Source organism: Peromyscus californicus, unplaced genomic scaffold (assembly GCF_007827085.1).
Source record: "Peromyscus californicus insignis strain IS unplaced genomic scaffold, ASM782708v3 Scaffold_11__1_contigs__length_118956290, whole genome shotgun sequence".
Taxonomy (NCBI): Eukaryota; Metazoa; Chordata; class Mammalia; order Rodentia; family Cricetidae; genus Peromyscus; species Peromyscus californicus.
The window spans coordinates 92,825,607-92,969,785 of record NW_026294402.1 but is presented as its reverse complement, the minus strand read 5'-3'; the positions used below and the strand labels follow the sequence as shown (position 1 = coordinate 92,969,785).

At 45.7% G+C, this 144,179-nt stretch overlaps 2 protein-coding genes and 1 pseudogene across 3 annotated transcripts; 2 read left to right on the top strand and 1 right to left on the bottom strand.

The window, feature by feature from the left end:
• The first annotated feature begins 367 nt into the window (after positions 1–367).
• Positions 368–1,094, top strand: LOC128104667 (dnaJ homolog subfamily B member 4-like; annotated as a pseudogene).
• An 82,590-nt stretch (positions 1,095–83,684) lies between these two features.
• Positions 83,685–98,122, top strand: Mrps22 (mitochondrial ribosomal protein S22). The gene is made up of 8 exons (XM_052717751.1): positions 83,685–83,883; positions 86,439–86,602; positions 87,845–88,009; positions 91,086–91,229; positions 91,879–91,962; positions 93,808–93,953; positions 96,932–97,040; positions 97,924–98,122. The coding sequence occupies exons 1-8, from the start codon at positions 83,694–83,696 to the stop codon at positions 98,017–98,019; spliced, it is 1,098 nt and encodes a 365-aa protein (XP_052573711.1). The 5' UTR covers positions 83,685–83,693; the 3' UTR covers positions 98,020–98,122.
• Positions 98,123–98,401: 279 nt separating this feature from the next.
• On the bottom strand, positions 98,402–121,534 carry Copb2 (COPI coat complex subunit beta 2). Of its 2 annotated transcripts, XM_052717728.1 has the most exons (22): positions 121,401–121,534; positions 116,660–116,797; positions 114,253–114,339; positions 113,924–114,050; positions 112,966–113,114; positions 110,967–111,113; positions 109,867–109,966; positions 109,075–109,217; positions 108,634–108,833; positions 107,682–107,792; positions 106,601–106,689; positions 106,411–106,517; positions 105,480–105,623; positions 104,755–104,885; positions 104,285–104,492; positions 101,695–101,805; positions 100,655–100,869; positions 99,662–99,754; positions 99,392–99,572; positions 99,155–99,223; positions 98,943–99,011; positions 98,402–98,742 (listed from the first exon to the last, which is right to left on the bottom strand). In XM_052717728.1, the coding sequence occupies exons 1-22, from the start codon at positions 121,401–121,403 to the stop codon at positions 98,647–98,649; spliced, it is 2,718 nt and encodes a 905-aa protein (XP_052573688.1). In that variant the 5' UTR covers positions 121,404–121,534; the 3' UTR covers positions 98,402–98,646. The 2 variants fall into 2 exon arrangements, with proteins under 2 accessions (XP_052573688.1, XP_052573695.1); XM_052717735.1 differs by lacking the exon at positions 98,943–99,011.
• Between the last annotated feature and the right edge of the window lie 22,645 nt (positions 121,535–144,179).

Below are 144,179 nucleotides of genomic sequence, written 5' to 3'. Positions count from 1 at the left end.
TTTCTTTAAATGTTATTGAAGTGGGAGACGCTGCGGAACAGTCTGCAGCCCGGCAGGAGCCCAGCATCCTTCGGGGTGCTGAGCTGCCGCCACCTGGGACTTGCAGACTGTTGGGTCACACGTGGGCATGAGCTCAGACCGCTAGCGTGCCCTTAGTTCTCGAGCTGATTTCTACCTACCAAGTGTCTACGTAAAATAATGTGGGTGAGCGGATGGTGAGACGATGACCGCCGTTTGTCCTTTAAAATGGTTGAAAGGAGGAGCAGGAGGCACTGATGGACAGGGAAGCACCTTCAGGTATACCTTCCATGGTTGACCCTCATGCCACATTTGCAGCCTTTTTGGGGGTTCCAACCCCTTTGAAATTTTCTTTGGAAGACGGATGGGTGGAGGTCGAGCTTCTGCAGAAATGGAAAGAGATGGAGATCTCTTCAGTGCCTTTGGATTCAGTATGAATGGTTATCCAAGAGACAAGAATTCTGTGGGACCCTCCCGTCTCAAACAAGACCCTCCCATTATTCATGAACTTAGAGTGTCGCTTGAAGAAATCTATAGTGGCTGCAGCAAACAGATGAAGATTTCTCGGAAAAGATTAAACCCTGATGGAAGGAGTTACAGATCTGAGGACAAAATTCTCACCATCGAGATTAAAAAGGGTGGAAAGAAGGCACCAAAATTACTTTCCCGAGGGAAGGTGACGAAACACCAAATAGTATCCCAAACAGCAGACACTGTTTTTATTATTAAAGACAAAGAGCATCCCAAATTTAAAAGAGATGGATCAAATATAGTCTATACCGCTAAAATCAGTTTACAGGAGACATTGTGTGGCTGCTCAATTAATGTGCCAACAATGGATGGAAGAACCATACCTATGTCAATCAGTGATATTGTGAAACCTGGGATGAGGAGAAGAATAATTGGATATGGGCTGCTGTTTCCAAAAAACCCTGACCAACGCGGTGACCTGCTAATAGAGTTTGATGTGTCCTTCCCAGATGCCACATCTTCATCATCCAAAGAGATCCTTAGGGAGCATCTCCCTGCCTTATAGAATGAGAAGAACCTTGCTACCCGTATTTTGATAAGACACTGAAAATTTAAAAGGAGTGGACTGATGTGAATTCTGTATAAAGATGTGTAAACTCTTCTGAGGGTTCATTAAATTGTATGGATAGAGATGGGTCAAATAGGCAAATTGGATTTTTATAGCAGAGATGAAAAAAAACTCACTCACTGTATTGTATTTCATTTCTCTCAAATCAGAAACTTTTAGTATTTCATTTATAAGTGAAAGTTGGTTTTGTGGTCAGTAAACATACTTCTAGTAAAGAACTAGATCATCCAAGTACTTTATTGTGTGTGTCTTTAAACGATCAATGTGATAGGCTCCCTTAGTAGAAATTACAGTCCTTACCTGGACATGTAATATGTGGAGGAGAATAAAAGTCAAAGTCACGTGGAAATGCTATCTAGGTCACCTTCAGAAATGCTCTTTTGGGCTGGTACCAGTGAAAGAATGTACTGATGCATATGCTTTACTATTGTGACTTCTCAAGTATGCCATTGCATTTCTTAAGAGCATGGTTGTAATGTTCTTAAAGCAGCCCTTTTCATAAAAAGAAAATGAATGACAGTTCATCTCCTGTGGACATCCCAATAGCCTGAGTTACTGATATTTTAGCAACAGACCATTTTTAAATGGCCACCTGTATTTTTATGCAAGTTTGACTAAATATCTTGAACTGAATACAATAAGCTCATTTTGTTGTTCATTAGATTATGATGATTTATTTAGTAACATTTGTTTTCAGAAAAAATACTGTTACTTGGCATTAATTTTCCATTTACAGTCTCTGCTATATGTACCTTACATAATTTCCCTAAGAACAGTGAGCTACCACTGTGGTGTTAAACCAGAATATGGACAGAATAGATGCTACTGCTCCTCATGGGTCATGTTGCTACTAGTTGTTATGCATATGAATATCTCACTTTTTCATGTATATAGATTGTGTTTCTTAGTGTTTTAATTTTTAAATATATTTACATTTAAAAATTTTTTAAAAAGTTACTGAAGTGTTTTATTGATTTCTTCCTTATATAATTTTTTTTCATTTTTTTCTTTACATTTAGTGTGTGTGTGTGTGTGTGTCTGCGTGCACACACAAGGGGCATTGTCTATGTACATGCCAGTGTACTTGTGTGGAGGTCAGACGACAACTTGCAAAGATCAATTCTCTCCTTTTACCGTGTAGGTTCTGGAGACTGAACACAGTCACAATGCTTGGGGGCAAGTACCTGTACCTGCTAAGGCTTCATTGACCCTTTATTTTTAATTTTGGGATTTTTTATTCTCTAAACTTCTCAATATGAAAACTACTTTATTCTGTGACCTAATTAATGTATTTAAAGTTATCAATTGTAATAAGTTCTATTTATCTGTGCTCTTTCTATGGGTTTTGACATGTAGTATAATTCAGATGGCAAATATTTCATACTTCTTTTCTTTTTTTTTTTTTTGGTTTTTCGAGACAGAGTTTCTCCATGTAGTTTTGGCTCCTGTCCTAGATCTCACTCTGTAGGCCAGGCTGGCCTCGAACTCACAGAGATCCGTCTGACTCTGCCTCCCAAGTGCTGGGATTAAAGGTGTGCACCACCACCGCCTGACAAATACTTCATACTTTTAACCATAATGTTTTAACATTTAGTTGTTTGTGTTACTGTTATTCTGCTGGATACATCAATCTCTAAGAAGGGTATTTCAAAATCTCTAAAGTGATTAACTTACTACGTTACAGGAAAAGAGGAGGGTTTTTTTGTTTTGTTTTGTTTTTTGCCTTGAGATCTGATATCTCTACTGTGTGACTTTTCCTGGCAAGATAGGAAGAACCCAGAAAGGGAAGAGAAGACAGAAAAAGAAACAACCACAGCCAAGTGCAGCTTGGTGAACCAGTGAGATTACTGGGGCTGCTTAGAGAAGGAGCGTGTGTGAGTCGAGGCATCATTGACAAGAGCATGGAGATGCAGCCGCAGCCGCAGCACTGGGCTCCTGCACGACTTGGAGGCAACTTCACTGAAGAGTCTCCTCCAAAGGTGTTTACCCCCCTGCAGAGGGGGCCTTGTGAATCTCGTAATATTCTGTGCCTCCTGGGTGTCTTAAGTTTCAGGAGCTGGAGTCTTAGCAGCCTCCCACCTCCCTCCAGAAAAGAAGGTTTCAATTCGTAGGAAGTGGAATTTTCCAGTTTACATTCTGCCAGTGGCATCTTCTGCAGTTCCTCCGTTTATAGAATTCTGTATCTTTCTGTTTAAAATCTTTTCTTCCGGGCAATGTATAATTTTAAAGAGGAAATAAATTCAGGGAACCTCTGTTTTATTTTTTTTAATTTTTGTACAATATATTTTGATCATATTCTTTCCCCTCCCCCAGCTCCTCCCCAGTTTCCATATACCCACTCAAATTCATGTTCTTTCTGTCTTTTAAAGAAAAATCCAAAACCAAAACAAACAAAAAGTAACAGAAAAAAAAAGAAAAAAGAAAATGTGGCTTTCTGCCCACTTCCCTTTCTCTGTGCTGGGATTTTGTCTGGTCTGAGCATGGGCAGGTCTTGTGCCTTCTGCCACAGTCTGGGTGACTTCATATGTGCATCAGCCCTGTTGTGGTCTGGGAAACACTGCTTCCTTGGAGTCACCCACCACTTCTGGCTCTTGCAATCTTTCCAGCCTCTTTCCCACAGATCCCTGAGCTACAAGGGAATAAAGACATCCCACCCAGGGCTGAGTGCTCCAAAGTCAGTCACTCTCTGCATGATGTCTCTGTTAATTGCCATTTACTGCAAGAAGAAACTTCTCCAATGAGGGTTGAATGATGCACTGATTATCCATGGGTCAATATGTCATTATGACTCGTGTTGCTGTGTTCATTCACTAGAATAATAATAGTAGGTTCCCCCTAGGGCCCATGACCTGTCTAGTATCAGCAGGTTCTTGGCCTCATTAACAGTGTTAGGTATGGGTTCCATCTTATGGAGTGGGCCTCAAATCTAATTTAAAAGTGACTGGTTGCTCCTATAATACCTGTGCTGTTATTGCATCAGTATATCTTGCAGGCAGGTTGCAGTTGCAGCTCACAGTTTGTAGCTGGATGAAACTGATGGTTACTTCTCCCCTCTGGTGGCATGTACAGTACCCTTCCGGCACTATGGACACTAGTCAGCAGGGGTGAAGCTTCTGTTTGAGCACCAGCTCCATTTCCACAGAACCTAGTTTAGCAGATAGAATCAAATTTTGAGTATCATGCTTACTTACTGTAATTACTAGTATGCTGGGACTTTGAGCATTTTTTTTTTTTTGCTATTTTTTGTATATTTTTACTTCCCACTTTCCCTGGACAGAAAATTGTTCTTCTTTTGAAATGAAAGTTGTGCATCTTACATGCATTCTTCTGATTGTTTCTAATTTATTGCCTTCTCATTTTCGTCTTTCACTTTTTAATTCTGAATACAATTCCTTGGCTGTGTCTTATTTCCTGTTTTCTATTTCTACCCATCATCATGTTTTATTCCAATTTCTAGTTCTGTAATTTCAGGGATTTTATGTTTGTTTTATTAGGCTACTATCTGCTGACACTACAATTACATTTATTATCTTATTTGTTCATACAAAGGATAGGATTAGGATGCTCATGAAAATTTATTGAATATTGTGTAGATTCTTGTTCTAAAAATAATTATTCATTATTTTGCTGAAATCACATGACATCAGGTATCCTGCTATGGTCATACATAAATTTGGCAATCCTGTCTGTAATTCATAGGCCTCTCAGTGTTTCACAGGGCCCTCCAAGAACCATTCTCTCTGTTTGTCTATGTCTGCCTGTCTGTCTGTCTGCTCCACCCACCCACCCCCAGGAGTTTTGCAACAAGGGTTTGTATGGTAAAGCACATAAGGCCTTGTGCTACTAAGGGTGTCGTGGTTTTGCCGTCATGGTTAAGCTGTACTTTGCCTGGACCTATTCTTGGTTTAAGTTATTCCACATCAGCGCTCTGAATCCAGCAGCCCTTATTTCCCACATTAGTGCTGTGTGGAGATGGCGGCCAAGTGAGCCTTCTCCTCTCTAGATGGCCTGCCTTTTCTGTCTGGCTGGTTTAAAGGCTTCCTTTTGTGTTTGGTGTTCCTTATGCGTGTTGGAAATGAAGAGAACCTTTTTCTCACATCACTTAACTTGGCAGACTGTTCCCTTGGTGGTGAGTGCTAATTCTGCGACTCTCCCAACCGTTGTTTCTTCACGTATTTCTCCCTCTGCCTCCTGCATTCACTTGTTCTGTGTTGGCCTCTGTTCTTCTGCTCTATGTCCTCAGTCTGCTTTAGCGTTTGTCAGTCTGTCTGTGATGCTGCAAGGGATCGCCCCTCAACCCCACCACAGTACAGACTCTTTCTTTGGCTTTCTTGCTAAGGCTCCCCCTTCCATCCGCCGGTGGTTATCTATTCCAATTAGTGTTGCTTTGGGCGCGGGTTTCAGGTAGCACTTGTGCCTCCGGACTCCTGCCCCAAACACTCATCATGTCTTCACGGGAGTTGAACCTTTCTAGTTTAAGTTGTCTGTGTCTTTAGTCTGCTCCATTTCACCTGCTGGATATGCATCTGTCACATTCCTAAGGTGATTCTATTTTTTCTCTTGATCAAAAAACTCTGGGGATATTGCTTCCCACACTGGTGAATGCTGTGGGATGTTCTGTATGGCAAATGTGTTGCTGATTAGTCAATAAATAAAACACTGATTGGCCGTTGGCTAGGCAGGAAGTGTAGGCGGGACAAGGAGGAGAATAAAGCTGGGAAGTGGAAGGCTGAGTCAGAGAGACACTGCCAACCGCCATGATGAGAAACAACAGCATGTGAAGATGCTGGTAAGCCACGAGCCATGTGGCAAGGTATAGATTAATGGAAATGGATTAATTTAAGCTTTAAGAACAGTTAGCAAGAAGCCTGCCACGGCCATACAGTTTGTAACCAATATAAGTCTCTGTGTTTACTTGGTTGGGTCTGACGGCTGTGGGACTGGCAGGTGAGAGAGATTTGTCCTGACTGTGGGCCAGGCAGAAAACTCCAGCTACAGGTGAAGTGCAGCTGGAGAGGGGCATCTGCCTTTCCTTCTTGTTTATTAAGGTCATTTTTAATATTTCTTAGTTGTGTGTGTGTGTGTGTGTGTGTGTGTGTGTGTGTAAGTATGTTCATGTGAGCACAGTTCCTATAGAGCCCAGAAGAAGGCATTGGGTTCCACAAAGCCAAAGTTACAGGTGAGGTGAGGCAGCTGATATGGGTGCCCGGAACCGAACTCAGGTCCTCTCTATGAGCAACAAGTGCTCTTAACCACTGAGCCGTCTCTCCATCTCCTGCCTCTCCATCTTAATGGGTCCAGGGTGAGAGGAGATGGCCTGGATGTGCCTCAGGTGGAGGGGCTTCTAGCCTTTATCTCTATACTGGCCTTGATGTTTTTCCGGCCCTGACCTTGTTCTCTGTCAGCCAGCTAGCGGTGGGCTGGCTAGGGGGAGTAGAGAATGCAGGATGTGGCAAGTATTTCCTAACTTCCTATTGACTGTTCCACATCCCAGTGGGACTTGAGAGCTGTCGTGATACTCTCCAGCTGCTGTCTTTTGGCCTCATAGAAGCCAAGGGCAAGCCATGTGATTTTCAGTCCAGAAGAGAGAATGGGGCAGCAAGCCTCTTTCCTCCTCGAAACAGAGAGTGCCGTGGAAGGACCTTCTGTGCCCTGGAAATGGTGGAGTTGGGACGTTGTCGTGAAGGCTTGCTAGCCTCCCTTGGACTCTGGGGTAACTCCAGGTCTGGGTTTCAGAGAATGAGTCTGCATTTGCATGGGCATGCCTTCTTAGAAATTTGGTGATCCCTTCTGTTTCGTCCATCCCCTTGTCCTCTGTCTTATTTTTCTCTGCTCACTTCTACACATCATCTTAGAAGTGTGTTCATGTGAGCACAGTTCCTATAGAGGCCAGAAGGCAGCATTGGATTCCACAAAGCCGGAGTCAGAGGTGGCGGTGAGCTGCCTAATGTGGGTGCCAGAAGCCAAACTCAGGTCCTCTAGAAGAGCACTTGTTCTTAATATCTCTTAATTATTCTTTTGCCCTGAATCCTGGATAAATTAATATAATCATTCAGCATACTCATTTATTGGTCAGATGCCTCCTTCCTGGAATCCAGCACTTTGTGTGGTTTTTAAAAAATATTTTGACCCCGGAGATTTCATTTAAAAGACCTTTGATTGTCATTTCTTTTTTCTTGGTTCATAGATATGACATTCATAGATAGGGCATACTCTGTTGATTCTCTGAGAACATTAATATGTCTTTAAAGTTGCATTCAGCTCATCTCCCCATTCCTGCCTGGGAAGTTGTGGTTACTTGCTATTTGGTGTCTTTCAATCACAAAGTGTGTGTGTGTGTGTGTGTGTGTGTGTGTGTGTGTGTGTGTGTGTGTGTTCTTTTGTTTTTGGTAGTCCCCGTGCACTAATCTGGAAATACCATTTATCATGTCTATCAGTCTGCTTCTAGTAATAGCACTATAGAGAGAGGAATTGGTGTGTGCCTGAGGGAGCAGAAGTGTATGTACTGGTGCACACCTACACACCGCATTCAGGGGTTCAGGTCTTAGCAGAAACCCTTACAGATGAGTAACGCATACTGATAACAACTGGGTAGCAGTGAAGAGGCTGAGGAAACTTGAAGGCTATGGGCAGAGGTTTCCTGTCCCTCTGGTAAGAGAAACAGGAGCTGAAACTCCAGCCCTGGAGTGCCTTCGTCTCCAGATCGTCTGAGCTCCTAAGGCAGTAGCTCTGGACTCTGTCAACTCTCTCCCGTCCCTGTGCAGCAGGGACCTCATCTATGACTAGGAAAGACGCAGGGCCCAGTGCCCACAGTCTGGACAGCCTGATAGCCACGCCACTCAGTTTGCCACTCTCGGCTTTGTGTGGCTATAGGCATGGCTCTTCCTCCAGCCCTGGATCTCTGCCCTCTCAGTTCCGGGGTCTTTCTTCTTACTCTTCCCTCTTCCCCCTCGCCTTCTCCTCCTCCCCCTCCTCTCCTCTTCTGTCCCTCCCCCTCTGGTCCTACTCTTATCCTTCCTCATTACTGTCCTCAGAGGCAACGAACCACAATTACAGGGGCTCCACGTAATCTCTGTCTCTGTCTCTCTGTCTCTCCCTGTGTGTCTCTCTGTCTCTCTCTATCTCTCTCTCTGTCTTTCTTTCTAAATACCCTGGGAAGAAGGAAGGCCAGAACTTAGCCTTAGGTTTGGTCCCCTGCCCAGGAGAAGCAGAAACAGCCTCCCTCAGCTCCTTCTCTGAAGCTTCTTGTGAAGCAAAGGTGGGGGAAATCCACTGCAGCCATGTGAGTGCACAGGTCTCATTCCTCCATAGTCCTCTGCCAGGGTGCTGTCCTAGGAACTGTGTTCCCTCTGCCTGGCCTGCTCTGCCTGCGGGGACCCAGGTAGTTCCCAAAAACGTCTAGGTCTGCCTCATGGTCTGTTGCCCTTTCTCCTCATATGCACCTGTCTAATAACCAACAGGGTTAGCCTTTATCTTTCCTGGGGCTCTGGGGTCCATCTTGGGTCTTGTGAATAAGTGGGGTGCTAGTGGTTGTGGGCACTGAGGCTAGGGATGGGTCGAAAAGAGGGCCCAGAGAAAGAGAAAAGAGACCAGCTTCAGGACATCCCTGAACCTTGGGGCCATCTGGCCTTTCCTTTCAGGACAGACAGAAACCCCTGCCATCACTAGAGACACATGATGAAGACCTTTTGTGGCGGAACAGGCAGGCTTTTGTTAACGAACTCTAGGGCCAGCCAACACTGGGGTCTAAATCAAGGAAGTTGTCCTTTGGATAAGGGCCTGCCCTCTTCTCCCATGAAGCCACCCTTAGTGGAGTAAAGGAAGCCATTAACCCTCTGTGGGTAAATCTGTGTGACAATTCTGAGATGTCTAGTGACCAAGGTACTGCTGGGGTCAGCAGAGGTGACAGGATCCCGGGGCAAGCTCTGTGCTTCAGGCTGAATCTTTGGAAATCACTGGGAGCTGGACCTCTGGGTCAGTAGTGACTCTCAACTATGCACACCTGTGAATAGTCATTGGTCACCTGGGCTCAGGATCTTGTCCTGAGGCCACAACCAATGGGAAGCCTGCCTCAGGCTCCTGACCAGGGTCCTGGTAACTCACATAGGCCACAGTTGGTCCTACCACCTTGTCCCCATGGGATACAGGGACTCCCCAGGGGATACTTTCCAAAGCATACCATCACTCTTTCTATGTCGCCAGGCCTGGCACAGGCCTTGGCAGGTGTTGGTGGCTGGGGGTGGTGGTGGGGGTGGGGTGTTCAGCTCTCAGCATGCTTGCTGAGCCCAGCTGTGAGATGAACCTGGGCCGTGGGAAATATCACAAAAGCCTAAAGTGTGGTCCCTGAGCCAGGATGGGGGCCTCTAGCAGGTGGTCTTGGTGTAGGGAGTCCCTGGCCTCATTCAACCCACGCTAGCCAGCCTCTCTCCTGGGGACAGCCTAGCTAATGCATGGGAACTCAAGGCTCTGGCTGTGTTTGCCTCTGCTAATCTCAAGAATGTGCTTGTTTTCCCTTTTGGGTTGGGAAGCCCTTAGCAGCTCCCCTTCATGGCGATAGGGCGTCAGAGGCCGTGGGAGCCAGAGGGCAGCGTCCTGGCTTGTCCTCTTGCTAGCTGGCTCCCTTTCTAGAACTCCAGTGTTTCTGTTACCTCTGGCCTGCACATCAGAGTTCCCAGGAAATACTTAAATTATTGCTCTGCATTTGGACACATCAGTCACCTCCCACTCCCATGACAGTCCCCCATGGCAGGGCATACCAGGGCAGGTGCCACTGTCTGGATTTACAGACAAACCTGGAGCTCAAAGGGAATAAGTCAATATTCACAGCTACACAGGAGGTAGAAGCAGAGCCCAGGAAGAGCCATATCCTCAAACACTCCCACTCCGGCTCTGAGGTGCTGCCCGGCCTGTTGGTCAGTCTCCACCCAACTCTGAATCTCTCAAGAGCAGGAACCCATGTCCAGAATTGTAGAAAACACTCTGGAATGTTCGTTCAAAGAATGCATCGTGGATATGAAGCCCTCAGTACGTGCTGGGGGCTGCTGCCTTGACCTTCCCAGGTCTCCACCTGGACGTCATACAGACTTCTCACTCCGGTGATTCTGAACACACCTGCATCCTTTATTCACCCTTGGACACCAGCACTGGGGAGTCAGCAGGTCAGCAGCCCAAGCCTGAAACGCTCGGGCTAACCCTTGCCTATCCCCTGTCATTACTTCCCTGCTTCTGTTTCCTGTAGTTAACCCCCAGCTGCCCCAGCCATACCATCTTTAGCAATGTAGTTTCAGCTCTGGATACTCAGCAACTTCCCTGCAGATCCCATCAGTCACAGCTTCTTCCCTCAACTCCACTTCATCCACTCTCAAAAAGCACGAGAGGATTGCTCTGGGCCTCCTATGCAGACACATCACCCCATCACTTAACAGTCTAGACCCTAAGGGATCTCGGTGCTCATGATGACACCCAGGTTCTGGGGCAACAAAGCAGCTGTAATCACTTACTGGGTGCTACTGTGTGCGCAGCCTCCGACTTCTTCAGCTTTCACAATCATTTCCCAGCCAAACACGGTAGACTCATAGCCATGGAGCAGTCATTGCTTTTCAAGTGGACCTGGGTCCCCTGAGCGGAATTCTTTCCATCATCTATGTACCTAATCGTCCCAATGCATTCAGGATCAAGCCCAGATGATGTCTTCTTAGAAGAGATTCCCAATCCTACATGCTGAGCAAGGACCTCCTTCTCTGGGCTCCTCAGTCCCCATCAAGCCCCTCACGGTACAATCTTGCAGTGACAGCTGATACATCCATGTCCTGTGTGCGCTGCTCAGGCTGGCACAGGGACATCCAACGGAGACTGTATCTAGGTCCTGGACAGGAAGGCATGGCCTCCTTCCCTTAAACCTGTGGTGTAGGCAGCGGGGCTCGTGGTGCCCCAGCTCCCTGCCTTTCTCAGTGTGTCCTGGGACAGAACTGCTTCTACTCAGTGGCATCTCCTCCATCCCACAGCGATTGCCTTCAGAATCACATCGGCATGCAGAGGGAGTTGAGACCCTGGATCCTCATGTCCCATTTCAGAGCTGCAGGGCTGCTTTCCACCCAGTCCTTCCTCAGCCACACCCAAAGCCTCCAATTCATTTCCCAGGACACAAGAAATCTCGCTGTAAAGTTAGAGGGGAATATTCTATGTTGGGTCCATAAAGAAGAAGAACAGGAGTTAGTGTCACACCAAAGTGTAAATGATCAACACGGTGCACTTACTAAGCACAGGTGTGGACAGATGGACCAGTGCTGGAATTGGGGGTGCTTTGGATGCTGAGAGACGGGGAAGAGCCCTTGAAAAATGGAAAGGGTTCAATGGTGTGTGTGCCTACTGCAGAGCACAGCTGTCACATATTCCTGTGTGTGTGTGTGTGTGTGTGTGTGTGTGTGTTTGCTCTACACTTCCTGGAAGCACAATGATGCTCTCACTGGTACTATGACCGCAAGGGGTTGGGCACCCAGTAGCACCCAGTAAGTGCTTGCCGCTGCCTTGCTGCCCCCAAACTTGGCCTACTAGGTGCTCCCCATCAACTCCCTTGCTGGGTTGGGGATGTGTTGGCAGCAAGAGGGGTATACTTCCTGGTTTCCCTGGGTGGGGTGGGGGGAGCCAGGCTCCTTTCCCATGAACTCCCTGCCCTTCCAGAGGCCAAACTCCTAATGAACTAGAACAGCTCCCAGGCGGCAGTGAGGCTGAGGCCGGGAAGCCTGGGAGTTCCTCCAGGTCCCAGCCCGGCTGCAGGGTCAATCCTCTTCTCTTTCCTGAACTGTGCACTTCCTAGAGATGCTGACAGCAGCTCCAGTGTCTCACGTTCAGTCGATACATTTATATAGTACACAGCCCCAAACAGACATGTCCTTCGCCCTTATTCAGCTTCTCATCTAGAAGATTTGGGTGGTCACCAGGGGAGGCAGCACTGGAGAAAGCCAGAGAGAGGGGCGGAAAGAATTAAGAAGCAGAAGATGAGGAGGGGTGCTGTGAAAATGCATCTTCTGGACATGGCATTGCCACTGAATCATGAACTCTGTGCAGTTACGGTTACACAAAATCTTCCAGAGATCCGGCTGGTCAAAATTCCAGGATGGGGAGGGGTGTGTTCTAGAGGCTTAGCCTGGGAGCTATTCACAGTTGATGGCTGCTGAGAGAGGGCGAATCATTTTTCTTTAGGGTTGTGGCCACTGAGAAGTTGCCCACACTCAGGTGGATGCCCTAACACCTGCGACCATGTGGGAAGCACTAGTTGGACTCAATGGGATATATATATATATATATATATATATATATATATATATATATATATGATACATCACATATATATGAAGTTGAGAGGGAGATGGGTTGGGGGGATTCTGGTTGGAAATTGGGGAGGATTGATATAATCAAAATACATGTAATTATCAAAGAATAAATTAAAAGTAGTATATATCTTTTAAATACGAGGAGAAAGGGTGAAAGGTGGCCTGTGGATGAATCCAGCTCAGAAAGGTAACTGAGGAAGTTCCTCAGGGAAGTGGTGGTCCTGCTGACCAGCTATGCAAAGCTGAGCTTTGGAGATTCGGTGAGAGTGAGCCATGACTCTAAGGCTATGACCCAACTACCCTGGGTAAACCGCCGCATGGAAAGAGAAGGGAGGAGCATGGGCCAGGGTGACAGCTGGACATGTGTCTTCAGGCAGCTGTAGAGATCACAGAAGGCCAAGGAGAGGAGAGACTGGAACTCGAAACCCAGGCACAGGAAGGGCAAAATGGACAAGTGTCCGCAGTGGGAGCGGTGCTCGACTTGAAGAGAGGGTTGAAGGGGCATGGCGGGGAGCGCGGGGTGGGGTGGGGGTTAGTAGGGGCGCGTACAGCTTTCCTGGATGTTTAATTCACGGGGCACAGAGGCAGTGAGCGAAGCCCATGGACTCGACTCTGGAAAACCAGAGAGAAGGTGGGGAGTCCGGCTGAGACGATCTCCTGTGCCTTTTGGGAAAGATTGGGACATTCTTGGGCTGTTCCAGAGATTAATGGCCAAAGACAAGGTCCTCACGCACCACTAGGAGAAGATTTTCAAGACCCTTGAAGATCATCGGGAAACATTTTAAAAGGAAATTGCTCACAAAGCAGCCAGAGGCCCGCCAAATGTGCTGGCGGATAGCTCACCAGGCGATGCTTGTAATCTAATTGCCCACGAGTAAGAGTTTAAAACAATATTTACGATGTGGAAAAATAGCTCATGATTTGATTTGTACAGAAGAAACACGCCTAATGAGTAAATTAGATTTTGATCTTGTTGGCTCGGGCCCTGTGGGTGGAGCTCTGGCTCTTTGGAAGGCCAAGGCCCTCCTGCCCCCTTGTGCCCCCAGTGTGGTCCTGGTGATGGCTCTGGGACTTGGTGGGGTAAGTCCTACTGCTCGCTCCAAGAAGCTCCTCGACTGCTCCAGACTGCTCTCTTCAACTCCAGCAGCCTTGAGTTCACAGCACACCCTTGGGCTTTGGCAGGATGGAGCTGGCTCTTTGGCCAGGGCTCCGCCCGGTTATAGCTGCTGTGCGGTCCTCCTGGGGCAGCCGACCAGCCTTACAGCCTAAACCCAGTACTCTTCTTGTGTTATTAAATGGAGGAGGCACTCTGGTGACTCTTGGTCCCTCTGCCTGTTCCTTGCACATCCTGGAAGCAAATTTCCTTCATGGAACTGGCCCACCCTATGAGAGGCTAGGATGTCTTCACTGACTTGATTGAGTCAAGCTCCTCCCAGCCCAGACACATGACCCAGACCTGGCCAATCACAGAAGCCCTCTCCTGGGCACCAGTGATTGGTCTAAAGGTCAGCACATGACCCATAGGGATGCTTACCCAGAGAGGCACTTTATTTAAACTGGAATCGCTGAGGTGGGCCATCAAAACCAGGAGTTTCCTGGTGGCCTTCTGGTCCCCTAGTGAGAACACTTTAAAAAGTAAAATCGAGATCTCAGAACTGGAGCAGAAAAACAGAATCCCGGGGCTGTGATCAAGCACTCAAAACTAGTGATGGTACGTCCTAAGTCGGAACCTTTTCATTTTGTGACTCAGGGGGTTTTAGTTGATTTTTCTCTTGCACTGGGGTCAAAGGTTCTGGCTCCTGTTAGCGCAGGGCAGGACGGGTGTGCAAGAGGAAAGAGCAGACACTTTACGAGGGAAAAATTGGAGGCTAAAATTTAATTGGCCATGGATAAAGGTCATGGCAGAGTACATAGCATGCAACAACACCGTGGGTTCAGTTCCTAATACCAAAAAAAAAAAAAAAAGAAAGAAAAAGAGTGGGGTGGGGTGGGGAGAAATGATCTTAAAAACCAACAAGCAAACAGTTGTGGGCATAATTCGGAGCCTTCCCAGGCTCCCCGAGCGGGAGTTGGGACAAGGACTCACCGCAGCTGGAAGTGAGAATAAATGCCTCATGGGTGGCACACAGCATCACTTAGACCTCGGGGAGCCTACTGGGCTCCAGAGGAGCCCCTGAGGGAGGAACAGGCAGAGACTGGGAGGGTGGGCAGGGGATTTTGAGTGGGGGATGGATTCTGTTAGGTCTCAAAGAAACCCAGGAAGAGTCTGGGTACCTGTGGCTCCTCCCAGTACTGCTCGCCCTGCTCCTACCCTAAACCTCTCCCTTCCTCCTACCCTAAACCTCTCCCTTCCTCCTACCCTAAACCTCTCCCTTCCTCCTACCCTAAACCTCTCCCTTCCTCCTACCCTAAACCTCTCCCTTCCCGGGGCCGACCCCGTATAACCTCAGCCATTTTGGCCGCATGTTATCTTGGATCTTGGTCCTCCTCTTGGTCTCTGGATTCCCAGGTTCTCTCTTTGCTCCCACTCTCTTCTCTTCCTCTCTCACTACCATCTACCCCTCTCCTCTCACGGCCATGTCCAGTCTGGACCCTTCCAGATGCCTCTGGCTGTGTCCTTCCTCATATCTACAGTAAACCTTCTCAACCATACCTGGAAGCAGCCGTGTCCTCATTTTTCTTTTTTAATTCAGATCCCCTCCAGAGGACAGGGCTGGGCTGAGAAACCCTAAGTCTCCTTACTCTGGTTCTCTGGAAGGAGGCCCCAGCACTGTGGCTGTTTGTCTGGTAGAGGCTTCCAGGCACTCTCCCTGCCTGCTGCACAGTGTCCTCTCTACTGGGTTGTTCTGGTCCCCCAAACAACAGAGGGAGTGTTTGGGGGCAAGCTGGGGTTTCCAGGTCAGTGGGAGAGGTGATGAGATTGGCCAGTTTCACAGAGACACAGATACGTCTACAGATGTGTGTCTACGAGAGGCAGCCACATTCACTGTGGTGCTCCTTATCCAACGCCTTCTTGACACTTGCCACAGTTCATGAAATTGCAGGCCCTGCACTGGGGTCTGACATTCAGCCTTTTGTGCTCTGGTGTCTTAATGGTGTTTGCCACGACTCACCTGTTGATGGTGCTTAGTAAGGCAGAAGCTCCGAACACAGGAAGTTTTATCTCATCCTGACCGAGAGCTGGCAGCTAGGGCAGTGGCGGGCTATAGAGTCTATCCAGCTGAGCTCGCCCAGTTCAGTCCCTATAGCATGCCCACTACTTACTGACCCCATCTGTCCCTTCACTTGTGTGGTGAAGACAGTAAGAAGCAGGTCTGGGTGGAAGCAGACAGACCCAGCAAGGTTTCAGTAGAGGGATGTGTGTGGTGAAGTTGGCTTGCATCTATCTATCCAGGCAGGTTCTACACAGTTGGAGAAGAGATGGTCCATTCTATCTCTGTGGCCAGAAGAGCCACAAGGGGACCGCACAGCTGTGCATGGATGGAGGGTGGCAATCAGTTCCTTCACCTAGCGAGCCTTTTGCCGAGTATTCTGTCGGTGGAAGGGCTGGCACTCCAAATGACTCCCATAAGCCACCTTCTGAGAGCCAGATACCATTACCTCCTTTCACACAGGAGGCAGTTAAGGCCAACTGCTAAGCTGGGCATGGAGGACTCAAACTCAGGATGAGAAATGCCCAAATCTTGGCAGTTTTCCTGGTATCTCAATGGCCCTGGGGAATCCGTGTTTTTTTATTCCACCATCAGTGAATCTGCAAAGTGGGTCCCCTGTCCGTGACTCTGGCTGACTTGCCAGTCCTCAATTGATGCCACAGTACAAGAGTGGGCAAGGCAGAGGTGCCCTCACACCTCACCCCCACTTCAGGTAGGGAGGCTGGCTGGAGCCAGAGCTGGGCAGCCTCTCTCCTGAGCTATCCGCACTGTCCCACTGCCCTGGTTGTGGGGATGAATGTCAGACTTCAAAGGCAGCAGTTCTCCAGTCCCCAGTCCCAGAACAAAGGCCACTCCAAACGCACATCACCTGCTGGGCACTTAGCAAGGGGCTTAATTAAAGGAAACAGAGCTTGTTGGAGGGAGAGCGAGGAGTGAGTGAGAAAGCCGGGAACACCAAAGATGCCGCCATTTATAAAGCCAGATCGCGGCTAATATCCCAGTTGAATTCAAAACAGGACAAATAATTGGAAATCTGAGCAGGCTGAGTGGAGGGAACGGTGAGGCAGATGACAGAGGCTTGGCAGCTGTGGGAAATCCGTGTCTGCGGCAATGTGGTCCGCACAAAAATTCACACCGAGTGTGTGGCTCGGTCTTTGGGCTATCGGCCACAGACTGACAATGAATGACACTCAAAATGTGCCACTCGGTTTTTTTCATAGGTCCTATTTCATTTAGTCACTAAGTAAGTGAGCCAACCAATCGTCCTCTAATATGGATAGTTATTTTCACCCCCATTTTACAGATGGGAAAATTGAAACACTGGGGGTAAACGATTTCCCTAGGATCTCTAGTTTAGAAGTGGTTATTCTGGGATTAAGAGTCAGGATACTATGACTCCAAGTTTTGTGCTCTGATAACCAGCTGAGGTGGGCACAACAGGGCTAAGACCCCCTCTACCCCCATCTCTGCGCTCAAGGCTTCCCTTTGCTATTCTTTCCTTTCCAGAGGAGCGGACTGTGCCTTTTGGCTATATAATTTCCTGGCCAGGATACTTGAACACTGCTACTTATTCAGCTGTAAACATCCCACTCCCGAGCACTGCGTATATGTCCATGTGCCAGACAGTAAGCGCTTTGTCTGCACTTTCCACCCTCATCCTCGCCATAAATCAATTAGATAGATACTTTCACCACCCCTGTTTTGTAGGGAGAGAAGACCAGCTTCAGAAAGGCTAGGTGGATTCCCCTTGGTCCCACAGATACTTGGTCCCAAAGTAGAGCCACGATTTGAACCTGTGTCCTTTAGCAATTGCTCAAGCACAGTTGTTATCCCATACTTATTCTCAGAGATCCTTCATGCAGATCTTGGGCAGGTATGCCTAAAGGCAGTGACAATCCTGGTTGACCCATGCTTATGTACCAAGATGCCATGGTCCCCAAAGATATGGCCCCAGGTATGGGCCATGGAGTACCCTTGTTAGATCCCGGCCGTCATAACCCTGGCACACTGCTGTGTTCCTACAATGCTTCATGCCATCCTCTTTGCTCCCGGCTCCTGTCTGTTCACTCTTACAGTTCCGGGGAATGGAATGGTTTCCTTGGGGACCCTGTAATGTGGAGATTTAACAAGGCAACTTCACGTAGTTAAAAGGAGGTTTATTTTGGGGTAACTTACAGCCAGTAAAGGGGTTGGTTATAGGATCCGGGAGAGGTGAGGTGCAGTCCAGCGGGGTTATCTGGAGACCTCTGACTTGATCTGCCATCCAGCATCCTGGATCACCAGGAGCCACGAGTGCCAGCATGGATGAATCTCGGGTCTTAAGAGCTCCCATCTTGGCCATGCTCCAGGGGCAGGCCATAGGTAGGCGTGGCAGTTACCAGGTGCCTCACTGGGGCAGTGCTTCAAGATCAAAGCTGGAACAGCCAACCACTTCAACCCCGTGAGGGGGCTAGAGGTTCAGGAGAGAGAATCCACATTTATTTAAGGGGCAACACAGCATAATGAAAATGTATGGACATCTAAGTCAGGTAGGTTTCTGGTGATTTATGAGCCTTAGTTTTCCTATCTGTGAAATGGGTCCATAGATTTGGGGAAAATGTATAGAGAAGGCCAATGCTGTAGAACCCACTAAAGTCCCCACACCCTCTCTGGAGAGAGGGAATGAAGAGCAGAGGCAGACCCTGCCCCAGGCTTTCAGTTAAAGGAGATAGTGAAGGTGAACTCAGGTGGCTCAGACAGACACCCAGGGAGTTAGGTCTGGGACCTCCCTGCTCATAGTGCTAAAGGCTGGACATGCCCAGTGATACACATCTCAGGTGCCAGCCAATGGCAGTGAGACTGGTCAGGACACGGTTTCATCTTCAGGTTACTAGCACGAAGGCGTTCAAGGCCAGACAGCTTGGAGAGTTGCCTCTCCCATGCTCCTGGCCAGTCAGGTATTTGTCCTGATCTGAAATGCCCTTGTGTTACATACGCAAAGTCACTGGCCCCACTGCTGTGGCATCTTCGGGTGAGTGGGATGTAGAGAAAATGAATGCGGTGGGGGTGGGGGAGGAGCCCTGTGGGAGAGTGGACAGAGCCTTGTGGGAGGCTCTGAGATCGCACCCTAGAGCTCTCTCCTGGTCTACATCAAGTCCGATAACTTTGGCTGCTGGATAGTCCAGTATGCCCAGAACCAGGCGATAAGGGGCAGAGTATGGGCCATGTGCTATTATCCTATAGTGTAAAGTCTCACAGTAGAGCTGGCCTGGAGCCATCAGCATGTGACTGAATGTGAGGTTAGGAGAAGATGTTGGCAGCTGGTTCTCTCAAACAGAAAGACTTCTGAAACCACAGGCAGATTCACCATGAAGCTGTGGAGACCCTAAATCCAAGTCCCCTCTTGTGTGGGGATCTTCTGAGGCCCACACATCATGTCACATGTGCAGATACTTTTTGCTCAGGTGACAAAAGTGAGATATAACTGATGGCTTGGATCCCTGCCTCCTCCTGGCCTGATGCCACTCCCATGTCGCTTCCCTGTGTGTTGAGTGTTTCTGGAGTGGCCATGGACATGTCCTGATTCCTCATTCTAAACAAATGCACATTTTTTTTTCTTGATTTCTATTTCAATTTTCCTTTTCTTAGAGAGAGCCTCAGACACTGTATATGGTCACAGCTGCAAAATCTGGATCCACCCCAGAAGTAAATTAGATTGCAATTTATCATCCAGAGAGGCTTGGCGATCGTTACCCTGTATCGTGGAGTCACTTGGTGTATACAAATTGATCACTGGGTAATTCAGTGCAGATTGGCTTCCTAGTGTGCTGCTTTCATGGTCTAAGCACTGGTCAAAGTTCTCATGGCTCGGGCTGTGATCCCTTATTAACGATGGTCCAAGGCTCTCTGTGTGGACTGACCTCCACCCTCTTCTCAGGAACACAGTCTTTACTCCTTCCACCCTAAATAAAACCATGTCCCTTGAGTCTCTTTAGCTTGCTCCCCTACCTGGATCATCTTTGCCCTCTCGCCTCCCTTTTGGACTTTGCCAAACGTTTTCTGTCTCTGTGGAGACAACGGTGGCTTTCATTCTTTGTTCTATTAATACAGTGCATCCCATTAACTGATGTTCAGGCATTCAGAAAACCTTGCATGGCTGGGATAAATCCCACTTGTTCGTGGTGAAATACTTGCTGAATCAAGTTTGCTGGTGTTTGGGCTGGGGATGTTCCAGTAAGTAAAATGCAAGGGTGAGAACGTGGGTTCAGATCCCCAGAACCCATGGAAAGCATGTCTTCAATCCCAGCCATCCTATGGCAAGATGGGAAATGAGACAGGAGAATCCCTGGAAACTTGCCAGCCAGGCAAATGCAGAGGTGAGCAAGGAGACCCTGTCTCAAACGAGGAGGAGGTGAGGACTGACATCCAAGATTGTCCTCTGACCTCTCCACACTCACTGTGGCTTGTGTGCATACTCACACACCCGAACACACACACACACACATGATATGCACATATACACACAAAAATAAATAAACATTTGCTGATATTTGTTGAGGATTTTTTACATTTGTGTTCACAGCACATTGATCTGTAGTTTTCTTTGGTTGTGAGCTCTTTACTGTTTTTTGTTTTTTTTTCTTCAGGGTAACCTTGGCCTGACAGAATGAATTATATGTGTTCCTTTCTATTTTTTTGGAAGAGTTTGTAAAGCATTGGTATTAATTCTTTAATATGTGTTAGAATTTCACCAGTGAAGCCCTCTGAACCTGGGCATCTTTTGTGTGTTGAGAACAATTTGAAATTATGAATTCTATTTTGTTATAGATCTATCCATACTTTCTGTGTCCCCGCCCCCCCCCCCCCAGGTCAGCATCACTAGGAACTTGCTCACTTCCAAGTTATCCTGTTGACTGGCACATGTCACGGTCTTCCTTCCTGTCCTCCTGTCAGGTCAGGATTTATGCCTCTCCTCCTCCCCTTTATGGTTTTAGTTGTTTGAGTTTCTTCTCTCCTTTTTTTCCTCCATGTAACATTTGTATTGATTCTCTGGGAGTTTCACAACATGCACCCCAATCACAGTCCTTCACCTAATGTTATAGGCTAATGATTGGCACCTGAGTTGAAAATACAGTACAAAGAAGCCAGCTGCATCCATGCACACTGCTAAAAGGTGGTGGGGATGATGCAGCAACTCTCCATCCCACTTGCCACCTCCAAACTGGGTCAAGGAATATAGCGTTTGAAAGAATTCCAAGAGTTCTTCCATCTCCTCTTCCCTGTGGGAAAGAGAGGGGTTCTCCCTGACAAGTTTAGAGGACTTAAAGTACTGGTGGAATTTGGGAGGTGCCTGTCTGTGGGAAAGCTTGCACCCGGGAACTGCAGGACCTTTCCTGAGCCTTGGAATCCACAGGCTTGCTTTCTGCCTGAGGCTGGGGGAAGGACAGGGTGCGATGGTGGCCCATGGTACCTGGAGCGTGCGTAGGGAGGGACTATGAGCACAGTGACTCCTGCTTCTTTCCAGGGTTCCAGGGAGCTGTCTGGAGTGGCCTGTGGTGACAGAGGAAAGGACAGGACAGTAGGGAAGTCTCACGTGAATGTTTCCCATGGTTATGTGGTATCCCAGGGGTTCTGGGCCTCAAGCTGTCCTGGTGCCTGCTGGAGAGACAGAACCTGAAAAGCAGAGGCTGTGAGGAATGCAGATTGGCCGGGGGGCACTGGAGAAGGGGTATATAGATAACAGTCATAGAAGTGTCCCATGCAACAATCAGGCCCCTGAAAGAGCCAACAGGTGCACTCCTGGTGAGAGGTGTCCAGCATTATAGGGGGAAATGGCCGGCCTTGATGTCCTCGAGGAACCCACAGCTGGGACCAGAAAGGGGAGGGGAGAAGGCAGAGAAAGTTCTACCCCCCCACCTTCCAGCTGCCTCCCTTCTACCTCCTCCTCATCCCTCATCCCAGCCACTGGATGCCCTGGGACTGGGGAAAGAAATCATGGAAAGGACCAGGCCTCCTTCCCTGCTAAAGGTGTCCAAGTAACATGCCAACACTACATGCCTGGATGGAAAAGAATATGGAATTGGGGGTGCAGCTGAAGTTGTCAATGAGGCAACACTACCTGGGCTTTTTATTACCTGACTGGCTTTGGGATTCATTGAGACTACACATGGAATACAAATTTGGGAGGACTGTGGAAGATGCCAGCTATGGAATACTGATGCTGATCCCTGATCCCCATGTGTCCCTGCTCTCTCTGGCCCTTCAGGATCCAGGCAAGCCAGGTAATGTGTTCTGCAGTCCCACCCCACACCACCCCTTTCTGAATTCTGTGTGCGGAGCATGGACAGGAGGTGCTGACTTCTGTCACTCTAGTGTGTGGTACTGACCTGAATGATGAACAGACAGCCTTCCCCTCTCAAAGATGGAGAAGTCCCCAGGAGATTAAAGGGCTGACCTGGGATTTTATGCTCAGGCTGTGAGAGACTCAGGGTCCACTAAGGCCCCATAAAGTAGGCAACCAAAGCCACCCCCTACATGTTCGGTGTGGAGAATGCTTAACTTCAACAGGACTTGTTTTAGGGGAAAGACACAGACAGGATGCAATGGAAACATGCTGAGTTTGCTTTCCATCATCAGATGTCGGAGGAAACTGAGACCCAGCCCCCGCCGAGACGTGGAAAGGGCCTGTGGGAATGCCAACTGAAGAAAGCGCCCCATTTAACACTGTGTTCTCAGAAGTCTCAGCAGCCATCTAAAGCTGCCAATCAACTTGCCAGCAAAAGACAACACACACACATACACACAGACACATACACACACACACACACACACACACACACACACACACACACACACACACCCCTACCTCTGCACAAATGGCTTTGATTAGGCTTAGCTGTAGGTTCAAGAAAATTTAATCATCTTAACCTGTTTAGTCTTTTTCCTTGATGAAAATCACCAGTTGGATTCCAGCGAGAGCTGTGAGCCCTGAGCTGCTGTCAGCACCGTTGTTTATGTTACTACGTTATAGGCATGAAATGGAGAGAAGTAGAATTAGAACCCCTGAGTGAACTAGAGAGGAAAGGTCTGCGGCTGCCCTCTCAGGCCAAGGGCAGGGGCTCTGGCTCACTGTTTATTTATGGACCTCTTCTGCCTTCAAGAATGTGTGTTGGGAAGCTTTCTGTGTTTTGCTTTCAATGGTGAGGATGTAGCTTCTGCAGAACTGAGGGATGGGAGGTCTGGGGACACCACTGGCCAGCCACGTGACCTCTATAAGCAAAGGCTTCCACAGCTATGCTGGCGTCAGGGGCCAAAGGGGGAAAGGGGACTGCCCAGCACCTGATGCACAGCAAGTCTCCATGAAGACCATGTGATCCCTCCTGCCTGATGCTGCCCTGGGCACTGGCAAGTCACCAATGGCTGTGGAGTAGTCTGCTGGGGACAGAGAAAAGGCTCTAAATCCAAAGGCTTCTCCCACTGCTGTTTGAGCTCCCGAATAACTCTGAGGAAAACTGACTCTCTTGGACCTCACCCTGTCCTTGCCTTCAATATCAACTCCCCTCTTTCCCCCTGGCCAGTGGTTGGCCAGCCAAATGGCCACATTTCTTACCATCTGTGTGGCTAGGTCATGAGGCTGGATTTGGCCACTGAAGTCCAAGAGGGAGTGTGGGTGGAATTCCAGGTGAATCTGGGTGAGAGGGGAGGAAGTGAGTGAGTGCCACCATGTATTGGGGTAAACACAGATGCCCATGGCATCAGGACTGCCAGCCACAGCAAGGAAAAAGCCACCCATGCCACACAGTAGTGTGGCTAGTTCTCAAGAGCACTGTGCCTAGGAAGAGAACTCAGATGCAGAAGAGTACTTACAAAATTATGGCATGTATAGAAAGTTCTAGTCTGTAGTGATAGGATTGAAGGATACTGCCTGCAGATGGGTGTGGGAGAAACTGTCTGAGGAGGTTCTATATCTCAACTAAGGAGGTGTTTACCAGGATGTTTAGCCCAAACTCATCAAACTGTACTCCAAATATATACATTTAATTTTAGACAAATGATGCCCTCAGTAACTTTTTAAGAAGAAAAGAATTACTTTGTCTAGAGATGTGATGGCTGAAGCTGCAGCAGCCGTGCTGGACATGGAGATGAGGACTAGGTACCAACAGCTGCAGAGTAGTGTAGCAGAGAGAGCCCGGGTTCGTGCAGACTGTGGAACTGCCTTTGGACTTCTTTTACACCACACATCTGTCTCACTGTGGCCACTGTTATCTTCTGTAGCTCTGGTTATATGCACTTGTGGTGTCATTAGGAAGGAAACCCCCAGGAGGTAACAGAAGGGCTAAAAGGGAATGCTAGAATTCTGACAATTGTGCTCTCCTACTATTCCCTCCCTCCACTGTGCTGCTGAGCAAGCTGGGGGTGTGGGACGCCTCATTTCTCTTAAATTGGGGTGACCTGATGGGCAGAGGCAAGAAGAATCAGGCTTCTCCCCCATTCACCTATGCTCACCATGGCCTCCAGTCCCTGGCAGGCTCCAGTCCCACTGACAGGGAGTGATGGACCCTAACCTAGAGGTAGGTTTCAGCGAGTTTTGACAAACACGTTTTGAGATGCAGTTGCCTGGCACCCACTCTCCCCACAGCTGAGGATGCCGAAGCCCAGAAGTGAGCAAGGGCCACTTGCAGTAGGCAAGCTGCAGATGACCGTGCAGGCATTCTGCAGCAGGCCTCCTCCAAGCCCCCTCCAACTAGAGGGTGGGAGTCCCAAGGATACCCATAAGGGGAGCTGAGCGGGGAGCAGGCTGCCTCGTTCTGAGCCGGAACTTGCATCCCCTTCCGTGCTGCGTTCTAATCAGCATGCAGAAAAGGACCAGCCCTTGGGGCTAATTGTGGTTTAAGTGTGACATGTTGTCAACAGGTTTGTGTGTTTGGAAACCTGGTCCCCAGCTTGTGGCTTTAGAAAATGGAGCCTTGTGAGAAGTGAATCACCTGGAGTCGGTAGGTTTGGTAGCCCAATCCTATTTCCTGTCTGATTTTCGTTTCTAGACTGTGGGTGTCATGAGACCAGTCACCAAAGCTCCTGCCATGATGCACCGGACTGTAGCTCCTCAAAGAGTAAGCCAAAAGTAAACCTTTCTTCTCTTAACTTGCTTCTTCTCAGATATTGGGCACGTCAAGAAGAAAATATGTGCAAGAAGAGGGGTCTGTTCCAAAGAGACCTGGGTTTTGTAGAGCAGGAGTACTCCATCATTGAGGCCAGGTGCACAGGGGAACCTGCATCTGTGACAACACATATGTGTATGCAGATGTGTATGAACATACGTGAATATATGTGTATTAATACTAGTATACATGTACCTCCAGTGTGTACACACATAAAACCATACACATATATGCAGGCAGGTGTACAAATAAATACACACATGTACATACAGACCCACATCTTCTTCCAGATGTACACACTCCCCCTACATGCACACAAATAATGTATATTCACACTTAGGTGAATGCAGACCCACACACATTTCCAGCATGTGCATAGACAGGTATGCAGCTACAGATACATATATATGCACAGGTATTATATGTGAATGTACCTATACATGTACTTCCAGTGTGCACACACGGGTATTTACCCACACAGGTATTACCCAAATGCATATGCACTCATGTGTACACACACCCAGATATACATGTATTCCAGAACATACACACTCAGATGTATAGAGTAAATATCCACTCACATGCACATGTACACACTCAGTGTGTACACACACACACATACATCACACACACCTACTTCCAGCTTGTGCACACGCAAGTATGCACATCCTTCCTACACATATGCATTCAGGTATGACTATACCCACAGATGCACAGACTAACATATACTTCCAATGTGTGCCCATGCAGATACACCCACATGTACACACATAGGTATGCATGTGTACATACACTAATGTGTACACAGACCCACACTTACTTCTAGTGTGTGTGTGTAAATGAAAAGCCACATGCACACATTCAGGCAAGTGTGGGCATATGTAGGTCTATGTTTACTCCCAAAATGTTCACACAGAGACTCACACATATTGTCAGTTTCTGCACACATGGATGGACATCCACACATACCTCAGATATGCATACGTGCACTCACATTTATATACATGAATGCCCACATGTGCTTGCAGCATGTGCATACATGGGTACATAACACAGCATACACATATGTATGCATGTATCCATATACACACTTATGTTCATACATATAGACCTTCATGTACTCCTGGCATGCGCACATGTGGTAATAATACATATAAATAGGTATGTGTATACATATTCATGTTATATATACAGGTTTTATATATATATGAATATATATATACAGGTTATATATATATGTACAGACATATGCATACGCACATAGGCACATGCAGAGACCCACGTGTACTTCCAATTTATACACAAAGATACAAATCCACACCCACACACATACAGGTGTGTACATACACATGAATAGACAGAGACACAGGTTAGAGTTCAAGCAAGCTGTGCCAAGCTGAGTCTCAATCCCACCCCTCTTCAGAGGCCCTCTCCAGGACAGCAGACCCAAGGTGTGTGCTGGCCCTGGTGCACACAGTCTTCTCGTGCCAGCTGAATGTTGTCTGTGAGAAATCAGCACCTCTATTTGCCTTCTTCAGTGCTGAGGGACGAGAGTGTGGCTCTCTCCAAAGAGCCCCTAGTCCTCTGCTCCTCTGCTCCTTGGCATGGCCAGGGCCCGGGAGTAGAAATGGAGCTTTGGAATCAATCACACACCTTCTTATTTCGGGGGGCCTGCTGCAAAATGTTTGCTCTCGAATGGTCCAATGAATGGATTTATATAAGGCTGTGGATGACTCTTGCCTTGCTGGGTACCCCTTCTAGTCTCTGTGAGGTCTAAAAGATGCGACGTCACACTTGTGAGCTGGCGATGGTGACATAGCACATAGTAGGGCAGAGAGAGAGACTTGAGGGGAGGTGGTAGGATCTCCTGTGTGTGTGTGTGTGTGTGTGTGTGTGTGTGTGTGTGTGTGTGTGTGTGTCCAGTTCCATATTGGAGGAAATGTGGAAATTGTTGTGTATTTTAAGTGCTGTCTGCAAGGACTCTCCTGAGATTCAGGTTAGTAAATTCCCACTTCCTGGGTTTGTTCAGCATAGGACTGCTTTCCAGTGGGAACATTCTAGAGCCAAAGGCTAGAGTTCTTACCCAGCTGTGGGGTGAGATGGACAAATCCCTGTGCCTGACCTCTGACGATGCAGTGCCCAAGCCCATCCGAGAGTGGGTGTAAAATGGTATTCGTAACTGTTCGTTGCTGTGACCAGATACTCAGTAAGAAGTTTAAGGGAGACTTCGTCTTCAGGAAAACCAGAGGCGTATTTAAAGTTTGGGTGAACTAATCATTTGTATCGGACAACACAGGTGGGCATGAGGAAGGTCATAGGAATGCTACCCACCAGGCGGAGAACGCAGAAGGTTGCAGGCAAGAACCAAACTACCCTCGGGAACTTCTCAGTGGAGCCCAGCTGCACCAGTGTGGCTTCAGCACAGAGTCCTTCTCTTGGAGCTGAGCCACGACCAGAGGCTGGGCCACTGCAGGGAAGGGGTCAGCAAGGCCCTGAAGAGGTGCTGGGGAGGAAGCCAGGGTGGTACTGGACAAACCTGTGGCTTTCAGGTCCATGGGGTATAGAGGTGTCTAAGAGCAAGGGCAGTCAGATTTAGAGCCACCCTTCATGGGGACAGGAGGGACCCAAGTGACCATGGGGACTTGGGCAGAGAACAGGATGAAGGCAGATCAACAGCAGCTATCATGGTGTCTCCAGAGGCTGAGGCAGCTGGAATGAGAGGCAAGGCCTTCCTACCAAAGCCTGGAATTCCATCTCCTGGAGGATAGTGAAGAGAGGTGGAGAGGAAGAGTTCTGGAGTCCATTTAGGGTCACTAGAATTTGGTTGAGAAGGTCCTATAGAGATTGCTATAATGTGGCCCAAATGCTGGCAGCCATGGAGGGCTGTGGAGTTCCAGAACAAAGCTAGGCTAATAAAAGGAGCACATCATGTTGTCCACTAGGCTCTGGGTCAGAGACTTTCCGCTTTCCTCTGTAGTGTGGTTAGTTCCTCTCCTCCAAGGCAAGGCTCCTCCCCTCTGAGGCAGAGGGACCTAGCTCACGCAAAGTCAAGGCAGCTGGGCTGGATCTGTATTCCTTCCCCTCATCTGTCTGACTCCAAGGGCCATGTGTGTCCCTCTGTGTCTCCAATGTCCATGTGTGTCTGCAGTCTGCTGCCTGGTGACCCTGGAACAGCATGTCAACTTAGCTGTCAGCAAACAGGGCCACAAACCCAGAGCAGTACCCTCGCCTTGCCAGTGTACCCAGGTTGCCCAGCCCCAGCCCTGTGGCCTTGGCTGCAGGATGGCAGAAACCAGAACACAAATGCCAGGACCTTCTTCCTTCCCCATGCTCCACTGAGCACCAGTTCAGGGAGACAGCTGAAGTCTGCTCTCAGGCCAGGCTCCGTGCAGAGACATCAGAATGATTTGTCATCTAGAGAGCGGAAACCATGGTGGGACATCTTGACAAGCCCATCACGAACTATGAGGCAAGTCTTCAGCTTCTGGTGCAGACATCTCCAGCCAAGGGATCCCACCTCCAGATGCGGCACCCTCTAAAAATAGCAGGTGGAGTCATCTCTCTGGATAATTGTTCGATGTGGTCCCTCTATGCCATCTGGAAGTGGGTCTCGTCAATGTACCAGGACGTTGCCCAATTATCTTTAGGAAGACTCTTTAATGCGGCCCCCACAACAGAGGGACAGCAGCTGTCTGCTTATCCCTGGAGGCTGCTCAGTCTAGGGACATGACATTACAGCCTGGACCCCAGGCCTGGCCAAGGGAAGCTGCTCCCCTGGAGTAGAAGCCTGGACATGAACAGGCAATGAGCCCTGGCAGCTGGGCTGGGGTAACTGCTTTCTTCTGCTGGGGACGCAGGGTCAGAGTCCAGGAGGACTTTCTTGCCAGCATCCTTGGCAATCAGGACAGGAATGTACTCTGGCCTCTTTTCTGGGCCACAAGCATTCTAGATTAGTGCCCAGGGCAGACGGGGAAAGAAAAGAAGTGGCCAATGGCCTCAGGTCTTTTGCCATTGAATTTGAACACAGGGCTTGAGGCTGAAGGAAGAGTGTAGGGTGCCCACAGGACTCAGGGTGCAGACAACTAGGACCGCCCAGGAGCATTGTTCTGATTTTGCTCTTTGCTCACAAGGGACTTCATTGCTTGGGCTCAGAAAAGGAAAATGATACACACACTGCTACCCAGAAAACAGGAGGAGGAACTGACCCAGGGGAGAAAGCTGGGGCTGCAGCCCTGACTGCCCATTGCTCTCCCAGCTCATCTTTTCCAAGGCCCAGTCTCCCACTGGAGCCCAGCAGAGGGTGCTCTGGCCAGGCAGAGAAGAGCTGTCCTGGGCACTGAGGGGCTCTTGAAAGTGACAGCTTTGGGGAACCCCACTCCATCCCTCTACCTCTCTAAAGCTTTCCATAGCAACACCTTAGCAACTGCGACCTGTCTGCTCAGCCTGGGGTACAAATGTGCCTGCCTGAGTCATACCGGCACAGGTCATGAGTGCTCCTTGCCCTCCAGGAGAGGGAGGGCATCACAGCCAGCATGGAGCTCCCTGTGCATTTCTCATCTGCCCCCATGACTTTATACATGCTGCTCCTTTACCCATAGGACTTTCCATCCTTTCTGTCCTGGAAAACTTATATTTAGTCTACAGAACCCAACCCAAACTCCGTCTCCTCTGAGGAACCTTTCTTAACTCTCTGCTGTGCCCTCAGGGGCACTTCCTCAACACAAAATTGTACACACACACACACACACACACACACACACACACACACACACACACTCACAGGGTTGGCTTGCTTCTTTCTATCAGATTATTGCCTGCCTTCTAGATGATAAGCAAATGAATGACCATTTGACCAGCATGATGTCACACAACAGCACTCTGAAAATGTTCGTCGGATGAATATTTGGAAAACAAAAGAGAGAAAAATCAGCAGTTGCAATGTCCTTCACCCATGTGATCAGGCCAGTCTTGAACTGCAGCCCAAGGAAGAGCTCCTGCTGGCAGCAGAGTAGAGAAGAGCTAGGGTGAGCTGGGACTGTAGCCACCTGGCCAAGAAATGAAGCCCTGTAAGCTGCCTGCCCAGGCTTTCGGGGTGGAAGCAAGAAAGCAGCAGACTTGTTGTTCTCAGACTTGTTCTTGTGCAGCCTGATGGATCAGACAGGAGTGGGGCTGGCTGCAGGGCCGCCAGGCACAGGCTGGTGACATTCACTTTCAGTTCTCCTGAGAAGTGTGGGTGAGGAGCCTGGCCTCCTGAGAACAGTGAAGGATGAGTTTCTTTGGGTTTCATGAAGGGGAGGGTGTTGCAAGTGGAGGGGGGAGTAGAGAGGGGGGAGTAGGGACAATGACTGAGAGCTGCAGCTGCGGGTCACTGTTGGCCAGGGACATTGTAGGGAATCAGTTGCATTGTCCCAGATGGAGTGAGAGAGGGTGCGGAGGTAAGCCTAGTTCTGCAGCTGGGCCTGTGTATGTGTGTTGGGGCAGGGGGCTGACTCATGTAAAGCCCGGTGTCAAGCAGGTAAGGGCCAGTGAGGCTGTCTGCCTGCCAGAGGACTGGGCAGATGGGTGGGTTTCAGCATCCCCAAGCAAGGAACCACTGTCTACAGGATGGTGGGCATTCTCACCAGGACATCAATGCTGGCCGTGACAACAGGAAGTTGGGTCTCCTTCGGTGACACTTGGAGCTAGGAAAGCCTCTACACCTGACTGTCAAATCTCTGAGCTACCCTGCAGGCATCATTCTTTAAAGGAACTCTCTTCTTCCAATGCCATTTTCCTGGGAGGGCAGCCTATGAAGTCCCAGGACCTCAGCATGGGGCAGTAGTACTGCTGTGGATAGAACCGAGCCAGTACGGAGGTCCTGGGAGACCTAAAAAAGGGGTGTTATTGCCATCATCACCCCTGGGTGGGAGGAGGTCTAGGTCTCTGGTCTTGCATAAGGAATGGGTCGGCTTGACCCACTGTCAGCCAGCTTCCACCTTATCAGCCCACAAGTGACAGGGCCTCACTGTGGCCATGGGTTGACCTTAATTCCTTGACGTCTATTCCTGTGGCCCCAAAGGAGGCTGTGGGAGTTTTAGAATTGATGTGGGATCTCCCCATGAAGTAGAGAGTGAGGAGAGCAGCACCGGCATAGGGTGGGAAGCATTTCTGCAGAGGCTGGTGTGTATGAAGAAGACTGTTCCAGAAGGAACCACAGCCTTCCTGTAACAGTGCCTCCCTCGTGGGGATATGCATCTGCAATGTGAGGTACACAGTGAATAATCCCAATTCCCAATTCCCGTCTCAGTACATGTAACCCTGGGGCACCTACATTCCAGGTGGGTGCCATTCCAACTTCCTTTACCTCTTCACAGGCACCTAAGCCAGGCCCCTCCCCAAACCCCACTTTCCCTGCCTGGAAATTGGAGCCATGGTGACGGCCCTTTGCTGGCCTATCTTGGATGTGCTGGTCGCGTGTGGGCTTTATGCACGGCCAGAGATCCACGTGCCTCTGTGGACTACCAAAGACAGTGTGGACGCCGAGTCCTCCCCAAACTCAAGATGCAGCAGAGCAGGTGGCCCTCGGGAATCACCAGGCTTTCTGTCCACAGATGCTACTGTATTGCTGCCTGGCCCTGGAGGAAGGGAAGGAGGCCTGGAACTGACCTCAGCATGGCCACTCGTCACTGTGACGTGTAGCCCTGACAGCCTAGCCTCACTTCCCTCTTTGTGATAGGGAGGGATCCACATCTGCCTTGAATGAGGACTCAGAGGGTAAAACAAGATAACAAACTAGGTCAAGATCAGCAGACAGTGGGCATCCATAGAACTTGGCTACTTTCCTGCCTGCTTGTACTCAGGGGGGGCAGCCCTATTTCTTGAGATGACCCTGGCAGGTCGAGTCCCAAATAGCCTTCCACGACCATGCCTATCACCTATGCTGTGTGGGTTCTCCCACGTGACCCTCGGTTCCATTGCTTTGGAGTCCTTCCCTACTCACCTGCTCCTGAAGGCACTCATGGGAAGGGTAGCCTGGGCTACAGCTGTGGCTCCACAGGCAGTCGTACCTGTGCAGATTAGGGTGCCACCTACGCTCTTCCCTGCCACCTGCCGTACCGCATCAACCATGTTGTCCTGACGTCATGCTCCCATGGAAACATGAAGTGAGGTGATGATGTGGGGGGTTGGGACAGGAGCAATTCAATTGCAATTTCTACAGAGAGGATGAGGGAGATAGGACTCGGCTGGAACCACTGGTCACATACATAGGACTCGGCTGGAACCACTGGTCACATACATAGGACTCGGCTGGAACCGCTGGTCACATATGTTGCCTGCCTTGGGCACCCGGTTGCCAGGTTGCCGAAGATTCCTCATCTGCTCTCTTGCTTCCTGCTCCTCCACAGCAATCTCCCCCCCCCCCCACTCCCCACTCCCATTTTCTGGCCACATTGTTCATTGGTTTCTCTTTGACCCCCCCACTGCAAACCTGGCTAGCTCTGACAAGGCTTTGAAGTCAAGTGCCTGCATCTCCCACTCAGGCTGGGCTGGGCCCAGCTGGATGCGAGCTGTGCACAGGGCAGAGGTTGGGGCCCACATGGCTGGGGGCAGGGGCAGGAAGGCCCCCCCCTTGCCAGCTGTGGTGGGCAGGGCAAGGCAGGCACCAGCAGCACAGAGCCAACACCTCCAAAGGACGAATCAGACAGTGAAGTGTGCACCCCAGCCAAGCCTCGGGGCTCACGCAGGGCATACCCAAGAACCTCCAAGGGAGGCCTAGTGCAGCAGGTGTGCTGTCTACCCTTTGCGTGTGCACACTGGCTTTCCCACTTGAGCAGACAGCTGTGTGACCACACTACACTGGGTCCTGCCTGAGAGCATCCAGGCCAGTGAGGCCTGTGGTATCCAAAACTTGCATTTCTAACCCACCCTAAGGGATTTTGATGCTGCCTGGTTTCAGGACCAGGCTTCAGAACGACAGCCTTGAGCCCAAGCCTCCCCATCCTCCTCCGTGGAAAAGCCAGGCTGAATATGCAAAGGACGCTGGGCTGGCTGAAATCCACTGCATCAGCAGTCACTGTCAGCCACCCTGGGACTGAGCTTTTATTGTGCCCCCAGACTTTTTTTTTTTTTTTTTTGCCTTGACTCTTTTATTGGATCCTTACAGGGCTTTGTCAGTAGAATTTTCACACCTGTTGTAGAGAGGGAAAAGCTGAGACTCACAGAATAAGAACCTCCTCACTCACTGGCCAGCAACAAAATCGAGATGATGTATTTGTTTGTTTGCGGGTACTGGGAATTGAACCCAAGGCCTTGTCTGTGCCAGACACATGCTCTATGCTCTATCACCGAGCTTATCCCCAGCCTATTTTAAGTGTTTTAAATTTTGAGTCAGGCTGGACATTGAACTCAGTAGGTAGCCCAGGCAGACTTAGAACCTGTCATCCTCCTGCTTCCGTCTGTCGAGTAGCTGGAATTACAGGCCTGTGCCACCCGGTCTGAGCCAGAATCAGGAGTTAAGCCCAGACAACCTGGCCCAGGTGTCTGTGTGTGGGCTTCAGTACTCTGGGATCTCAGGGTCGATGGGCAAATTGTGTTGGGGTCGGGGAAAGGCAGGGTGTGGGGACTGTGCCTGCTGAGGCCAGCTTGGAGCAGGGGTAACTAAGGTGAAGAAAGGTCAGAAGAGGCACAGCACACATGACAATTCGAGCAGAGCTGCATTTGTAGCCTGCTGTCTATGTAGCGTGGTGTTTCCGGTCTAGGCCAGCCCCCTGCATCGCTGCCTGAGTGTGCCCCAGAGAGGAGTTGTTCTCTAGGGGGTGGGACTGAGTCTGTGTGGGTCAGAAGAGCTCCAACTGATAGTATCAGAGCATTGAGTGTTGGCTAGCTCCTTTCATTTTTTCTTCTTCTTTTAAAGCTATTTTGGAATCTCCTTAGCCTATATTTTATTTGGTAACTGAAAGAACTCCCCTTCCCCCGTTCAGTCCATTTTTGGCTGTATAATTCCTAGAGTGAGTCTATCTCAATGATGTGTATGTGAGCATCTGGGTATGCACTGGGATCTGTGGATACTTGTGGGTAACTGCCTTGGCAAATGTGTGTGGCACACAGCATGTGTGTCCAAGTGTGTGCTTAGGTGTGCAAAGATGTGCAGATACACACGTTGGGGTCTGAGTGCATCCTGCCTCGCTCACTCGGCTTCCCAGATGGGCACTGACCTCTGACTGGGAACAGATGTGCCTTGCAGGGCAGGCAGAGATCACAGCTGTGTGACAACCAGAAGGCGGCATCCAGTTCTGGGGCTCTGAGAGGAGCCTGGGGCAACTTCACCCAGCAGAAGGGCACCTTCCCCTTGGCTGCCCTGGCCAGGAGGCTGCCTCTCCCAGCAGGTTTGGGGGAGACGAGCTGCCAAGCTGTTCATCAAGCTCTGTAAAACAACCTGCCAGAGGCTGCTGGCCAGGCCAGTAGTGATACAAAGCTCTACAGACCTGACTTGGTGCTGACCTCACCCCTTGACCGTCTGTCTCTATGCCCTCACCATCCCATCCCCAGACTAGAGCTGCTGAGAAAAGAGGCCTTCCCCTCCCCATCTTCTGTAAACATTTGCACTGGCGTGGGAGGATGGCAAGGGTGTGGGAGGGTGGGGAGGGTGTGGGGCCTGGTCTTTCAAGAGTCCAGATTTGTCCCCTCTGTAGCGGTAGCCAAAACAAGACACACACACACCCCCCCACGCGCCCAAGGGGGACAGAAATATCAGAAGGTGAGAGGCGCCTTCTATGTCAGATGCTTCACAGCCCTTGGCACACAGTAGGCACCTGAAAGTATTCATCTTTAAAAAAAGATTTAATTTTTTATTGTGTGTATATGTGCGTGTTCTATGTGTGGGTTTCTGCATGTAAGTGTGGAGCCCTGGGAAGCTCAGAGATGATGTCAGATCCCATGGGACTGGAGTTACAGATGTTGTGAGCCACTGAACGTGGGTGCTGGGATCCAAACTAGGGTCCTGTGCAAGAGCAACAAATGATCTTAACCACGGAGCCATCTCTCCAGCACCTTAAAAATGTGTATGGACTCTTCAAATAAGAATGTCTAAATGAAGGGGGAAGGGCTAGAGGCTCAGGAGTAGGGGCTGGTGGAGGGAGAAAGAAAGATACAAGAAAAATGGTCCAGGAAAGAAAATCAGGAGTGCAGCATGGAGCAGCCAGCAGCTGGGAGGGAGGAAGGGAGGGAGGGAGGGAGGGAGGGAGGGACAGACGGACGAAGAACGTGGAGTGGGGAGGAGGAACCTGAGCACTGGGAGCTTTTCCCCAAGTTCCCCAGCTTCAAAGGCCTTGCTCCCCCTACTCCCAACACCACCTTATAGATGCCAGGCCTTCCAAGCCAGCCAGTGCCCAAAGCCTTATCTTTGCCTTCCCTGGACAGCCAGGGGCTTGAGATGACCAGTAGGAACACCAGGCTTCAAGGCAGTCCTGGAGATCTGGGTGCTTGGGGCAGAGTACTCGAGGGAGAGCACCAGTTTGCCCCTTCTCCCGCCCTCATCCCCACCCCCTCATGGCTTTAGAGAGATGCTGGCAATGGGCCTCAAGGGGTGAGGTAGAGGTGTGCATGGGCAGAACCAGACGGCCATCACCATGTCATCCCATCATTGTTACCGCATGGCTCTACTGTAGGGGTTCAGCCTGTCCAGGATGCAACAAAAGAAACAGAGACTTGGAGAGGCTAAGAGGCTTTCAGTAAGAGGTAGGATGGGAGGGGAGGGACAGATGGCGAAGGGCCCAGGTATGGGCAGAGGCTCTGGGAGGAGGCAGAACTAGATGAGCTGAGATTTTGGCCACGGTGGCTTTCACTATCCCTAAGAGCTGGCTGCAGAGAATGCACCTCACATTCCCTGAGTGAGGAGAGAGGCCTGGCTCTGTTGCCACGCCTGCCAGCCTGTATTAGGAAGGCCCTAGGCCTCCTGCATGCAGCAGGGGAAATTAGAGCCAATCAAGTTGATTTCAAGGCCACTGCTCCTTCCCAACAGCCTGTGACCATGCCTGTTAACCAGCCAGCAGCTCTCATGGCCTGATACCACAAGCAAATGGCCCTTAATGGGGACCAGACCTCCTCCCTGCCCTCCCACCTGCCTGCCTCTGGGTCTTTGTGCCTGAATGCTGAGCACATTGACCCCAGAACCCTTGTCCAGCCCAGGTGCCAAGACCTATAGGGTCTGAGTCAAGAGTCAGAGAGGTGGATGGGGCTGGTAAGGGCCTGGCAGGCAGCCTCTATTCTACAGGAAGTGGTGCTATTTTAGTTCTGAGGTGGTCCAGTCAGGCCTCAGCTCCTAGGGTATTCAACTCCTTTCACTGTCTACTAGAGCGTCCATGAATTCTCCACCCATCCTTTGCAAAGGGACCCCAGGGAATCTATGTGCCAGAACTGTAGGAGAACCTATAGTGTCCTGCTCTTGACTACGGTTGACACAATGCTGGGGTAGCAATGATGCTGCCCTGTGGAGCAGAGCCCCTGTTGGTCTCTCAGAACACAATGTCTTCAATTCCAGGTACCTGCCACCACCTTTTCTCCAGCCCAGCCCCACCTGGTGATCTGTGCCTAGACCAGAAGTTCTCCACATGTGGGTCATCTGTCTCCAAAAATATTTACATTGTAATTCAGTACATTTGCTACATTACAGTAGCAAAATACAGTTATGAAGTAGCAACAGCAATAATTCTATGTTTGGGGGTCAGCATAGCATGAGGAACTTTTATTAAGGGGTTGCAGCATTAGGAAGGTTGAGAACCACTGGTCTAGACCCTGTTCCTGTCCACCTGCTCCCACGGGGACGTTCTCAAAGCACACCAGGATACTTTCCATTTTGCCATCCTGTGGCCCCCACAACCTCGAGGGTGAGGGGTAAACTCTTGTTTGTGCTGGCCCTGCCAGGACACTTCCCAGCCTTCCTTTCTTCCAAGAGCCAGACTAAGGATGGAACTGATGAGACACCCACACCCCTGGGTTCAGAATTCAAAAGGACATCAGAAAACTCAGCAATTAAGATAGGTACTTTACAGGAGCATCTTAAAAATTAATGAAAAAAGCAGGAGGGGCTAAGGCTATAGTTCAGTGGTAGACAGCATGCCTAGTTGTGTGACCCTCTGGAGTCCACGGCCAGTGCTGGGGGAGGGAATCGATGGGGAGGGAATGATCAAAATTGTAATTAAAGTGTGGACTGACAAAGAGTCGAGAGAGGTGAGTATCTGAGAACGTGGCAGGGTCTCACCTCAGGCACCTCACCCTGGTGCTGGCTCTGTCTTTCTTTCTACCTATAAAGATGCCCAAGTCACTGCTTAGCATCCCCAAGTACCCTTTACACACGCCATCTTTTCCTTCCTGAACTGTCTCCCTATTCTCTTCATGCTTCCATTCTCCATGCCCAGCCTTCAGAGTTCTTTTTCATATTAGCTATGGTGGCCCCTCCTCTCCTCCGCAGGCTAGGTTGAGGCTTCTGGGTCCCTCCCATGACCCACCTGGCCTGTGCCTGCCAGGCACTGTGGGCCTCTGGAGCAGTTTCTGGTTTAGCCATTCCTGTGTGGTGGGACATGAAAAGATTGTCCTCAATCATCTCTGATAAGCAGAATGAATGCATAGACCAATAGAAGAACTTCACAGCCAAGGGTCACATCCCATCTCAACTAATACTTTAATCTGAATGAACAAAGCTGTGTTGCTCCTTGGGTCCACAGTGCTGCAGAATAAATGCAGCAATATTTTGGTCCAACAAAGAGATGGTAACAGCCTAAAGTCTTGGCAATAGAATTTGGTCTATACTTTTAAAACCCACTTTTATTTTTCATGATTAAAGCCCTGCCACTTACCCTGAAAGATAACATAGGCAAGGGAAGGCAACGTGGACCAGTCTTCTCCAAATAAGGCAAAATCTGACTTTCCTTTATTTTTAGCAGTGAGTTTCCAGCTTCAAGAAGGCACAAGTCCATGGACCAGCTTTACACAAACCCACTAACTCCCAGAAGCATGTTAACAACTCATGAAGATGCACATGTCCCTGAAGAGTCAGGATGTCCCTTAGGGAAGGGCCCCAGACAACCTGAAGCTTGAGTGGCTGTCTCCATGGCAGCTCTCCAACCATTGTTGGACTAGCCACTGAGACAAGCCATCTCTCCTCACTCTCGGGGAGAAACTCAGGTTTGTCCTTTCTGATGTTAGCCAACCTGACATGAAAGCATCTTTGAAAAAAATCACATTCCCTCTGGACAGGCCACAAACATTAACAAGTGATGGTCAGCTGGCTTCGTGACTACCCTGTGACAGCTGAGCCCTCTGCAGAGGTTCTGGATGGAGATGGAGACACTTAGAACAGTCCCCTTTACATCCATGACTTGGTTGTCTTTGTCCCTGCGAACTGTGGCGTGACTCGCTTTAACCCTCTGCAGCTGCCAGGAAACAAGATTAGAAATCAAACACTGGCCTCTCCTCTGGGCATCCTGGTGCTGCATCTGTAAAATGGGATAGCATCAGGATGAGCTAATCCATGTGAGAGGCAGCCAGCCTTGCCATCTCTGTTTCCAATATGACTTTTATGGCTTCCAACATGGTGCCTCCTTCTAAGCTGTGTCTGCAGCAGGCTCGTTTTTCTCAAATTCCTCCGCGTTTGGCTAAGAGCAATCTGTTTTTCCTACATTTGTCAAGTTGCTTGAAATCCCCAGTGCCCATTCATGTTCCTTCCAAGGGTTAGTGGAACACCCTTGCTATCTTTCATCATGCCCCCTCCACACACGGGGTAAAAGTTACATTTGAGTAGAAGGCTGGCTATCGATGCCCATAAAATGGAGACTTTGGCGAGACTCGCCTGGGTCAGAGTGGGAATGAGGCCCAAAAGCAGTCCTGAGCATCTTTAACGATGTGTAGAAAGAGAGGGGCCTCTGCCTGCCTGGGCAGATGGACACAGCTGTTAACAGAGAAGCCCCTGATACTGCAACCAGCGTGGAGAAACGATCCCCTCGATGCTTCCTAGCGGAGTTAAGAAATTTTTTGTTGATCGTGCCTTTGAACTAAGGTCATTTAAGTATACAACAGATGTTCCTCTGAGGGAAACAGACTTATAAAGTCAGGAACACAGAAGGGACCTAATGGTTCACTGGGGGTGGCACATTAAGTTCATAGCAGTTCAGCCCCTCTCAATGTTAAACAAAACAATGACGCAATTTTATGCACAATAAAGACCTGTCAAAACAGTCATCCTGGGCAGTGGAGGTCCTTTCAGTCATTCTTTCTCTAAAGATAAACGGAGGGCACGGTGATGGACGTGCTGGCGGCTGCTGTGGTGGTGAAGTAGTCATTTGTGTGGTATTCCCAGCCACTCAAGGCTGAATTAGCCAGGATGGCAGAAGGATGGAGAGCAGTGGGAGAGGGTGGGACAGGCAGAATACAAAGGCAGAAGAGCCCCACTCTCCGTGGCTTCCTTCCTGGCTGGGCTAGCCTGTCAATGGGCTGAACTGGTGGTCACCTGAGAGGTAAGGTTAGCAGGAGACATTGCTTCACAAGCCCCTTCCGGCCCACACTGTCACACATCAGATTCTGATAGGAGAGCCTTACCATTGAGACCATTTACCAAGTAGCTACTAAGTGTCAGGCATACCACGGGGATCAGCAATGTCCTCTTTAGACTCATCTCTACACTGTTGGAGCAAGGCTCAAGACAAGTGCGTTTGAATTCAGGGAGATCAGGGAATCCTCACCCTGGCCTTCATCAGCCATGTGACCTCAGACAAGTCACGTCACCACTCTGAGACTTGCTTTCCCCATGTCACGGGTCATTAATGGGGCTTGAGGGAGATAAAGAATGGATAAAAATCTTCAGCATGGTTCTTAGCACAATGGATATGTTTCTCTTCCCTCCTCGGAGGAAGAACAGCACACCACCCAGGCCTTCAGAGAGCTTCCTGTCTAGGTGCGCAGGCAAGCTCCATGCACACAGGTGATATAAAGGGGAATGGAAAGTGGCCAGTTGGGGTGATCAAGGATGGGGATTGGGAAGTATAAGTCTTTAGTGGAGCTGGCAGACCCCGGAAAGGTGAAAACAGACATTCAATTCAGGCAGAACTGGAGTAAAGTTTCTCTAGCACATCTGAGATCACCAGTGAGAGAACCAGTCTGGTTAAGCATGGGGTTCAGTGGGTTAAGGTAAGAACTAAGACCCTTGGACACCAGGGTTAGCCTTACCTGAAGGTGGCAATAACTAATGCAGCTCTTTGACACAATGAACAAAACTCAATAGTGTTTTAAGATTTGTCCAGTCAACGAATGGGGGAAAGCTGGCACACCCCCCATTCCTATGCTCATGGCAGACATTACTAGTCAATCTCTTCCTGGAGGCAAGTGGAGAGTTTAGGAACTGTTACAACAGTCTTTGCATGGAACAAAGAAGGTAAACTCTGGTTATTTAAGAGTGAGCATTGCTCCAGTTTTTACTCTAAGGCCAATAAGGAGGAAAGGCTCATTGTTAGTATTCTGTGATCTTCTTCCATCTGCAGAGTTTGGGGTGCCAGAACTCTCTCCGCTTTGTAGCTCTTGTGTTCACCATTTGGAGCAGTCTCTGGTGCCCCCTGTTGGATGTCAAGTCTAAATTTGACTGCTGCAATCTGAGCCTGGCTTGCGAGGAGGAGGAGAGAGCCTGCTGGGCCTGGCCACGTGGCCTCTGTGTCTGAGGTTCAGCAGAAAGTGGTGAGCTGTGGTTTGCCATCTGCCCACTTGCTGGCAGCCATGTACAGCTGAGATGTCTGACTGTTTGGGCAGGATCTTGGCAAACTTGGCCTGACTCTGGAAGTGGAGGTTGGAATTTTCCTGAAATGACAGAACCATTTAAATCTTTCAGGGCTTTCTAAAGTCACTGAGGTGCCAGAAACAGAAGGCAAGTCTGCCTCTCACTGGTGAAATTTCCAGTTTATTTGCACATAGAGCCAGTTGTCACTTGGAGGTAGCAGCTCCCTGTGCCCAACCCTTTTCTGCAGCAGTAGGCAGTGGCCACCCTTCAGACCGGCCGGAGCTCTCAGTCTCTGTCAGGACCTGACTTCATGTCCCCTGGCATTCTGGGAAGTTCCGGAATAGAAGGGCAGCTCACTGAAGAAGCCTCTGCTATTGTCTGGAGGGAAGCCATACAACGGTCCTCTTGGGGATGCCCACAGCCATGCTCCAGACTTGCTGACCACTTATCATGACCCAGCCTTCACTCTTCAAACCCTACCAAATGCAATGGCTCTGCCTCTGAGCAAGCCCAGAGGCCTAGCCACTCTCTCATCCGTGGTCACTGTTGTCACTCACCTGGAGTACCATGGCAACCTCCTGCATGGCCTCCTCTTGCGTCTGCCACCATTCTGCCCAGTACCAAGTCATCCATTCGCAAGGCAGAGACTGATCCAGCGCTGGTCCAGGTGCACACACGTCACAAGCCTGGAGGGATTGTCACTTTCCTCGCCCCTGTTTTATAGATAAAGAAACAACAGAACGCTGAGTTGTAGCCTAATAAACCTTTCCCGCCTGCTGGTACCCAAATAGCCAGTCAGAGGTTTAGTATTAATTACACACTGTTTGGTCTATGGCTCAGGCTTCTTGCTAACTAGCTCTTTTATCTTAAATGTTTGGCATCTGCCCTGACGCTGCCTTTCTCCTCCCTGTATCTTTGCTTGGATTTCCCGCCTGGCTATAACCTGTCTTGCCATAGGCCAAGGCAGGTTCTTTCCTAACCAATGGTAGCAACACATATTCACAGCATCCAGAAAGACCATCCCATAGCACTGATATAGTGCGGTTGAGGGGAGACTCCTATTGGTGGCAGAGCCAGTATTGTCCAGATCCAAGAGGCTAACCTCAAGCCATGCCGGCTCCTGGCATACCCCTTTGCTGTGTGCCAGCCCTGTGCTGGCAGATCACAGGCTGCCCACTGCACATGGAGTAACCATCTTGTCAGGCTCTACAGCCATCTCCCCCCATCCTGGCTCTGAGCTCTGGGGCCTTTTCCCTCTTGCTCACGCTTCTCTGCTCAGCCTGGACTAGGGGTGCTAGGCAAAACATCATCTTAAACTTGAACTTCAGATCAGCCACAAATACTTTTTTTTTTAGTATACATATATCCTATCTGAGACATGCCCATGCTAGGGAAATAGCCATTGCCTGTGTGAAATTTGACTTCTGTGCTTACATATGTGTGTGTGCAGGCTGTTGAGAGATCTCAGCGGGGCTCTGTTTCTGCTTCTGGGTGGTAGCTATGGTTTTAGCCTGCACTATTCTGTTTGGCCTGCTGCTCTTGTCCTTTGTGTTTGGCTAAGGTGTCCCCTCCTCAGGAATTTCTTCCCTGACTCCCAAGCTAAACTAGGCTCCCTGTCATTTTAGCTCAGAACCTCCTCTTCTTCATGTAATTTGTGGCCATGGATCACTCCTCAACCCTTGGTATTGGCCCCCGGTGCCTGCAGCTGTTGGTCCATGTCGCTAACTGTCTCTGCTCTTGCCCTTGCTGGTCCTTCTTTGTGGAAGGAAGCCTTCTCTCTATCCCCCACACCCCATGTTCTGCCTTCTCGAACTCTCCTTTCAGTCCAGCAGATTCCCTATGGTCGATGAGGCCAGCTCTATCTGGGGCTTGCTAGGGTGGGTCCTCCAAGCTGCCTTGCCCTCTGGAAGCTCACAGTGCTGGAAGGTGGCATGATGTAGAATGTATCTCTGTGTACATAGGAAGTCAGAACAATAACCTGGCATCATTTGGTAAGGCAGTACTCTCCTAAAAGACATGGGCTGCCCTCACCTTCAGTCCTGGGAGAACCAGGCCTCTTGCCCCTGACCCTGGAGAGTTGTATGCAGATCTGAGCCGTGGGGAGTCTCAGAGACTTTCTGCTTCTGGTTCTGTAAGAACCCGGGGCTCTCTGCTCATTTCCCTCACTCCTCCCTGTGCCCCCAACTCCACCTGGGCTGCTTTGAGTTGCAAGTAACAGAAGCCATGACTCAAACTGCCGCCTTCTCTCATGCTGCAAGAAACCAAGACAGAGGGATGGCTCCAGCAGCTCTGTGGCTCGGAGACCCGGGTCTCTCTGTCCCTCTCCTCTGTGTGATTGGCATGGGTGCCAGGTTTAGGATGGCTCTCTTGAGGTCTCAAGGCTGGGAGTGGCACCTGAGCCTATGTGCTTCTCTGTTCTCACCCAGCATGAGTCTGTGTGAGAATCAGCTTTCCCAGCCATGGCATGTAAATCCTTCTTGACACTCTGATGAGGACAAGGACCTACTTTGGACCGAGGATAGATGCCAGGGAAATCCCATATTCTTATAGCTTAGGGTCGAGGTTGCCAAACACTCAATTGTACAACACTTAGCACCTCACTTTTACACAGCATCCCAGATCACAAGAAATAATCATCAGTTTCTGTTTATCAAGCAGTTCAGTACAAGTAATTTCATAAATATGTCCTAACAACTTAGCAACTGTTTGAAAACACATTGCACATAGATTAAAAGAAAAGTAATTATTTTTGTATTATTGTCAGCTAGCCACATTATTAATGGCATATGTGTGCCAGTTGGGCACTGAACAATTTCTCAGAGCTGGGAATTGGCCTGGATACCCCCTCCTATTTTCTTATTTACATGGATTCTTGTTTGGTAAATTGCTTTTTATAACAGCAACCACTGAAAAGCTGCCCTCTCAAAGTTAACCTATCATTAGCACTGAGAGTGTGGGCTGCTGTAAGCTGGCAGATGTTGTGATTCCAACCTGTCATTGTGTTTCCTTGAGAAGGGAGCATGTCACTTGGTGCTCCTGGGAATCATCCATGGTATGGGGTGGTGGTTGGGGCAGGGGAGTGTGCTACATCATCTGGGAACCATGGTCTTGGCTGATACTTGTGTCTCATGGAGCTGAGTGTGTAATACCTTTCCTAAGCTATACCAGACAGAGTGGAAGCCCTGCTTGGGAAGAGAGAAAGGAATGGGTGCTGGGTAGGGGCAGGATCAGTGACCATTGACTGAATATTGCATAGAATGGAAAAACACCTCTAGACCCATGTTCTGGTGTTTTCCTTGAGAGCAGGGGAGAGTTTACTGCAGAAACCAAGTGATGACCATGTAGTCTTATCTGCAGTGTGGATGGTCCAGGCTGTCACCTCTTTAGTGCAAGCCAGTCAAAGCCCTGCTCAGGAGCCTCTGACCACATGTTTGGTTCCCTGTCACTTCGTTGATTTAGACCTGGTTTTCCAGCTGCTCTCACCAGGGTGTCTGAGTGAGATCTATGGGACACATCGCTCATGCCCATGCCCCTGTTGAGGACATCCTGTCCAGGATTCAAGAATTCCTGTTGTTCTAAGTACAGTTGACTGGACACTGTGGCACTATCAGGAGCCGGACAACCCCTGACCTATATCCTTTGTACCAGGGGCTCCTGGCTTTGCCAGGAGCTAGACACCAGGCTTGAGCCTAGGTAGACGAGGAGGCCTGAATCTGACATGGCTCTTCCTCTCCATCCTTACCCAGAGAGAGGGTCCCCTTCTGACTGCCCCTGTTCAGTGTGAACCTGCTCCTGGACCCGGAATCTCCAGGAAGTATCTGCAGCCTGACTCACCGAGGCCCTGATGAGACCCCAGTGCAGTTCCCCCTTGGCTATTGCTCAGCCTTATCGGAGCTGGTGTCCTTGCTCCCCAGCCAACTGAGTTCAGACAATCTCTGAGCAGATTGTGTTCCCAAGCCTCTGTGGCAGCCAGAGCTTTGATAACCACCTGGTGGAGCGGCCTTCAACTCTCCTCCCGCAGGAGCTGGCCTGAGAACTGTCTGCAGCGGATGAAAAGTAGGGCTCTACTTGGGCTGGATAGCGGGACACACAGCAGCTTCGAGAGAGTTCGAATGTCTCTCTTCCTAACTGTTTCTACACTTTTAGAGCCCTTCAGCTCTGCTGCCATAGGACCCAAAGCAAGCAAATGCTGCAGGATAGACCCTTCTGTATAATATCTCCCTAGTGCCAGGAACTGGGCTAAAAGTGTTTGATATAAGATTACACTGTTAGTGCATGACCACTCACTAAATAATTTCATTGCTTTTATTCCCACTTACAGGTTATATGATTAAGGCATAGGCCAATCAAACAGCTTGCCTCTAATCACGCTGCTTGCAGTAGCAAGGCAGGGACCTGATCTAAAGCAAATGAGCATTATAGCCCGGGGACCCTAACCCCTGTGCTGATGGATTGCCATTGGCCTGGCTGCCCGGGAACCTGCCAGTTCCGTTCCTCTGCAGAACCTGCAGAGAGTTTAAGGCCTGAGTTCACCTCTCTCCCCGAAGTCAGTAAGGACAAGAATCTATTCTTCCTGCCTTCTGTCAGAGCTATTTCCAAAGCTTCTGTCAAAGCCGTGCTGTAAGTCATTCTACGGAGCACTAACTGCTCTTCCAGAGGCCTGACAATGGGCAGCTCATAACTGCCTGTAACTCCAGTCTAGGGGACCTGATGCCCTCTTCTGGCCTCCACAGGCACCCTTACATGTGGTATACAATCGTACAGACACATACACATAAATAAAAATGTAAAAGCAAGCCTTTATTTTATGGAGAAGGTGGCCTTTGGGATTTGGGGGAAAAGGGAGGCTTCTGATTGCTTGGAAACCCATGAAAGGGTCATGGGGCCAAGATAGCTGGTAGCAAGGTCTGTGGTTGAAGGATTCTTTCCTAGTGGTGCTGGGCGCAATGTGCTGAATTCTCTGTTAACAAAGCAAAATGAGTTCAGTGGTCCAGAGGCAATTGGGCAACACAGACCAAATACCTCATGTTCCTGTGTTCTACTTAATAATGCCACTTCTGGGAATCTGTCTCCAAGCACTACTTTGAAATGTGAGCAAGAGGCCTTTCCTATCACGACTTTCAAATACCACAAATCAAGGAAATAAGCCAAGCCTGCATGAGCTGATGTCCACCCTCCCTGGCTCCCCCAGGGAAGATAGGCTTGTAATGATAATGACTGAAGAGAGAATTTAATGCCCTGAGAAAGACCTCGCTGATAACATTAAGCCATATTCCCAGTGGGGCATATGAGGGGCTGTGTAGAGAACCTTAGAATCATAAGTACTTTAGGATCTCAGGAATGTAAGGAAATTAACTGTGAGGTGGGTATGGAAGGTGGGAAGGCAACATGCCGTAGTGTGGGTGGCTTCTTTCTGCAGCCGTTGGTGTTGGCGAGGCCCCCACGGATTGCGCTCTTCTGGGGAGCTGGGGAAAACAACCAGCTAGCCATAACAATAAGTGATGAGAAATGATCTTAGGCTGGTGCCTCTCCAGACAGCAAGGGCAGGGCCAGCTCCCCCAGGGCCCAGGCAGAGGAGGACTCAGGGAATGTCAGGTGCCCATGCCCATGGACTGCTTGGGGCTAGAGCTCTGTGTTTTTGCTGGTGCTCCCTAGAGGAACAGTGTGTGCATGGAGGTTGGGGGCCCCTTTTTTGGCTGGGTGCTTCTGTATACAACTGGCGGAGTCTGCCTTGCCCACTGATTTGGCAAGTTCAGCCCTTTAAGTTTCCTAGTTGACTGTTGGAAGGAAGAACAGCCTCACCAAGAGCCAACTAGATAGCAAAGAGCTTGGGTCTCCTCTCATACCCTCTTCGAGCAGAACAACACTATAGCCTTGTAATATTTAGGAAGGTGCTAGGGTTTAGAAGTTCAGGAGAAAGCAAAGTCCCCACACCAGAGAAGATCTAACTTGAGATCCATATTCAAGCCCAGAAGGCTTGAGGGTCGGTCGACATGAACACTGATGGCCAAGATGCTTGGCAGGGTCCAGATACTGGACTTTGGTAGGCTTACCTAATCCAGGGCACAGCACCCTTGGAAACTCACCTATGAAGTGAAGGGTCCAAATGCCTTGTAGCTGGGGCATGACACGATTGACTTGGTGAGTGAGTGGATAGAGCTGTATGTTGGATATGTACATCTCATCCCAAGAACGACTCAAATGTTCACAGAGGTCACAGGTTGACCTCTATTGGAGATGACGTCTGTTAGATTGCTGGGACCCACCCCACCTGGCCGGCCATACTGGGGAGTCTGTGAACAGTGCAGAAGACATGGCTCTGGCCATGTGTAGACCCGAGCATAACCCAGCCTTCCTCCACTCTTTCGATGTCTGCATTCTGGCTCACTCCCAAGTGGCTCACCCCTCAGACTCAGGGGTCGAGTTGTGCTTTCAGCCCCAGTGCTGTGCACACTACACACACTTGGGCACTGCCCAGCACCCTGCCACCTCGCTGCCCCACAGAACTCCTCAGGCCTGCTCTGCTGCGTGTTGGCAGGACGCTGCTCTCACACTTGGCAGCTGGCCCCTTTCACTGGGCTTGGCATCGGTGTGGACACAGGGAATGGTTAGTTGCTTGTCACTAATTGTTTTGATCTGAGATTTGTTTGTTATTTTTTTTTAAATTATTCTTAAGTCAAATAGACATGCAGTTGTGGAGAGGTGAGACATTTTGGCTGTGAGTAGCAAGAAAACTCAGCGCAGTTTTGTTTTGTTGTTTTGTCTCTGTCTGTTTTGAGTTACTACTATGTGTTGAGCGCTTGCTGTATACTCCGATCCTTGCCAATGACTGTTTGACCGTCCATGCCTCCCACACCTGTTTAGAAAGCTGTTTCTATGTCTTTCCTTTTGCATCACCAATCTTCCAAGTGCTGTAGCTGAGGCTCAGGGAAGGTCGACAGTTCCCCTCAGATTCCCAGCAGGAGGCGGTGAGGATTGAGTGATTTCCTGAGAACGCTCCAGACTGGAAGGGGGCAGGAACACTGACTGATGAGTTTGGGGTCTGCTAGATTTGATCCTGGTTGATTTTTATGTTCTTCAGACCTTGGCTAAACAGGGTGAACACAAAACAGGAGTGACTGAGACTCTGGATTTGGAAGGATCACATTTCTCTTATTGGCTTTACAAGGAAAATCTACCAGACTCCTGCAAGTAGCCGTGTAGACTATGGAGACAGTGAGCTGTATAACATGGACAATTACTCCTCACACTTCCCACAGATCTGGATGTCATTGTGTTTGGTTCTGGCAAAGACCCCCTTCTGGGTTGCAGATGGCTGGCTTTTCGTCATATTCTCCCATGAAGGAAGAGCATGAGATAGCTCTATGGCCTCTCCTAATAGGGCACTGATCCCTTTCACAAGGGCTCACCCTCATGGCCTAATTACCTCATTGCCTTACCTCCAAATGCCATCACCCAGGGATTAGATTTCAATGTATGGTGGGGGGAGGGGCTTAACACACACTCAGTCCACTTAGGATACGTTCAACCCTCAGGTTGTGCCCCCTCCATTCATTCCAAATTTCATTTAGCATGTGTTTGGGCATGGACTAGCTGTGTCAGGAAAGAGTGAAGGGAGGAAAGGGGAGGGGAGATGGAAGGAACAGGAGCAGGGATGGTCTCACAGGCAGGGAGCTATGGTCCAAGAGAGGCAATGAGAGCGACACCATTTTCCACACACCACCTGAGATGCTCACAAGTGATCTCCAAGGAGGTGGCATCTGGGTTGGGTCTTGGAAGAAGGGCAGGACTGAGCAGGGCATGAAATGAAGCAAGGGTCATCCTAGACAGTGAGCAGTAATAGGCACAATTGTTAAAGGACAAGGCAGAACACAGTATGGGGGTGGGGTGGGTATGTCTTTGAATGTTCCAGCTAACCTAGGACATTCCTGCTGAGGGAACAGCAGTCTCAGGCCCATCTGGAATGGAAATTACCTTTTTTTTCCAATTCCCCACCGGGGAGGATTATCTGAAACGCTTGCTTGCTTCCAGTCCAAGTGTCTGTATGCAAGAGGTGACACACCATTGTGAGCAGGAGACCAGCTCAGATGAGAGAGCCTTGGGTTCTGGTCCTCATTCAGCCACTTCTCAGCAGTGCATCTTGAGGCACAGTGTGCACTCTCTCTGGGATCACTCCTCTCGGCTGTTCACAGGCGTGGTGTGCACACTCCAGGTTCACTCCTCTCGGCTGTTCACAGGCGTGGTGTGCACACTCCAGGTTCACTCCTCTCGGCTGTTCACAGGCGTGGTGTGCACACTCCAGGCTCACTCCTCTCGGCTGTTGGAAGGAGGAGTCTTACAGCTTGGATCTAGAACAGCATTCCGAGCTTCATTTGTCAGGGAACTGGTCCCCAGCTGGCAGCACTGTTGGGAGATGGTAGAAACTTAGGGGCGGGGCCCTCGTTAGAGGAAGTATGTCCCTGGAGAATGTCCTCCAAGGTTATATTTAGTCTCCAGACACTCCCTCCACTCTCTGCAAGCGGATGTATGCCATCACATGCTCCCACCATGACGTGCTGCCTCTCCTCAGGCCTAGACATAATGGAGTCAAGTGTATAGACTGAAACCTCTGATACCATGAGCCAATGCAGTGGTATCAATGGGGTCTGTTGGAGTCTTTCTTCCTTTTCAGTGGTTTTTCTTGGATCCTTTTTTATAGTAATAAAACCTGACACAGAGGTGATGGCAGGTTCTATTGCTGTCATTATAAGGATCAAGTGGGAGGTAATCCTTCAACCTTCCAGGATCCTGTTGATTTTGATGAGGCAAAGTCACATTTAAAGATCAATCCAACAGCCAAAGTAATCAATATCTTCATTGAGTGACTGACTGGGAGAATCAGCCCACAGCTCAGAGTCCCCTCCACAGCACCTCAGCTCTCTGGACTCTGTACCTGTTCCAAAACCCTCACAACCCAAAGGAATGTCTGCTTGATTGATCCCTGTAGGTCTGACCAGGTCAGTCTAGCACGTTGAAAAAGTGTCTGGCTGCTCTTGCATTCAGAAGTTTTGATCTGTGGGAGGAGTGCTCCCTCCCAAGCTCTCAGTGCAAAGTCACCCTCCAGAAAGGCCTCTGAATTCTGTTATTACCTAGAAAACTGAAAACTTTGGACAAAATGTTTAGAAATGAGAGCTCAAGAATATTCACAAGTGAAAATAGCATTTTTCCTTCTAAAAAATTTAAATATCTGAAGATGGTTATTTACATCTTGAAAATCTTTCAAAAGAATCTTGTGTTTTGGTTCCACAAACAGGATTCTGGAACCATGTCTGGGTTGTGAGGAGACTGCTACCATGCTCTCTTTGGTAGCCCCCTAGCTCCTGACCCTACCTCATGATCTCAGATGCCACAGTGAATGCCATAGGGACTCTAGAACACCATGACTCTGGAATGGATTTCTTGGGTCCTTGATCTCCAGAGAAGAAAAGGGGGTTCTGGTGGAGTTCACTGGAGTCTTAACTTGAGAAGAAGTGTCTGAGTCAGTGGAGAGATTGGCAGGACAAAGCAAGAATCATCCATCTAGCCATCCATCCATCTATCCATCCATCCACTCATCCATCCATCCACCTATCCATCCATCTATCCATCCACCTATCCATCCACCCATCCATCCATCCATCCTTCCATCCATCTGCTAGCCCTTCATGGGCTTCTGTTGGTAACAGACTATGGCAGACTGTATTTTTCAAACACAGTCCCTCCTCCACATTTATCCAAGTCTATATAATTTTCTTACAGTGTGAATGACTCTTCTTTCACATAGAAATGGAGACCCACCCACGCTCTTTTTGGATCCTTGGATGGCTGTGTGCAACTGGCATAACATGGCAGAAGTTATGTGACTTTTGACGTCACGTCATAAAAATGATGTGGGTTCTCTCTGTGTGCCATGTTCTGTCCCTCTCTTGTGCTTCCTTTCTGCCTCTCTCCCTTCCTCTGCCCATAGATACTTCATTAGGAGGACACTCACACAGAAACCCAGCTAGCCCCTCAGTCAGTGAACAGCGTGGGTTATTCAACATTGTAAATGGTCCTTCAGAGAGTTCTGGAACCTTACTGAAGTTCTGGCCCGGTGGACAAGATATCCCTGCTATATTAAACTCCTTACCTTGGAAACCCTGCTGATGAGAAACGGCTTGTTTTAAGTCACTAAGTTTTAGGATAATTTGTTACACAGCAATTGGTAGCAAATACAAAAGTCCAGTGAGGAAGCTGGGTCCACAGAGAGGAAGAGCTGTCAGGGTCTCTGGGGGAAATCTCCAGCTAACAGGTGGAAGTTGGATTACTTGATTCTGCTGCCACTGACAGACACTCTGAGAGGGTGTGGCTGATGCCTCTAAGGTGGGTGTCTCTGGGACCTCAGAAAAGCTGAATGGAAGAGGTGACACTCACCATATCTGAAAGGACAAGAAAAGCCAGCTGGGGAAGGGAATGATGGGAGATGGGCCAAGTGTGAGGAGGGGACACTCCAGGACCTAGACCAGAGGCAATCCCTGGGAAATGGCTATGCAGGCAGTTGCCCCCAGGCTTTCTTGCCGTGTGAGCAACACATCTCTGTAATAGATGAGCATCTAGTAGGGCCTCAGGTAGGCAAAGCTCCTTACATCTGCCCTGGACAAAATGCAGTTCAGACCACAGCCTCTTAAACTCTGTCCCAGGCTCTAGCAACCTGGCTGGCGATTATGTGGTCTGTGGCCGGCAAGAAGCCTTCTCCCAACACACTGCCTTCTCCTTAGTAACAGGGACTATGCTCGTGTGTGAAAACCAGTGGAGGGGGGCTGGGGATCCTAATGAGGCTGTTCCCCAGAGGGGAAAGGCCTTAACATGAGTCACAGCGGCCTCCATGCTGTAAGCTGATGTTGTCATGCTGGGTCAGCACAGCCAAGCTCTGACTCCTTCCAGATGTTCCCCCAGATGCTGCTGGTAGCCCAGCCTTGCTGTATGAACTGCCCTCCCTGAACAGCTCCTCTATGCTGGCCAGGTTCCTTCTCATGCATAAGAGTGTCTGCCTGCCATTTCCACAAATCTCTCCTCCAGGAAGCCCTCCGTAAACCCCTGTGCTCCTTAGGATTTCATACTGCATGGACCTCCATCACAGAGTGTGTGTCTGACCAGGTGCGTGTGTGTGGCAGGGTGTCCCAGAGAGCATGGAATATGTCTTCCAAGGCCCAGCCCAGCACAGGTCTCCTTTAAAACCAGGTTTTGGGTGAAGAGGCCAGGATAATACTCCTGTATCTGTCACTAGAGCTGTGAGGACAGGTCCTGGGTTTGACATGTCCTTACATGCTCTCCAATGATCATTACTGGCCTTTCATGCCAGCCCCCATTCACACCAACTAGGGAACAGTGTGCCTCTGTGACCTATGGTCCTGGGCTTGAAGTGGCTTTTGTCTGGTCACTGAGAACTTGTGTTAGTCAGCACTCTGGATATGCTTGTTGGGTTGAACTAAATGAGATTCTGGGATAAGGCCATGGGATCTTAGTGAGCCTGGCATCACTTCATGCCTGATAGATTTTGGGTTGTGGGTCAGTTCTACACATTTGTGTGTTCCTCCCCCCCCCCCGTGTGTGTGTGTGTGTATGTGTGTGTTCCCACATATATCCACATATGTCTTCCATGACAATGTATGCTGTGTGCTACATGCTAATGTGAGGATGCTCCCTCTGAGCTAAGAGCTGAACACTGTATCTTCCTGAAGCCTTTTGCTGATAGGCCCCAGAACGGCCAGCTGAGCTCAACAGAACTCTCCATAACCTTTTTAGGAAGCCCTGAGTCATGGCACAGTCACAGCCCACGACACTGCCCACCCTGCAGTCCCCTGCCTGGGTGGTGTGCACGTGGATGGGGCCAACATTTCCCCAGCCTGCTTGCTGCTTTAAGGAACAGATCATAATTCCTGCATGGGCTGCATCTGCAACCAACTTGAGAGAAATAATTGTTGAGGGAGTTGAAAGAAACAAAAAAAACTGTAGTAAGGAACTTCAATCCATCCATCCATCCGTGTCATTGAATTAGGCTAATCTAAATCCTCAGAGCCTAATTTAGCAGCCTCCGGGCAACCTCTCTGTGCCTCTCTGGAGTTCCTATTGTAAAGTCCTAGGCAGACATGCTCTTTGGCAACCGTGGGCAGTAATGGCCTGGCAAACTGAGGACACAGGTCCCGTGAGGGACACCAGCTGCTCCTCAGATATCTATGCAGGAGGAAGCCTCAACCAGCGTCTGTCCTTGCATTGCCCCGCCTCTGCATGAGCTGTCCTTCCACCCAAGGCCCCTCCGCTTCACCCAGCCCTCCAGGATTTCAGTCACCCAGAAGGCTGAGGAGAAAAAGAACCGTCAAATGGAGGAGCTGACACCTGACTCCTGCAGAATTGTCCTGATGCTGCTCATGTGCCGCACCACAGGACTTCGCTGAAGCCTTGATTTCAAACACGGGGCTTATCGACACTGACCCACGATTGGCTGGAAGGCGGCATGAGCTGAGCCTGCGCAGTAGCGCTTACCTCATCGGTGCCTCTGTAATCATGGCTTCTTCAGCTCGCTGAGACTCGTAACTGACTCAATTCGATGCCCCCCTTTTGCTTTACACATTCTTTTCCCTAGACTCCTTCCTCATTCTGTCTGAGATTCACTCATCCATTCATTGCCTCCCACCTTCCTTCCTTCTAGTCCGTGCTTATGGACTGCTCAAAGGATTGAGAACCTAGGGAACAGCCACACCTAGACTGTGTCCCCTACTTTTCCCATTTCTCTCTTCTTGCCTCTAGCTCCCGACTGCCCCTTTGGTGGCATCATCTCTTATCTGCACCCTCCACAGAGCATAAGAGCTGATGGTGGCCAGTCGAGAAGCCTTTGCCAGGGGCACTTGGGAGAGGAAAAGGTGCTGAACTGACCTGATAAATGAACTAGTGGAGATGTGTGGCCTGGCTCCCCCACCCCTTTGATCAAAAGCCTCTGAACCCCTGATGACATCCCATGGCGTATTCCTCTATTAATCAGAAAAGCCTTGACAGATGTAAGCAATTTGTCTTTGGAGGGGACTGAAGGGGGGGGGGGGGGGGAGTCGAGCTCCGCCATCGGGATAGAGAAGATGCTAGGGGGAAGGCTTGAGATGGGGGCTGAATACATGCATACTAAGAAGGCAGGAGCAAGAGGAACCAGGCAGATCAGAAAGGGAAGCGTTTTCATTTCAAAGCATATTTCCTCCTTGATTGAATGGCCCCCCAACTACTACCGCCAAACCAAGATGCAGGAATGAGGCTGAGATCCAGGGGTTAATCCTACCCAGGCCCCTGTAAGGCTCAGAAGCATGACTCTGTGGGCTCAGTATTGGGGTTCAGGGTGGTGTTCTCATTCTTAGGACCCTTGTGATGTTACTGGGAGCTTCTGCCCTTACTGGTTGATGCTGATGATACACAGCTTGTAAGCACTACACACCCTTAATGAATCTGCCATGCATGCAGAGGCCAGGAGCTGGGCACTAGGGATTCAGAAGAGAAGCAACATCAGCTCAGCAAGTCTATAGGCTGACTTCTGAAACCCCATATGAAAAGTCACATAGTACAAGGTTTCCGGACAAGAAAAGACAAAAAATAATTTAAAATCAAATGCACAGTGAATCAGACATTTCTGGCAGTGCTCACCTGTGTTGTATCATGTGACTTCACTGCAACCTGGATCCCAAACACAGTACATGATCTCTTTAAACTGAGAATGCCACTTCACCATGAAATGCGTGTGAATACCGCCTGAAACAGCCTGGCTCAGATTTAAGAGTACTGTGTGTTGGGAACGACAGTGTTTCATTTCACACGTAAAGTTTTCTGCTTTTATAGAACCATAGGGGTTTAATGGCTGAAATTGACTTTTTGTGCACACATATGTGTATGTGTGAATGCAGATGCCTGTGGGTGTTTGTGCAGGTGTTGTGAGTTCATGTGCAGGTGCATGTGAGTGTGTGCGCAGGTGAATGTGGGTATGTATACAGGTGTATGTGGGTACATTTGCAGGTGCATGTGAGTGCATGTTGAGGCCAGAGGACAACTTCAGGTGCCATCCTCAGAAATGCCATCTACCTCCTTTTGAGACGGGGTCTATCCATTGGTCTGTAAGTACCAGTCAAGTTAGACTGACTGACCAGAAAGCCCAGGGATCCTCCTGTCCCCATCTTTCCAGTGCTGGGACTGTGGGACCTGCTACTACACTTGGCGTTTATGTGTATCCTGAGTATCTTGCTCAGATTCTGAAGTTCTCAAGGCAAATACCAACTGGGCTCTCTCTCCAGCCTAGAAAAAAAAAGGCAGTATTTTCTTATCCTCATTTCTTGACACTAAAGTATCAAATTGATATATCTTTGAGTTGAATTATATTAATTTTGCAAATTGCTGTTTGAGATTCTGCATTAAGTTTCATCAAACAAAAATTATTCAATGAATTTTGGCTTGAGATGAGAACAGAATTCCTAACAACTGAGAAGTGGCCCTAAACATACTTCTACCACTCTGTACTATACATTTATGTGAAATGGTGTTCTTAGCATTGATGATTACAAAACCAAATTATCGTTATCAGTCACCTCTGAGAAACTTTCAAGATACTGTCTGTCCTGCAGTATCAATATCCAACCAAGTTGTATTATGGTTGATACCAGCTAGCTCTTGCAGGATTAGCTGATCTGCTCATTTGAGATGGACCTTTTCTTGCCTACCTGTTTAGAGGATTCTTGCTCATCCTGAGGGTTCATTTGGGTTTCCTCCTCCATCCCCCTCTTTCCCTTGCTAAGTTTTTAGATAAAGAGATGAGTCTGACTTGTCACTTTGGTCTCAGTGTCCATGCCAGAGAGCTTGGTACAGAATGGCCATGTGGCTGTACGTGAGTGGGACGGAGGTATCAGTGGAGACAATGGTGTGTGAAAAGGTATGGAGGCAGGCATGAGGCAGCCTGGGTCTGTGCATCTGTGTCAGTAAGGCTGCATCTAAACAACACAGAAACTGAAAATAAAACTGATTTTTTTTTGAGTTCCCACACTTGGGAATCTGGCCCTAAACAAATACAGCCTAGCAATCTGACTATAGTTGAGTATCGCCCAATCTCCACCAAGTGCCTTGGGAGTGGGGGAGTGCTCCATGAATCTGCTTAGATGCTTCAAACCTAACCTTTAAAACTCACTCTTGTAAGTTTCTGAGACTCAAGCCACGGCCAATGTTTTGATCATTCGCCTCCTTCCCCTTCCAATAAACACCTAAAACACTTTGCCAAGCTTTCTTGTGGGCGGGATTTACAGATCTGTGACTCACCAGAGTGAGCCAAGGAACATGAAAAGATGTCGCCGGGGAGAAATATACAGGAAAGGATGGGAGAGGTCAGCGCCTCCGCCAAGCAGGACAGACTCCCACAGCTTTTCCTAATAAACAAGTTTCCAGGGCCCTTTGAATTCTTCCTGAGAGGAGAAGAGCATCCGCATCCACAGTGAGGGGAGGGGAGGAAGATTATGGACCACATGGTTCACATGGACCAGCGACCACATGGTCCTAGTCGTTCTATGGGAGTGAATGGATCTGGCAGGATGCAGAGCTGGGATGTGACTGGCACTAGGGTCATGGGTGCTGACAACCATCATAGGTCACCTGCTGTTTGCCAGATTTCAGCTTAGGCCCATGTCATAAAGCTCCAAGAGGCCGTGGCTATGTCTCGGGTGGCCGATAAGTAAGAATGGAAGCTGGAACTGCTGCTTCCTGAGCCCCAATTTGCCCAGGCTCCACTGTGATTTGGGCTGGTCCTGGATTGTTCAACACGGCTCTGACCTGGGATCTGGACCAGAGCTTCCTTACTGCATAGACCAGTGCCATGGTAACAGCAAGGATGTTTTCCCGAGGCCAGGGACCTCCAGCTACTTTGGAATGTGAGGGTTTTTCATGGGATTTACCCCAGTCTGTCCAGCATTTTGTACATATGATCTGAATTAACTCTCTCAATCTGTGCAAAGGTGAGTTCTGTTGTCTTTGTTTTCCAGATGAGATCATGGAGACTCAAGGTTATGGAACTTTCCAGAAATCACATAGACTGTGACAGTCTGTGCCATGTAGTTGATCTTAACTTTCTAGGTGAGAAGAGACTGGCCTCTCCATCCTCTGGTGCCATCTAATCTAATTTTCCCTGTTTACTCAAGGTATTTTGGTATGCTCAAAGCTCAGCACACTGCTCCTGAAGATCGAATGTGTCTGAGTGTACATATGGTTATCTGTAGCTATGTGCGTATATGAAATAATATGTGAGTTGGCTTTGCGAGCGTGTGGATGTGTGAGCATGTTGGAGGAGAAAGTGAGGATGTAAGCAGATGAGCTAGCAGGACTTAGAGGGGGAGCTGAATGCTCCTGTTCTCTGATGGACCCCACAAGGAACAACAACAACAAAGCAGGCACTGGAGTTCCAGAAGGGAAGACACATCCCCTGCTATGATGGACTTGGTAATGGCTGCCAGGAAGCCTGAGACAAACTTGTAGGAACCGCCTAAACAGATGAGCTTTGAAGAGATAGATAGTGCCATTAACTGAGTGCTTATAATGTGCTAAGTGCTCTGCAGACATGAAACATGCAACCCTCAGACCACTGCAAGGACAGGCTGTGATTCTTGCATGTTGAATGAGGAATATGGCTCAGAGAGGTTCTGGAGCATGCCAAGGCCACCCAGCAGATTGGTGAATGTGGTTACCATGAATCGGGACAAGCTGGATTTGCTCTCCAGTTACCAGGCTAAGACCTTTTAGAGGTGTACAGTCAGCAACCTGAAGCCCAAAGGATGAATTCCAGAGAGCTGCAGGGGAGCAGCTTAGGGGGAAGCTCAGCTAGAAAACAGGTCTATTGAAATGGAGAAGGCAGGGAAGAGAAGGAAAGACCATTGCTATCTACTGGTAAGACAGCAGGGGGCGCTATTCGTGGCTTCCTGCGGAGTATCAAACAGCTGGAGTTGGAAGACAGCCCTGGGAACTGGTAGGCACATCTTTGTAATAGCTAAGAGGGTGCCTGAAGAGCCTGCAGATGCAGATCTAACTGGGAGGCTATATTTGAATGCCTCTCAACATATATCCTAACACCAGGACCCAGCTGTTTCATTTGACCCCTCCCACTGGAAAGTCAGAGTCAGGAAGTTGGTGCTGCAGGATGAAGAGTGGGTACAGCCCAGAAGACTGACAGCCTGGGAATCCCATCAGACAACAGGGGATAATAATAAGTCGTATCGCCCAGATTCCCCACTGTCCCTCAGGAATCCTAAGAGAGACCTGGTGTAAGGACACACAGGTAAGCTTGAGGGTGGGTCTGATTTCAGGGCTTATCATTATTACCATGGAAACAGATGAATTTTCTCAGAGAAATATAGCCACCAGAGAAAACAGCCTCAGGGCTGGACCAGGAGACCACAACCCCAGTGATGGTCTTGTCCTGGAGTGGTCTACAAGTCCTACCAAACAATGTGAGAAGTGGGAGGTAGAACTGTGTGGGGCTGCCACCATGAGGGTAAAGATGGTCCCACAGAACAGGGTAGACTGAGAGGGCCAGTTGGTGCACATGGATAAGGCAGAGAGGATTTCTCAGCATCACTGAGGAAGGATGGGCCAAGACAGGGGTTCCAGAGGGCAGAGCTTCTCAGACCCAAATATGAGAGGCAGGTGAGAGGGACAAGGAAACAGCCAGGCCTCTGTCTCACTTTTCACAAGCCCCTCTTTTCACCAGAGGAGAATCATCACCTTCTCTCAACTCATCATCTAGGTGTTGTCCCTAAGGACCATTGCTGTAAACACCCAAGACAGCAGGCCTTTAAAGACATTCTGCCCTGCTTCTTCCTTCAAGTGGGGAGTGTTCTAATCATGCCTTTATCTTTTCATTCAAATCCCAGCACACCTTCTAGGGGCCGGTGGGAGAGAATGAAAAGAAAGTGGTGGATTCTCCAGCTCGCCTGGCTTAGCTGCTGTCCCCATAGGGCAGGAGCACAGACTGTCGTCAGCAGGTCGGCCAGAGCCTTGTAGATAGTCTGAAATAGTTTTTGTTGTCTTAGCTTTAGGGCTGCAAGTAACTGCGAGAGATTTGGAAAACCTGACTGTGCAGCAAGAAGATGAATCCAAAGCCAGTTTAATGACACAGAGGTTCCATCAAGGATCAAAGCTCTTTTGGTGGCATTATCGCCCCCATGCATGTTGCCTCATGGCTACAATATGGCAACCACAACTCTAGACATCACATTCTCATACAGCCGTGTGCAAGCCTGCATCCTGTGCTTCTCTCTTCTGAGAAGGACATTTCTCCCGAAAGGTGAGCTAGGACTACTTTCTCTAAAATCAGTTCATCAGTCATGGAACCAGTGAGGTAGTTAGGATAACTTCAGGTCAAGAAACCAACAGTGTGAAACACGACAGAGAGAGGACACAGAGCAAGGCGCTTCCTGTGGCAGAAATGAAAGCCAGACCAGAAAGAGCGTCCCAGGTGGCCGCTGCTGAGCTGTGCGGATGGCGCCAGCGGCAGTGATGGTTGTGAGGGTGGAAACGGTGGTGGAGGAGAAGTTTCTGACAGAAGAAACTGAAGAAGGATGTGTTTACCTTGGCTCGTAGTTTGGGGACACAGTCTCCATGGTAGGAAGGCATGGTGGCAGGATCACACAGAGGTGGCTGGTCACATTGCATCTGCAGTCAGGAAGCAGAGAGAGGTGAATGCTGGCGCTTACTCAGCTCGTGCTCTCCGTTTTGTGCAGACCAAGAACTCAGCGCAGGGAATGGTGCCACCCACGTCCCGGGTGGGTCTCGCCTGCTCCATTAAACCTTCCTAGAGACACCCTCAGAGGCACACCCCGGGTCTGTTTCCATGGTGATTATAAATCCCATCAAGTACATGATCAAGAACAACCAGGGCACTGAGGATGGATGGTCATAGCAGTGGTGGTGAGGGAGATGATAGAGCTGGGAGCTACAAGGTACAGAACACAAAACTTGACGTCACACTCAATCCTCCTGATAGTCCCATTGCTTCCTGTAGAAGGGAGCTGAGGCTTGGTCTCAGGTGTTAGCAGGTGATGGAGCTGAGATCTCTTCTGTGTCATACTGGCTGCTGCTGCGGGCTATAGGGAGCACTCCGAGGCACTGCCACGCACAGGTGCGCAGGCGCCTTCTTTCTTCTGTCATAGGCTTAACCAGTCTCCAATGTCTTTCCTGTTAGGCTCATCAAACACACCGGCATTCTTGGGGACAGAGGAGAGGGAAAACACAAGAATCCTTCTCCCACAGAGCTACCTTCCAGCAGGATGCAGGCATGATAAAAATTAACTAATCAATACATGGAAACAGATCATAATAAGGGTAATGAGGACATTGTGACCAGTTAGTGCCACCAGAGGGCTTGGGGACACAGCCTTGTTTATGAGTCTGGGAAAGAGTGTCTGAGATGGTACTGGCTGGAGCTTCACGGTGAGATGGGCAGCATGGAAGACCCAAGGGAAGGGAATTCCAGGCCCAGGGATCTTCAAGGGCACAGGAAGGTGGGGGTAAGAGAGAAACAACTTTTGAAAACCAAAAGAAACCACCCTGGTGGGAGGGCTTTGCAGACCCGGGACTGGTGTGTGCTGGCGTGGGGCCTGGGTTTTTATTTCTAGTGATGGGAAATGCAGTAGAGACTCTGACAGTAGAATGCATGGTTTGCTGCATGCTTCTAGAAGAGTTCCCCTGGGCACAGCATGGCCCTTTTGAATGGCACATGCTCATGCCCCTTGCCCCGTGCTTCTATCCTGCCTCCCCAGGGCTGCATGTTCCTGAGGTAAGAGCTGATCTTCCCTCCCTTTGTACCTGCCTGAGGCCATCAGCAGTGAGCCTACAGAAGGGGCGCTGAGTGCCCAAGTGTTGGACACTCCCGTCGTTCCCTGAAGGGACCTGAAAGCAATGGCCTTCTGCAGAAAGTGGAAGGTACCTGCTTTTCAGAAGCTCCTGAGCCTACCAAAGTAGCAAAGCAGACTTGGAAACCTTTCTCCAGGTTTCAGGGTTCCTCTCCACCCTGTCTTCTGTATCAGCACTGTAGCAGTAGCACTGGGTCTCATTAGGAGGGGGGTGTCAGTGGGGGAAGCTCAGTGTCCGGCGGGTCATTCCTCCAATGATACCTGATAGGTAGCAGACGTGTGTGCTGGGGGTGACCTGGCATGCAGTCATCCCTCTGCCCCTGCCTGCCAACCAAGGGGCTCCCCTGCCCCTACAAGGTGCTCTGCAGAACTCAGCTCCAAATACATGAAACATGAGGCCATCCTCATAATCAGAGCTGACTTGTGGGAAAATTAAACACAGAAGGGCACGCCAGGCCCGAGCAGCCTCCCTCTCTGCCTTCCTGGAGGCAAAGTCTGGGACTGGGCACCGTGAGGAAGAGAGGCTGACCGGCCGTCAGCCAGAGAGCTGTGACCTCGGGTGGCAGTTGCATCTAGATGACATGTTTGTATCAACTAGAACAGGGAGACTAATAACAAAAGGAGAATAAAAGGGTGAGATCGTTTTCTTGTTTAGAATGCCCGTCTACTCTCCTAAGTTCTTGTGGTTGGATATCATTTGTTTCCATTAAGTTTTACCAGGTGAGTCCGTTGCAAATTACATAATTCCTTCTGAACCCGCCGGAAGGAATGCAGGGTTTGTGGAAGACACCATGTGAGCTGCGGTGGAGAACTTCAGAGTCAACACACAGTCGGGGCAGAGAGCTCTGGACAAAGGTATCAGAGGACTGACCCTGGGGCGGGGAGGGGGGTTTCAGGCAGAGCTGGTCCCCCATTTCGACTCCATTGACACCTGTGTGGGTTGAAGGCATTCCAGGAGTCTTCTTTTTTGGGTGTCGTTGACCTTGTCCCCAGAGTCCCAGGATGACACTGAGCTAGAGGTCTTCTTCATGTGTCCTCACTTGTCCAGAAAGCCCTTTGAAGGCTGCTGTGGGCTCCCTTTCCACTCAGAAAGATCCGTTCTTACTAGGATTTAAAGCATATGCTTGGCTGAGGCTGTCAAAATGCATCACAGAGATGGTCCCAAACCAACCACGGAGCACCCCCCTGTCCTGATCAAAGCAGAAGAGGCATCCTCCTGCTCACAGGGGTTGGAGCAGAGTATGGGAGAGCAGGTGGAGACTTGAGGCTGACAGGCCTGCCAGCTAAAGGCCAGGGGCCCTGTCCCCATGATGGGGAACAGTTGTACAACTGGATAGGTCCAGTATGGAAGGTCTCTTTCCAAAACCAGAGGCTAGGGAATCAGTCAGGCACACACTGTCAGGGTGATGGGCTAGGGATATAGATGAGTACCTATGGGCCTGGTGTGGGAGGCTGTGTTTATTTATGTCCAGGAGGTTGGTGAAGGGCCAAAGGAAAGCCCAGAGGATGAATCAGAACTGATGATAGCAGCTCTGTTGTTGGAGTGCTTACACTGCTTAATCTTTTAATTAAATATCTTATTTAATATTCATACATGCATATAATGTACTTGGATCCCTCCAGCTCCTCCGTATTCCACTAGCTTTTCCCTCCCAACTTCATGTTTCTCTCTCTTTCTCTTTTTCTCTCTCATTTAATCCCCCCGAGTCCATTTAGCGCTGCCTGTATGTGGCCTTCTCTGTAGGCTGCTCCTTAAGCTCTCTCTCTGCTCCAAACCCACCCATCATCGCTGCACTATGATACCTTGGGAACGCTGAAGCCACATTTTCCCATGGTAAATTCCACCTGCCTGCCAGGCTGTGCCGAGAGTTGCCAGAGGAACCTGCAAGGCTAGACAGAAGTGGAAGGGACCTGCAAGGCTGGAGGCGGAAGGGACCTGAGAGGCTGGGGGCGGAAGGGACTTGCGAGGCTGTTCCTTCTCTGTGCTTTGTGCATCAACCGGACCCTGCACCCCTACCCCTGGCAGCAAGTGTTGGTTCTGCACAGTCCCAGAGGCAGCCCAAGAGACCCTTTCAGAGGTCCCTCAGAAGCCTTACAGCCCCCTCTTACAAGTGTGCAGACTTTCCACCCCCAACTCTCACCTTTGCTGCTGCAGCCCCAGGGATTGCTGCTGACCTGAGTGTTCTTTCTATGTTCGTGTCTTTGAAGCATCTGCTCAAGCCATTTGCCCAGTTTTTAAAAACCTGAACTGATTTCTCACGGAAGAGTTGTAGGAATCCTTTCCTTCTGTATCTATGCTGTCATTCCCACGGTGAAGCCTCAGCTCTGAGGCTCTTCGGCAACCGCCTTGCATGAAATTTGCTGTCGCAAGGGTGCATTGTCTCCTGATGGACATACCTGTCCGTGCCTCCGATTTCCTATTCATCTAAAGGGACAGGGATGTCACTACACAGTCAGCCAAGGAGATGCTTGTGAAAAGTGTATTCCAGGCCTGGCACCGAAGGAGAACTTCAGTAAAGGCTCAGCAGCTCCAATAAGATCCTCTGCAGGCTTCTTCAAGCACGGTGGTCCCTCGGGTTGCTTCAGATCAAGGGGAAACAGAAGTGTTCTTCTGGGGCCAGTTGTCTCATCTAGAAATATTTTGTTATTTTGACTGGAAAAATCTACTTTGCACTCACCAAGGCAGAGAAGAACAGACCAAAACAGTTGTTCCGCTCAAGTCCAGCTTGAACCAATGACTTGTCTGGGGTCACCTGAGAAGAGCATGGGTGAGGGGTGAGGCCTGGATGTCCCACAGGAAGCTGCATCACCAAAACGCCCAAGGTAGTGTGGGTGAAAGCTGTGTTCCTGGAAGTTACCTACAGGGTCCACCACATAGTGCCCTCTCCCCAGGCAGCTGCCTGCTGCTTGCATAGCATGGGGACAAGAATCCTGAGTCATGCAGCCTTTTTCTCAGCAGTGTGAGCCTCCTCCCCACCCTGCAGGACGGAACATTTCAATGGGAGGAAACAGCAACAGGACAGAAGGCAATTTTTTAAAAGAACCGAGAACCAACGCCCTGAAGGGAAAATAGTCCTTTTTGCTTGCACAGCCTAATCGTAGAAGAGCCTTAATGAGAAATTTTGAAAACTCTCTGATCTTCCAGCTACACTGTTTAGAAATGAAAAAAGGTAAATCATAGACTTGTAGGAAACAACTCAACAATTGGATTATCAGCGATTAAAACAATTAAGCAAAAGATCTGAGCAGATAGTTCGGGAATGAAGATGTCGAAATTACTAGCAGGCACATGAGAAAATGCTCAGTGTAGTTAATCATAGAGAAATTGGAATTAATATGAATGCAGCCCCATATCCACCTGCGAGTCTGACTGGAGAGACCAACTGTTGGCCAACACGTGGCGCGGCCGGAACTGTAACACATTGCTGGTGGGTTGCAAGAGTAATAATAATCATAATATAGCAGCTGCCTCAGAAAATGGTCAGTTTCTTATAAAGTTAAACATACTTATAATATGACCCAGCAATACCATTCGGAGCTATTTACCTGAGGGAAGTGAAAACATATGTCTACCAAGCTTTGTATGCAAATGTTCATTGATGTTTTATTCACTATGGCCAAAATCTAAAACAAGCCACATGTCCAACCATTGTGACACATTAGTCCAGTGGAATATTAACTCAGCAATGAGGAAGCCAGTGAACACAGTGACGGGGTGGATCTCGGAGCAATGCAAGGGGGATGAAAACACGCAGGAGAGAACATGTGCCACGTATAGGAATCTGTAGAAAAGAATGATGGAATCTACAGTAACAGGAAGTTATCCCGTGTGTGCTCGGAACCAGGGCTGGTGTGAATCTAATAGGGGAGAGCACTGGCTACTCTAGACTGAGGGTGATATTCTATGCATTGTGTCAGTGTGTATGTGGGTGTGTACACTTGCCACTAAAATCTGACTAACACAGATGCATTTTAGTATGTGTTAATCGAACCTCAATAAGGTTAATTTAAAAAATATCACTTTGGCCTGAAGCAGTCTTTCACAAGACTGACATTTGAGACAGGGACTTATCACCATTGAGAGGCTTCAAATGACCCCTGTTAATATGAAACCCCATTACACACACCTTGTGCCTGGGCACTGCTTTGTATGTGTCCTGCTTCGTGTCCAGGAGCCTGCCAAGAAAGGATGCCATGAACAGTCCTTACCCGTTGTTAGATTGGGCTGAATTCTCCGGAGTACCAGCAGGAGCTCTGAGAGGAAGGTGAGGGCAATGTTTATTCCTCTAGCCAGCCCTCCAAGGGTGCTCCAGGCTTCCCATGTCCCTGGACTGAAGGTCCCAGATCCCTCTAGGCAGCCTGTCTAAAACTATTCGAGCTTTCCCAGGGTCTGGTAAGCCTGGCAAGCTCCCATTTTTCAGAATCAGTGCTGTCAGGGAGACTTCCCAACAGCTTCCTCACCCTGCCTGGCTTGTGGCTAGTTTGTCAGTTAAACCATGCTCAAAATGATCCTTATCAGAGTGCCCTCTCTCACTTCCAGGGACACAGTTGACACTCACATGATCTTGGTGGAATAAAACTGAGGCTTGGACTATGGCAGGAGAAACCAGGGTGCAAATGCAAAAGAGGACAGCAGGACCGGGAGGCCCCATCTTTTCCTGTTGATTATGTCAATTTTCACTCCACTCGCCTGTGCCAGAGGAGCTCCGGTCCCTTTTCCCGGTCCTTGGCTTTATCTCAGCCCTAGACCCGAGTTCTTTCCCTGGAATCCATAAGGAGTTAATCTTTTTTAAATTATTTTTTAGTTAGTCAATACTAATAGGCATTATTTGGACCATGGATGGAGAGAAGGCTAGAGGCCCAGAGCATTGTCATTGGTGTGGGGCAACGGATGAGCGTCCAAGGTAGCCACTCCCCACGAAAACCACTTTCCCCAGCAAGTGGTGGTTTCCACAGCTGTAACGATGCCCACAGTTGGAGCTGCTGATTAGTGGTAGCTACTGTGCCCTGGGTGTGAGAATGCCCCTGCTGCAACAGATTACTTCATCTTTCCTCATGCCAACCTTGATATGTCCTCCTGATACAGACTTTGGTTTCTTATGCATGATGCAATTAGGGCTCATCTAGGCCAAGTAACTTGTCCAAGACCTCAGGGTTTACAAGAAGCAAGCCAAGATGCAAACTCCTCTAAGTGTCAGTTCAGACTCCTTGCCCTAATGAATTTTGAGGTACAAGTGAGTCTGTTTTTGGAGGTGTGCCCATAACTGGAAGCCAAGAAAAAAAAAAATTACTTCCAGGAACTGCCCAGAATGCCACAATGAAACCTTAGAAACCTATACCTTACTAAGTAGTGTATTGGGGGGAAGTGGTTCCACATCCCCATCTGGCTCCCTGGGGCCTTCCATTGTAACCCTCCACTGTGCCCTGCACCGTTTGCTGTTCTCTGTAGTGGAATAGAGACCAGAGAACTCATATCCCTGGTCAAGGCACTCAGCAACGGCCATGCTATTCTTTTCATTTAAGGTTGAACAACCAGATTTCTGATGTGCTTTTAAAAGCTTTCCTGTGCATCCCCCAGCAGCTGGATGCCAAGACTGGCTTCACCTGCCCCCTCTCCTAGCCTCTACCTCTGTTAATTCTTCCAAATGCACAATTGCATTCTTTATTCTTAGTTTTGGAGTGTATAAAGTATTTACATACAGTTTAAAGGATATAACACACACACACACACACACACACACACACACACACACACACACACACACACACAGCAGCATTTTTGTATTAACCAGATCTTAGATGACCCATGTTAGCATCTGCCTACTTTCTCCCTGGGAAGGTGTCTCAAGATCAACACTATGGCATTTTGGGAAGAATGACTCTTTGGTGTGCGGCGGGTGCAAAACTGTCCCATGTTGTGGAATTCTTGGCAGCCTCCCTCATCATAGCATTCAGTAGATGTTAGTGGTATTCTTCTTTCTTTCCCCCTGGCCCTGGGTATCACAAATATAGCTCCTGACACTGCCCAATACATCTCACATGGTAGTTAGCTGTCTGTCACTGTGAGAAAATGTCTGAGAAAGGCACGGTTTATTTTGGTTCCTAGTTTCAGTTCATCATCATCGGCCAACTGCTTTGGGTATGCGGAGAAAGTACATGGTTGTGTGACTACTCGCCTTATGGTGGCCAGGAAAGCAAAGAGGATGAAAGGAGAGAGGAGTGGGAGCTAGTATCCCCAAATCTTCTTTAGGGATATGTCCCAGTTGCCTAATTTCTTCCCACTAGACCCCCCATCTCCTGCAAGTCCCCCCATTTCTCAACAGCACCATGGGCTGATGATCAAGTCTTTCTCACAAGAGCCTTTGAGGGAAACCCTGTGGGGAGAGTTAAAATCATCCCCAGCTGAGACTCTGTCCTGGAGGAAACACCAAACAGGTAAACCATTCTTCTGATTTAGGGAGTATCCTGGCTTTGATGTGTAGATTTATGATTCTCCCCTCCCCAGGCAAATATCCAAAAAAGCAGCACGGTTTTGCCTTGCATGCTTTGAAACTTCGTAAAAATGGGGAGTCCTACATCTTCCTTGTGCCCAGCTTCTTTGGCTTGTTGCTGTGACTCCTTGGGAGCCATCTTTATTATTGTGTGACTCCTTGGGAGCCATCTTTCTTATTGCCTGTAGCTGCCTTGGTGCGTTTGCATTGCTCTGTAGCCTTCTGTGGCGTGAACTTGCCACTGTTTATTCACTCACATTCTAGCGTCTAGGAACTGGGGAAAGGTGTTTCCGGTTTGCAGCTGTCGAGAGTGGTGCCCGGATGCAAAGGTACAGTTCTCCTGGGGCACGTGAAGGTGTTTCCCTGGGTCACACACCCGGGGGTCGAATCCTTGGAACACAGGGATGGGCCTCTCCAGAAAACATTCTGGAGTCATTGTACTGAACTGGCCTTTCAGTGGCAGGATGTGACATCCTGATTGAACAACACCTTTTCCAACATTTGAGATGGCCAGATTTTAAACTTGCCGGGTATGTCTGTGCATACAATATGCATGTGTGTATATATAAAATAATACTGATTATTATTCACAATCTCCTTTTTCCCTTTTCCCCCACATATCCTTGGGTGCTTGCCTACTCCTGAATAGTACCCCAAGGAACTCCAGCTTCCTTCTGTCCAAGCTCTCTTTACTCAGTCATGGCTCCTTCATCTCTCTCCCACCCTGTGTGTGCCCTGGACCCAAGAGACAGCTGTGCAAGTAAAGGAGTCAGTCACAGAGGCAATCCATGCATGGGCTGTCTCCCTATGACAAGACAGAGAACTGCAAGGTATCGGGGCAAAAGGAGGAGCTCAGGGCTCCTGGGGAAGCAGGGCAGAGGCTCCTGTTTCTTAACCATAACCTCTCCAGTGTGATACATGTGACCTTTCCATGGGCTGATGGGACAAAAGCCAAAACCCCAGACTCGGCTTCCTTATCCTTCTCTGAGGAGCTTGGGTATCCTGCAGGCCTTGGTTGAGGATGAGCAACAATGGACTGCTAGTGTGAGCTCCTCTAGTTCCCTACTGTTTGGGGAACAATGACTACAACTGCCAAAGGAGAGCATGTATCAGTGAGGTTTGGGGAAGGGAAAGCAGGCAGACACCGGGGAGGTAAGGCCACGGGCTTGGAATGCTGAGAGCACTAGCGACGAGTGTGGGGACCCAGTGTGAGGGTGACCCTTCCTCTCAGGTAGACCTCCTGGTGGCTGCCAGGAGGCCATCTGGCATATCAGAACAGATAAGAGGTAGTGAGAATAGCAGGTGTCTTCACTCAGGGCACGAGGCGTTTTCCCTCCACATCAGTTCACTTTCCACTCAGAAGTCTCTTTGAAATAGAGCTACAGACATCATTCCTGGGGAGCGGGGAGGATGCCAAGGCTCCAAGCTGTCTTTCTTCAGCTCTGCTTCTCTAGCAGAACACACCCCCTACTACAGCTGTTCAACGGACCCAGGAGCCCATCTCCACTGTCCTACGAACACCCCTTGACGACTACAATCACAAGTCCAGGCCACAGTGACAACAGGGTTGCGGTGGGGTGTTATGGATAGAATAGTCTTCCCCCCAAAACTCACATGCTGAGAACCTAAGCTGCAGTATGAATAAGGATAAGATCTTTAAGAGGTAGTAAAGGGTTGGTGAGGGCCTAGAGTCTCCACAATTGTGTGGCCTCATAAAAAGAATAAGAGAAGGGACAGTGGAGATAGCTCAGTTGGTAAAATGCTTACTATGCAAGCATAAGGACCTGAATTCGATCCCCAGGACCCATGTAAAAAGGTGTACCTGTAATCCCAACACCAAGGAGATAAGAAGGCAGATCCCTGGAGCTCACTGGCCAGTTGACAGAGCTTAGCTGGTAAGCTCCACTCCCTAATGAGAAACACTGTCAAGGTGGAGGGTTCCTGGGAAATGACACCTGATGTTAACCTCTGGCTCCACATGCACACTTATGAACACTCATGCACACATACGAATACACACATGAACACACATGCACACATATGAACACTCATGCATACACATGTGCACATACGCACATAGAGAAGAGGAAGATAATATTCCTGTTCCTCCATGAGCACTCATCAAGGAAGGCCACAGGAGCACACAGAGAAAAGGCCCTGTCTTTGAGGAGGACTAGACCCTTTCTAGACCTCATGCTGGACCCTGACCCCGGATATCTGACTTGCAGAACTGTGAGGAGCAGATTTCTGTTGTTTAAGCTGCCAGGCCATGATAATCGGTCAGAACAGCCCATAATGACTAGAAACCAGGAAGTGGCAGAGTAGAGAATGACTTCAGCAGCCTCTGAGCACCCACATGGGCTTCTCCAGACTTGGGTGTGTGTGTGTGTGTGTGTGTGTGTGTGTGTGTGTGTGTGTGTGTGTGTGTGTGAAAGTCAGAGGGGGACAGGCGTGGGGAGGACAGGGGAGCCCATCAGAAAGGAAGGGGTCCCAGAGGAATGGTATAAAGGGGGGTGCTGGGGACTTAGAGTAAAAGGAGCAGACCTTTACTTGCTATAGAGTATCTCCCATGTTATATTCTCAAAGCGCTTTGCAGCGTCAAAGCTCCACCACCCTCATGACTGCTTCCGAAAGAAATCTCTTGAAAGAATAAGTGTGCCAAATAAAATACATCATGACCAGTCAAATTTGAATCCCAAATAAATGCTATAATTTTTAGTGCAGGTATGTACTTAAAGGTTACATGGGATGCATTTGGGCTGCAAGATTATTTGCTGATTATTTGCGGTTCACATTATCTGGACATATTGAATCTTTATTTGCTCAACCTGGCTACCCTGAGAAGGAAGCCTGTGCTGGTATCATCTCCAGGTTCCTGGGAACACTGGACAGTTCCCCAGAGGGGAGTGTGGGGTACGGCTGGCACCGGGACCTGGGCCTCCTCACTGCACACAGCTGCCACCTCTGAGAGCTAATTGTTGAACAGAGTTGCAACCTGACATCTGGGGCATGTGTCAAACCACAACAGAGCCCTTCTTCTCTTTCATCAGGCCGGGCTGCGGGAGCTGCCAGAGCTGGGGAGGGCGGGGGAGCCGTCACTTCAAAGGCCTCCTCCGCAGAATCCCAGCCTCAGCCCTCAGGTTTGCTTTGGGCCCAGTTCTTGAACTCACTTGGCTTTGGGGGCGGAGGTTTGGCTTGTGTATCCTAAGAACACATTGCTTCTTTTTTCCACTGGGGCGCAGCTAAATGGTGCTGCCCTTTCCCAGATCCCCTTACATCGACCCACGAATCCCATGACAGCCCCAAACACTGCTTTGAGTGCTGCTCGCCCCATACTGCAGATGGAAAAACAGACTGACAAAATGTGCTTTGGGGAACACATTATTTGAGGGACACATATATCTGTCCAGGAGACGAAGAAGGGGGACAGGGAACACAGAAGAAGGGGCTTTTGACATTTTTCCCGACTCGGAGCCTTGCTAGGCTCTAACATAAAAAAATCACACGACATGTCAAATTGCTCCTGAATCTCAGAATATACATCTTAAGCCCCAACTGCATAAGCTGGGTGTCCCTCAGCTTCTGCCATCAGCATGTAGGAGGTAGGAGCACCAGGCATGAACAGAGACTCCACCTTTCTTCCGGAGGCTTCCTGCACGTGGGTCTACAGGCCTACTCAGTTCTCCCCGGCATCGTATTCTTCTCTTGTCTGTTGCTGGGGCTCAGAGTCATAGTCAAGGGACCTGTCATCCAAAGCTACCCAAAGACCTGGCCGCTGTGAGCCTGAGCATCTCAGGAGATTATCAGCTGTGGGCAGATAAAGCGATTTCAGGTTCTTCTCCACTCCACCACTTCCCCACACCTCCCAGCAACAGCCAAGGCCTCTGGGCGACAGTTCCAAGGACTAATGACAAGGTTGTGGTACAGGGAGACGTGAGGCCAGGCTGGCTGCCACAGCCTCGCAGGCTGGCATGTGGACCTAGATTGTGGCCTTATGGCTTTGTGTGACTCCCCTTGTAGGCTCTTCATTTCATGCCCGAGTGTGTGTTCGTGTGTGTTGGGGCTGCTCTGGGTTCCATAGACCAGATTTTCTCTTGAGATGTCTCAGGTGGACGTTGGGCTTGATTTCCTGCCTTTCTTGGGGCTGGGAGCCGAAACCTTGGGGACCCTTTGTAGTGTCAGTGCAGACGGGAGCATGCGTGTGAACAGCGCTGGGCTGTGTGAGTGCTGTGCCTGGCCAGTCCTCCCCCTGGAGACAGAAGCATGAGGTCATCCTGACTCTCCACTCTTTCCAAGGGTCAAGAAGAGCTGGATGAGGCGCCGTGACTCAGTCCCATCAAGGGCAGGGTGAAACAGTGGTTTCTGGAGCCTGCAGGCTGCTTCCATCTCTGTCCTTCTCAGCTGCTGCAGGGTCCTTGCGCAGGCCGCCTCGTTTGTTATCCAGACTGGGAATCACGGAAGTCCCTGATGGTGTCAGTACTGGGTTTGCGTTCGGATCCTGGCACCCATGACACCCCCAAGTGGGCTCTGTCAGCTCCTTGCAGCCATGAAGGCTGCGTCCCACTCACCTGTATCGTTACAGTCGTGGTTTGGCTCGTGGGAGTCCACTCTCCCTGCACCGGGTTCTAACCTCCCGTGTCCTCCCTCTGACCTCTCAGCACGCAATGTCTACCCAGCCACAGGGTACTTTTCCCAAGCCTGCTGAAGCTGCCCTCAGCTCGAAAACTGGCCCAAGACTTCCACGCGACCCACTCACCAATTCACTGATCTCAGGGTTTGTGGAGACTGAGCTCTGGTAGACTCCTGATGCCCATTCTCTCTCTCTCTCTCTCTCTCTCTCTCTCTCTCTCTCTCTCTCTCTCTCTCTCTCTCTCTCTCTCTCTCTCTCTCTCTCTCTCTCTCTCTCTCCACTCTACTTTTAAAAGACCCACGGCAAATCCTCTCAAATAGATGCGGTAGACAAGGAAGTCCCAAAAGATGCAGACCATGGAGATTCATCATTAAACTTCAAAACCAGAGAGTCTATGAATTTTTGGTGTTTAGGAGATTAAAAAAAAAAAAAAAAAAAAAAGTCGTTGCAGTTAGGCCACCCTCTCTCCGAGAATTATGTCCTTGTGCCCTCCATTTCTGATATTGGGACACACCTGGCCTCCGGCTGGAAGGAGGGAAGAGTTAGTTGTCTGTTCTCCGGGTCAGTGGAGAAGGTAATACAAGACTGAATGTAAAAGGATGCTCCATGTCCCTAGGGAAGATGCCGAACTTGGAACTTGGAGCAAGCAGGCCTGCTGAGGCCTTGCCTGGAAGGGTGCCCACGGCTGAGCCTCCTGGAGGCCCTTTGGGCCAGCCTAGGTACCCACAGCGGTCCCACAGCGCCACCTAGCGTCCCTTTGGGAGAACACGGCTGAGCACTGAGGAGTGAAACTGATCTGCAGTGTGCAGTCAGTCCCTCCTTAGGGAGGACCAGAACATTCTCCGCCCACCTCTAGCATTGCTCCTTTGTGCTTCTGTCCCCCGCCTGTGTCCGTGCCCTTTCCCGCTATAAAGTTCTTTGGGGGAGGCAAATGAAGGCTGTAGTGAAAACGGGTAAAGCACCCTATTCTATTGGACAGTACTAAGTGCCATTCGCCAGAACCGTCTCTGCACCCAACAAAGGCTAATCCCTTCAGGAGGGTTATCGCTTAAGCCCCAAGCGACGCTGAAAGGTGAACATTATCAAACTCACTTTATGGGAGAGAAACTGACTTTCAGAAAAATGAAGTCACTCCAAAGTCACCCTGCTAGTATCCGACAGAGCCGGTGGGTGCCTGGCTCCGTGATGAGAACCAGGGCACTCATCATCTTTCTGGAGCTACTGTGGAGGAAAAGATCATGGGTTCTCTTACCACCCAGATATGGGCGCTAAGCACTCAACAGCCTTGACATGCAAGGACCCAACTCCATAGCTTTACCTTGGGCTCAGGTTCCTCCCCAGAAAGGTCTCCTTAGAGACCTCCAGTTCCCAAGGTGAGGGACTTGCCATCCCTTGCTACATTCCCTACAGTTCTCTAGCCATCTGACTCGAGAAAGAGGCGCTGTTCAGTAGTCCTTTCATGTACTCTGCAGGGCGCACAAACCTGTCTACAATGCCTTGGTATGCCTTCAAACGTGGAACCCAATTCACCTCTTGGGGAATCGGGGCTGATCTGGCTATCTGCTTTTAATGAATAAAGTGACTTAGAAACATAGTGTGGGCCTCTGAAGGCAGAGTTAGAAATGGTAGCATAGTTTTGACTGGGTCTGTCTTTTTTGGATGTTCCTGTTGGGATGCAGGTACCAGAATGCTTAGGTTGAGCACCCATAGGAAGGTTTGCTGACTTACACTTCTGCTGAGATTCCTATCAAAGTCAGCATCAACTGGCAGGTGTAGAGAATGAGCCTTCAGCTGACCCTGGCCACAGTCTTGGAGCCACCCTAGCTAGTATAAGAGAGAGCAGAGCTGAGCTGCCCCTCCCTCAAGCTCTGCCTAGATTGCAGAGTTGTTAGCAAAATAAATATCAGTAAGTTTTGAGGGGGCAGGGGGGATCAATTTCTCTGTTGTACATAACTAGGGCACGTACCTAACTTAAATGGACAATCACGAGCAGCCACTGAGAACTGAGCACTCACTAGGGTGAAAGGGGTATGAATGTTGAGCAGGCAGGTGGGGGAGGACACACTTTGGATACATCAGACTATCTTGCCAGAGAGGCCAGGCAAAGAAAAGAAGCATGTGTGTGTGTATATGTGTGTGTGTGTGTGTGTGTGTGTGTGTGTGTGTGTGTGTGTGAAAGAGAGAGAGAGAGAGAGAGAGAGAGAGGAGAGAGAGAGAGAGAGAGAGAGAGAGAGAGAGAGAGAAAGAGAGAGGTGCTACAAAAAATGCACTGATCTCTCAGGCCACTGCATTCGTACCCGCACCTGACATACAATATGTTCCCTGACTGCCCAAGAGTGGGCATCACTATGGTATCTTTTCTCCGCAGAGAATGTTGCTAAGCACACAGGATACTGATGGGCCCTGGGCAGGTACCTCTTCAAAGGTACAACAGTAACTGCAGATGGAGATGCTAGCAGCAGAGGGTATCCAAAAATCTGACCCTAGGCTGCAGGTGGAGCTCAGTGGAGGTTCAGATGAATGAAACACAAACAGAGAAGAGATTTTAAAGAATGAAAGATGGTCTATTGGGTGTGTATTAACTTCAAGAAACTTGATTTACATGTAATGGAGTCACTGAAGGAGAGAGCGGGAATGGGGAACCAGGAACTATTTGAATATATTGGACAGATACATTGAGAAATTATTTTAAGATAGTAAATACAAGTTTTCCAAATGCACTGAAAGCTATAATCTACTGTTATGAAATATTACTTTAACTGGGCAAAGATGTATTACATTTGTTTATACTGCATTTGTTGAACTATGTAGAGATGTATTACTTTGCCTGCCTAAGGCACCTAATTGGTCTAATAAAAATCTGAACAGCCAATTGCTAGGCAGAGGAGGGATATGTGGGGCTGTCGGGCAGAGAGAATAAGTAGGAGGAGGAATCTAGGCTTGGAAGAGAAGAGGAAAGAGAGAACTAGGGAGAAAGAGACTGAGATGCCTAGGGCTAGCCAGGCAGCCGCCAGTAGGGCATACAGAGCGAGAGAAAGTTAAAAAGCCCTGAGGAAAAATGTAGATGAAGAGAAATGGGTTAAATTAAGTTGTAAGAGATAGTGGGACAAGCATTAATTAAGAGCGAGCATTTATAACTAATAAGAAGTCTCTGTGTCATGATTTGGGGGCTGGTGGTCCAGGAAAGCCTGCTACATCTGCAGATTCTGGAAAGCCAGCAAACCTCAATGAAAGAAGTATGAAGGGATATCATAAGCCAAATACTCAATGCCAGTAATAATGTGAAAACATTTTAAATAACTGTTCAGAGAAAAGATGCATTATGTACAGAACAGGAATAAAGGTGGCAGATTTAGCATCAGAAATTGAGTGGGCACGGAGACATTGGAATAACTCCCTTAAAGTACAGAAAGAAAAAAAAAACGTCATTCTGGGGAAAGTGTCTCCCACAAGAAGAAGGATAAATTTTTTTTTCTCAGCTAAACAAAAGCTGGGAAAATTTAGCACTAGCAAACCCGCATAGAAATAAATGTTGTGGGACTTTCCAGGCAGAGGCTATGATACTAGCTTTTAAAATCTGGATCAACAGAAAAAGATGAAGATCATTAGAAATGGTATCATGATCTATGTCAGGAAACATCATTTTTAAAAAATTTAAACTCTAAAAAATGCTGAGACTGAATGAGAGCATAGACATTGTGGTGACCACAGGGCAAGACCCCACCCAGCTAAGCTTCCAACTTGTGAAAAGGAATTTTTTAAAAAAAGGTGTTATGGCCCATGCCTTTAATACCAGCACTCTGGGGTCAGAGGCAGGTGGATCTCTGAGTTCAAGGCCAGCCTGGTCTATAGGGCGAGTTCCAGGACAGCCAAGCTTAGGCAGTGGAGGAAACCATCAAAAACAAAAGGCTAGCAAAAATTTGTTTGAATGAGGGGGCCAAGTTCCAGCCCCAGCAAACAACAGAACTTGGCAGCTTCGGCCACATGGTTCTGGCTTTAGAGTCAAAGATACAAGGAAGGTGTTGTGGAATCTCCTTCCATGACTAAGGAAAGTCTCTGAGGCCAGGTGTATGCCAGGCGTGTTCCTGCATAGAGGCCCTGAGAGGCCTTTGCCTGAAGCTGTGAAGACCCCAACTGGAGACCCCAAGATGCTGGAGATGCCAGAGGCATGGAATACCTGCTGAGGAGAGCTGCTAATAGGGAGTAGAACCAGCCCAAGAGAGAGAAGGTGTTGTAGTCAACAAAGCTGAAATGAGTTGGAGGTCTGAAGAGCACTTTGACATCAGACATGGAGATATAGAATTTGGTTTTCAGTCTTGCTTTGTCCAGTATTTCCTCACTATGCTCCCTTCCCTTCCTTTTGGAAGGGTAATGTATATTCTGTGCCATTGTATATTGGAAGTATGTGGTCTGGTTTTTTTTATTTTTATTTTATAGGGAATTACAGTTAAGAGATTGCATGAGTCTCAGAAGAGACTTTGAATTTGGATTTTTAAACATTGTTGAGACTGTGATAGACTTTGGGGACTTATGGTGTTGGCCTGAAAGCATTTCTGCATTATGATATAGCTGTAAGCCTATGGGGACCAGACAGTAGAATGTGGTGGTTTGAATAAGAATGGCCCCCATAGGCTCATATATTTGAATGCTTAGGGAGTGGCATTAGGAGCTGTGGCCTTGTTGGAGTAGGTATGGCCCTGTTGGGTTCAGTGTAGCCTTGTAAGTGTGTCACTGGGGGTGGGCTTTGGGGTTTCAAAAGCCCAAGCCAGTTCCAGTGTCTCTCTCTCTCTCTTCCTGCTGCCTTCAGAGCTGGATGTAGAGCTCTCAGCTACCCTGTCTGCCTGTGTGCCACCATCCTCCCTGCAATGAGGATAATGGACTAAACCTCAGAACTGTAAGCCAGCCCCAGTTAAATGTTTTCTTTTATAAGAGTTGCCATGGTCATGGCGTCTCTTCACAGCAGTAGAACCGTGGCTAAGACAAACGTCTTCGGTGAACGTAGGTAAGTGAGAGAAAAGCCCTGTTCGTAGGTTAAACGGCCCGTTTTTACTACTAAAACACAATGTCTCTCCAAACTGGTCTGTAGATTTGACACATTTTCATTAAAAATTCTAGGAGGAGTTTTGTAGACATCTAAAAACAGATTCTAGAGCTTACATGGAAATGCAAAGGACGTAAACAGATTGCAACAGCTTTAGGGAAGAGAAAGAGAATGAAGTTGGAGGAGCAGCATTACCTGAGTCTAAGAGTTGCTTTAAAACCATGGTAGCTGAAACTGCACAATTGAAACTGCACATAAAAATACAAAAATAGGACAGTGTGGTGGAACGGAACCTCCATGAAGCCCCCCACGTCAACAGCCAACTGATTTTTTGGTAAAGGCACAAAACAGTTTGGCAAAGAAATGACAATCTTTTTGACAAACGATTCCATAACAATTGGTACACAGAGGTGTATAAAACACACACACACACTAATATAAAAATTTTGTAAATAACTCAAGATGGCAAATAGGCTGAAATAGGAAATGTAAACGTGCTGGTGAGGATGCCGAGGGGACAAAACCGTATTTCAAGGAAATGCAAAGTAGTCTAACTGTGTTAAGAATTTGGAAGCAAAACCTATCACTATACACATCTGGGGATTTACCCAAGAGAAATGAAAATACGGTTCAAAGACCTGAACAGAAACATTCATGGGGCAGATTATAAACAACCACAAATAAGTGAAGACGTGACCATATACGGTACAGCCATACAGTGGACTATTTCTCAAGAGTAAAAAGGAGAACAATAGGTACAGGTGACTACTGGGTAAGTTTTAAAATAACTGTGCTAGGTGAAGGAAGCCAGACCCAAACCAGAGTCCAAACAGCTAGTGATGCCTTTTCTATACAACTTCAGACAATGCAAAATACCTAGGATGAAAGCGAGGGAGGGTTATGCAGAGAGAGGACGAGATTGCTAAGGAGCACGAGGAGGGCTAAAGATGGCTCAGTTAGTAAAGAGCTTCTCACACAAGCACAAGGACCTGAGTTCAAATCCCCAGCACCCACACAAAAAGCCAGACGCACCGGTGCAGGCCTGTAATCCCAGCTCTGGGGAGGTAGAGACAGGAAGGTCTCTGGGGCTTGCTGCTCAGCTAGCCTTTCCAATATTGGTGAGCTCCAGGTTGATTGAGAGACCACATCTCAAAAAATAGGGTGGAGAGAGAGAGAGGAAGGTTCCTGAAGTCAGCCTCTGGACTCCACCCACTTGCACATGAACATGCGCACATCCACAATACCCCCAACAGCTTCCAAACATAGAAACAGAAGGAAGCTTTTGGGATGGTGGTTATGGCCATTGCTTAGACTCTAGCTGCAGTTATATGGCATATATGTGTCAAAACTTAGCAAATTATATGCTATAAATATGTGCAGTTTATTATATGCTAGTTTATCTGAACATTCCTGATTGTTTGTGTGCTTGAGTATTAATTTATGTAAGAAAATCTACCAACCTCACTGAGGAATTGTGGGTATGTGTGTGTTCTATCCTTTCCTTTCCTGGGCCTGTGTGTGTTGACTAGAGCTAAGAAGGGTTGATTTCTGGCATCACTCTAAGGCACACCCACACAGAAGCAGCTCATTGGACAAGGATGCTTCCTGGGGTCATTTAATAGATGGGAACTGACTTACTAAAGCAGCCAGAGCCACATGGGTGATAGTACTTATCTGGTAATTCATTTCCCTGGAGTATTAGTTCAGATAAATTCCTCTCAATAGGAAGCGTTTGTAGTCTTGGGCGTTTTTGAAATGAAGTAGAGTAAATACCACCCATTAAGTTGAGAAGGAAAGAGGACGATGGTGACTGTGGTGTTGACAACTGTGATGACAGTCAGAACAGCCTTTGCTGCTTGATGGCCACTGACACATGGGTCAGTAATCCCAGCTCCTGACGCAAAATGAGAGACAGAGACAGGAGAATTCCTAGAAGCCTATGGACCAGCTTGCCTGGTGTACATAGCATTAACTAACAAGAGACTATATTTCAAACAGGTGGGAAGTGGAAACTGACACTGAGGTTGTCCTCTGACCTCCACAGACAGGCAAGTACCTGTAGTCACACACACACACACACACACACACACACACACACACACACACACACACCCTGCACATGAGCAAACCCAAAATAGTCAAACATGCTCACAGTGCATGCCACAAGTGTCCCTTGAACATGCATGTATATGTGCATATACCACGTAGCCAAATATACACACAGGCTTACATTTGGGACACTCTGAGGACATACATTTTGCCCTTCTTGTTCTGGTTCCCACAGGCAGCAATCAAGGCACACCACTTCCAGCCTCCCTGAGACTTGGCCTTGGGAACCTTCAGAACACTGAAGTCTGAAGTCTAAAGAAATTATGCACAGATCTCTGCTTTGGGAACTAGATAGAAGTCAGAGCCATCAAATGTATCAGCTTCCCATGAAAGAAATTGCCAATGGGCTTATTAACCTTTAAAAATCCCAGATCTCAGTCCAAAGGACTTCCTGAGTCCAAAGAGAATTGAAAAATAGCCACATGACAGACCACCCGGTTCTGAGACAACGGGAGTTACTTTCAACCCAGGCCAAAATGTCCCTCAGACAAAATGTTCCACATACCAAACCTGACAACAGCCAGCTCTTGGGATCAGAGGAACCAAGCATCATCTATTACAGATTATGTCCATGATGGCTGTGACATACATGGATGGTTCTCTAGGCTTAAATCACCCGCACCCAGGTGGTCAGAAGGATCCAGCTTTGGAACCTTTGTCATGTATGCCCCAGGACTATAGGACATAGTGTGCATCTGTCACCACAGACAAATGTAGCCTTGGCTGGCAAATGTGGAAATGTAGTTCAGTGGATGCTGGTAGAACAGACAGGGTTTCCTGTGGAAAACTGGAGAGAGGCAGATAACGCCAGGGGGCTGGGAAGTGGCTCCACCAACCCTACATTCTCACAGACACTTTTCTCTGCTTCTCCCTTCCCAGAAGAGTCTGTGCCATTTCTAGAAGACTCTGTGTCCTCCTTCACCCCAAGAAACAAAGAGGGAACAGAGATTTCCTACCGTAACAGCCAGAGCCCCAGATTTTTGGGGGGAGGTGCTCTCTGGGCAGGGCAGCACCTTTCCCATCCATTCCCGAACAATCTCCCTCTCTGCTTCTGAGACTGGCTTTCTCTACAGACTCATCACTGAGCACATTGCTGGAAAAGGCTGACATTTCCCAAGCTCTATTTACTTCAAGTTTCTACCATCGACTATAGTTTCTGTGTCTCTTCATTTGGATTAATGAGAGAAAATCTTCTTGGTGCATGCTCAGTTGAGTAGGCTAAAAACAATCTCTCTTACTTACCCACACCCCCCTCAAAGATAAGTACTTCCTATCCCTGGAGTTTGTGACTGTTGTATGAAAATAGAGCATTTGCAGGAGTGGTTAAGTTAAAGATCTCAAAATGGGGAGATTATTTTGGACCATGAGCATGGGACTCAAAGGGAATTGTATATATCCTTAGAGAGGGGCAAAGAGAAATTAGGTATTGATACAACCAAAGGGGCAAAGGTGAAGTTAGAGGTGGAAACAGGAGTGATACAGCCACAAATCAAGAATACTTGCAGTCATGAACAGGTGGGAGAGATGGGACAGATTCTACCCGATGTCCCCTGAGAGGAGCAGGGGTCTGCTGTGCTTTGATTTCAGCCATTGAATACTGACATTGGATTTCTGACATGCATAATTTCGATAGAGTACATTTCTGCTATTCTAACCCACCAAATGTGTTCTAATCTGTTACAGTACCATGTGCAGTTAATACAGCAACTACTGGACTCATTTCCTCTTGCATTAGTGTCCACCTATTGTCTATTCATAGGGTTCCCCAGGTGTGGTGGTTTGAATGAGAATGGCCCCCATAGACTCATATGTTTGAATGCTTGGTCCCCAGTTAGTGGAGCTGTTTGAGAAGGATTAGGACGTGTGGCCATGTTGGAGGAGGTGTGTCACTGGTGGTGGGCTTTGAGGTTTTAAAAGCCCATGCCAAGTCCATGCCTGTCTCTTTTCTCTGCTCACAGAGGCTTCCTAGTGAGACCTTACTCAGGGTCAGAGAATCTAAGCTTGCTTTACCCAGCAAGGCTGCTTAGGGAGATGATTTGGCTATGGGCATGTTTACCAGGTGTTTGGAAGGGTCTACACTTGGCTGTATGGTGTGCTTTGATCTTGCAAGGGGGAGATCTTTGGCCTCTCCCCTTGGCATATTGTAAAAAGCCCTTTTTAATAAAGGACGGGGTGGCTGGGTACTGACCCAGGCCCTCCCGCAGTCATCCTGTGTTTCTGTCTTTCTTATCTTCTCTTTCTATCTTTCCATCTATTGTTTCCTCACTCCTCTCTCCTTCACCCAAGAACTCTTAGAAAGGTGGGAGCAGGTTGGAGCTGGGCTCTCACACCCGCTCTCTTCAGATCAGGATGCAAAGCTCTCAGCTACTGCTCCAGCACCATGCCTGTCTGCTTCATGTTATAATGATCAAGAACTAACCCGCTAAAACTGTAAGCAAGTCCCCAATAAAAACATTTTCTTTTATAGGAGTTGCCTTGGTCATTATATCTCTTCACAGCAATAGAATGGTAACGAAGACACCAGGATAGAGAAAAAAATAACCACTTAGGCCTTTCTCTTATCAGTGCCTATGGGAAGGAAGCAGAGGGTCAATTCGATGAGAAAAGGCTTGAGATGGGAGCCCCCTGCATGCCTTCAGTCTCACTCTCTTGACACTTGTTACTACATAGAGTCAAGAGTGTTGGGGGAGACAAGCAGCTCTTACCCGAATTAAGGCCATGCCTAGGGCTTTCTTCCTCCAATATTCAAATAGCAGAGCTTGTAATGCTGTCAACTTCAGAGGACTGGAGAGATGACTCAGGAGTTAAGGGCACTTGCTGTACAAGCATGAGGACCAGAATTCAGATTCCAGCATCCGTGTAACACGGTGGACATCCATGTATGCCCCTCAGCAAAGATGGAAAAGGGTGGAGACAAGAGTATCACTGGGGCCTACTGGCTTCCAGACTATCCAAGAAAGCATGAGCCCGGGTGTAAGAGAGACCCTGCTGCAAAATGAATAGGCAAATGGGTAATAGAGGAGGGCACACAGACATCCACGTGAACTCACATTTACAAATAAATAAATAATCTTTTAAAACTCAAACAGAATACAAGCATGAATTTCCAAAAAAAAAAAGGAACTTTTATTTGGGAACAAACAAAGATTAGGATGAGAAGAAACTGGGGCATACCTGCATAAACTAAGATGATCTCTGATAAGTTCAACAACAAAGAAAAAGTCATGCGTTTTACTTAGACAATCAATTTCAATCACTTTGAAATGTAGGGAGGTGGTTTCTTTGGGGGGCGGTTATTGCTTAAGAAAGCTGGCAAGCAGCAGGAATACTATGTACAGTCAGTCTAATGGTCACAGCAGCTCTGTTGTTAGTCGCTAAGTAAAGCTTTTCTTAAAGACAGGACAGCCTTTGTGAGTTGATTGGTTTTGTGAAACAGCTCTTGAGGTGTGCATGACTATAGTGTTTTCTGTGGTCCTAGACCCCTCTATGGTGGGTATGCTAGGAATGACTCCATTTTGTATAATGAATTTTCACAATGGTGAGTGGGGAAGAAAAGAGGCGAGGGTAGAAATAAGGTCTCTCTATCTAGATAATTTGAACACATGTTTACTCAACAACTTTCTTTTGCCAGGTCTTGGGCAAAGTTCTTAGACAGCATAATCTAGGGAAGGAGAAGACTTGCACTCCCTAGGCAGCTGGGAAAGAGCAGAATGAAATTATTCACACATCTACCCATCTATCCATCCATCCACCCACCCATCCATCCATCATCCACCCATCCACCCACCCACCCACCCACCCATCCATCCATCCATCCAACCACCCATCTATCCACCCATCCATCATCCATCCATCCATCCATCCATCCATCCATCCATCCATCCATCCATCCATCCATTCTTCCATTCAACAAATGTTTGCTCTGCATATAAGCTGTACTAGGTCAGATTAAATACTATAATAAAATATGTAAAGGCATTACCATCATGTGGTGAGAAAAATAAGCAGATAATAAGCAAAATGATCAGAAATTATGGCTTATAAAAGGGAGGAATGATGTGTATAATGTGGTAGTGGTTATGGACTCAAAATGAAGAGCTAATATCTGGGGTGTGTATGACAGGTTTGAAAGAAGATCCACAAGCAATTGGATTTAAACCTGCAGGTAGGAGAAAAGATCTAGGCAGGCAATGCAAATCTATTATTTAGAACCATAAAAACATAAAAAGAAAAGGAGCATATAGCAAAAACCTTTAACTCTACACAAAGCAAGAGACTCAAACATCTACTTTTGTGAATAAGCAGTTTGTGGGGTTTTACACCCGTGTGTGTGTGTGTGTGTGTGTGTGTGTGTGTGTGTGTGTGTGTGTGTGTGTCTGTGTGTGTGTGTGTGTGTGTGTGTGTGTGTGTGTGTGTGTGTGTGTGTGTGTGTGTGCGCGCGGTGGCCTTGTATGTATGTTGCTGGGAACTGAACTTGGGAGCTCACACATGCTGGGCAAGTACTCTACTAATGCTGAGTGATACTCCAAACCCTTGCTTTTTAATGTATGTACTCTTAACATTTCTCTTATACAAATGAGAAAACTAAGATTAAACAAACAATAAGCAAATAGGGACCAGTGAGATGGCTCAGCCGGCACAGAATCTGCTACCAAGCCTAACTGGAGTTTCATCTCTGGAAGGAGAGAAGCGACTCTCCCAGGTTATCCTCTGACCTCCACACACACGTTCACGCACACGCACACACAAAATTAATAAAAAGGTAATTTTAAAAATTCAGTCCCCACATCTGTAACCAGAGGGCGAATTGCTGTGGGTTCGAGGCCAACCTGGGCTACATAATTATTTCTAGGCCAGCTTACACTGCAGTGTGAGACTGTCTCAAAGCTCATCCCATACAGCGATCCTCTTTCTTGTACGAAGCCTTGGGTTATATCAGTTTCAAAACTGCTCTTTGCCTCCACCCAGACTACATTTCCCAGCATGCTGTACGAAGGCTTGCGAGCCGGAAGTCGATCTAATCGATTCCGGCGCATGGAGCGGCGGGTAATCATGGCTGCTCTCAGGACTCCGCTGTCGTTGTGGAGGTTCCAGTTGGGCTGTCGGCGAGCACAGAGGGTCTGTACTCGGGCCGCAGCCCAGCGCCACCCCGATGCTCTGCTCGCGACGCGGCCCCAGCCCTTCGAGGTGGGGCAGTCCTGCCGTCCGCTCAGCTCCGAGGCCGGTGAGTGACCGCTAGAGCTCCACCGGGCGTCTGGGAGACCTAGTGCTTGCTGTAGCCGGGGAATACTGCGCGGCGGGTTCTTAGACCCAGTCGGTTTCCGTCTGTCCTTGCAGAGCTTCTCTGAGCCTTCTTCCTTTATTCATTCATTCACTCAGCCAGTTGTGCTTGCGGTCCGCTCATTGCAAAGCGCTACACTAGCTTTGACATACTATAAGACTGACGGATTCTCTCCTAGTCCAGGGGCGAATGACAGCACGGTGGTCCCGGCTGCGTCGGGGGTTCACCTAAGAGACTTTCAAACTAGGTTGGACCCACAGGGATGGGTTACAGGGAAAATACAGCCAAAGCTGATCTGGCTGACCATACTAAAAGGTGAAAATAAGCGTTCCAAACGGAGGGACTGCATAAGAAGCAGAAGTATAGAGAAGAAAGTGAACGCAGGTATTTTGGGGAGCCTGTTTTGGAGTTAGGATTCATAATGCCTGAATAAGTTTACAGGTTTCGATGGTAAGCAGTTGAATGGAGAGCAATGCCAAGCTAGAGAATGTTAATGGTAGGAGCAGAGTTCGTTTGTTTGAGTTGGTATTGGCGAGTAGATCAAATGAAAATAAAAAACAGCAAAGAAGGCAGAATTATGCTTGTTTTGTATGGAATTTGGGGTGCCTTTGTTATTCCAGGTTTAATACACAGATACAAATTGAAGAGCATCAGAGTAAAAATGAACACTAGAGCTGGGTAGGTGAGTGAGAGTGTCTGGAGAGAGTTGGTGCTGAGCACCGGTTACTGGACACTCTTGAGAGCTTGTGGGTGCCCGGAAGAATAAAACAGAGTTTTGGTCTTCAGAGAATGTGCTGGCTAGTCTTATGTCAACTTGACACCAGCTAGAGTTATCTGAAAGGAGGGAACTTCAGTTGAGAAAATGCCTCCATAAGCTCCAGCTGTAAGGCATTTTCTTAATTAGTGATTGATGGGGGAGGGCCCAGTCCATTGTGGGTGGGGCTCTCTGTGGGCTGATGGTCCTAGGTTCTATAAAAAAGCAGGCTGAGCTAGCCAGTGAACAGCACCCCTCCATGGCCCATCAGGTCCTGCCCTATTTGAGTTCCTGTCTTGACTTCCTTCCGTGATGAACAGTGATTATGAAGCATAAGCCAGATAACCCTTTTCTCCCCAACTTGGTTTTGTTCATAGTGTTTATCGCAGCAACAGAAACCCTAACTAAGACAGAGAATAAATCTCCTAGTGGGGGACACAATCAAACAGTCACTGAGTTTTATACATGAATGTCATCTTGATTGCATTTTTAGCAGGTTACCCTCAAGTAATCTCTTTGTAGGAATGATTTATAGTGAGGTCAGAAAAGAGGCAGGGAAGCCAAGGTAAGGGATAAGAATGGCCTTGACCAGAGTAGTGACCGTGGGAAACAGAGCTAAGAAGAGACGTATGACGGTTAACTCAAATGCTGTATTCATGTTCCTCTTTGCAAAAGGGGGATAGTTGTAGTATTACTTTATAGGTGGGTTTGGTGTGAGGGTTGACTATGATATATATTTAGCTCAGTAAGTACTGCACAGTAACTATCTCATATATGTTAATACTAATCACTCCTGTCATTTGAATTGCTTTTTTGTCTGGTTGTGGTGGGCATGGAAGAAGACAGGAATAATTTTAAGGTTCTGGACTGACTGACCCGATGGATGGTGCTGTGATAGGGAACAGTAGGGAAAGCAGGAATGAGACAAGAAAAAGTTGGGGTGATGGTGGTTATGGTTTGGTGGTATTGGAGTACAGGCCAGACGTCCATTGGGTAGTGGATGTAGATGATCTTGGCTAGAGATTGGGATTTTAGAGCAGATAGATGTAAGCCACAGGAAGCTAGGAAAGCACCCAGTGAGAAGATGAATAGGAAGAAAAGGAAATAGATCAGGATCCTACAAGACACCAGCATCTGTAGGACTGATGGCCAAGAGGAGCCTAGGAACAGATGGCCCTTTGTGAGGCAAAGGAAGAGACAAATTGCATGAGCCAGAGCTGAACTTAGATTGGAAGTGCTTGAGGCTGTAGAACCAGTGAACCCTGCTCAGTCCTTCCTCTGTTCTTAATGGCTAGTTATCTTTAGGTTAGCCTTGCTGCACTCCTTTATAAAATTGGAGTGTTAGGACTTTTGTGGGCGTGCTATGTCTGGCTTTTAGGAACCGGGTCTGAGGGCTGAAGTGTAGCTTACTGATAGTGCTGTGTGCCAGGTCCTGGGTTCTGTTTGCATCATCTCCAAATACCAACTGAAAACGAAGAGATGAGTCTGTGAAAGGTAGCAGTTCTTGTCATCTTCATTTTTCAGGTTGTTCCCTGTAGTAGAGCATCTTCTTGGCAGACTGTCTGCATGTTGTGGTAAATGCTCAGGGAATTTGAATGCAAGTTGATAAATGGGAGGATCATAGCTCTCAGCATCATGTAATTCTGAGGTGTGTCCTGTACAAACGGTTTTTATTGTTCACTTCCCGTTCAGAAGTCTCGGCTTGCCGTTGTTGTCTTCTTATTACTGGAATCTATCTTAACAGAATCTGGTAGCTCAGAAGTCAAGAAACCTGCATTTATGGATGAGGAAGTCCAGAGTATCCTCACCAAGATGACAGGCCTGGACTTGAAGAAGACTTTCAAGCCTGCTGTGCAGCCACTGAAGCCACCGACCTATAAGTTAATGACCCAGGCACAGTTGGAAGAGGTGTGTCCTCCCCAGAGTATTGGCAGAATACCTGTCCTTCCGAGTTCAATAAAACTCAGAGTCCCCTGCAGATGTCAGTGCCGTTCCTCCATAGGCAGGGGCGAGAGGGTGAAGCAGGCCCAGAATTGAGGAATGTGAGTAGGGAGGCAGAGAGGAGCAGGGATGTGACCGTAATTGAGCAGACTGGGGTCAAGTCTAGTGTCTAGGCTGAAGCTCCTCCCTGCCCCAAACCAGCCTGCTCATCTTTCATCTTGCCTGCTCCAGCTCCCTTCCTTGAGAAACTTCTGCCATGAACTGCTTTGGAGCTGCAGGTTTGGTGAAATTAGAAAGCTGCTGAACAGCACCCTCTTCCAGGTAGCAGAGTCTGAGTCCTCTGTGGAATGAATACACTGCTGTATGACTATGTGAGACATGGACATACTTCTGACTCAGCAGTAGCTGCACCACCCAATAGCGTATTGGAAGGAGAGTGAGATGCCATTTTCTCCCCAAAGGACATCACTGCCGATAAGGGGAATAACGCAGTGTAGTTGAGAGTGGAGGCTTTGGCGCTCAGTTCAGACTCCAGTGCTGCAGCTCCTAGTACTTCCTGTCTGTAACTCTGTTTCCCATCAAATAGAGATGTTAATAACAGCACCAGGCTCCTGTAGGTTTGGAGCATTGAGTGATAACTCTGTTTCCCATCAAATAGAGATGTTAATAACAGCACCAGGCTCCTGTAGGTTTGGAGCATTGAGTGAAGCCAGTACATTTGATTTCCTTTGTTTTATGTGCATGGGTTGTGCCTGTATGTATGTAGGTGCACCACATGCATGCCTGGTTCCCATGGAAGTCAGAAGAGGGCACTGGACCTTTGGAACTGGAGTTACAAATGGTCGTGAGCCACCATGTAGGTGTTGGGGACCGAATCCAGGTCCTCTGAGCCATCTCTCCAGCACCCAGTTGGAGTATTTGAATGATGTCAGGCACATAGTGAACACTGACTAAATACAGGCTTGCTGTGTTCCAAGAATCTCGTGCAGCCTGGCTCTCAGCATTCCTGTGCTGCTTAGATAGTGGGTAAGTGGAGGCTGGTGTCCTGTCACACCACAGGAAAGGCCAGGCCCCACCGGTCCAAGTTTGGCTCTCACTCTCGGATTCAGGGCTGCAGCTGCTTTTCTTGGTAGTCATCAGCATTTTTGATGAGTGCCTGCTTTTATCAGATGATCCTTTTGGACACTACTGCTTTCCGTATTTCTTTAGGCGACTAGACTGGCAATTGAAGCAGCTAAAGTGCGATTAAAGATGCCACCAGTTCTGGAAGAACGAATGCCAATAAATGACGTATTAGCTGAGGATAAGATTTTGGAAGGAACAGAAACAAACAAATACGTGTTTACTGATATATCATATGACATACCACATCGGGTGAGTATATGCTAGATTACAGAATAATCTTAATAATAATAATACCACATGGAGATGGATCTGAGGGATGATGTGACATCCCTCTCTGAAGCTTCTAAAGCAGAGTACCTCTGAAGAGGCAAGAAATGCTGGCAGGCCCGCGTCATGTTGTTAGCATTTCTTTACATACTGTGGACTTAGGGTATTTGGGATTGGTACCAGAGACATGTTGTGCTGGCTAGTTCTATGTCAACTGACACAAAATAGAGTCGTTGTGGAAGAGGGAGCCTAAATTGAGAAAATGCCCCATCAGATTGGCCTGTGGGCAAATCTGTGGTGCCTTTTCTTGATTGATAATGGATGTAGAGGGACACAGCTCATGGTGGGTGGTGCCACCCTGGGCTGGTGGTCCTGGATGCTATAAGAAAGCAGGCTGAACAAGATGATAAGTAGCACACTTTGATGGCCTTTGTTTTGGTTCCTGCTTCCAGGTCCCTGCCCTTACTTCCTTCAGTGATGGATTGTGTGTGACCTGAGAGTTGGAAGATGAGATAAACCTGTTCCTCCCCATGTTGTTTTGGTCATGGTGTTTTATCACAGCAATAGACACCCTAAGACACATGTGCTGAGATACAAGGCGAGTGTAGGCAGGCAGACAGCAGTGGACAGAAACTGCAAGATAGTGAGAGAAAGATGTTCTTTTCACCTAGGCTGTACTGATTTCTTTTGCTGAAACTTTAGGAGAAGATTGTTTGGTGTTTTTTTTGTGTGTGTGTGTGGGGGGGGGGGGACGGGGGTCATGGCACCCTCCTTTTTCCTTTAATTTTAAGAATATTCTTTAACAGCACCATACGTGTATGTAATGCATTGTAGTCATTTTCAGCCTCTAGTCTCCTCTCTTACTCCCATTCCTGTTTAAGTCCTTCTTCCCCTCAACAAGGTGTTCTTCTTTTTTCTCGTTTGTATTTGTGTGATCCACTGAGTTCACTGGGGTTGCTTGCGTGAGCTTGAGTGAGAGGGTATTTACTGAAGCAGGGCAACTTTGTCAGTGTGCAGAACACTGACCAAACGGACACCTCTCTCTTTCCTAGCAGTCATAACTGCAGTAGACACTGTGCTGGCTAGTTTTCATGTCAACTTGACGCAAGCTAGAGTCATCTGAGAGGAGGGAACCTCAGTTGAGAAAAGGGTTTCATAGCTTCTGACTGTAGGCAAGCCTGTAGGACATTTTCTTAATAAGTGATTGATAGGGGAAGGCCCAGCCCATTGTGAGTGGTGCCATCCCTGGGCTGGTGGTCCTGGATTCTCTAAGAAAGCAGACTGAGCAAACCAGTAAGCAGCACCTCTCTGTGGCTCTGCATCAGCTCCTACCTCTAGGTTCCTGTCCCTTTGAATTCTTGCCTTGGCTTCCCTTGATGATGAACTGATGTAAAGTGTAACCCACATAAACCCTTTTCTTCCCAACTTGCTTTGGTCATGGTGTTTATCACAGTATTAGAAACCCTAACTAAGACAGAAATTGGTATCAGAATTGTGAGGTATTGCTGTGACAGACCTGACCATGTTGTTTTGGGGAGGACTGTAGAAGGACTTTAGAACTTTGGGCTAGAAAAGCCATTGGGTGTTGAGAGTTCAGTGGGCTGTTCTGTAGGAGCTTGGAAGATAAGAATGCTGAGAGCAGTGCAGAGGATGGAGGCCTGGTTTGTGACGTTTGAGAATCAAGTAAAGATTCTATGGGGGCCGTTGCATATTTTGAATTAAGAATCTATAGTTCTCATCAGCTGGGGCCAAAGAATCAGTCATGATTAACAAGAGAACAGCGCCACTTTGCTTTACTGGGACAGTTGGTGCTGGTCAGCTGGAGCTGAGAAACTAGCAGTGATTGAGACCAGCATCACTGAGGTGAAACCTTCAGGGAAGTGTTTTCTTAGAGTCAGCACAAAGAAGCTGTATCCAGAGGTGGCCAAATAAACCCTTTTCTCCCCAACTGGCTTCTTGGTCATGGTGTTTATCACAGCAGTAGTAACTGTAACAAAGAAAGATGCTCAAGGAAGGAGTGGAGCCTCTTATGCCTCTCCCTGTCCATGATGAAATGTTCACTGGCCTGCTCTTAATGCTTGTGTAGATCTAATGCAGGTAGCTACAGTTGTAACGATTTCATGAGTGCAAAAGCCACGTCATGTCCTGGAGGCAGCATTTCACAGCTCTCCTCACCATCTGGCTCTTACATTCTTTTTGTCCCCTCTTCAGTCTTGGTCCCTGAGCCTTGGAGAACTGTCGTATAGTTGTCCCACTTAGAGTTGAGCAAGGTAGAGTGGTTTTATCTTAGGTGGGTTTTTTTGTTTGCTTGTTGTTTTTGTTGTTGTTGTTGAGACAGGGTCTCACTATGTAACCCTGGCTGTCCTGGAACTCGGTCTGTAGACCAGACTGGCCTTGAACTCAGAGATTCTCCCTGCCTCTGCCTCCCGAGTGCTGGGATTAAAGTCATGTGCCACCACTGCAAAAAACCCTAACTTCCCAGTGGATTTTCCACTTTTTAGTAAAACCACAGGAAGTTTTGCCAATCATTTTCAGTCAGACATTATTGCTTCCATTTAGTTCCCTTGATTGCCAGTTTACAAGAGCAGTCTATTGACTAAATGCAGCAGCTTATTATACAGCAGCTGTCAAGGGTAAGAGTGCTGTAGAGTTGGGCCAACCGACTACAGTATAGTGCTGCCGAATGCTGGGGTTAGAAAAGTGACCCACATTTCTCATTCTGGTCATCCATGTTTGTGGTTAGAAGACAGGATTTAGTTGTGACTTTATCTGTGGGCCAACTTCTGGTCACATTGCATCCACAGTCAGGAAGCAGAGGGATGAATGCTGGAGCTCACTCACTCACTTTTCCTTGATGAAGTCCAGGACTCAGCTCATGTATGATGCTGCCCACATTAGGGTGGGTTTCCTATCTCAACCTAATCTACATAATGCCTCAGACACACCCCACAAATTGTCTCCATGGTGATTTTTAAATCCTTCCAAGTTGGTCCTATTAGCTATCACAAGAGATGAACAGAAGTCTTCACAACTCATCTCTGGTTGCTTTCTGTTTCAGGAACGTTTTATTGTTGTTAGAGAACCAAGTGGCACACTACGCAAAGCTTCTTGGGAAGAACGGGACCGGGTGATACAAATTTATTTCCCGAAAGAAGGTCGTAGAGTTTTGCCACCAGTAATTTTCAAAGATGAAAACCTTAAGGTATGGTGGATTCCATTTCCGTGATGATCCTTTGTTTGTTGAAGCAGTGGGCTCCGGTGCTGCTAGCAGTTCATCATGGTGAACACAGGTACTAATGTAGTAGTAACTTGACAGGGTTCATCATGGTGAACACAGGTACTAATGTAGTAGTAACTTGACAGGGTTCATCATGGTGAACACAGGTACTAACGTAAGAGTAACTTGACAGGGTTCATCATGGTGAACACAGGTACTAATGTCAGAGTAACTGACAGGGTCCATCATGGTGAACACAGGTACTAATGTAGTAGTAACTCGACAGGGTTCTCATACAGTTAATTTGAATCCAAGTGTGGCATTTACAAAGCCTGTGCTGTTTCTGTATGCTTTTTAAAATTTATTTACTTTTTTTTTTTGAGTCAGGGTCTCACTATGTAGCTTTGTCTGACCTGGAACTCACTATATAGACCAGGCTGACCTCGAATTCACAAAGATCTGTCTGCCTCTATCTCCCCAATGCTGGGATTAAAACCTTGCGCCACCACATCCAGCTCCCTTTATGCTCTTGATAGGCACATAGATGTCCTGTATGTGGACAGGCCTGACAAGGTGTCAGGACAAGTGGTAAACTTATGTCTTGTCCGACTCCCATTTTGCTTTGTGGTTTTAGACCATGTACAGCCAAGACCGGCATGCTGATGTCCTCAATCTCTGTGTTGCCCAGTTTGAGCCAGATTCCACTGAGTATATCAAGGTAAGTGTATTTAATAGTTTCCAAAATGGGATTTAAATATAGGTATGCAAAAGGTTTTTGTTTGTTTGTTTTTTTCCGAGACATGGTTTCTCTGTGTAGCCCTGGCTGTTCTGGAACTTACTCTGTAAACCAGGCTGGCCTCAGACTCAGATCTGCCTGTCTCTTCCTCCTAAGTGCTGGGATTAAAGGTGTACGTCACTACTGCCCAGCCTCTAAAGGTTTTTTAACGTAGCACTTGATTTCGGCTACTGGCTTTGCTAAAGGTTATAGGAAAGGGACTTACCTGGAAATTCATTGAGTATAGACACGTATTTTATGCTTTCAACCACCTTTAAGAATGAGGGAAGTTAGGCTTGGAGAGTGAAGTAGCTTGTTCTGAGTTGCACTACTGTTATGGTTGGTTAGGACCCATGATGGCAAAGCCTTTTCTCTTTTCCATTCTCCTTATAGGAACAGTTATCTACCAACATTTGTCAGTCAGAGTGCGGTGTGTGGGGTGCTGTGTGTAAAGTGCAGCTCAGTTAGGTTTGGTGGGCAGTGTTGCCATGGGTAGCACAGCTGATGCCGGGAACTAGGATTGCCTGACAGCAAGGCCTGCACTCCAGCAGTGAAGTGCTGGAGTAAGACAGTGTGCAGATAACTGTCCATTCTAGCCGGAAATGTTAAGAATAAGAGTGCTCTCAGGAAAGGCTTCACAGGGGTCTTGGAAAGAGTTCTAGAAGGGCCAGGAACAGTGTGAGAGAGGGATGTTTGGAGAATAGAGCTGTTTCAGAGAGGACAGACTAAACAGTAAGTAGAAGATAATCAAGTAAGCTTGAGATGTGGCCAAACATCTGGTTTGTACATTTAGTGGATTTGTAGGGGAATGGTTCAAGGTGGATGGGCTGTATCACATGTGACCTCAGTGCTGAGTGAGGAACATGGTCTTCATCAAGCAGTTTTAAAACCTTTGGACAGGGCTGAAAAGAGGTCTTAGTAGGTAAAGTGCTTGTCTGCAAGCCTGAGACCTGAGTGCAGATTCCCAGCACCCATGTAAAAACCAGGTGAGTTGGTGCACATCTGTAACACCTGTTGAAGGGGGCAGAGACTGGGGGACCCTGGGGACCTTGTTGTTCACAAGAAGACACACACACAACAAAAAACAAAGTTTTGGACAGAAATGCTCTCATTTAGGAAGATTTGTCTGGAAGGAAAACTGACAGACTGTCAGATGGCATGGATGAGCTGGTAGGGTAGGGGAGTTGTGATAGGGAAAGAGCAGTTTAAAAAAAAACCCTGATTTTTTCCCAGAGATAAGAGATTTTTTTGGTCATCACTAATGGTCATAATATATTGGATTGGTGCTTGCTTAAGATTGCTTAGCTGCTCAAGAGTAATTGACAAAGCTTTTTTAGTATTTACTATGATTTACTCTAGGCTGCCACACACTCTGTAGTAGGGAAGGCACAGATTTGCTGTCATGTAGACAAACGCTCTTTTCCTGTGTACAGGTCAGAGGACAACCTTGGGTTCTTCATGTACTCTCTCTGTTTTGAGACGGGGTCTCTCATAGGCCTGCAACTTGGCTTGATTCCCTAGGCTAGCTTCCATTGCAGTAGCTTCCAGGGATCCATCTAGCCCTCACTAGGAATACCACTGTGCCCACCACACATGGTTTTTATATGGGTTCTGGAGATCATACTCATGTCCTGCACAGTGGGCAAAGACTTGACTGAGTGAGGCTGGGGAAGTAGCGTGCAGCTTGCAGGCAGACCTGGTTGCCCTGACTTGTGGCAGCATTCCTGCTAGTTCTCTGAACCATGTGATGCTGCTCACTTGATTTTCCTGTGCATTTTATGTGGACAGGTTCATCATCAGACCTATGAAGATATAGACCGACATGGAAAGTATGAGCTTTTACGGTCAACAAGACACTTTGGTGGAATGGCTTGGTATTTTGTAAATAAAAAAAAGATTGACGGTTTGCTCATCGATCAGATCCAGAGAGACTTGTAAGTATGATCTGAATAATTAAAATAATTGTTTATTGCCCAACAGTAAATCAGTATTTTCCCAATGGCAATGTATTGTCCAGTGATAAATGGAAGTTTGCACTCATCTCCATTTAATTTGTTTTTCTAGGCTTTGTTTTTGTTATATGATCAGAGAGAGATTGTTGGAAAAAAATTGTGACTTTGGGTCTTAATAGCAGATTGGGTTTTTTACCCTTTCTTGCCAGTGTTCCCGGGTATCAGGTTTTCCAGGCACTAAAGGACATTACACGGAAATTGTGAAGAAGTAGATGTAAGATCTTGTGGGTGCTTATTTTCTGGCAGAACTACCCTGCCCATAGGGCTTCCAGTAGACGTGTTTAACTTTAAATGGCCCGTGCTTTTGAGAGGTTTCTAAGGTTTCAAAAAAGTTATTTTCAAGTTGATGTGTTTCCAAGTTTCTAGCTGAAAAATAACAAACATAATTTATCATGCTGTGCTGAGTAGGTATGCACGTCTTTACAATTTGAGGTCTGCCTGGGTGTAGTGGTGCATGGGTACAAAGTGGGAGGATCTCTGAGTTTGAGGGCAGACTGGTCTTAGTCAGACCCTGTCTAACAACAAAAACAAAAGTAGATTGATGGTTGGTACCTTTAGTTGAGCAAGTTTCTTTCTTTTTTTTCTTTTTTTAAAGATTTATTTATTATGTATACAGTCTGTCTGTATACCAGAAGAGGGCACCAGATCTCATTATAGATGGCTGTTGGGTACCATGTGGTTGCTAGAAATTGAACTCTGGTTCTCTGGAAGAACAGCCAGTGCTCTTAACCTCTGAGCCATCTCTCCAGCCCCTTGAGCGAGTTTCTTGATATTTTTTAAAAAGAATATTAACATTTGTAAAAAATATTTCAAATATATTGTACATATATATTGTACAAATATATTGTACAGTAGTTAATATACTACTGTATAGTATACAAATAACTGCATTGGTAAACTTAAAAGGTCATATGACTAGTTTATTGCTGTGGTTAGAACTAGTTTCAGTATTTTGGAGGTATACATGTAGTATGCTATTTGAGATAAAATTGGAAAGAAAATAGCTTTGCACATGACGTGAAAAAGATCCAAAGTCACAGGGAAAGAAGCCAGCATGGCTATTGTGAGCCCTTGCTGGACTCTAAGATTGACTAGGAAGAGGCGTCAGTAGTCATTCCATCCTCAGACTGCAGAAGTAGCTTATTTGCAATTTGAACATCACACACGAAAGTTACCCTCATGTTGCCTAAGATGCAGCATTGCTTCTCATCAGGACAGATTTCCTATGATTTCCCGGCTGGCTTGCTTCTCAGACATATAGTGTGATTCAGTTCAGAAGGCAGCAGTATTCCCTCATTCCCACCAGCTGGCCTAGTTGGGGATGATCAGAGTACTGTGCTTTTCTATGGTACATGACCTATGAACTGTTTGCTCAAGCTTCTCAAATGCAGACATCCTGAACTTAGTGTGATAGCGTAGTTTTAGATATTGAAGCTACAGTATGTAGTAACATGTGGTATTCTCTTATTACTCTTTATCATGTAAGAGTTTTATATCTGAAGTTGTTCATGCCTGCCGGGAGAGCTTTTTACCTCAACGATTCTGGACAGTGAACTGACTGCAAAGCCCAGGCTGGACAGTAGAGGGTGCACTTTTCATTGGATAGAGACCAAGCAATCAATCCACTATTAGGATTCTGCATGAACTTACTTCACAATCTTTTAAGTTATATTCGAACCTTTAGTGAGTCTAGAGTGGTTGTAAAGCTACATTTAAATTACTGAGACAGGCACAGGCATTAACTTCAGTATGAACCTCATGAAGCCCTAAAACCATAGAGCCAGCACGCCCACGTTTTAAACGGAAATGTTTTCATCTTTTATTGGGAGAGACATTTTGTTGCTCCCTTTTATTGAACTGTTAGAGATTATAGTAAGCATGATAGACAGGTAATGACCATTCAGCTTTTTGTCCCAGAAAACCTTGTTCCGTGTGAGCAGCTATTTACTTCCTTGTCTTGAGATGGCCTTTTCAGTGAATGGGGTGAACCTAGAGCACATCACTAGGTCATCATGGCTTCAGGCATTCGTTACACCTACCATTTCTCAGCTCAGGTGTTTAGAAAGTGGGGCTAGTCAGCAGGGTGGAGGTGGTGGCACACACCTTTAATCCCAGTACTCGAGGAGGAAGAGCCAGGCAGATCTCTGAGTTTGAGGCAAGCCTGGGCTACAAAGCGAGATCCAGGACAGACATCAAAACTACACAGAGAAACCCTGTCTCGAAAAACCAAAAAAAAAAAAGAGGGGCTGGTGAAGGAGTGACAGCTGGGGCCCTTGCCACTCCCTCCTCACCTGGAAGCCAGGGGCTAAATATACAAGTGTCAAAATGTGAACAGTTGGGTTATTTTTATGTCCTCCCAATCCTCAGTTTTGAGGTGCAAGTGGGCAGAAGGTATGGACTATGTGGGAAGATTGTGACTGTTTGCTTTGGGGCTTTGGGGACAGTCAAGAGATTTTTCATGCTGATAGAAATTGTCTAGAAATGATCTCAAAAGTATAAAGCAGAATTTGTATCCTGAGTTGGATCAACCTATTTCGTGTTGGCTAAGTGGGCTGGCCTGGGAATCCTCTGCCACTAGGAATGCTGTTCCTGTGGGAAGGGATGTCCCGTTTCCCAAAGAACACAGCCATATTTTCATAAAGTGGGTGGGCGCTTCCTGTGTTGCCTCTTACCTTACCTGTGTCATAGGCCAGAGGATAGCTTTGTGGACTTGGTTTTGTGCAACAAGTACCTTATGCTCGCTGAGCCATCCCTCTGGCCCCTTCAAATTTTGGAATTAGAGAACTACCCTCTCCTTTACCAGAGTTAAGTCTGAAGTGTCACCTAGTTTGGAGTTGGCAAACACTGCGGGACTGTGAGGCTATTGGGAACTTCTTGGTACTAAGTCCTTTCACTCTCAGGATTGAGGATGCCACCAGCCTGGTCCAGCTGTATCACATGCTCCATCCAGATGGCCAGTCGGCTCAAGAGGCCAAAGAGCAGGCTGCTAAGGGAGTAAATTTAATTAAGGTATGGTCTTTTTTGTCAGTTCTGTGGTGATGATTGAGAGGAAAGATTGAGAAATGGGTCATATTTAATAATACAGTTGTGAACATGGGACATTTTTGGTCTTGAAAATATTAATATGACTATAAACCCTGTTTTTTTTCTACCTGGAGTTGGGGCTTTGGGAGAATCGTGCAGCACTCTAGATGGTGTGGTAGGCGTGCTGGCAGCTGTAGTTGAGAGGTTCAGACAGTGGGAACAGCACTTTCTTTGGAGCAGTGGAAGGCCATGCTGCACTGGAGGTAGTCAAGGCCCCACAGGTACCCAGCAGCTTCCTTCCTATCCGTGGTGTAGGCACATTCTCATTAGGCTGGAAAAGGGCAGCCTCGGTTGTATGATCATTTTGGAATTGCACACCTCTCAAACCCTAAGGACAGAAGTGATATGCGATGCCCCTAAGGAGCACAGAAACTGGTACTCACATTGACTCTCTGTGCTAAGCCAGGAAAAGTAGTATTTTGGAGAAAACTTTTTTTGAGAGATGAACTCACAAACAAAACTTTTCATTAAAAAAAAAAAAGTAAGCTTTCTAGCTCTTACTCTCTAGGTTTCTCGAGTATAATGGTTTTTACTTTTTTCGAGCAGGAGATGCAATGTCAGGATCTTAATCTTTATCGAAAGTGGTTAATAGAGATGAGAGCCATTCCGGGGTTTAGAATTAGGATTGCTGCAGCTGTTGGATACTATACTTCTGGCTACATAATTTATTGCTTCTATTCAAGATTATTGTGACACTCAAAGACCTTATTGGGAATTGTGTTCCTACTGCAGAAATGTTAATGTCTTAAAACTGACTTTATACACTTGTATCCTGTTGCTCTAGAACTAACTTTCTTTGTTTTAATAGGTCTTCGCAAAAACAGAAGCACAGAGAGGAGCATATATAGAATTAGCACTCCAAACTTATCAAGAAATAGTCATCAGTCATTCTGCAGCATCCTGAGAACAATTAAAAATGTCATTTGTTTTCTGCTTTTTAAATTCTCAAAAATTTGTTACCTTACTCAAATTCTGTGCACATGAAGATGACTGAAATTTCTATTTGAGTGCCTGGTTATGAACTCCTCCATTCACATTAATGCAGGTAAAACAAACAAAAACCACCTCCAGGATATAAAGAGGCCAACAGATATGTTGACAGCCCAGCTGGACTGGTCAGGAGGTATGCCCACAAGCCAAACTATGGAGACTGAGATAGTGATACAAGGTCAGAACGAGGGTTGGAAAAATGCCCTTAGCTCTTCAAAGAAAGCTGATTCCCAGTGAGATATTTGGCTTAGCTCTCTAAAACTCGGTGTCCATTTTCATTAGGAAGGAAACTCAAGTTTTTCATTAGTTCAAAAGATTTTATGAGGTGGTCTAATGACAATATGAAAAAAACGAAAGTGCATGTCTTTCAGTTAACAAGAACATAGGCTTAAACGCTGCCCATCAACTCCTCTGAAGATGAGGAAATGGCTGTGTTCCCCCTTGTTTACATATGCAAATCAAGGAGTTCCCATAGTTCCTGGTCCAGGGTGGTTTGTGATCAATTTGTCTTCATTTGTTATTTAAGTAAATGGCAAACTGTTCAATCATCCAGAATATCTTCATCCAGATTGATGTCTGCTGCATCAATATCATCTAATTCCAAATTATCCAAATCGACTTCTAGTTCTAGTAAGCTCTGCATGGAAAGGGAGAGGGCAGATGTTACACAGTTCTGTGTTACATTACCTGTTTACAGTCTAAAGCCAGAACCAAATTTCCTTGACACTGACACAAACACCATCCCACTTGAAGCCTCGTCTCTGAAATATGGTACCAAAGCCATCTAAACCTCAAAAGTCTGCCCTCCTGACTGGGGGTGGAAGATGTCTGACCCACCTTTTCTTCTTTCTGGGAGGTTTGGGAGGCCATGATAACTGGGCTAGAAGCAGGTTTCCCATCAGGTTCCTGAAAATTCAGTAAGAGGTAAACATGAAGCCAAAGGAACTTGCCCAGAGAGTTACATATTCCCCCATGCAAAGGAAGAGGCAGGGAGTGTTATAAATCAACAATGTCAATCATGCTGTCACAACATGCAGTTCTTCACGAACCTGCTGAGCTGTGGCTCTTGAGGGCTGAAAGCCTTTTGCCTCTTCCATGACATTTCTCTCTTCATTTGGCTGTCAGAATAAAACAATGATAAAATGAAATACTATGAAATTAGAAATAATCTAGACACTTGGCCCAAATCCCAGACATTAGCTCTTAATAACATTTTAAAGTTAGACTTGTGGATAAGTTTCCTCCTTGCAGTCACTCTAAATGAAGTCTGGCAGTCTGCCACTCACCGTGACAAGAGGGTACTGCTTGGCTGGCCACAGATCCACATGTGTCTCCTTGACCCACTCTTCAACAACAAAGGCTTCTTTTAATCCAGGGAAAAGGTTTTCATACTCTGTGGGGTCCGCAAGGGATTCTGCTGCTTTCTGGTTGACTTTTGAGAGATTCTCCCGCCACAGCTTCACTACTCTAATGTGAGAGACATGAGAGAACCAAACAGATGAAGCAACTGGGCCCTAGTTTTAGTTGAAACATTTCTCCCTAAACTAAGTCCTTACCTTGAGACCTGGCTGGGTAAGTAAGTGCGGGCCAGGAAGGCAGCTTCTGGGAGTCTTCCTGTTCTGATCAAGAGCTCTAGGCAAGCATCAAGCCTACAGAAGAAAGCAAAGGTATTGTTAAGTAAGAGCACATAGAGCCTAAAGTGTGGACTTGTTACAGAGGCAGAATCCTCCAATGCCCCCACCCCACCCCTTACACATTCACTTCTGTTGCTAGCTTATAATTGTCTTAAAGTTGAACAAAACCAGTGGATTTCAGGGGTGTGAGGGATAAGACAGCATTCATGACAGCTCTCAGCTTATTTAGTCTGAATAACTTTAAGAATATAATGGGACTTTAAGGAGAGTTATGGCAAGCTTGTTATACACCCTGAGTTTTATGACATGCCTAGAAATGTAGCTCAATAATGGAGTTCAGTTCCTTAGCACAAACCTCAAAAACCAATGTTTGATAACTGATTTGAGTCTAGGATTTTTAAGAACTGGTATATAGAGCAAGGCTAATAAATACTTCTTTATTTCCAAAAGGCAGACTAATGTCCACATGACTTGGCTTGCATTAACTCTGCTAGACTTAAAAATTTGTGACATTTTAAAAGTTGAGCCCAAACAGTAAATAGCATTTTTATCCCCCTTCCTTGCACAAAACAGATCAAAAACAGCCCGGTGTAGACAGTCCTCTGCCATTAGTCCTTTTGGAAGAGAACAGCCACCTCTTCCTATCTTTCAGTAAAATGGTCTTGGAGTAAGTAACTGGTGGGCTCTTTGACCCTGAACAGCTCATGCATAAAGATACAGATCAAAAGTCACTACAAGTGCCACCACAGTAGGTAGCACTATTCTCTGGCTGCCCCACTATTCAACAACAGCCATCCCTCAGCTCTTTCCCAGGACTTGTGTTCCATATTTCTCTCAAACACCATCCTCACAGTCAGTGTAGAAGTAACTGCTTACAGCTCTGTAGAGTCTTCTAGACCTTGAGATAATACTTACTTGCCCTGTAAAAAGTAGCTCATGAACGCCACGTTATTTTTGCCATCTCTCTCTGCGCCTTCTGCTAACTTGTTCACCATGTGAGCGTTTCCAGAAGCAGTGGCCAAGAGCAGCAGACCCCCATAGTCCTGGGCATGGTGCAGACACTCCTGGGCTAGACTGAACTGACATTTACTAATGGCGAGTTCGGCAAGCTGTTTCCACTTCTGCTCCGACTGTAAGAGTTTAAGATAAGACATCTTTGGAAATAAACATTTAAACTTCCAATGTCAGATCAGCATTATTCTCTTTCTTTGAACATCACTGTGATGACAATTGAAGATAGACAGACACACACATGTAATTTTTGAGTTACATTTGGTAAATGGGCTCTGTCAGTCAAAGAAAAGCATACATAAAAATGTGTAATGAAATCAAAATCCTATGAACAAAATTAATTCAAATGGTACGTGGATAATTAACTCATTTTTATTTTTAATTACCTAGTGAAACTGAATCTAAAACCATGTAAATGGAATTTAAACATTAGACTGCAATTATTTTAACAAGTAAATCAGTAACACTTTTTCAAGGAAGAATAGAAAATTATGTCCTTAAATATTGAGTAATGAATATGGTCATTTGTAGCTTCCCAGAAATCAAATAAAATGCACATTTAAATGATCTTGATAGCTACACTTTTTTGTACAATCTGAAATTTACTTGTAAATGCTGTACTTAACCCCTAATTACCAGTACATAGTATATACAAAGATCTACAAATTGTCAGAACTCTTCTTTAAAATCAAGTGTCTCTCATAAGTTTGTAATATGGCAAATTGTTGTCATGTCTATACTGTGAGACCCAGACTAGACAGGAAAAAACTTCTCAAACAGATTACAGAACTAACAGTATATTGAATTTAACCCATTTAATTTATACAAAGATTAACATGCATCTTTGAAAAAGATCAAAGAGACAACAGCCTCACCAAAATGAGTCACTAATTTGTATTTGAAGAACATTAGTAACAAAATGAACGTTGTGGATTAGAACATACCTCTGCTTCCACTGCTAACTGGTAAGCAATTTTCAACTCTCCAAGTTGAAGAGCAAGCTCAAAACGATGTTCAGGATCTGTGGATACTGTAAGTGCTTGCTGCTTAAAGCCCTGCACATTTTAAAAACGAAAAATGTGTGACTTAAAAAGAATGTGCACATGGAGTATACACACAACAAATTATTTCTCAAAAGACCTTACTGACAGGAAAACCCCACAGCCCACAGTAGACCAAATGGAATCTAAACTTCAAATAACTTGATATTCATTAGCAGTCAAGAATATACTACCAACAATGACAGCAGCCATTTTTGGCAAATGAAAAGTTTAAATTCCCATTTCTGTGCTTTTATTTCTAAAATGTCTACTTTGCACAATTTTATACTTATATCTTTAAGATCATCCTGTAACAAGGATGCTACAGGAATAAATACTCCCATTTAAAAGATTTCTGGGAGAACTGGGTGTGGGTCAGAACTAAAGAACTGATGTTTTTATGTATTTTCGTAAGTCCTAATCAAATTACAAAATAAAATTTTATTGACTGCATCAGGGGCAGGGGGCACATGCACAGGTAAATTCAGCTGCTGGCAACCTCAGAAGTGGGCCTTAGAGGCCATCTAGTCCAGTATTCATTTTATAGGATTAATGGCAGAAGTGGGAAGAGGAAGCCAGGCAAAGGCAAAACCGTCCAACTTTCTGTCATCTGCCGGTCATTTGGCTTCTAGCTGGGGTCCAGGCACCGAGGAGCTGTCATCAACGTGCTTTACTTTGGCCTCAGATTCAGCCTATCACGTATCCAAAGGAAGAAAGCCAAAGGTCTCCTCATGCCATCAGGACAGGGTTTTACAACAAATGATGTAATTACAAATTTAACTTCTGTAAGACAAAACCACTGATGGGCAAGGTTTTAGCTCTGGGAATGTGGCAGTGTCGGGGAAACAGGGTGGTGTACTTCTCAGCACACCAGAGGAAAATACTTAGTAGAGACTGGTCAGGACAGAAGCCAGACAACTTTCAGAGTTCAATCTGGCTACATCTTCAGGATGGCTTTATGTTGCTGGGTGTGTGCCGCTCCACTTCCCCCCAGATTTTAAAGAGAACTTTTTAAGATTTATTTTTACTTTAGGTGTATGAATATTTGGCCTACATAAGCACACTTATGTGTGCTTAGTGCCTGCAGAAGCCAGAAAAGAGCCCTGGATTCCCCTGGTACTGGAGTTACTGACAGCTGTAAGCTGGTTAAGTACTTGCTGGGAAGCAAACCTAGGTCCTCTGAAAGAGCAGCAAATACTCTTAACCACTGAGCCATCTCTCAAGCCATCTCCATTCTAACCAAATTTTGAAAGGTTGGAAGCTGGTGGAAGAGTAAAAACACTGAAGAAAATTCACTAGGTCAGAAGTGAGGGCGGCAGAACACGACCTGGTTTACACCTCAGAACCCTACGGTAGTTCATAAGGACCAACACTGAAGATAAAACTTCCTAAACGCAGGTGGATAGAACAGACCCGCCACTGTCCCTCTAACCCCTGACATACAGCTCTGTTCTCTGAAGGTCTCCAGTCTAGGGAATACACAACCCCTGGAAAAGGAAGTACTGAGTATTGAGGGAAAACAATGTTAATAATGGAGAGAAACTACATGAAATCCTAAATGTCCAGCCTCTGAGCTGGCTTCTACTCAGTCTACACAATGATGGCAAATCGAGTTTCTCTGTCAACTCTAAGCAGCTCAAGAGGAGGCTGTATTAGAATACTACAGTGTCACTTCCATCAGAGCTGTGTACAGGCTGAAATCCTACCTAGCAGGTTTAAACAAAGCCCCTAGATTGACTAGGTGACTATCTGGACATGATGGCTTCCTATTGCACCCCTTCCTGTGATGTCCACACCCAAGAATCCCTACTCACAAGCTTCACTTCACATGAAATGCCTAAAGCTGAAAAGTGAAGCATCAGTGTATTGCTATATCCTTAGGTATGAAAACAGAGTAAATGCCTCTGGAAGGTAGGAAGGGGACAGGAAGAACATCTCATTTATACCTTGCAGAACCTACTTTATATGCTGTGAATATGTAACTGAAGTAAAAAAAAAAAAAAACAAAACAAAAACACAAACTGTTACATTAGGCAAAAGGTATATTGATAATGATAAACTTTGTTATAGGCACTTTACAACATTTTTTTTTTTTTTTAAAGTTAAAACAAGATTCAGTGTTTTTTGTTTTGTAGCTCTGGCTAGCCTGGAACTCAGAGATGTGCCTACTTCTGCCTCCCTAGTACTGGAATTAAAGGTGTACACCACCATGCCTAGCGAGAAATAAAGATATCAAGAACTTTAAAAAGGGGAGGATATAAGGTGACTGCTAAAATCAGCACCAACACTGACAGGCCCGGAGGGTGCTAAGCTCTCAGTTCAAGTCAAGTGTGCCGCATGCTGCCATAGCAGCACCTTAGCTGGGAAACCTGACTTGAGAGAATCAGTGGTGAGGAATATGAGGCGACATTCTACAATCCATATCAACATTCTGTCAAATGCTAGTTTTAAAAATAGGAAAGAGAAAGAAAGGAAGGCAGGCCAAACCTCTCACCTGTTTTTCCAGAAAGTGTGCAACTCTGGTCCTCTGTTCTTTGGGAATGGTGGGGAGGACCTTATCGGCCATGCTGAAATCCCTCCGCATGACAGCAGTCTGGTATTCCAGAACTGAAACCAGCAGCGAGTAGCTAACAATGTTCAATTCCTTATCCCCCAGATAAAGCCTATTGTCTTTAGGGATATAACCCAGAAGGTACATTGTCCTGAAAGAGAAACAAAAATAAAACTGCAGCCCAATTCTACAGTTACAATAACAACACACACACACACACACACCTCTTGCTCAATATCTTTACATTTGATGGATATGGTTTTGGTTACCATCAGAAAACCTACTAAAACTAAAACTAATGTGGGGAAACCATCCCATGACTGTTCATTTGGTTCACAAAGCACTACATTTGGTTCACAAAGCACTTTGAAATTTAGGCTGCTTAAGACACAAAGCAAAATGATACTCAGTACCTGTCCAAGTGGGCAATGGTGACGATTTCTCCTCCCACATAATAGTTTAGTCTGTTCACAGAACTTGTGTAAATGAAGCAATCACCTACCCACAGCCCAGTTTTCACAATTTCCTGAATTTCTCCAAGAACCTATAGACAAAAACAAACAAAAAAACAAAGACTATTGCTATCTTAGCCAACACCAGACATCTATGAACAACAAGCTGGATATGATGAGAGTGGTAAGCTAACATAAGGAATGCAAAGTAAAACTCATTTCGAGAACATTCTTCCTAGGAATTTTTGTCTTAGTTTAAAAACAGAGTTAGATGAATATTTCTGTTGTGAAGTCTCAGTTGTACATAACTATGATCTGAGAGTATTAGTCTCAACTGGAATGTTAAGCATCTCAGAGTCCTTTAGGACATCTATCCCCACAGCGGATGGTTTGTTTACCATTTCAGAGCTCGTTTGAATCATTCTGGCTCAACAGTCTTAGAACCAAACATCTTCAAGTTTCCTTAGTGAAGGAATCAAAGTAAGCCTGCAGATTTCCTAAAAGCACACATTTATTTCAAACATACTTACTTTCAGCTTCTGTTTGTGTCAAGATTTTAGTTTTTACATGTTATCAGAACTTACACTCTCCCCAAACCTAGTTTACACTAACATGTTAAAATCAGCACAGTCTGTTTTAAGAATATAAAATATTAAAAACAAACCCTACGCTGAGCTGAGACTTACCTCAAAGGCATCTTCAATGCCGTCTTCAGTAACTCCCTCATGGGTTTCCTGTGCAGCCAAGACTTTTTCTGACAGATATTTAAGAATAAAAAATGACTCCTCAGTGGCAATACAGACCAGCTCTCCAGAATCAGACCAGAAAATCTGCAATCCAACGAAGAAAAAAACCACAGATGACTGATCTGCCTTTCTGAGCGGCCACCTCAAACTGTATACACTTTGTTCACTACAGGATCAGTCTTACAGGAAGGGAGTAACTGTGCACTTAGCAGTGTACTTCTCCATACATTTGGGAAGGCGACCGCACAGGGCTGCTGTACTCAGATCAGCAATGGAAGCCAATGGGAGGCCGTGCTGTCATTCAGGAGGGGCGCTCTGCTCCCTATTCTCTAAAAGTGACTCCCACACCTTACCTCTCTCTCTCCATACACATATATACGAAAAAACAATACCACAAGCCAGTACCCTCCGGGGGTCATAACCCCATTTTTTAAAAGACAGACTCAGGACCACAGGGAGGCAAGATGCTCTCTAACAACAATGTCCTAACAGTGAAAGCTGCCAAACCAACTGCCATCTCTAAGGTTGTTACTGGAGAAGGTCTCCTGACCATCATCACATCTAGAAGTCTAGAAGGGCTTTTCCACATGAAGAAGTCCCTAATTTCTTGTCTTCAACAAGCATGTTCACTTTGTTAAGGCCATTTAAAATATGAATGGCACCTGGAATTTGTATAACATTCTATATTCTTACAAATAGCCAATGTTTATTGTCTGATTCCAATGCAGAACTGATATTCTGAGCACTTCTTAGGTAAGTGGCATGGTGTTCAGCACAATGGGACCAGGAGAGCAGTGTGCAAAGGGTCCTTCTTGACATGAGACATTTCAAAGATAAACCTCCCAGAAGCAACCACAGAGGAGACACTCACATGCTTGGGCTGAATTTCAATTCTGCGGATGAGTTCTGTATTGTCCCAGTCGTAGAAGGCTAAGCCATTCACAGACCTGACTCCCAGCAAGAAGCCCCCATAGATACCTTAAAAAGGACACAGATTCTGCTCAAATATTCTGAGCCATTACAAAGATTCTCAAAATGTGTCATAAATAAATAGCACTCACTTTCAGCTCCAAAATCGGGTTTAAATGACTTTTTTTCCTTAAAGTTCTTAAATATCTTTACAACACTGTTGCTTTCTCTTATTGCATACCTGAAGAACAGAGGAGACAGCATATTACACACCAAACCAAATTCCATCAACTGTTAGAAGTATCTTCAAATACTTCTGACTTAATATTAATTATTCAGAAATATAAAATGCATCTCCATTTGAAAATTCACTGACTTGATTTTTTGTCCCAACAGCGAAAACTTTAGTTAGACAAATAATGAATGGGTTTCATGCTATGTGTTATGCAAATTACTAAAGCTTACAAACCATTTTAGAAACTAGAAATGGTACCAATATCCATCAAAAGGTGAATGCTTAAATTGTAATACATCCATTCAATGGACTACTACTCCACACACAAAAGACCTACTTATTAATACAGATAAAAACATGGATGATCTCAAAAGCCAGATCCAAGAATGCATGCCTACAGTGCTCCATTTATACGAAGTGCTAAGAAGTCTGAAGAAGAAATTCTGACTTACACAGTAACAAAAAGCAGATCAGTGTTTGCCTGGGACTGGGGAGTGAGGTGACTGGGATGGGGATAATCTGACTGTGTTGGTGGCTATGAACTGTATACACTAGAAAGAGTTCATGTGGCCTCTCCTGCTTTTAATGAGAGCATTTTATGAATATTCTGAATTCAGATGGAAACCAAGTTCCTGTCCAGGTGACATAGCATAGCACCATCTCTCCAAATACTTTATAAAGGGCAGCCCCTTGGGAAGCCATGTCTGCCAGGGCTTCCTAAGAACTTGATGCAGGCCTATTTTGCCTTAAACCCCAAGCATCAAGTCCTGTCACAGGCTCCATCAGATATAGGTCCTGGATCCCCAGTTGAATGGATTTATTACATTAGCCTGAGTGAGCCAGCTCAGTGGTAATTCAGACAGGGCAAGGGCAGTTTACACTCTCCAAATACCTCAATGAAGCAGCTGGGGTGGAACTGTCTTTTAACATGGAAGAGCATCAACCATATTGGCACCAATACCCTATCTGCAGTCAGGCATCATGCAACTAAAACTTACTCTGAAGAATCATGGGCCCATGCAAACTCCTGGGCAGACCCAAAGCTCTTGTTTCTCAAAGCCATTGCTGTGTAGATGATATACTCCCCATCACCACATACCACAACAAACCTAGAAATGACATAAGTCAGGGACGATGACATATAGATGTCAGGAAACAGTAATCCACATTTATGATAAAATAATTCAGCAACAAATGCCACTTTAGTCAATTATTATAATTTAAAATGTTAGAGCTACACACTTCTTTGAATATGCTGTGCATAATATTCTAAGCAACAAGTCCAAAAGCAATTATCAATATAGGGTTACTGACAAAAATACTGTCGCAATGGCCTTCTCTGATGAATCCCAGAGTCAGGGGCAGAATGGCAAGCACAGCTGAAGATGCAAAGCACTCCAATCATTCAGTAGTGCTTGCTGAGCACCAAGGTGCCTACCACCGTGCTCAAGGCAGTCACACCACAAGAAGGCACTACTTTACAGCAAGTTTACCTGCGCACCGATGCACATCATTTAGATGAACAAAAGATCTTACTCAACTGCTAAATTTATTAAAGTAAACAGGGTCATTAACATTTAAAAACAAAAATAGAACGTTACATACCCAAACATGTTTCCCCAATAGACAAAATACCTCTCTTCAAATTTCATTTAGAAAATAATGTCTTATTGGAGGACAGTCAAAGGTAAAATGAAAAACTTATAGCAAAAAAAGTTTGAAGATATTAAAAAAATAAACATATATGCCTTAGCTTTCATAAGATAATTAAAAATGTAGTCATCAGTGATTAAATCTTGATGCCATACTTTGTCATTTACGATAGTGAAGATGGCTTAAGACATCCACATATACTGTAAAATGACTTTTAAAGCTCTAGGGCACTGGTCCTCAACCTTCCTAACACTTTGCCCCACACAAGCTCTGAGAGGGATGTTAGCGCCACCTTACCTCCCATTAGGATTGTGCTGAATAGTCTGGGGATATATTTCACAACTGCCCATATCCTTTACTGCCAGTGGCAATCTTTCTCCATCTTTAATTTCCGCGTCGCCCATTGCTTTTAGGTTGGCCTGCTGAACTTCTGAATGCTTGGCCCAGATTATCTTTCCATTGGCATCCATGGACATGGCAGGTTCCTCCCGACCGAGCTGGAACAATGACAAACAGACAGCTCTTAGTGACTAAAAGGAACTCAAAACCACAGAACAGACGTTTTTTTCTCTCATGGAGTCTTATTTCCTTTCTTCCACATTAAACTGTCATTGCCTAATCTCTTCTAGTTAACAATAGAAATGCTAATTTCACAAAACTGGTAACTTGGAAGATGGCTGTACAAAAACCCAAGAACAGCTTTGCCTATGTCCACATATTAAAACAGAGTATAATTACCTTAACAATGATGCTCCCTTCATCATAGCCCAGAGCGACATTGTTGGACCCTCTCAGACTGGCCACACACCACACCCTCTCCATTCCATAATTCAGTGTACTCTCAAGCCGGTAGGTGCTAGAATGCCAGATTCTCACTGTTCCTAAAAAGCAATGTGAACATTCCCTTTGGATATGAACATCCAAGATAAACTATTTCTGGTGAGTGAGCTGCATGGAAGTCTTTCTATTTCAATAAAAGTAGTTTATAGCGATTTTATGACATTTAGATCTATAGTCTTGAGCTGACTTTACAAAGCAACATAAATATGAAATAGCAAAAAAATTGCAAGTAGGAAACTAGGAAAAAAACAATTAAATTTAAGTGTAAAATCACAACAGGGTTTCCTGGGTAGAGTGCTTCCCATGTACCACATGTTTGCTGTGTGTGATTTCCTCTTCCCTCTTGCTATAATCCTATGAGTAGACTAGCATGTTCTCATCTCTTAATCTATCTAAACCATACATTTGCAAAGTGGCAGGGCCTAAATTCGAACCTAGGTCTGTCAGGCTCCAAAGCACAGGCTTTTTCAGTTCTCTAGAATATCTGATGTACTTTTATTTAAATAACAGAGTAAAAGACACTAGAATGGTGATGATGATAAAGCCATCTTATTCTTCTCTACTATAAGTCTAGAATCCTAATAAAGATACGGAAGCTGCTAGAAACAGCCCACTGAATGGAGGGTACCACTTGGTTTAAATATGCAGGGAGTCATGTCAAGCACACAAGTGACACTGACTCTAACTTACCATCTTCTGATCCTGTGATGATGATGGGCAGCTCAGGATGGAAGCTTGCACATGACACGTTCTGGGCATGCCCCTCCAGGGTCTGCACACAAGTTTTATTCTGAAATCAAGACACAGAAAGCAGATTCAGTAGTGAAAGCAAATAACACATCCTTCACTTTTCTCAGTGCACTTCCTTTTTGCTTGATAGGAGTTATGGCAAACTCAACAGATCTAATACAGACATTTAAAAAACAGTACTCTTTTATTGAATACAAGACTATTTTCTTCAATTATGTCATAGATAAAAGTAAATGTAATTATTACACTTAAAATCTCAAGAGATGGAGGTTTCGTCTGAATATTATTTTCTTGATAATTACATTACTTTTATCTATGACACAGTCAATTTCTTCATTACACAGACTTCACCTGTGGTCTGAGGAGAGCAAACTGCTTTAGCCTTTAATTTTTTTCTAGATTAAACACAAATCTGAAAAAGTTTCAAAGTAAAATTGTTTTTTGAGGCCTACTTTATTAACTACTTACTTGCAGAAACTTTTTCCCAGATAGTTTTGCTATGTAGTCCATGTTGGCCTGGCAGCAATCCACCTGCCTCAGCCTCCCAAATACTGGAATTATAGATGTGTACCACTATATTCTGCTGTTGGGAAACTATTTATGATGTTAGAAGAAGGTGGGGTGTGCAGCAAGAAAACCTTTGAGACACAAAGCATGGCAATACGTGTGCATAACTAGGTTTATGACTGTTCCATGTGGTGAAATGTGTACCATGGCTACATCACAGCATTCACTGTTGGGCTTGTTTTCATTCAAGTACAGAAGTCTGGGGATGAGGACACTTAGATATGTGTGGTTTAATATAACAATGTAAAAGCCTTTTTAAACAAACAATAAGCATGCTGGCATTTCACTTTTAAAACCTTAAAATGCATTTGTATTTGTTTTTAATAAAGGGGAGAATTCTAGGACCACATTTTAGGTGCAAATACTTAACTTACAATTCTCTAAAGAATTCTTCCATCCAAACCTCCAAGGTGCTGCAGGAAGCAGTAAAGACCACGTCCAGCGTATAGCAAGGGAGGGTATAGGAACTGTACCTGGTAATCCCATATTTTCACGAGCCGGTCATCTGCACCTGAAATGAGGTACGGCTTGTCGCCACCACTGTAGTAATCGATGCAATTCACGCCTTTCTCGTGTCCCTCCAGAGTGAAGTTGGGTGAAGAAGAGCCTAGCTGCCACACCTTCAGGGAACAGCAACATTGCCAGTCAGCACTTTCAGAGGCAATTCCACCCGCTCCTCACACAAGACATCAAATACCACAGCCCAAGACAGAGTGTTCAAGGGTATCCTGCTGTTGTTCTCATGTTAATTTTCAAGGAGCAGAATCACAGCTCTCTGCAGATGCCAATTCCCAGGCTTCTCCACACAAACTATGGCTCAGCTGGTGTCCAGTTAGTTTTTTATCAACCTGACACAAGCTAGTTATCTGGGAAGAGGGGCTTCAATTGAGAAAATGCCTCCATCAGAATGGCCTTTTCTTGGTTAATGATTGATGTTGGAGGACCCAGCACACTAAGGGTGGTGCCATCCCTGGGCAGGTGAGCCTAGATGGCATAAGAAAGCAAGCTGAGCAAGTAATTAAGAGCAAGCCAATAAACGGTGTTCCTCCACAGTTCTGCTTCCATTATGCCTCCAGCTTCCTGCCTTGAGTTCCTGCTCTGACCTCCCTGGATGATGGACTACAAGCTATAATATGTAGTAAGAAGCCCTTTCTTCCCCAAGGTGCTTTTGGTCAGCGTTTTATCACAGCCACAGAAAGCAAACTAAGAAAACTGGTAACCAGGTGGAGTGTAAGAATCAGTGTATTCACATACTGAGAACCTCTAAGGTAAGTAAGGATTTGATGGCGATTTAGTGGATTAGTAGCATGTACTAAAATGAAAGACAACTTGTCAGGCAGAGAGGCACAGGTCTGTGTTCCCAGCATCTGGGAAGTTGAGAAAATTGAGAATGTGAGGCCAGTGTGGGCCACACAGTAAATTCTGGGCCACCTTAGCATACACTGGAGACCCTGACTCAAAAATAAATAGATAAACCTAATTTAGTCAAGAAGTTAGAACCGATCTCAGTTTTCCACCTATGTCAAAAGCAAGGGCAATTCAACAAAAGGTAACAAGGTCAGGTAAAAACCTGAAGATCTTCACACACATAATAGCTTAAGATGAGTTAAAGTAATAAAAAACATTATACATATGTAAGCAAATGTATAAACAAAAATAATGTGGTTTGAATTTTATTTTAAGTCAACGGACAGAGATAGTATGAAAAGAAACCTAACCACATTCACTGCTACATGTACTCAGCGTCCAGTACAGCCAAGGCACTGTACTGCTCTCTCAGAATGTCTTCTTGGGGTTGTGCAAGGGGAGACACAGCTCCTGCCCCAAACATCCAGTTTGTCATGGGGATAAAGGATTCCAAATTACATGAATTATGACTCAATGTAAGACTGTTAATAGAAGGAAAAGCTAAGAAGGAAAGTGCACACACTCTAGAGCCATCAGGTGCTTGACTTGAGTTTCTCAGAATGACTATCTGTGCTAACCCTTAGAGAGCCACCAAGATGTCCAGAGAAAAATAATCTAAATGGGAGAATGAAAAGACCTGCAGTCAGAGGAAGAGCTGATGAAGGCAATGTTCTGTGAACACTCATGGCATTTCTAGAGGACACTGATTAGGTCTGTAACATCACCCCAGGCTAGCCTCGACAATCCTGTATCACTCTTAGGTATCTGCAGTTTACTCTGAGAGTGAACGGACAAGACAGACTCTACAGGAAAGGCAGCCCGTAGAAAGGGGAAAACAGACAGAATTTAAATGTGAAACAGACAAATGATGAGAAGGAGCAACAATGACTAAGGACACAAAACACAGTGACCTAGAAAATCATGGCACTGCTTCTTATTTTAAGATCCTAGAGTGTGAACTAATATACACCATGTTGCTTCCACATGGCAAATGTTCCTTCTGTAAGAGCACAGGAGTAGTTTTCTGGCCAGGCACAGTAAAGCACAGACAGAGTGGACACCTACCTTGATGGTCCTGTCCAGAGATGCACTGGCAAACTGATTGTTATCTTTGGGGTTTATCACAATCTGCATAACGTAATGCGTGTGTCCTTCAAACACTTGTGAACAAGACCACTTTTTATCCCAGTCCCAGAGCTTAATAAGCATGTCATCTACACCAAAAGAAAGTCAAGTCAGTTGCAATTTGTTTTTCATTTCTGTAGTAAGACAGTCTTGGTGTCTTTTAAAGCAACAAATGTAGCGGAGTTTACACATCCCATTATCTAAGCCATAGAACCAATACTGGAAAAGACCTCCAAATCCCCATTTACCAACTCAGAGTAAACCTAACTACAGAACAGTGGGGACAAAATGTATATAATCAACTATTACAACAGATAAAAACCACGAGGAAAGAAAAATCTTTTAATTTAGTTTAAAAAGAACTGTGATCACCATCTAAGTCTGACTGAACAGCACTGACTGTTGAAAGAGGTGGCATTTGCCTGATGAGATAGACTGCTTTTACAAAAGTTCTCACTTGTCAATTTAAAACATTTCAAAGACTACTACCAACTCAGGGCTACGCAGGGTAGTTGTCCTCCCACAGGTCCACTGCTTTCCACTAATTCTGGGGAGCTGGCTAATCTGAATATGCAGATAAGCCAACAGTGTTGATGGCAATCTGCCAACAGCTTGCTCATCGGCATACTAACGAGCTTTCTGCTCCCCAGATAGCGAAGCATCTAGACCTTGGCATTTTCCCTGACAGGAATTGGGGCAATTGCAATATAATCCTAAATACAGTTATTTCATTAAAATACACAGGTGGGCCGCTTCAACAGCACAGTAATGGATTCTAATAGTTTAAAAGACACTTGGAGTAAGAGCTCCACTTGAAACAGCGGTTAAAGTCTAACATATCTCACAGAAAGAAAATCATTACTCAGAGAGCACATGACTGAAACAGGTTGTGTCTTACCACTGCTTGTGAGAATGAATGGCTGGGTGGGATGAACAGCAATACAGCGAATGTAATCTGAGTGGGCTTCAAACATATGCACTCTCTCCAGGGTGTTATAATTGAACACTCTAATCTGCATATCATCCTAGGAATGGAGGTTTTAAAACGTCACTATTATGAGGTAAACTGCATAAAAAATGAAACAGTATTACAGGCTCAAGGCACAATATCCATCCTTCACACACTACTTTTAATTAACTAAACAAATCAGGCATTACAGTTCTGCAGCTGGTATTCATAACGTCTGACCAATCAGAGGGTAGGGTCTGATACTCAGGATTACTTACTGCGCCTGTCACTACCCAGTTCTTCCTTGCGACAAACTTTGCAGCTCGAACAGGAAGGTCACATACTTCAAATGTCTTCACCAGTGTCTTGAAATTTTAACAAGAATAAACATGTTGAGTTATGAGGAAATAACTGAAGTCTTATTCTGCTGTACTTAAAACATCAGACTAGAAAGCATTTCTAGTTTAAAATGTTGTTAAGCAAATGTATGACAGCCCAACATTAAAATGGGGAGAAAAAGAAAAGGACTAATCACCCTTTCCTTAGCAGATTTGAAAATCAAAAATTTAAGAGAAAGCAGATGGTCACAGAATGGCATTCTAAACCTTCTGTGCTCTGGCCCTCCTCTCCTGTCCAGTGCTCCCTTTGGCTCCTCTGGAAAAACCTACCTAGGGAGACTTTTATTCCCTTCTTGTCCCACTGCTCAGGGAATCCATGCTCACCTTCCACCTTCCCCACTGTTCTCTCCGAGGGCAGGAGTCATCACCACTGTACACCCCACCGACAACTGCGGAATTCAGCCGCTGTACAGTCCACTCCACTATCCGTTCAGTGAATTATCTCTTAGCTTAAGTTTCCTTTAAAAAACTGAGTCATCAGGGGACAGGAGAGATCGCTCAGGGGTTAAGAGCACTGGCTGCTCTTCTAGAGGACGGGTTCAGTTCCCAGCAATTACATGGCAGTTCACAACTGTCTGTAATTCCAGTTCCAGGGGCCCTGACACTCTTACCGACATATGTGCAGGCAAAGCACCAATGCACATAAAATAAATATGTCTTAAAAACAATTGAGCCATAGATGGGGTGCAGTGGTGCAGTGGCGCACACCTTTAATCCCAGCATCTAGGAGGCAGAGGCAGGCGGATCTCTGTGAGTTTGTTTTGAGGCATTACAGCCAGGGCTATGTAGTTATACTGTCTCAAAAATAAAATAAAAAATTTTTGAGCCCATAAAAATGACTCAAACAAGATCTAACTGTTTTTTCACATCTTAGCAGCACATTACTAGAAAAAAATGGCTGTGGGTTTTTTATAGTTGCTGTTCGTTTGTTTCAGTAAGCATGAAAACTAAGGGTTTAGATGTCCTTTGGGTGCTCAGAGTGGATCATCTACATGAGTGGAAATTCAGGAGACCTCCTAGAAAAATCAGAGATGAACAGATTTCTTTGCTTTCCCATTTTAAATGCCTGCTCTTTTAAATTCTGAAAATTAAGCCCTCATTTTTTTTTGTTTCTAAGTTTTTTGAGACAAAATTTCTCTGAATAGTTCTGGCTGTCCTGGAACTTGGTCTGTAGACCAGGCTGACCTTGAACTCACAAAGATCCGCCTGCCTCTGCCTCCCAAATGTTATGATTATAGGTGTGTGCTGCCACCACCCAGCAAAGCTATCATTTTTAATGCCTCTTTTTGTACCAAGAAAGCAATACTGAAATGTTTCTGGAACATAACACATCTTACTGGCTCATTAACCAAGATACACTGAAAATCCCAGAGTCTAGTTCACAGGAAGTGTTAAGGCTACCCTGGTTTCCCAGGACAGAACTCAAAGATTCTTAAGACAAAGCCTGAATGAGTGCCACACATATACACAGAGCCACTGGGTAACTATGATGTCAACAGAACAGGCTGAACGTGCAGTCTGCAAGATGGCAGAAAAATGTACAAAATCTTTAGAATCATTAACCAATCCAAGGATGTGTGGAGAAGTGAGAGGCCAGCTGCAGAACCATCATGACCGAGTACCACATGAGGTGCTGCGGTGGCACAAATGGCAAGAAAAGCCAACTCACACTCCGGGAGCTAAACAATCTGAAGAGCAGACAAGGTTGCATTCTCAAGCCATGGAAGTGCTACATGTAAGTTAAGAAAGCAACAGCTCACACGGAGATGGTTCTTTGTGAGTCATTTGATTCCATGTGCTTACGGTTCTGTCATGCAAAGGTCACAACAACTATCATCCATTCAGAGTAATAAATCAAGGCTCAGTGTGGTTAAGAGCTGTGTGTAAAATAGCAGGAGGTGGGCATCAAATAACAAAACACCGCTGTTGTTTTAAAACACTGTACCTACCACCTCAAAAAGGACACGACACTTCCTTATTTAAAATGTAAGAACATCTGGATTCTAAAAATGCTGCTGCCACTCTCAATACACGGGAATGGCAACTACCACCTTGCCACTGGTGACAGAGGCAGAACAAGCAGAACAAAAGCTGGTGTAGCACTGCCTATACCAACGCTGCTGTATTTAAATACTACACACAATGGAAGAGTTCCTTCCACAAGCCACACCCACACAAACCCAGCTCCTGATCACACCTGAGAAGCAACACACATACAGAAGACTGTGGTGCTTCTTTCATTACTAGTGGCATTTTATTGCTAATAAAGGTCTTTCAAAAATTTTACCTGAGTTTCATGATTCCAAACACACACACTGCCATTGTAAAGACTGGCCAACATCCATGGCTCTGTAGGATGCAAATCCACACTCTTAACTCGATCAGATCTAGCAGTTAGCTTTCTCTTGATGTCAAGTCGAAGAGGCTAAGGGGAAAAGAAAATTCAATAATTAGATGGTTAAGCCAAATAAAATATTCTTGAAACAGTGTATCAAGAGGCTTATGAAACAATTTTGTTTTCACCTTCCTAAATTGTGAACAGAGTTAAGTCTAACACACCCATGTTAATCACACTTATAAAAATGGGATATTTTTTAAGTTTGTATTTATAGCAGTGATTTTCAAATTTTACTTATCCAGACTTTACATACTTAAAATTTATGAGGACTTCAAGTGATAATGTTTTATATTTTTGTAAAAATTTTCAATTTGACTTTCTAGAAAACTGTTTTTCATATCTGCTTTTGTCTCTAGTATGTTGTGGTATACCATTTTGGTTGATATGTAACAAAAATAGCCACCATCTGGCCTCAAACATATATAGTTAGGAAGCAGAACATGTAAGCCATTTTTGGAGAATGGGATGTTCTGCTTTAATGCTGCCTGAGAAGCAGGGGTTCTTAAAGAACACTTGTATTGTGGGATCTGAAGCCACAGGAGTAACTGTTTACACTCAGTTAAATTAAAATCCACTGGTTTATATTACACTTTGAATAGATCTCAACTACTGCCAGACTTTTCATATTAATACACAGGTTATTTGGGAAATGATGGTTCATTGAGTCATACAGATCCATAAATACGGCACATTTCATTACACTGAATCAAAAGTCACATTTATTAATACCACTATCTACTTCGACTGATAGGCCTTTGAATATGAGAAATACACGAAGTTCAGTCTCTAAAACTCTATCATCAGTAACAAACATGGTCAGGGACCAGCTACCTTCTTTCAGTTATCAGGCTATGTCTACTAAAATATGGCTAAATAAGCAACACCATTCTAAGTAAAGCTTGCAGCCTGAACTTTTATCTGTATTAAAGTCCCTTTTGCACCAGACACATATAACTTTAGAAGTATTTTACACACCCTCATTTTGTCATACAAATACAGAAGATTTAGAAGAGGCCTACTCAAGTGTTGAGGTTGACAGCATTAATAATATTTACTGTTTCATCAAGGGCATTCTGACATAAAATCTGGCTTTTAAAGGAACTGTTTGACAATCAAGAATATATTATCACGTTGGGTGTGGTGATGCACTCCTGTACTCTCAGCACTCTAGGCCCTGGGAAAGAGGACTGTGAGTTCAAGGTCAGTCTGGGCTAGAAGTTAAACTCTTGTCTCAAAAAGGGTGTATCATCAGCATGTTGTGGTATTACTGCACCAGCATGGTTACCTTTCTTTCCTTAGTGCAAATATAAACCTAGTGGAAAGGCCAATAGCATCTTACTACCAGGGACACTTCTGATCTGTGACTTCCTAAAACTGTGAGAGCCATCTAAGGAACTACAGGATACTTCTAGAACACCTAGTTTATAGACAGGTAAATCAATTTAAACTAAACTAAATTTAAACATCATCAACTAAATCACAATTTCATGTCCATGCTATTAGTGTTGTGTTAGAAAATATTGTGAAAATGTGTCATCGTGAAGCTATAGTAATCCTAAACCACATTAAATGAGTTCTTTGGAAATGATCAGAGGTGGGGGTGGGGGAGATATTTAAACTGTAGACAAATAGTAATGTCTGATCAATAGAGGTTTACTCATGTTTATGAAGGCCTTTTGAATTTACAGAAACATACTCAAAAATTAGAAGCATTTTAAACAAAACCAAGCCATAAAATAGCAATAGGTTAAAACTGCCCTTTCCAGTCAGCCTCCTTATCCGGACCCCGGGACAGAAAATGATTTGATGACAGTTTTCTGTTTCTCCCAGGAATGCCATCACATAGAAAAGTAATCCATTAGACAATGATGCCCCAGAGCAGCAGGTTCCACTCTCTTCTATAGGCTAATTTAAAATTCATTTCCCTTTCAACAAGCCTAAAGCACAACCTGAAAGCCTTCTTGGCAGGATGAGTTACTATGCTTAATTCTTTGTGCTGTTCCATAACAATCATGAATGGGACAGAAATTTAGGGTTACTTTTCAACACATGAGGATCCCACAGAGTAGTACGCAAACAAACACCTAAGAAGGCCTGTATTCACCTCTTTTTGGATCACTGTCAAATGTAAGTCACTGTCGACTCTTCTTTAACGTATGCCAGACTCATGGTCTAACTCTTCAGTTCCCTTGAGAACACTTCCACTGCCATGTGTTCCTATCCATCTCAAACGTCCTCAAGCCACCATCTTTAAACCACATGCTAATTCCAGAAGGCAGAATCTTTTCAGTGTCTTCTGAAGTTCTGCCTCAGTCACTACTGTCACAAGTTTTAACTTCTTCCTCTCATCTTAGAGTCAGCAAACAGAAAGTATATTTACGCCAGGAGCCATAGTGGGATCTTTCACATAAGCCACCACATCCAAGAATATACTTAGAAATACACACACTAATAATGCTTTAAAATTGATCAAAGTGGTCAATCGGTATAGCTGCACTTACTCCCAAGTGCAGACACTACTTTAAAAATATCCGTTACTGCAGGCAAGAGCTCCTGTAGTCATACTTATCATCCCAGTCACCTTTTTAAAAGATACTGTAGCAAGTCCTAGATGGTTAACATACTCACAATGCATCCTCAACTCCAGACTTAGTTTAAATGCCACTGCCATGCCACCAATACGACCTTTTTGATTAGCCTAGCCAGGATTCTTCCCCAGTCACGGTACATCTGTGCACACAGCTCTTCTTGCTTATTGAGTGCATATTTCTTAAGGTCAGGATCATTACTTATAGAGGCCCTTCTCTTCACACTTTATTCAGGAATTGGGGTTGGAACAGGTAGCATAACTGAGGTCTAGAGTCTTGCTACGTTCAAACCTCAGCTGCACCACTCAATTAGACATGCAGTAATAAGTTTACTTAACCTTCCAGGTTTGACTTGCATAAACAGGGATAATAATAATATCTACCTCTTGGTGTTTTGAGATGTAAATTCAGAGTTCGGTTAGAGCAGTGCAGGGCTTATAGTAACCATCTCATAAACATTACTCATAATTATCTACAGGCTGCTGTGACAATCAGCTGGCAAATGTTTAGCACAATACAGGACAGTAAATACTCCTATGGTAAGTCCGCAAATGTATAAATTCATGTTTTGTGCTTTCTATGAGACTTAAAATACAGTCATCCTTTGGTGTCTGTAGATGGTTCCAGTACCCTCCACCAAACCAAAACCCACAGTTGCTCAATTCAAGTTATATAAAATGGTGTGATATTTGCTTATAATACACCCATTACTCCCTGCCATCTCTAGATTAGTTAGAACACCAATACAAGATCAAAGAGTTGTTATACTATATTAGTTAAGGAAAAATCACAAGAAAAAATGTCAATACATGTTCACACAGTATTTTTCCCCAAATGTTCCTTCCACCCAAAGCTGGTTCAATCTATGGGTGTGGAATTCACATACATCAAGGAATGAAAGCAATATATCACTATTAAAAAATGTCTCAAAATGAAATTAGGCAGATCCAAGGGCCTTTTCCAAAAATGTCATTTTCTATGAGCACAGAAGGCCCCACCAACACCAGCTGTTTAATATAAAGTGGCATGATTACCACACAGGTCTGTTGAGGTGGCTCTCAACTTTAGAGACCCGATAAAGTGTACAAATGAGGATGGTATGGGAGGAGCTGGAAACACTAAATTTTATGCCAAACTCTTTCTCCAAGAGATTTTCTGGGAGTGGCCATGCCCTTCACCAGCCAATTCTTGTTCTAATTTCAACTTTTCCATAATCTGCTTTGTGCAAACTTAAGTCTTAAGTGTTTTGTAAACGGTCAGGTAAGAAGAGACTTGGAATTATTTCCCCTACAGTCTTCAACCACCAAAATATTTGATCATGTGATCCATAACAAATAAAATGGGCAAGAAAATGTTTAAGAATACAAATACTGATCTTCTTACTTTTTTTCCAGAAAAAGATATCCTCACACTTTTTTTTCATTGTAACAATCCTGTGCAAAGGCACTTTGGGTCACGTTTGAGCGTGACAGTGATGATAAAAAGAAAAGTGCAGAAAATCACATCAGCTAGTTTCATAAACAATTCCCCAGTCTGTCTTTGCCCCTAGAAAAACGACCAACTGGGCTGCCAAAGCATTTGAAATGCCACCTTTGACTCCATACACATTTGACTTTTTTTCCCCTCTGTTTAAGTTTGCAATTTGGGGTCTGCACACTACCAAACACCGCGCGCAACCTGGACGCTGGATTAGCAGACCCCAGCTTAATGAGAGAATGACGTGATTTTTGTCAAAGTTGCCTTTGGTGTCCGTTTTCTGCCTCTGGCATTCACTTGCGCTACTGGACCCTGTGCAGACGGCGGGTGCACCGACAGGCTCCTTGACGGCCAGCAGAGTCAGCAGCCGCTCACTCACAGGCACCCAAACCACCCCAGCCTCCAGGCACGGCCTTCTGCCTAGCGGGGCTCCAGCAGGACAGGAGGACCCCTCCAGGCCGCAGCAGGAGCGCAGACCGCGTCTCACCACGGTCCCCAGCCCGGGAGCCCCGGGAACCCGCCGCAGCCGGTGAGCTTCGCTCTCGGTCCCGCGGGACCCGACCTACCATGGCTCCGACTGTTCGAGCCCGAGCCTCTCTCACAGGCTCCCGGCGACACTAGTCCTGAGGAACCCACCGACCCGCGGACCGGCCGACCCACTGACGTGGAACTTCCGGGAACCGGTTCTCGCGATACTCGCAGCCAGGCTGTGCGCCTGCGCAAATCCCCCGTAAGGCGGTCGGTGCCAGGCCCCGCCCCGGTTTCCTAGGTAACGCGGCCTTCCGCACCTCCCGCAGCTGAGCTGGCTGAAGTGTGTGGCGCTGAGGCCCCGGCTGGGCGGTGGCTCTCAGCGGCTGTGGCTGCTCACCTTCGGTCAGGTTCAGAAAGCCAGGAAGACGGAGCGCTGTGCTGAATTACTGCGAATGCCGGCGGCAGCGGAGGAGCCCGGAAGCCCTGTCCGACCAGCTTGGGCCCCTGGCAGAGAAAACAGGGCTCTAAACAGTGTTCTCAGATGGGCTCCGGAAGGAGACCCAGAGCTGTCAACGACCCAAGGCCCAAGGGTGACAACCACTGAGGCCGAGAAGATGTGGCCCGGACTCCGGCTTCTGAAGTCCGAGGCGCCCTGGGACCTTGGTTCTGGAACCCCTGGAGTCAGCTGCATCCGCCCTGCGTTTGTTTGGCTATTTACCTTCAGCTGACTGTAGCTTAGATGCTTTCCTTCCGATCTTCACAACAGACTCGACTTGTCTCCATTTTATGAGTAGGAAACTGGGCAAGATGGCCTAGTAAGTAGTGTTGTTAGGATCTGGGCCCAAAGGAATATGCCCTGAGAGCTCTGTGCTCTATCTACTACGCCAAAGTAGCTCTATATTAATATAGCTGAATTTTAGAAGGTACCATGCCCTAGGGGTTGCCAAGAAAAGTGCAAAAGCATTGTCTCCCAATCTCTCTCTCTCTCTCTCTCTCTCTCTCTCTCTCACTCACTCACTCACACACACACACTCACACACACACACACCTTTTAAAAATAACACTATGGAACAAATGGAACTTGCCCCTGAATACTTATAAAAAGTCTAGGTTTCCAGAAAGGAAGTGTGTAGACAGAGAGGGAAGCCAAAGTTTTCATCAGGTAGTTCCTGGTTCTTGTGAGATTTACGGGGCCTCAATTTTCCTTTACCAAAAAGTCACTTAGTTTCCAAAGATCCATTTTTACTATTCTGTGGTTCAGTAAAAAGAAATTTTCTCTCAGTGATGAGATCTTACATAATTGAGACAAATAATGGCATACACTACATACTGTACAGGAACCAATTGCAAAAATTAGTTTAAAATTTCTTTTAAATGTGAACTATATCTAGTGTGGTAGACTAGTGTGGCTTCTATTATTTCTTATTCCTGAACCCTCTTGCATTTAAGAGGGTGCATTTTGATTTGATACAGTACCAAGAAATACAAAATAAAATAACATCTCTGTTCCCCCAGAATCTCAGTTGACAATACTTAAATATATATAACACCAGGGTGCCAAAGATTTATGTAGTTTACCTTGTTGGAGAGTTAAGCCCCCAAGTGTGTTCATTCTGTATCTTAATGCCTTTTTCTGCCACAGTTCACCAACATTCAGGTCTACAATAGTGACCTATAATCACCTCTTACCCCAGTCGTGATGGCATGCCCTTGTAATCACAGCACCTGGGAGACTGAGGAGGAGACTTGGGAATTCAATACCAGTTTGAGCAAGACTGTCTTCTCTTTTTTTCTTTTAAAACTTATATACTGAACTTGCACTATATGAAACGTTATACTAGGTACTGTCTTCAGATAATGCCTCTAAAACTCTGGACTTGGGTTTTGGTTGAAAGAATTTTCAAGAACATAATCAAATATTAACACATAAACATATGCATATATACACACACACACACACACACACACACACACACACATTTCTTAAGGGTTCAATTGTGGGCTTAAAACAAAATCTCTTGTTTACTCTGGTAGAGGAGACTGGAAGGTTAGGAAAATAGCTCTGGGGAAGAAAAGAAATATGGTTAAGCTTAGCAAATTGGTAGAGGGTTTCCCAAGGGCTTGATTGCAATTGATAACAGAGCTTAAAGTCTTACCTGGTCAATTTCTGGGATGGCTGTCTTAACCCAACAGGGAATTCTTCCAGCAGTGCTTTTAGCAGGACTGTCTATACACTCTTCCCTCCCCATCTTCCTAGTTTGACGTCTGTTGCTGTGATAAAACACTGAAAACCAGCCTGGGGAGGAAAGGGTTTCTTTCATCTTACAAGTTACAGTCCACCACTGAGGAACACTAAGGCAAGAACTCAAAACGAGACCCTAGGTTGATTCTGGAGAGAACAGAAGCACAGTCGGAGAAATGCTTACTGGCTTGCTCTCCACAGTTTGTTCAGCATTTTTATACAACCCAGGACCATCTGCCCAGGGTGGCACTGTCCACAATGATTACTTGCACAGCAATCATTAATCAAGGAAACACCACCCCCAAGACTTGCCTACAGGCCAGTGTGATGGAGGTATTTTCTCCACTGAGATTCCCTCTTCCTAGATGACTGAGCTTGTGACAAGTTGACAAGTTAACTAGCCCACCATCCCATTTCCACTTTTTTTAAGAGGCTGAGGCAATGTAAAGTCTTTGAGGAGATGTCTAGGTTTGTTTGTTTGTTTGTTTGTTGTTGTTGTTTAGTACATAGGTATCAGCTTAGCAGAGACATAGATGAGAGCGTGAAGCAGCAGCCAGTTGCTCCTCTGGAAGGGCTCCAGTCTATAGGCAGGAAGGCTCGGTTATGAACAAAACATTGCATGCTCGGCCGAGAGGGAGTGCCTGAGGGAGGAAGGACGGCAAAGTCCAGCTGAGAGGATAACAAGCTTCATTACACACACAGAATTCGAAGCAAACCTCAATTTGTAAAGAGGATATGGTATGTTTGTGGATCATAATATTTCATGTTTGCTTGGAAAATGGTATTCATTTACAAGAACAGTGAGGGAGAAGGAAGAAGAGGGGACTGGGGTTGGAACCCGAACATAGGGAGAATTAGGGCTTTGATTCAGTGCGGGGCGTTTACCCACCAACCCCACAGCTCCCCAGAGTTTTCTTGAGTGCGAGCAGCAGGAAATATTAGATAGAAGGTTATAGATTGTGGAGATAAACAGATAGAAAATAAAGGATAACCTCGAGAGAACCTGGAACCTATTCCAACGAGCCCTGACTGTCTCTGCCCCAGAGTATTTATAGAAACGCCAAGGGGTGGAGCAAAAGCCCTCCCCCCAACAAAGCCAAGTGCAGACCATTTTAGACACCTGCACTCAGGCCCGTGGACCAATCATCCTCTCTATAAGGACCTGCTGGGTAAAACCACGAGGAGCCTGAAAACGGGCTCCCATAGTTCAGTAAACACTGAAGCAGACAATACACTTATTCACATATGTACCTGTGCTGATGTATATGACACAATTGAAGAAATGAATTGGGAAAAATAGACTATAAAAATATGAAGTAAGTGGGTGTGAAAATGATGGTAATAAAGTTTTTGAGTGCCCACAATTGGGATTCATATGGTAAATCTAAAAGATATGCATTATTTTGTCTAATTTATAGGGGAGAAACTGAGACCCAAATGGGGTGTGTGTAGTATGTTCCATGCTACATTGCTCAAGATGAAAGACAGACTGACATTTGTAACTCAGTCATACCAATTCTGATTGTAGTTTCTCATCCCTCTCTTCCACTCTCATGTCCAAGAAACTAGAATAAACTAGATACATGAAGAGTTTGTAGAGTTGATGGAGAAGGAAGAGTTTAGTGCTGTTTTTAATCTAATAGCCCCCTCACCCCCAATTTTTTAACTAGAGGAAGATGGAGAGTCTTTGACTGTGGGGCCAGTGGGAAAAAAATCAGAGAAAGACCTTGGAAAGAGTAAAAAGTGAGAGAAAGAACAAGGCACTCTGAAAGATGTCAGTATGAGAAACAAGACAGCAGGATGCACAGAAGAGAACATGGAAAGGGAGTGGGGGGGGCTGCAGTCTTGCTGGCTTTAACGAATCTAGGGAAAATTAGTGTTTACAAAATCTACTGTGATGATAAGGATCTTCAAAATAGGATGTTTATTTTAATCTAAGAGGTTTTATTTAAGGGGTTTTAATCTAAAAAGAAACAACACAAAACATTTGAGTAGTGCTAAGAGAAGCAAGTTTGTAAAAGGCTTTGATGATGGCATAACAGTGAAATGGGAGTGATGGATATTGTTTGCCAAGAGATTAGTGTAGATGTATCCAACTTTCTTATTAAATAAGAAACACAGAACCAATGCAAAGAAGAAAGCCAAGAGGTCAGAGCTAAGAGCTAAAACCTTACCCTTCCTCCTGCGGTGGTCCTACCTCTCCAAACCAGAGCTACCCCTGTGTTAAAGTCTTTATATAGAGTTCCTGTCCTGCCTTCTCATTGATTGTAAACCCAACCACATGACCGCCTCCTCACGGCCTGTCTGTATAGGCCTCCAGGTTTTCCATGATTGGTATTAAGATTAAAGGCATGTGTATCCAATAATGGCTGTATCCCTGAACACACAGAGACTTACCCAGCTCTGCCTACCAAGTGCTGGAATTATAAGCGTACGCTACCACTGCCCTGCTTTCCTATGGCTTGCTAATAGCTCTGACCCCCGGGCAACTTTATTTATTAACATACAAATAACATTTTAATACAAATAAAATATCACCATATTTCCCCTTTTCTATTTTAATAAAAAGGAAAAAAAGAAAAAGCTTATAACTAATATAAGAAAAACTATATACAAAAGTACAATAACTATATACAATATATACAAGTAATAAATACCTAAACAATGTCTAGTCCATTTGTATTTGACAAATTCAGAGAAAAAAATTTCATTATCTATCCTATTTTGGTAAGTCCAAAATGTATCCTAATTAATTTTCAACTATAACTAACTAACCTTCAACTATAACTAACTAATCTTCAACTCCCTCAGAGACCCAAGAAGGAAATAATATTAGCTAACAAAAATAAAAACAGGAAGTGCATGCAAGCAACTTCCAAAAAATTTGTGAGTTGACAGAAACAGACAGCTGTCTGGACAGTCACCTGAGTTTTCTCCGAAGTGCTGGGGCATCATCTTCAGCCTATAGGCTTAGCATATCTGACAGACTCATTTGTGAAGTAGGATGTACACAAGGTCAACAGTTCAACCTCACATTGAGTGAGAGTAGTCCATGTACCAGAAACACCTGAATTCCACTAGTGTCATGTCATGATTCAGGATTTTAAATTCTGGAAATTGTTGATGGTTTTTTAATTCAGCTGTCCATTCTTCTTGGCTGTGTATATATGGCTTCATCTCAGCATCCCATTCTTCTCCATATCCCTCTATCAAATGCCAGTCTACTATTGAGAGGCGAGAGCTTAGTTACTCTTCAAGAATAACTGTTTCAGCTGCTGTTCCATTGCACATCAGAGGCCATCGGCCCACTGCCTGTTCAGCTGCCTTCGAAGAAAAGGGCACTGTACCTTTTCTGAATTGCGAAGGCCACTTCAGGGATGGTGCCATATTGTCCTGGCCTCTGAAGATGCCTTTTGATAAAGCCATAACCACATTTGTTTTGGCAAGAATCAGTAGTCCTTTGTTTCATGTCCTGTCTGTTCATTTTGTCAGCAGTTGATTCGAGAATACTTTGTTGTCCAATGGCTAACTTTTGCCACAATGAAAGCTAACTCCATATACAGTTTCTTCAATGCCCATATTTTCTCTGAAGTAGATTGGTACTGCCAGGAGCCGACATGTCTCATAGTCATAACAAAAAAGAAAAATTTTCTAAGTTATTAAAACATTTTAAATGCCATATTCTGTAGATTTCTGAAGGGTTTGAAGATAACCTGTCTATCTAAAATATATCTACTCAATCTTGAAAACATACCTAATATAACTACAAGTTCTATTATAATGTCTAACTACTAACTTTCATTTCTTTATATCCTAATAGTTGGTAATAACATTCAAGGATCAGAAAATTGCATTACATTGTTAGATGAACGGTACAATTAAAAAATATATATAACATTTTCTAACAATATCAATTTCAATATATATATAATTTGTATACAATATAAAACAATCCAATCCAATGTAAAGTATTTACATTTTTCTTTTCTTTCTTTTTTTTTTAATAAGAACCTTAAATCTAATCTCCTTTGCTTAGCCTTTTTCCTAACCCTTGACAACAACTTGTAACCAACCCCCCTATTCAATGAAAATTATCCCAGACCCAAAACCCATTAAAAGACCAAAAAAAACTAACCGCCCCACACCACCTCTTTGGGAATGTGGGCGTCGTATTCTTGAAATTGCTTCCTGCTGGGTATGGGCGAAGGTATCTTTATCCTGAAAGAAAAATTTTAGGTTAATTGTCAAATTCTAGGAAAGGTAAATATATCCTTCGTTATCCAGTCTGTGTATAATGCCAAAATTCAGGGTTTATCTCAAATCCTTATTCAAGTAGTCTTTGAGACTGGATCATCTCAGCTAGCTCTCTCAAAATTGCTCTGAGCACTTTGTAGTTCAAAGCTGATCTGTAGATGATGTTTGTCAGCTTAGTGATGTTATTATTGTCCACGTGGAATTGTTGTTGTTGTGGGGCCCCATCTTCTTCCTGGAGACTTCAGTTGATGTTAGGCCTAACCGTGATTTCCTGCAAAAAACTGATAAGAGACTCGAACACAAAGACTATATATGCGACTTTTTAGAATTAGTTAGTACATTTATATCTTAACAAAGTTTAAAATGTATATATATCTATATATATTGATCTTGTAAATTTTGATATAAAATTCATACTTTAAGAAAAGTTTAAAGAATCAGAATAGAATCAAAGAGTTGAGATTCGTAATAGAATAGTCCCTTAATTAATTTGGCTTTTCTCCTGTCCCATAGCAGAAGATGGCTCTTTTCTTCTGGCATGATACACAGGGAGTTTGCATTTTCCTTTTAACAACATGCTTGAGTTTAAAGAAGGAGAGAGCCATTCTCCAACTCCAAAGTCAGCTTTAAATTTTAATTGAACTGGGACTATTAGAAATTAAATAGTGTTAAATCTTTAAAGAAAAGCAGAAACAAACATTTAGGAAGACATAAAATTTTTTTTAGATAACATACCCATACGCCATTTCACTCTGTTTCTTAGGATAGATGATTTGTCCCTTTTCTTCAGTTGTCTCATTTGTCCAGTGTTCTTCAAATTCCTTAACCTTCATTCTCCTAAAAGACAAAAACAAAAACCTTTCCCCAAGGTTTTTTGGGGATGTTCCTTTTTGACAAGTTATCTGATTAAATGAAAAGGCATGTGTTACTGGTGTAAGTTAGTTTAAATTGGATGTTTACGATAGTTGATGAACTATCACCTCCTCTAATTAAGAGGTCTCTCTTGTTCAAATCGAACCTTTATCAATTTTGATGGTACCCACAGCTTATCTTCTCCTGTAGAAATAAAAGCAAAACCTCGTCCCCAACGTAACACATATCCTGGTTTCCATTCTGAGGTCAGCACATCCTTAAAGTATATAGGTTGATTTAATTCTGTAGTTTTTTCTATTATCCAATGTCTCTCTGCAGCTGTTGTTCCTTTCTCATTGGCATTGAGAAAATTCAAAGTTAATAGAGCATTATGTAGTCTATTTCTGGGGGTTTTTGTTACTTCTTTTTGTTTATTTAGCATATCCTTTAGAGTTCTGTTTGATCTTTCTATAACTGCTTGACCTGTAGGATTATGTGGTATACCTGTAACATGGTTTATATTATAATAAGCAAAAAACTGTTTCATTTTAACAGAGACATATGATGGAGCATTATCAGTTTTGATTTGTGCAGGTATACCCATAATGGCCATAACTTCTAGCAAATGAGTGATTACAGAATCAGCTTTTTCAGAACTCAAAGCAGTTGCCCATTGAAATCCTGAATAAGTATCGATAGTGTGGTGTACATATTTCAGTTTTCCAAATTCTGCAAAGTGAAACACGTCCATCTGCCAGATTTCATTCCTCTGAGTACCCTTTGGGTTACATCCTGCTGGTAATGGTGTTTGATTGTAGAAGGAACAAGTAGGACATTTCTTTACAATTTCTTTGGCTTGTTGCCAGGTTATGGAAAAATCCTTTTTTAAACCTTTACTATTTACATGATGTTTTTTTATGAAATTCTGAGGCCTCCAGCACATTTCCTATCAATAATTTATCAATCTCATCATTGCCTTGTGCTAGAGGGCCTGGCAGACCAGTATGGGATCGGATGTGAGTTATATATAAAGGATGACTCCTTTTTCTGATTGTATCTTGTAATTGAATAAATAATGAAGTTAATTCTGAAGCATCGTGGATAAATTCTGCAGTCTCAATATGTAATACTACTCTTTCAGCATACTGAGAGTCAGTTACTATATTGAGAGGTTCTGAAAAATCCATTAATACCAACAGAATAGCATACAATTCTGATTTTTGAACTGAATTATAAGGACTTTGAACCACTTTACTTAAATTTTCTGATTTGTAACCTGCCTTTCCTTGTTTGTTGGCATCTGTATAAAATGTAAGAACTCCAGATATGGGTTTTTTCCTCACAATTCGAGGCAAGATCCAATCAGCTCTCTTTATAAGATCAATTCTATCGCTTTTGGGATATTTGCTGTTAATTTCTCCCAAAAAATTACTACAAGCTTTTTGCCAAGCTTCATTTTCTATCCATAATTTTTCAATGTCCTCCTTAGTTAAAGGTACGACAATTTCTGCTGGGTCTATTCCTGCTAATTGACGAAGTCTCAATTTTCCTTTCCAAATCAAGTCAGAGATTTTTTCCACATAAGTTTTTAATTTTTTATTTGGTTTATTTGGTAAAAATATCCATTCCAATATAATATCTTCCCTTTGCATTAATATTCCTGTTGGGGAATGCCTAGAAGGTAAAATAACCAAAATGCAATCCAGCTTTGGATCAATACGATCTATGTGCCTTTCATGTACTTTCTTTTCTACCAAGGCCAATTCTTTCTCAGCTTCAGGTGATAATTCTCTTGGACTATTTAAGTCCTTATCACCTTCTAAGGTTTTAAACAAATTATTCAGTTCATCATTTTTTACCCCAACAATAGTTCTTAGATGAGAAATGTCTCCAAATAATCTTTGAAAGTCATTAAGAGTCTGTAGTCGATCTCTCCTAATTTGCACTTTTTGAGGTCTAATTTTTTGAAGTTCTATTTTATATCCTAAATAATTAATAGAATCTCCTCTTTGTACCTTTTCTGAAGCAATTTGTAATACCCAGCAAGGCAAAATTTTCTTTACTTTTTCAAACATTCTTTCTAAAGTATCTGCATTTGAATCAGCTAATAAAATGTCATCCATATAATGATAAATTATAGATTTAGGAAATTTTTTACGTACCACTTCTAATGGCTGTTTTACAAAATATTGGCACAAAGTTGGGCTATTCAACATTCCCTGTGGGAGAACCCTCCATTGAAATCTTTTAACCGGTTGAGAATTATTATAAGTAGGCACTGTGAAAGCAAATCTTTCTCTGTCTTTTTCTTGTAAGGGTATTGAAAAGAAACAGTCTTTTAAATCAATAACTATGAGAGGCCATCCTTTTGGTAACAGAGTAGGCAAAGGAATTCCAGATTGTAAAGAGCCCATTGGCTGAATTACTTTGTTAATTGCTCTAAGGTCTGTTACCATTCTCCATTTACCAGATTTTTTTTTATAACAAATACAGGAGAATTCCAAGGGCTGGTTGATTCTTCAATATGATGAGCATTTAACTGTTCTTCCACCAGCTCTTGTAAAGCCTGGAGTTTCTCTGTTGTTAAAGGCCATTGCTGAACCCATACAGGCTTATCTGTTGACCATTTTAAAGGTAGAGCTGTTAGTGTTTTTGGAAGATTATCAGTTGTTGTGCCCTGTTCTTGTATGACATGGATGGCTGGTGAGCACTCATTAGAATAATATCTTTTAATATTTCTCTCAGAAACATGTACTAATTTATGATTTGTTTCTGAGATTGGAGGGATATTAATCTGAGTATTCCATTGTTGTAACAAGTCTCGACCCCACAGGTTCATAGCTATGTTAGCCATATATGGTTTTAATTTTCCTTTCTGTCCTTCTGGACCTATACATTCAAGCCATCTTACACTTTGTTTCACTCTAGATAATGTCCCAATTCCTAAGAGTTGAATGTTTACCTCCTGAAGAGGCCAAGTTGGATGCCAAAATTCTGGTGCAATTATGGTAATGTGAGCACATGTGTCTACCAGACCAGACAACAAAACACCATTTATTTTTATTGTTAGTTTTGGTCTTTGTTCATTAATAGAAGTTTGCCAAAAAATTTTCTTTATGTTTTTTCCTGTATTTCCTATTTTCTCTGTTTCATCATCTCGACTAACATGATTTATTCCAATAGACATTTGGTTATTTAGTTGCTTTGAGTAGGGGTTTCCTCTACAACTGCAGGAAAGGTTTGAACTGGATTTACTGTGGGGGCCTGCCTGAGGCCCCTCTGGGAGTTTCCCGAAGCTCGAGGCAGAGGGTTACCCTGTCTGTCCCTTGTTGATCTACATTCGTTGGTTCAGTGTTTTCCCTTACCACACCTTCTGCATACTCCAGAAGGAAGGGGCATTCTGTTGCCAGTGTTCCTTGAAGAAACATTATTTCTAGGAATGACCTGTTTACAATCCCTTTTCAAATGTCCTTGCTTTCCACATCCAAAACATCTAACATTGCTCAAACCTTTTGAAATTGCTTTTCCTACCCACATATCATCATGGTCATAAGCCTCTACATTAACTGTATCTCTAATCCAATCTTCCAAAGGTGCAGATCTTGCCTTTAATGGCCTGATTATTCTTTTGCACGCTGCATTTGCATTCTCAAAGGCTAAAGATTCAATTATTATCTGACTAGCCTGTGAATTTGGGACCATTTTTTGTACTGCTGAAGTCAATCTTTGTAAGAAATCTGTGAAAGATTCTTTGGGGCCCTGTATAACCTTTGTAAATGACTCAGTTTTTTTTCCTGGTTCTTCAACTCTGTCCCATGCATTCAAAGCTGCCGTTCGACATAGAACTAGGGTTTGGACATCATATGAACATTGTGTTTGTACTGAAGCATATTGGCCTTCTCCAATAAGCTGATCCTGGCAGACTTGTATTCCGCTATTCCTCCATTGTCTTTCTATATTTTTAGCCTCATTACTGAACCACATTTTCCACTGGAGATTTTGTCCGGGTTCAAGAACAGCCTGTGCCAATTCCCGCCAGTCCTTTGGTAGAATCCTATTACAAGTTGACCAGGTGTTTAACATTTGCTTTACATATGGGGAGTGCATGCCATAAGATGCTATTGCCTCCTTAAATCTTCGTAAGTCTAACATTTCAACTGGAACCCAAGTATTTTGTTCATTCTCTTCATCAGGTAGCTGCTGTACGGCTACTGGATAAATTAAGGGTGATTGTGTGAAAACTGGCTTTCTTTCTGTAACCTTATGATCCAATTTTGAAACAACTTCACTATTTATTTCTTCTGTCTGAATTTGAATTTCTCTATAATTCATTTTTACCGGTTTAACAAGTTTTTCTAAGACTGTTATCCTGGCACTTAAGTTGACGATCTTTTTAAATAGTAAAATGAGGATAAGAAAAGTAATAAATTGAATAATTCGTTCAATATTAATCTTTTCATATAGTTGTTCCATTGTCAGAGTGCCTAAAATTTCAAACAAAGCCCAATTTTCTTCCAATGTACACAAAAAGCCCATTTTTTTTTAATGTAGAAAAAAATTCTCTTTTAAATAGATATGTTAATTGACTTACCAAGTCTGGGTAGAACAGTAGAATCCCAGGGAATTTCACAGCCACCTGGTGTTCGAGGTGTGAATCCAGCGAGGAGAGCGAGAGAGAGAGAGAGAGAGAGGGAGAGAGGAGAGATGAGGGAGAGAGAGAGAGAGGAGAGAAAGCGTAGCCGCTTGAGCCGAGTCAAGCCTTGGCTTTACAGGCAGGGGCCCTGTTCGGCAGGGCAGGCCTGAGTTGTTTGTAGCAGTTGCAAGTAGCTCCAGCTGCGGGTCAGTCAGGCCTGGGCCCAAGCTAGGCAGCCGGGCCGCCCAGGCCGGAAACCGGACCTGTCGCCAAGCCAAGCCAAGTGATTTTTAATGAATTCTTGTCACGTTGGGCGCCAAATGTAGATGTATCCAACCTTCTTATTAAATAAGAAACACAGAACCAATGCAAAGAAGAAAGCCAAGAGGTCAGAGCTAAGAGCTAAAACCTTACCCTTCCTCCTGCGGTGGTCCTACCTCTCCAAACCAGAGCTACCCCTGTGTTAAAGTCTTTATATAGAGTTCCTGTCCTGCCTTCTCATTGGTTGTAAACCCAACCACATGACCGCCTCCTCACGGCCTGTCTGTATAGGCCTCCAGGTTTTCCATGATTGGTATTAAGATTAAAGGCATGTGTATCCAATAATGGCTGTATCCCTGAACACACAGAGACTTACCCAGCTCTGCCTACCAAGTGCTGGAATTACAAGCGTACGCTACCACTGCCCTGCTTTCCTATGGCTTGCTAATAGCTCTGACCCCCGGGCAACTTTATTTATTAACATACAAATAACATTTTAATACAAATAAAATATCACCATAGATTAGTGATGCAAAGAACCACGTTGGGTTGAAACATGTAACACTGAACATGGGTTGACTCTTTCTGCATGCAGGGTGTAGTTTACATAAATTATAACATTCCAAATGAATACTTGTGAGCTAATGGCCCTTTGCAGTCTGGGTAGAAGGTAGCTAGGCACACACCAGGAGACTGTGTGCAGAAACTTATTTTCCCATAGAACTAAGAATAGATTAGCACACTTGGGCCATGGGTAAGGGAGAGAATTGGGAAATGGTACTGGAAAGACAGACGAGGTTCACCTCTGAAGATGTGTGATTGTCAGTTTAAGGAGTCTGGACTTTATCCTGTAGACTCTGGGGAACGGTGGAGGAATGTTAAGTAGGGTAATCTTCAGGCTTCTTTATTGATTCATTGCTGCACATCAGTTACTCTCCTATTAAAGGAAATGTTAGAAATTATTACCTGGATTTCTGCATAAAGTGAATGGAAGTGAGACTTTGACCACGTGGTCACACTACTGTCCATCACCAGTCTAAAGTGAATTGGAGAACCATCATGCTGTCTCCTAAGAAGAATGGAGATATGGCTGCATAATACTTACGGGCAGAGTCTTGACTAAAAAAGTTTTTGGCTTTTGTTGAGACAGGGTCTCATGTAGACCAGGCTAGTTTCTGAAGTTGGTATGTAGCTGAGGATAGCTTTGAACTACTAATCTTCTTGCTCCAGCCTCCTGAGTACTGCTATTACAGGCAATCCTGATCTCATTGTAAAAATTAAAAAATACTTGTACTAGTCCTTTTTGTTTAACTTTTCCAAGACAGAGTCTTGCTGTATAGCTCAGGCTAGCCTTAAACTCACCATGTAACCTAACTCCTGCCTCAGCCTCTCAAGTGCTGGAATTAGAGGTGTGTGCCACCAAACCTGACCAACTGTAGAATTTTTGATTGATCTCAATATGACCCTTCATATGGCATCATAAGAACTTAAAATTTGTTCAAACAAATTTTCTCCATGTGAATTTGATATAGAATTTGTGATGGACAGAGAATACTTACTCTTTTTTTTAGCCGAAGACTACAAACACTAGATTGTTGATCATAGTTTTGAAAGTTTTTTTTTAAAATACTTACTTATTTTCAATTCCCTCTCCCGTGTCCATCCATGTGTGTGTGTGTGTGTGTGTGTGTGTGTGTGTGTGTGTGTACACATGAGTTTAGGTATCAGCAGAGGCCAGAATTGGCCATCAGATCTCCTGGAGCTGGAGTTACAGATGGTGAAAGCCACCAGACATGGATGCTAGGAACTAAAGTCTGGTCCTCTTCAAGAGCAACAAGTGTTCTTAACCTATGAGTCATCTCTTCAGCCCCTGATGGGCACATTTTTGACTTGTATATAATTTTTCAACTAGCTTCATGTCTTTTAGTCATTGTTTAGAAAGAGAGTTAGAGTGGGCTTTGATTGGAAATCAGGAGGTAACTTCATAGATCAGGGATGCTTTTCTCTGTAAATATGACTGTAGAGTTTTAGGGGTCTGGCATGTAGTCACTCCCATAGTGGACAACCTGCCCAAGCATTCTGTGCCTTGCTCTTCATACATGGAGTGCTAAGAGCACCCTGGGGTACCTACTCGTGAGCAGATGGCTCTGGGTGCTTCTCTACCTCAGGGCTGTCTTGTGGAGTGGCCTCCATGACTCTGGGTTTTGTGGCCTACATGATGATGCTATATAACATGAGTTCTTGTGTCCCATCCCACTCCAAGCTCTTTTAGACTCTGGGTCTGTGGTTCTGTGCTCTGGTCAACTTACACGTTTGACAAGAACAGCTGCAGATCTAGAAACAGATTTTTACATCACATGCTGGGTAGCTCTTTTCCACGGGTTTCAGAGCATGGCTTGTTCCTTTTCTTTGGAAGCCACACTCCACCAGTGAATTTTGTTGTTGACTCCATCATGTTTGGAACACTGTTCTACAGACTTGAGGGTCCTGGGAACCTGGGTAAGCAGCTCAGCAGACAAGGACTGGGAAGGCCTAGCAATGCATGCTGTGCAGTGGTCCCCAGTCCCTGGCAAGCTCTCTCCTAATTGGCCTTGAACTTCCTTCCAGGGAAAAGAGTTCACAAAGTTTTTTATAACCAAGTTGGTAAGTTTGGAGCAATTATGTTTCCTTAAGAATTATGTCCTTGTAAGTGGCAGTCCTGCATAAAAATAAATGAATAATAATGACAAATAGCCTGGCTATCTGGCATATAGCAGTTACCTTTAAATTAATTGGAAAAAAATTGAATGTAAAAGTGAAATATCTAGAGTGACAAGGCCCTGCACAGTATAATTCCCATCAAATTGCTTTATTCTACTTTCTTCTAAAGAATTTGTCAGCTCAAGTTGATCTAAAGACATTACTGAATTTGAATTCAAATGTAGTGCTGACCCCAAGATTTAAAAGTGAAATCCTTGGGCTAAGCGCCTGATGTACTTTGTGTATGAATATGATAATCCGAGTCATGCCCTGCTGTGAACCTTTCCATTGGATGTCAAAGCACGTCACAGGATAGTCCATGATAAGTTCACTAAAACCCAAATGATGCTTGAGAAGGGATAAACTGCTTCTTTTGACGAACAGGGCGGCATGTGGCTGCAGGTGTACCTTCATCTTGAGTCTATGTAAACTGAGTGTTACGTTTCACATTATCTGCCTTCATACCAACAGCAAAGTCTCTGTGTGTGGGAGTGAGAGAAGGTTACTGGTGATTTTATTTGTGCTTTCTGATTTTCATATTATATATACTATGTAAAAAGAAAAGGTTACCCAAAGTGAATATGAAATGTTTCTAAGGAGTTTGCTATGTTTCCTTTTTTTTTTTTTTTTTTTTTGAGATAGAATCTCCTATAGCCAGAGCTCACCTCAAACTCGCTAAGTAGCCAGGGATGACCTTGAACTCCTGACCCTACTGCCTCAGTCTCCTGAAGTGAGATTACAGGCGTGAGCCACCATGCTGAGAATTTGCCATTTTGAAGGAAGGGTAATTTGAATCTGAATAACAATTTTCATTTTCTAAAGCCCACTTTTGGTATGTCAGGATAATACAGTCACATTCAAAATGAATAGCTTGCAAGAAAGAGGCTATATATACAATCCCCTTCCTGTCTCAAGGGAACTGAGAGCCAGGTTTTGAGAAAGGAATGGATTTCTGTTAAGGAATATTCCCAAGGAAGCTACTCTGTTGGAAGGTTCAAAATTGCAAGGAGAAGAGTGAGGCAGGGGATAGACAGAGCCCAGAGGCTGTAGTCAGTGAGACGCATGAGCGGGAGGGCTCTAAGCAGGGCTCGTATTCACTTAGTATGTACTGGTTTTGTCAACATACATGGTATTAAAATATTGAAACTGTTAGGTAGCCTTTGTCTTGAATGTCTTCATCACTCTAGCTGACTTAGGTTCCTTTCCAGGGAACATCCACATCCCAGCTCTCCAGGGTAATAAGCTCACTCTACAAGACTCCTTCAGAATCCAGATCCTGTGCAACAGCCAGCATCAGGCTGATGTTAGGCTCTTTGTCACCCATGAGTACCACAGCTAGCAGTGTTCAGTGTTCTTTGTGTCAGCCTCCCTCCAGAAAAGGAATAGAGAACTGGTCCTGATGCGTGGAGGTGAAAAGGGGAGCCAGCCAAAGGCAGAAGGGTCTCCCACAACCAGCTTCACAGCGGCATCCGTGTTAACGTAGGCCTGCTTGGGTTTCGGCACCACTTCCAACCTTGCACAGACAGCCCTCCTTCCCTTCTCAGTCAACTCTGCTTCATGGAAATGCCTTATTTTATAATTTCATTAGTCACCAGTCTGATGAATTCATCACTGGCTTATCACACTTACAGTGCAATCAATCACCCTGAGTTTTCCAAGCCTCTTCAAGAGTGCTCAGAATTCAGTAAGAGCCACAGACAAAGAACAGGACCCAATATTGTTCTCAGGTCGTGTTTTTTGCTGTTGTGAACAGAATTCTAGATTCACAGTAATTTTCTGTGAGCCCATCAAAGTCCCTTCAGCCTACCCTTCTTTGACTTGCTGTCAAAAGTCTACTGCTATTCTCTCTTTGGAAGATAATCCAGTTTTTCCTGTAGTCGTTGTTAATAATTTTTTTTCCAAGTGCTTTAGGTTTCTGAAGTTTTGTGGTGAACTTTCTAAACATGAGCTCTATTTTATTTAGCTAGGAAGTCACTGAGTCTCTGTAAGTTTTATCTTCCATGCGTCCTGAAAACCCCTCAGTCTCTATTCTTGCCTTCATCTCCTCTAGAAAGCCCTGAGGAGGTTCCCAGCAGTCACTAGAGTCTCACATCAGAACATGGTCTTCCACATTTTCTCCTGATAGCACCCTACTTCAAAGAAAGATGATTGACATCGAAGAAACTTCATATGGAGTTTGTTTTCTTTATGGCAAAAGCTAGCCATGTGGGCAAAGAAACTGCCCTTGCTTCAATTGCTGACAGTTACTGTCCAAACTGGACCAGAAGGACACAAAAAAGGTGACTGCTAATTTTTGCCAAGACAAAGTAGAATAGTCCTCCAAAATTCCATGGTTCACAGAAAAATCTGTCAGATATGCTAGGCCTATAGGCCAAAGTTGAATGGCCCAATGTTATAGAGAAACTTTGGGTGACCATCCAGGCACCAAGATGTCCCTATTGTTAGGTAAATTTTACCCTTCTGGGGTCTTTGACAGAGTTGAAGATTAGATAGTCATAGTTGTAGTTTTTCTTAGTTATGATAAAAAATAAGTTAGATCTAAAACTTTATACTCATCAAGATATGATGGATAGTAGAATATTTTCTCTAATTTTGCCAAATACAAATGGATTGGATATTGTTATTGTAATTCTTACTTAATAACTTTTTGTTATATATAATCTTACTATGTTAAACTTAAATAAAGCCTTCCTTTTTTTAATTATTAAAAAAAAGAACATGGTCTTCTCCTAAGGACACACACACACACACACACACACACACACACACACACACACACACACACACACGAGAGAGAGAGAGAGACAGAGACAGAGACAGAGATAGAGACAGAGACAGACAAACTCAGAGAGACAGAGAAAGAGACAGATACACACACACACACACACACACACACACACACACACTCACAAAGCCAGAGCCAGAGCCAGACTCAGAGAGACAGAGACAGAGACAGAGACAGAGAGAGACACACACATGAGAGGAAGAGAGAGAGAGAGAGAGAGAGAGAGAGAGAGAGAGAGAGAAAGAAACAATCTCAAGACTTCCTGGAACCCATGTTAAAATCCAAGTACCAAGTTGATGGTCTAGGCTTCAAACTCCCCCTTAATTAACCCCGTTATCAGAGAGGCTTCATCCAGCAACTTATGGAAAGAGATGCAGACTCATAGCCAAACATTAGATAGAGTTCAGGGAATCCTTCAGAAGAGGGGGAGAAAGGATTGTAGGAGACAGAGGGGTCAAGGATACCACAAGAAAACCCACACAATCAACTAACCTGGGCTCACAGAGACTGAATCAACAACCAGGGAGCCTGCATGAGACTGACCTAATCCCTCTGCATATATGTTACAGTTGTGTAGCTTGATCTTCTTGTGGGACTCCTAACAGTGGGAGCAGGGGCTGTCTCCGACTCTTTTCCTGGTCTTTGGAACCCCTGCCCAGCCTTAATACATGGGGAGGTGCTTAGTCTTACTGCAAGTTGATATGCCATGCTTTGTTGATACTCATGGGAGGCCTGCCCTTTCCCTAAACAGAAATGGAGGGGGAGTAGATTGGGGGTGGGAACAGAGGTGGGGATACTGGGAGGAGAGGAAGGAGTGGAAACTGCAGCTGGGATGTAAAATAAATTAATTTTTTTAAAAAAGAGCCCTGGGTAATTAGAAGTGTCACTGTTGAGATTGGAGGAGAAAGCAGAAAGGCCAAATATTTAGCCACATCTTTTTAGAAAAACAAAGTATTGTATTTATTTGTGTACATGTGTATGTGCATGATATGTGCACACATGTATATGTGTATGATGTGTGGGTGTGCATACCACAGCATGTATGAAGGTCAAAGGACATTGGTTCTCTTCTTCCACCTTTATATGGTGTCCTAGGTCGCTTTCTATTGTGGTAGCCAAAGTCATTTGGGGAGGAAAGGGTTTGTGTGGCTTGCACATCTGGATCAGGGGAGGAAAGAAAGGGTTTGTGTGGCTTGCACATCTGGATCAGGGGAGGAAAGAAAGGGTTTGTGTGGCTTGCACATCTGGATCAGGGGAGGAAAGAAAGGGTTTGTGTGGCTTGCACATCTGGATCAGGGGAGGAAAGAAAGGGTTTGTGTGGCTTGCACATCTGGATCAGGGGAGGAAAGGGTTTGTGTGGCTTGCACATCTGGATCACACAGTCCATCTTTGAGGAAAGTCAGGTCAGGAACCTAAACAGGAACTACAACAGAGACCTTTGAGGAGTGCTGCTCACTAGCTTGCTCTTCGAAGCTTGCTCAGCCTGTCTTCTTCCTTTTCTCTTGCTTTGAGATGGTCTCACTGGGTAGCCCTGTCTGGCCTGGAACTTGCTATGTAGATCAGGCTGGCCTAGTTGGTTTACCTGCCTCTGCCTTCTGAGTAATGGGATTAAAGGCATGTGTCCAGCTTCAGCCTACTTTCTTTCTTTCTTTTTTTTTCTTTCCCTTTTTCTTTGTTTTTTTGAGACAGGGTTTCTCTGTGTAGCCCTGGTTGTCCTGGAACTTGTTCTGTAGCACAGGCTGGCCTTGAACTCACAGAGATCCGCCTGCCTCTGCCTCCCGAGATTAAAAGCATGCGCCACCACTGCCCAGCTAGCCTTTCTTATACAACCCAGGAGCACCTGCCCAGGGGTGGCACTGGTCACCATGAACTGGCCCCGTCCCCATATCATCAATCAAAGAAGTGCCCCACAGAGTTGCCTACAGGCCGGTCTGATGGACACATCTTCTCAACTGAGGTTTTGTCTTCCCAAATGACCCCAACTTGTGCCAGGTTGGCAAAAACAAAACAAAACAAAACAAAACAAAACAAAACAAAACAAACAAACAAACAAAAACCTAAGTAGCACACTTAAGTTCTACAGATCAAACTCAGGTCTCTAGGTTACAGAGCAAATGCCTCTACCTGCTGAGCCAATTCACTGTGCACCCCACCCTCATCTTAAGAAATCTGGTAATCACAAAGGCACATAGTTTGCCCTAAGCAGCAATATGTGGTAGTGTTGAGTCACAAACCCAGGTGGGTGTTGTAAGGTCATGGTCTTACCTGTTACGAGGACAATGCTGAGTTAAGTCAGCTCCTAAAGTGAGCTCACAGTATATATCAGCCCCCTCTCTTCTTCCTGTACCGTCTGATAGCCCTGAGCTCAGCCCCTAATGTCTAAAAGGGGCCAAGAAGGCAGCAACAACAGAATGCACACGTGCACACACGTGCGAGAGAGAGAGAGAGAGAGAGAGAGAGAGAGAGAGAGAGAGAGAGAGAGAGAGAGAGAGGAGGGAGGGAGGGAGGGAGGGAGGGAGGGAGGGAGGGAGGGAGGGAGGGAGGGAGGGAGGGAGTCTGTCTCTCCCTGAATCTGGAGCTCACAGATTTCTTAAGACTAGCTGGCCAGTGAGCTCCAGGGATCCTCCTGTCTCCACCTCCCAAGCACCAGATTACAGCTGTAGGCCATCATGTTTAATTTTTCACGTGGGAGTTGGGGATCTAAAGTGAGGTCACCACACTTGCGCAGCAGGTACTTTACTGAGGAAGCCACCTCCCCGCCCCTAGAGCAGGCTTCTCAAGCTGTTAGGTTTGCAGTTCCTTTTAACCTGAGAGATGCTGATGGTATACAGCTATGTAAAATAGTATGCAAATCAAACATTTGTTGAATAATCAATCAGGAACACATTTATTTTAGATGGTTTTCTTAAGTTTATTTTTTGTGTGCGTATGCTCTTTTAAAACAATCTTGCAATACATACCATTTATTAAAGACAGAAACAAATTTGCATACTGATGAGATGGGTATGCTTATTTTTTAATTAAGAATTAAATCTTGGCTGAATATTTGATACTGTGGGATGTAAAGAACCCTCAATGTTTTTCCAGAGTTGATAGATGTTTTAGTTTTATAAATGTCAGTGCTGAGAATGCTCTTTGCATAAATGCATAGCACAAAGTGGCAAACTCATGTTAAGGCCATTTCAGAAACTGTTGCAAATCCTGTCCTAAGTCCAAGCCAAACTTCATTGAATGACTTTTTAAGAAACTCAAGTCGTCAATGCAAACATCAATTTTTAAAATCATCCTAATGCAAAGATAGAGGGATTTGATACTTACTGGCCAAGGAATGATGGTGAGAAAATATGGAAGGTCTTTGTTTTCTGTGATGAAGTCATTGTCTTTCTGTAAGAGCAGAAAAACTCACAGAGATTCACAGCAGAATCTTGACCTGCACTGAGATGTCTCAGCTTACACTGGGATTGCATGGAGTGATGGCATATACAAAGTGCACATGCGGGGTACTCAGAACCAAGGCTGCAGTGGCACTGTGAGAGGCAACATGACAGAGTCCTCCCAGGTTCATTCTGCATTTGACTAGGAAATAATTGGGGTTGTTGTGCGTTCAGAAACCTTTTACTGATACCAAAATTTTTTGTGATAGTTACATAAACCCATGTGGTGTCACCACCTGCAGTGTAAGAAGTCAGGGAGGGGGTAAAGGGTGGAATTGAGGTGCTGGGAGGGGGAGAGGAGACTGATACCAACCACTGGGGCCTGGTGGTTGGCAAGGAGCCCCCATTGCAAAGACCATGCCCACATGTCTAGCCAGTCTTATATTGTTGAGAAACTGAGAATAAGTTCTTTACTGGGGACCCAGACTTCTTCATCATAAACATGACTACAAATGTTCATTGATCAACTTCCAGAAAGCACTAGTTTTTCTTAGACTGTATGTGTGCTTGTAATATCAATAACTCTATCTGTAACATTAGATACTTAGCAATTTGCATATCACAACGGGGCAGTGTTTCTGACTCACTTCTAGCATGTACCATTAGTTCAGTTTCTCGGCATGCCATTCCTAGTTTGGAGACCTTGTCATCCCCTCATGGCCTGAGCTTGAGCGTCCCTTGGTGGCCTCTGTGGGGGTGATTGACAGCCTGTCCAGAGATGTTCTTAGAGATGTGGGAGGTGGCCCTCTTTGCTGAGTCTTGAGAGGCGGGTGCTAACTTTGTGGGGTCACAGAACAGGGGAACACGTGGCAGTATCTTTGAAAAGGGTCCAGGGGCTCCGCTCCCCATCTCTGCTGTACCAGGTGGAGCAACAGACCCCACCACAGGATCCTGGCATTCCTTGTTCCCCAGTCAGTACACTGTGAATTCATAGTGTTTAGGCTTAAGCTTTCCAGGGTCCGTGTTTGTTTTCAATCGGAAGTCTTCCAATAACACGACCACACAGAAAGAGATGAGATGGCACTCTGGGCAGTGGTTTTGAAACTTGAAGGAAAGCCCAAAGGTCGTACTGACTGTAATAACAGTCACAGCAGGTGAGAATAGCAAGGAGCCATACCAAATTCACCTGGGTTTGGATGTCATATGGAAACAATGCTTGTTTCTCTACTGATAAAGAAACAGCAAGAACACAGAATCAATCATCAAGCCAGGCCTGGCCCCTCGGCTCCTGTGGCTCGGTTGGTTTCTTGGCTCATTTCTTATTTTATCTAAACCCGGGTCAGACTATCCAGGTGGAATGTTCATAAAAACCAAAGCCTTGGTGTGAACATTTTCTTTAAGGTCAGGGTAATTTACAGTCTGTCCAGAGAAGCTCTTAGAGACGCAGAATGTGACTATAATCCACAATGCACCCTGGTTGCCCTTCCCTTCTCTGAGAAATTGATCTTGGCATGCTTCCTTCAGGTGAAAAGTGACTCTGTCAGCAATTGCTGTTTCTTTTTTCAAGTGTTGGGGTCCCCCTCCCCAAAGCATTAAAGCCTCTTTAATGTTCCTTTAGGAGAGGTTAAATACACTTATCACCAGCATTTGGAGTTTCGAATCTGTCTGCTACATCCACTGTGCTCCTGGGCAGCAGGCATCACGTTATGTCAGGTGACCCTGAAGGGAACAGCT

What these genes read in the sequence shown, in the direction of transcription:
- Mrps22 (XM_052717751.1), top strand. Translation starts at nt 83,694, where the DNA reads ATGGAGCGGCGGGTAATCATGGCTGCTCTCAGGACTCCGCTGTCGTTG. An exon ending in TCCGCTCAGCTCCGAGGCCG is followed by an intron (nt 83,884 to 86,438) that starts GTGAGTGACCGC and finishes CTATCTTAACAG; the next exon opens with AATCTGGTAGCTCAGAAGTC. An exon ending in AGGGAGTAAATTTAATTAAG is followed by an intron (nt 97,041 to 97,923) that starts GTATGGTCTTTT and finishes TTGTTTTAATAG; the next exon opens with GTCTTCGCAAAAACAGAAGC.
- Copb2 (XM_052717728.1), bottom strand. An exon ending in AGCTACTTTTTACAGGGCAA is followed by an intron (nt 99,755 to 100,654) that starts GTAAGTATTATC and finishes TTTCTTCTGTAG; the next exon opens with GCTTGATGCTTGCCTAGAGC. An exon ending in CAAGAGCCACAGCTCAGCAG is followed by an intron (nt 99,012 to 99,154) that starts GTTCGTGAAGAA and finishes CTGAATTTTCAG; the next exon opens with GAACCTGATGGGAAACCTGC.